General features: G+C 49.6%; 4 protein-coding genes across 10 annotated transcripts; 3 read left to right on the forward strand and 1 right to left on the reverse strand.

Annotated features, from left to right (window-relative positions):
• Window positions 1–9,781: 9,781 nt before the first annotated feature.
• Window positions 9,782–56,513, reverse strand: TMEM88B (transmembrane protein 88B). 2 transcript variants are annotated; one of them, XR_006574769.1, is made up of 6 exons: window positions 56,446–56,513; window positions 55,853–55,925; window positions 54,557–54,864; window positions 53,967–54,103; window positions 53,109–53,317; window positions 11,976–12,102 (listed from the first exon to the last, which is right to left on the reverse strand). XR_006574769.1 is itself a non-coding variant. In XM_044996648.1 (2 exons), exons 1-2 carry the CDS (start codon window positions 43,793–43,795, stop codon window positions 11,833–11,835), a joined length of 540 nt encoding a protein of 179 aa, XP_044852583.1. In that variant the 5' UTR covers window positions 43,796–44,996; the 3' UTR covers window positions 9,782–11,832. The 2 variants fall into 2 exon arrangements, 1 of the variants encoding a protein (XP_044852583.1); XM_044996648.1 differs by lacking the exons at window positions 53,109–53,317; window positions 53,967–54,103; window positions 54,557–54,864; window positions 55,853–55,925; window positions 56,446–56,513 and adding an exon at window positions 43,526–44,996 and having other exon boundaries at window positions 9,782–12,102.
• A 15,359-nt stretch (window positions 56,514–71,872) lies between these two features.
• ANKRD65 (ankyrin repeat domain 65) lies at window positions 71,873–77,359 on the forward strand. 4 transcript variants are annotated; one of them, XM_044996633.1, is made up of 5 exons: window positions 71,873–72,116; window positions 72,211–72,444; window positions 73,361–73,592; window positions 73,710–74,259; window positions 75,693–77,359. In XM_044996633.1, the coding sequence occupies exons 2-5, from the start codon at window positions 72,438–72,440 to the stop codon at window positions 76,143–76,145; spliced, it is 1,242 nt and encodes a 413-aa protein (XP_044852568.1). In that variant the 5' UTR covers window positions 71,873–72,116; window positions 72,211–72,437; the 3' UTR covers window positions 76,146–77,359. The 4 variants fall into 4 exon arrangements, with proteins under 4 accessions (XP_044852568.1, XP_044852569.1, XP_044852567.1 ...); XM_044996634.1 differs by having other exon boundaries at window positions 72,254–72,444; XM_044996632.1 differs by having other exon boundaries at window positions 71,873–72,444.
• A 2,742-nt stretch (window positions 77,360–80,101) lies between these two features.
• On the forward strand, window positions 80,102–86,859 carry MRPL20 (mitochondrial ribosomal protein L20). Its single transcript, XM_044996684.1, has 4 exons — window positions 80,102–80,272; window positions 83,905–84,015; window positions 84,347–84,424; window positions 86,355–86,859. Exons 1-4 carry the CDS (start codon window positions 80,186–80,188, stop codon window positions 86,526–86,528), a joined length of 450 nt encoding a protein of 149 aa, XP_044852619.1. The 5' UTR covers window positions 80,102–80,185; the 3' UTR covers window positions 86,529–86,859.
• A 1,855-nt stretch (window positions 86,860–88,714) lies between these two features.
• CCNL2 (cyclin L2) lies at window positions 88,715–100,352 on the forward strand. Of its 3 annotated transcripts, XR_006574727.1 has the most exons (12): window positions 88,715–89,023; window positions 90,476–90,550; window positions 90,839–90,948; window positions 91,314–91,434; window positions 92,790–92,854; window positions 95,644–95,743; window positions 95,835–95,939; window positions 96,136–96,277; window positions 97,384–97,501; window positions 97,598–97,690; window positions 98,946–99,367; window positions 99,428–100,352. XR_006574727.1 is itself a non-coding variant. In XM_044996249.1 (11 exons), exons 1-11 carry the CDS (start codon window positions 88,730–88,732, stop codon window positions 99,295–99,297), a joined length of 1,575 nt encoding a protein of 524 aa, XP_044852184.1. In that variant the 5' UTR covers window positions 88,715–88,729; the 3' UTR covers window positions 99,298–100,352. The 3 variants fall into 3 exon arrangements, 2 of the variants coding, with proteins under 2 accessions (XP_044852184.1, XP_044852185.1); XM_044996249.1 differs by having other exon boundaries at window positions 98,946–100,352; XM_044996250.1 differs by lacking the exons at window positions 88,715–89,023; window positions 90,476–90,550; window positions 90,839–90,948; window positions 91,314–91,434; window positions 92,790–92,854 and adding an exon at window positions 93,663–93,691 and having other exon boundaries at window positions 98,946–100,352.
• The last annotated feature ends 23,556 nt before the right edge of the window (window positions 100,353–123,908 follow it).

A 123,908-nucleotide genomic window follows, 5' to 3' on the forward strand; every position in this document is an offset into this window, starting at 1 on the left:
AGGACAAATCAGCCTGTATGGGCCCCCCTTAACATTTTTTATACAGGTGAAATCTGGTGTGGGGAGGGGACAGCAGTGCTGGGGGGTGGCGAGGGACGATGGAGAGTCACAAGGTGGCACCTGTGCTAGGGGCGAAATACACCCCTAACCTCACCCCTCTGGGCCAGCCTAGCACCCCCCGCACAACACACTGAGGCACGGGGGCCCCCAAAGCGCGGGACCCAGAGCAGTCGCTCCGATTCGTCACACCGACACAGGTGCTTTTAGCCCGCTGGAGTCACTGACTTCCGTGGATTTTGGGTTTAGTCCGTAGGGAGAGATTTCCAGCAGCACTCCTGGCTGGCCCAACTCTGCTCCCATTGAAGTCAATGGTAAAAGTCTATCACAGCCCCCGAGTGAGAAGCCCTGACCCCTTAGCTCTGTCTGTGGCAGCACCTGCTTTTAGCTGTGGAGGGTCCTGGCCCAGTCCTGGGCGTGTCGGCCGGCGCACTTCCACAGGAGCTGCTCACTGGCTGTTGAGTGAGCAGGACTAGCGCTTCGCTTGTACGAGCAGCCGGTTCACGCACCGGTCGCCGGGAGGGCTCTGCCTGTGGGGATGGGCCCCCGCAGTCTCCAGGGCCTAGCCAGTCATTGGCCTTTCTGTTGAGACTGCTGCGAAGAGGCCAGCTGGTGCGGACTGTGGCGGTGGCTTTGTGGTGACTTTTTCCCACTCAGACCTGGGCTGCGACCCTCCCTCAAGGCTTTCCTCAAAAGGCCACCGAACGGTCCCTCGGCCGCGGTTTCTTTATACACGGCCTGAGCCCAGGCCCCCTTCTGTCAATGGCGAGACTCCAGGGGGTTTTGGCTGAGTCAGGCCCATAGATACTCAGGAGGTTTTCTGCATGTTTTGTGGTTCTCTTGTAGCCAGTGCCAGCCTGTCCCGCTCCATCACGCACGGCCAGCGAGGTGGGGGCAGTCTGGTGGGAGCTCACCAGACAGTGACTCGGTTTCCCTGGGGTGGGAACTAAGGGGGAGGGGTGCACAGTGTCAGCCAGTAGGTGGCAGCTCGAGGTTGGGCAGGTTGTATAGATACCCTCCCTGCTGGGAAGGGGGCTCACCTGGCTGGCCGAGACAGCTGGGTGCTCGGGAGTGAATTTCACCCACCTCTGTTGTCTTTGGAATCAGACCAGTGAACCCCCGTTTGGCTGTCTGATGGGCTTCGACACCCTGTGTGAAATGAGCTGGGTGCGCCTCCCCCCTCTTCCGACTGACACCCTGGTTCACAGCCTCCGCAGAGAGACCAAGGGCCGAACAGGCCAGGGCCTCTCCTCTCACTCAGAGGGCTGGCATCTGGGCAGAGGTGGAGTGAGAGCAGCCTGCCCTGCCGCTGTCTGCGCTGTACCTGCTAGGCAGCAGATTGCAGCCTGCCGAGCTGGGTCAAATGAAGCATGGCTGTGACAGCTCCCATCAACCTCCACGCTTGCATTCAGAAAGCAACAATTCATCTTAACTTCGTCCATTCATCTCCAGGACGTGAGGTGGCTGCAGTGACAGCAGGGCCTGTTTGCTGTATGTGCATCTGCTGCCTAAGAGACTTATAACCATCGCTGGGTTGGCACAAACACACAATGATAAATATGGTTGTCACTCACTCTCTAGTACCTTTCATCTGAGCCCCCAAAATGTCTGTAAAGCACAGTTAACCTTCAGATAACACCTGTGAGCCACCTAAGGGCTCACTGTCCACATTTTACAGACTGGGAAGCTCAGGTACCAAGCGATTTGCCAAAGGGGACACAGATCCACAAAGGGAGTTCGGCACCTAAATAGCTCTGAAGGTCCATGCCTCGTTTCCCCATCAGTAATTGGGGATAATACCTCACAGGGCTGCTGTGAGAATAAATGCATTAAAGAGCGGAGAAGTGTTTACATACTACAGTAATGGAACGTTCAATAGATGGCTAGACAGTGACCCAGCTGGAAACAGAAGCCAGGAGGAGTACAGACTCCCAATTCAGGTGCGCTAAGCATTGCACTGCATTGCCTACCCAGGGAATGACTTCTTTCCTGCATTTTAAAGGAACAGCGACTGTACTTTAAGTGTCTGCTTAGAACCTTGGCAGGGGGTGGAGCAAATCATTATTATTAATTACCACAGCGTTTGCACTGGGGACATTTTTCTTGAAAACTCCAAGCAACCTCCTTTTTATGGCATGAAGGTGCTTCTAGATTTTCCCTAGTTGTGGGCCTTGTGAATAAAGGTACTAATGAAAAACCGTGTCATCAAACTGGATGCTGTGCCAATAGCCCTTAAATGAGCAAATTGACCATAATCCCTGGCTCTTGCATAGAACATTTCATCAGTAGAGCTCAAAGTGCTTTTCAAAAGGAGGGCAGTATCATTGTCCCCATTTTACAGGTGGAGAAACTGAGGCACAGAGTGGTGACATGATCTGCCCAAGATCACCCAGCAGGCTAGTGGAAGAGCTGGGAATAGAATCCAGGACTCCTGAGTCCCAGTCCACTGCACTATCCACCAGGCAACGACACTACCAGAAGAGATTATTTTTATTTATTTGTATAGCAGTAGCACCTAGGAGGCCCAGTTTTTGGCCAGGACCCTAATCACAGAATCATAGAACCGGAGGTCTGGAAGGGACCTCGAGAGGTCATCTAGTCCTGTCCCCTGCACTCACGGCAGGATTATCTAGATCATTCCTGAAGGGTCTTTGTCTAACCTGCTCGTAAAAATCCCCAATGGTGGAGATTCCACAAGCTCCCAAGGCAATTTATTCCAGTGCTTAACCACCCTGACAGTTAGGAAGTTTTTCCTAATGTCCAGCCTAAACCCCCCTTGCTGAAGTTTAAGCCCATTGCTTTTTGTCCTAGCCTCAGAAGTTAAGAACAATTTTTCTCCCTCCTTCTTGTAGCAACCTTTTATGCACTTGAAAACTGTTATCATGTCCCTTCTCAGCCTTCTCTTCTCCCGACTAAACAAACCCCATTTTTTCAGAAGTCATGTCAGAGTCTAGAAAACAAGTTCCCTGCCCGCCCCTCTTCCTGGGGCCCACGGGTTGCCCCAATAAAGCTCAGAGAGGCTTCTAGTTCTGCAGCACCCATGGCTTTATTTACACAATGTTCTCCCACCACCACCAGTGTTATGCTATGTACAGAGCTTGCAGGGCTGATAATCTCCTCTCCTAAACAGCATCTGCCCTCTGCCTGGAGACTGACCTTCCCCTGGCCATTCCACCTTCCTTCTGGCTGCCAGGCTTTATAGCCTTTGAATCCTCAGGCCCACAGGTGCAGCCAGTTCTAAAGGCCAGGCACCAGGCTTCTCCTCAGCCCCAATCTATTCCCCCTGATTGGGGCTGGCTGAGCAGGGGCTAATTAGGTGCCTTTGCACCAGCACCCTGCTACAAAGGCCCTTAATCATTTTTGTTGCTCTTCTCTGGACTTTCTCCAATTTGTCCACATCTTTCCTGAAATGTGGCACCCAGAACTGGACACAATGTGCTAGGCGCTGTACAAAGACAAAACACAGGAACGGTCCCTGCCCCAGGGAGTTTACAATCTAAGTAATGTCTAATTGTTCACAAGTCCCCAGTGAGGAGTATCCAGTGCTGGGTGTGGCTTTCCCCTCATTACACCAATTTTACCCCAGAGTAACTCTTTCTGACTTCAGTGGAATCATTCCTGATTTATAGTAGTGCCAGGAGAATCCAGGTCCCCGTCTATGAAGGAATACAATTTATTTCACTTAACAACATCCCTCCCGTGCTGCAGAGAGATGGCTTGTGGTTTCTGATGGGTTCATTTCCGCGTTGATATTAAAACGCTCTATAAAATAAAACAGTAAATTAAATCAGAGTCTTTTTTATGAACAAGGCTATTTGCCAAGTGACTGCTAATTTCTTCTGCATCGCGAATGGTAGGAAGGGCGCGCCAGATTGCTTACCGCCTAACTAGTTTAAAGAATATTGTTTTATAAATCCAATTTGATTAAGTGGCAGGCGAGCAACTGGCTCAATAAGCATGTGTTAGTTGCAGTCACTGATCACATATAATGTCTCAGTCACAGGGCCACGGAACACACTGAGTTAGAGCAGAGAACTCACTACAAGGTCTGAAAACACACAGGTGCTCTGAGGCTCCAGGAGCTGATCCTGCTCCCTTGCCGACCTTGATGGGTCTGATTCGTAGTTACTCAGGACCTGTGCTTGGGTTAGGAATGGAGAGAGGTAAGTGAAGCCACCTTTGCCGTCCCCAGGCTCTCCAAAGCCCTGCTTGGCCCTGGGGGTGAATTAGTAAGTGTACACCATGAGGCACAATGTTAGTGTCCAGGGATGTAATATTCCCTGTCATGCAAAGCAACTTCCTTTTGTTCTCCCGGTTAGTAACTCTTTACTGCCTTCCTGTATCTAACAGCACCTGCTGTGTTAGTGACCAGTCTGTGTGTGATGGGAGGTCTGCACTGGGAGACTAGAGGGACACCGTGGGCAGGAAGGCAAAGAGAACAGCTGGTGACTGGCTTCAGATGCCCGGTAGAATGGCTGCCAGCGGAGAATTCATGGGAAAACAAGCCATGACATCTTGCATGTGTTCGATGTTGTTTCATGTACCACGTGCTGGATAATAACGAGAGAGGGCTCCATGTTCCTAAAACTAAACTGACTCTTTATGAACTATTTACAGAGATGATGCAACTGCAGCCGGCATTCCAGCCACGTGCACACAGACTGGCTTCGTGGTACCTCCTCCAAACTCACCCCTCCTGCAACCTGTGCTCCTCCCTCCACGTTCCATGCAGGTTGCTACAGACATATATAATAGAGTCAAGAGCAAGGCCGCAATCAGTGTATGAATGCAGGAAAGTGCTGCTGCCAAAAAACCCTTCCTGTTGCTCTGGGAATGCGTAATAACAGGAAAGAGAACCCCCGCAGATGGGGGCACATCTGCCAGGTGTGCTGTAGCAAACAGAACAGTCAGTTATGCTTCTTCCAGGCTGAATCCTGTGTTTAAATTAGAAACAGGCCAGAAATGGAACACTCAGCTCCGGAGCTGGATTTCAGACATCCCAGATTTCAGGACCATGTAGGTCAGCTTGGGGTCAGCTGGGGTCCCTTCTCTACTGCCTCCGGGACCAGTCTGCCCAGATGGTGTTAGCAATCTGGATAGTCACCTGAGTGATTTATCAGGAACAACCAGTTTGTAAAGCGACAGTTACATTTGGCCATTCGGTTGAATTGCTGGCCTTCTATTCCAGCCCCAGAGAGTGAGACATCCGTCAGGAACCAGAGCAGGGGAAAGCTATGTGAGCCGACCATACAAATACCACATCACGTACTTCAAGGAGGATGGAAAGAGTTAGGCTGTTTCACTATAGATTTTACTTAAACTCTTCCCAGGCTAGTGATGCTGGAAATCATCCAACAAAAGAAAAGGCAAAGAGGAGACTCTGGCCAGGTGGGCTTCCCCACCTCTCATAAAGTCACTCCAGACCCATCCGTGGGGTAGGGTAGGATTCCTTGGGATAGTCTTTGAGCCCCCTAGTGGTCATTACCATGTTCTGTGCTTTTAGAAGCCTCTAGAAAGCAGCCCATACGGCAGCAGATATGTAGCTAGGTCTGGCGTGTTCGTGTGTATTTAGCAAACATGGTTATTTGGGACCCAACTGCGGCCTTGTCATTTTTCATGTTATTTTTGCTGCGTAACCAGCAAATAGGCATAACAATGGGCTAATCCCGTGCTTCCCAGTCCCTATGAACATTGCTTCTATGCAAAAGCAGCACCTCTACAACTGTTGTGCTCTGCGGAGGTTTGCAGCCATGCTTAATAAATCTTGCAGCATCCAAGGGGTTAAAGAACAGAAATCTTCCCCCCTGTTGCTGCTGAGAGCCTAAGGATATAATAATAACATCTAATCCTGGGAGTTTTGGAACAAACATGCTATTATGCAAGGACAGGATGTCTCTAGTTCAAAGGAAACAGGCCTAAGGCAATTCTCCCTTCAGCAACTCTGGATTTTTTCCTTTTTGAGTCAGGGTGTCCATCACCCAGGCTTAATGGTCCTGCGCAAAATCTGGTGCTGCTGAATATCATGAGAAATATTAAATCAGCTCCTTTCACCCTGGCAGATCCTTCCCAATGTCCCTGAAAAGCATTTGGAAAATTCTTTACAAACTAGAGGCCTGATCCTTCATCTCTTATACACCCAAGTCCATGATCATGCCAAAGAATCACTTTACCCTATCACTGAAATGCACCCATCTCTGGAGTGGAACATAACTGCTCTTTAACATTGCACAGAAGCATTAAACAACCGTTAGGCCAGGAAGTGACAAATACCATAGCCAGCTGAGCCGGAGGGAGGTCTTTAGGGTGGCAGAATTTAAATACCCAAACAGGATGCTGGCATTAAAGTCCTTACTTGGGCGGAATGTGTCATGGAAACGTTAGTGACCACAGGCGGTCAGGATATAGATTTTACATTGCATACAGGAGACGGCATTTCCTGCAGCAGTGCCTCATACTACCCTGCTGAGGTGCTAGCCCAGTTTGATTCAGACAGAAGGGCATCCCCTGCCAGATTGAGAGATTCACAGATTCTAAGACCAGCAGGAACTAGTGTGATTCTGAGTCTGACCTCCTGTATAGTCCAGGCCATGGAACTTGCCTGAAGTAACTCCTGTTTGAAGCAGAGCAGTTCTTTCAGAAACGCAGCTAATCTTGATTAAAGATTTCCAGTGATGGATAAGCCATGACCCTTGGTAAATTCATGCTCACCGTTAAAAAATTGTGCCTTATTTCTAGTCTGAGTTTATCTAGCTTCAAGCTTCCAGCAATTGGATCTGTTCCCCCTTTGCCTGCTAGTATGGAGAACTTTCTATTATCAAAGATCCATTCCCCATGTAGATGCTTACAGAGTGTGATCAAGGCACCCCTGAACCTTCTCCCTGGCAGACTAAACCCACTGAGCTTGTATTTTGCGCCTGCTAAAACCAGGGTTGTGAGTTCAATCCTTGAGGGGGCTACCCAGGAATCTGGGGCAAAATCAATACTTGGTCCTGCTAGTGAAGGCAGGGGCTGGACTCGATGACCTTTTGGGGTCCGTTCCAGCTCTATGAGATAGGTATATCTCCATATATTGATTTATTTATTTTTTAATCAGTCTCACAGCTTCTCGCCAATTTCTCATTAGCCTTGTTGATATTAACATCCTCTCCCTGGAGGAGAAGATACACACAGACTACGCTGCTGTGCACATTACAGACGCCCACCCTTGCGGGCTGCCCCTCCCCGCCATGACGCTGTTCTCTGGAATACTGAGGTGACTGGAAAATTGACTGATGACACCACACTGGTCGTTATGAAACAAGCTCTGTCCTAAGTCAAGGGGCTTGCACCGGGCGCAAGTCGAGGCAGGATTTGGTGCTGTGTATCTACGGGGTTTTTTCATGGTCGTTGGTTCCCAAGAATTTTGGAGAAAAAGCTTCACGCCACGATTCGGCTGGGCATTTCACTCAGGGAGGCAGGAGACTCTTGTGGTTCGTCATCAGAAACGCTGGATAGAAAATGCAGCCTTACGCCACATAGCCGGGGTTTGTTTATTCTCTAAGGGCCACAGTCAGAAGCAGAGTTGCAAGATTTCTGGGGACCGGCAGGGTGAGGCCTTAGAAATGGCGAAACGAGGCAAATTTGAACTTGCCCCGGGTGTTCTGAGAGCACCTGGAGGGGCGTGAATTGCACTCGGCTGCCTAACTGGCATGTTGGCTTGTGCTGAGGGCAGGCCTAGAGCACCTGCAAATAGGTTCTGAAACATGCACCGCCCGCCTAGCGTGAAAATTTTTAATGGTCCCTTTCAGCACCAACTACAGATCCTAGAGGAGGGGCTCTCAAACTGTTGTACTGGTGACCCCTTTCACACAGCAAGCCTCTGAGTGCGACCCCCCCTTAGACATTAAGAACACTTTTTTATATATTTAACACCATTATAAATGCTGGAGGCAAAGCGGGGTTTGGGGTGGAGGCTGACACCTCACGAGCCCCCATGTAATAACATCACGACCCCCTGAGGGGTCCTGAGCCCCAGCTTGAGAACCCCTGCCCTAGAGTCTGCCTCTGAGGATGTGCAGTATGTGGGGTGGCTGGGACCCAGCAATCGTGGTAACAGGTTTGGACAGACGCTGACTCCCAGGTCAGCCCAGCAGCACAGGCTCACCTGGCCAGCCTGGCCTGTCACGGTGCAGTGACGAAGGGGTCTTGCCTTGCATTCCGCTGCCACGAATGAGACTGACCCACCCGACATGGTGTTACCCAGTTTATCACATTGTCTTCTACCTGCTCTGAGTGTGCCCCAGTCCGGCTGTGTCCAAACCACACCCTCTTTCTTCAGAGCCACACGGCTCTTTTTGCCAGTCCTGCCCTGGCACCCTCTCATGGTGTAGATCCTTTCCCAGCCGCAACGGCAGCTACCCCTGCCACAACCAAGTTCTATGCTGCTTTTAACCCTTCCTTCCCCAGGGCAGATGCTGTTCCTCCGGGCACCAGCTGCGTGGAGTGTAGTTCTCTCTCTTCCCATCCTTCTCTGCCATTTAATTCTGTTCCATGCTGTGGACCAGTTCTAGATGCAGCCAAGACAACAGAAGGGCCAGCAATCCTGCAGAGACTAACCCTTTGATCTGCCCTCTGTCTGGTACCATCTGGGCTAGATTTCCCAATTACTCAGTGGGTGTTTTGATTGGATCAGGTATCCTAGCGATCCCAGAGCGAGCCCATCTCTGTTGATGCAATTAGGCAGGGATTATAGGATTACACCGAGGCTGCCGGATTTACACTCAGCTGCCTGCAGCAATCTCGCTCTGCTGTGTCAGGTACAGTAGCCAGTGAGCTCTGCTGTGTGCATCTCTTTGGAGTCAGGCAAGAAAATTGGAAGCTGGGTTAATAGCTATAATACTGGAGCCCGTGCTGCGTAGAGAGTTCAGGATTATGGAGGTAACCTGCCTAGGCATTGGTTTAATGCAGCTGCCAGGGTGGGAGGAAGCACAATAAAGGCTGGTGGAATGACTCAGCAGAGGAAATACAGAAGCCACCAGCAAGGTCTTTCTCTCTAGGAATAATGCTCAGAAGAGGGAAGCAAAATAAGTTCATGCTACAAAAAGGAAAGCAGAAAACTCCTCCCCCCAGGTAGGGGTTCCTCAGAGTTTTCTCTCTGTATGTGAGGAGCATAAATTTTGACATTTTCTCAATGACCCGTTTTGTTTCTTTTGCAACAATTTTCATTTCAAATTTGTAAAAATGTTGTCTGATCTACAAAACAAAACGGACAAAACCGAAAATGCAACACTTCAGCTGACCCGGAACGGGTGTTTTGGGGGAATTTGCCTTCACGGAGAATTTTGAAAGCTTAAAAATCTCAAAACACTTCACGGAAGGGACCTCGCAGCCTCCATGTAGCTCTCGCAACAATACTTCTTATTCGTCTCCTAAGATAGTCAGCGATCGTTCTTCCCCTGACAGTTGTTCCAGGCCCTGAGCCATTCTCCTGCAGTGCACTCCTCGGGCGGGACTGGGCCCGGTTGTTGCCCATCTGCTGACCGCACACATTTGGGGAGCTAAGCCTGAGCTTGCCATGGAATTTCCAATGGCGTTCGCCTTCTCCTGCTGTCCGGTGTTCAGCTGCCACCCCCCTCAGCTTCCCATGGTCACTTTGCTCCCATGTCATTTGCAGGGGTGGCCCCAGGGCCTTTCGCCCTTAGAATGAAAACCAAACCCCAGGGAAAATACATAAATTAGTCTTTAATATACAGCCAGGGGCTCCAATGGCCCGGTCACATTACAATGGGCATCACACATGAACAGCCTGTACCACCGGTGCTCAGACAGCGAAGCCCCCAGCATGGGGTTTATTTACACATCAGCAATTGAAGCGGTTACAGTGGACAGAAGAACAACGGCGACTGGGGATACACAGCTTCCAGTGGTCAATGGCATCCAGCTCGGAAAGGCCCTCCTCAGGCCTGGTCCAAAGCCAGCTGAAGCCAAGGGAGAGACTCTCATTGACATTGCTGGGCAATGGACCAGGCCCTGTGGGAGTTCTACGGTACCGGGTGAGGATGGGAACCCAGGCTGGATCTCTTGCTTTGATAGATTTAGATTGTGTGGCTCCCTCCCCCAGAAACAAACCCCTCCAAACTACAGGTGAAAGGTGCTGGCCGGAGAGCCCTGAGGAATGAAACCCCTTGTGTCTATAGGTGCATCCTGGATATGAGTGAGGGCCGCGTCCCTTGCACTGCCCTGCCGATGTGCCTCAGCTCTGCGCAGGGGCAGGGAATGTCGTCTCTGTGGCCCATTCAACCCTTGGCCTGTCTGTGGAGACTGGGCACGAGATGGGTCAGCGAGGGCCAGCTGCCAGAGTGGCTTTTGACTGCCAAGCCCTGTCCACCAGACCAGTGGTTCCCAAACTTTTTACTACGGTGACCCGCCAACTGCGTTTTGTCTGTTTTTCAGACCCACCATTATGTTTACAAAAGGTCCAGATTCATGGGAGGGGCCTAAAATCACAGGCCAAGGTCCTCCCCCCCCACCCCTGAGGGGGCACAGACCACCCACAGCAACCCCTGTCCCTCAGTGTCCCAAACTGAATCCTGGCCGGATGTGGAGGGGAGGCCCCAGGCTGGTGGGGGCGGAGAGCGAACCCTGCCTGCGCTCACCCTCCAGCAATGGCTGCTATCCTGCAGGGCTAGGCCCAGCTCCCTGCTCCGGGCACTGCGACCCTCAGGTCTGACCCAGCTGCCCCGCCATCAATGCCCAGAGTGGGGAGCCAGTCCCAGGCACTGCGGGGTGAGTGTGAGGTGGGCTTGCTCTCCACCTCCCCACCCCCACCCCCAAGCCCTCCCTCTGCACCAGGTCCATAACCCATCTAGAACCTTCCCATGACCCAGTGGCAGGTCGGGACTCACTGTCTGGGAAACATTGCACTGGACAATACCCAATGTCTAGCAGGCCATTGCGTGGCCATCAGATTTCAATAACCAGCATCAAAGCAGGCAGGGTTCAGGCCAGCACCCTGGGGGGAAGGTACTCACAGCCCGGTAGAGATTTCCCTACTAATCACAAAAGGAACACAGTCACCATTATAACCTGCTACGAGAGCAGCTGTGCAAAGCGGGACGGACATAGTCAAAGTGCAAGAAGGTGACGGCTCCTGAGTGTTGTATATGCCCAAACTCACAGGTGCATTTGCGGGGCCAGAGACCCGTGCAGCCACAATAGGATTCTAGGCGGGGGGGCCGCAATGGACCCCCCCCCGGCTGAATGTGTGTTTTACAGGGGGTACTTCTCTGGGACAAAGGATGCCGCTTTTTAACCACACGGCTAATTTTCCCTCGTGCCTGTAGCGCCGTCAGCAGCCCCTTCCATCACTGCGCAGTCTAGTCCATGACGTAAGGCGATCCTGTGTTCTGATACCAAGCCGCACAAAGTTGGGAGCCAAGGAGAAACACAGGGCCTGTCTGTGTCCAACAGCCTCAGTGAAGTATCCCCATTTCTATGTCAACGAGTCCTGTCTCTTCTGTACCAGCAGGGACATGACTGGCCCTGCGTAAGGAGCAGGAGGGCGAGCCCCTTTGACACACTTTTGTGGTGCCTTTCCATCACAATGGGGAGAACCTGCTGAGGGTTACAGGGTTAGGTACAGCTACAGGAGAGGGGTTCATTCCAGACCCAGCTCATTCCTCTGTCCCGAAGGACCCTGAGAGCCTATGCCTACCAGGACTCCAGATGGTGACTTTGCAGGTGCCAAGGGGGGATGTATTGGGGGGGGAGGGGGCTGGGGGAGCCGGTGCAGCGAGCTCATACCCAGGCCTTGACTTGCGTGCTCCACTCCTTGGCACAGCTGCACAGCCCTCCCTCCTCGTACCAGCGCCACTTCACCCCTTTGTAGACGGCCCGAGCGTAGGGCTGGAAGCATAGGAAGAGGCGGAGGCGCCGCGCCAGGCTGCAGTAGACGGCCATGGCCACCACGATGAGCGGGGACATGATGACGAAGCCGAGGATGATGAGGGCAGAGGAGCTGTTGTCGTCCAGGATGGTTTTGCAGTAGTAGGCGGAGGAGTGCAGCACCTGCAGGAGACGGGAGAAAGGGCAACGCGGGTCAGAGACCTGGGGCAGGAGACAGGCTTCCTTAGTGCCATCGTGCTCACGCGCTGGAGATTAGGGAAAACTATTTCACTAGGAGGGTGGTGAAGCCCTGGAATGGGTTCCCTAGGGAGGTGGTCAAGATCAGGGTTCCATAGTGCTAAACAGACACTGAATAAAAATCCCTGCCCCCAAAGACCTCACAGTCGAGATAGCTAAAGGAAGGACAGTTAGTTCTGTTCCCAGAAGGGAGCTGAGACCCAAGGTGTGTCCTCATTGCACAGTTAGCCTGGGCTGCCTGGGTATTGCCCCTAAGCCTGCTCCTATCCACACACCCAGCCCTTTCCCCGGAAGCTTTCATCCCAAGCTAGCTGGCCCAGCTAGGCTAGAGGTCAAGGGCCACTTTATGGACAGAGGCTAACCCACTCCAGGGCTGGTAGTCCTCCAGCGCCTTCCCACAATCCCGTTCTTCAGCAATTCACGGGGAGAGAATCCTAGAGGGGCTCAGCTTACTGCAGCCTAGAGCCCCATTATTACAGGGGAGAGGCAGGCTCTTGTTTATCAGATTTGTGTATGCATTGTCGTATGCTAACCCATGGCGGGTGCAATTCATCCCGGCTGCATTGCCATTCGTGCTCACTCACTTCCCTAGCTCCCAAGGGCGCCTTGTCACTTACTCACTCAAAGCACTTGGAAAATGCAAAGTCCAACATAAGCACCAAGTAATACCCTGCACTGGAAGCTGAATTGCAGCCAAACAAACCCCTCCATTCCTTGCCTGTGCTGCAGCCGGTCGGAACAGTGCTGCCACTCGTGCCCCTAAACTGAGCCAAACACAACACCTTTGGAAGAAACAAACTACAGCCCATGCAATCCAAACCCAGCAACAGCATGTTCCAAAGCTCCCAGAACACGCGAGGTTTCAATCTGGAGGAAGTTTTGACTGGCCAGTTACAGGTTTTGTTCAAAAAGCCTTCCTTGGTGCAGACCCTTTTGTTTCAACCTCTGCAGCGCTGACCTCTTTCAATCACTCTCCTAGCTGAGAGCTCATTTTCAAGGTCATGCCATTTCAAAATGGTCTCTCTCCTTCCTCCCCTCCTCCCCGAGGCACTGAGCTGAATGGCTGATTTTATGTTTTTAATCCCCACCCCCACCCCGCCTGGCAATTCTCTTGTATAATTAATGCAGAATTAATAGGAGGTAAGGAGGGGAGCAAGGATGTTTTCTGAGAATAGCTGATGGGGTTGATGTCAAGGTCAATTGATTACTGTGATGGAAGCAAATGAAAGCACAGGAATATGTTCCCCCTCCCCATCCCCGCTCGAAAGCGACTGGCCACTAGAAAGATCTTAGACCCAGCCAAGCAAGAAATTAAAACTCAACCCAAGCTGATTCAGTCAAATGAAGCCGTCTCTCAAAAAGGTCAAGCGCTCTGAAGTGTTTCACCAGCCGGCTGGTTTTCTGCCAGCTGCCTTTGATGCAGTTTTCACACCTTCCCTCTGGGTTCGCATTCCTCCTTCAGGGCCTTTGCATTTAATTTCACACTCGACCCCATTCAGCCCTGGGCTGACCAGGCTTTAGACTTTAGAGTATCTCTTGGGCTAGAGAAAAGACAGAATTTGGTGATGGTGACTAGAAAGGCGATTGGGGCTGTGGGATATTGACGCCTCGTGGTTCTCCTGGGCTCCTTAGCTCCCAGACTGGCTAACACAGTTAACACACAGGCTCTCCCAAAGTTCTGGCCTGGAATAACCAGTCAGAGAATGCATTGCAGAGTAGACAACAGGTGTAAATAGAGTCAGTGGAGAGCACTGTTCTTAATGGAATTGAACCCATTTATACCAGGAGCAGAATCTGGAGCAGATTTCCTCCAGGGCAGCACTAGGTACCATGGACTACGGAGCCAGGAGATCTAGAGTGCCTCACACTATTGATTGTCGCCCCAATGTGGATGCAGTCAATTGGACAACCTCAGGTCTGACTTTGTGGTGTGACCGTTCTCCACTGGGCTTAGCCACCTCCAGTGCTCACACCTGAGCACCAATGACCCAAGTGAACTTAGCAGCGAAGACACCTTGAAGAGCTCTTTGGGTTCAGGCAGCTCAAGCAGAACTTTATGTGAAAATGTCAGTTCTTCCCACCTTCCCACTCGCTGTTCAGTGCCTGCCACGCAGCAGAGGGGCTGCCTTTGTTGCACCTGAGTCCTAAATCTGCGTCTCTCTTACGTTATTTTATTTCTTTGTCTCTTGTGTCATTAGATGCCAGAACTAGGGTTTGTTTTGTAGTGTTGAGTTGTGAACAAACTGTGTGGCTTCATGTCATTTTGATTAAAGTCTGACTCAGTTCCTAATGTGTACACCGGCGGGGGTGGAATAAGCATGTGTGATGAGAGAGAGGGCACCTAAACCAGTGGTTATTACTTTGTTAAGGCCGGAAGCATGTCCATTTTCTTTTCAGGATGAAATATTTCTTTGCTCAGCCCTCTCCTCCCACCCCGGCCTCGCCAAGGGACGGTAGTTCCCATTGTTGATGCTGAACGGAGAGCCCTAGAACGTGAGGTCTTCGGTTTATTCCTGATACTGGAGGGTTTTAAGAACAGGCTGGACAAACCCCTGTCAGGGATGGTCTAGGTTTACTTGGTCCTGCCACAGCACCGGGGGCTGGACTTGATGACTTCTTGGGGTCCCTTCGGCTTCCAGCCCTACATTTCTGTGATTCTATGATGCTGTACTATTGAACCAAGGAGGCGTCTTTCTGTTGCCTGCAGAGGAGTTTGGATCAGACGCTAAGAGACACTGCCCACTTCCCGCTACGTGGGAACTGTCTGTGCTGTGAGAAACCCTGGAAGCTTCTCCCCCAGGAGCTGGATTGAGATCCCTTCTTACCCACCCCTCCATCCAACCAACCTCCTTTCACAAGGGCCTTGTAAAATGACCCAACCTGTCAGATGGCAAAAAATATGTGTTTATCTAAGCAATAGACAAGTCTGCAGAATTATAAGCGAGGGACATGGACGTAATGGTCTAATTAAACCTGTAATGTGACAAGTGTTATATCCTTTTGGCAATAAAACAGGCTCATCTGGCAGCCTGGAGCTTAAATACAGCCCACGATAGGCGGCCTGCTACAAATCAGGAGCATGCTGGTACTTTATATTCTTCAATAAAAAACAATAGCATGTTAATCAGATACTATTCACCATGCCAGTGGTGGGGATGATGGAGGTTTTGGCACATTCACATTGTGCTTTTCCTGCCAAATGATGCAAAAAAATGCTTGTCAAGCAGAAACAGGAGCCACCGCTGGAGTGGACCGTGGAAGCAGTTCAGAAAGTGAGCTGGCGTGTTCCACAGCCATTTAGGACAGGAAGCAAAGAAGGACATTGTATCAAATTGGTCAGGGGATGAGCGGAATGGAATCACCCAGCATGGAATTTGCTCAAGACTATCCATCTAGGTGTCTAAAAGGTCACCCAACCCTATGGTAATTGAGACACATGGGGCTAACACCCCTCGTCTTCCCAAAACAAAGTGTCCTGGAGTCTTTCAGGACATGTCATGGCTGGAAAAGTGCCACCAATAAGTCACCAAGAGCATGTGCCGTGGACCGAGATCTACATGAAGGTCTTGCGTGCAAATCATTGACCTACCTCAAGTCTCCTTAGCCGTGTGAAATTGAACAAAATTGCAGCGCTGGGAACTATAGGCACATCCAGCTGGGCCTCCTTAGCCCTTCCCACACATACGTGATCTCCGCTAGGAAAACAGGCGGAGAGACCAAGCCAGACCCACAACAAAACTTCAGCATAACCCCCCCAGCACTGCAGCAGCATTTCAAAAAGCGTCGCTATCACGAAGGGCGGAAGGAGTGCTGGAAATGTGCGACATTGCCACTGACATGAATGGGCAATGACTCTTCCTTGGTGAGAACAGCTGACCCCACTGCCTTCTCCTGCCTAGCTGGATGATAGACAGCCCGCCTCCACTATTTCCCCTCCGTTTTTTGAACTCTTCGCTCTTCTCCCTCATCAGCTAGTGTAATGTACTTGCTTCACAGCCCAAGTACCGTCTGATTATCCTATTTGAATGTAAGTGATAAATATGCAAATGATCATTCTCTGACTCCTACTGCATAATGTTTTCAGCTGATTCATCTGAGGGTCTGTAGGTCTAATAGGAATTGCCTTTTAATGTTTCTGTATTAATTCCACGCAGTTCAGAACCCTCTGCAGAAGAAACAGGGAAAGATATGGACAGTGCTTCCTGGATACGTTTTAGTGTAGCTCAGTGATTCCCTATTGCTGAGATCTGGGGTCTGAATAGCAGAGTAGGTCAGTGCCCCACTCCTTCACCGCTAGTGACCTGGATTCAAATCCTGACTTGTAGATCACAATATGGGGAACAGTCCTGATGTTTCTAGCCTAGCCTTTGAGGTAGCTTCCAGTGCATGGAGGGCGAGTGAGAAGTTTAGATGTAGAATCACAGGGATGTGTGCAGGGAATTGTGGGAATGGCAGCGGAGGCGAGGCTTGACCCACACCTTAGCTATCACCCGGCTGCAAAGTGGGTGAGTAGGGAGTGGGTTGCTGCTCAACCCACATGAGCTCACCAGCTCAGGAGCTACTTGCCCTGCGGTGCACGGTGAAAGGCTCTGAGTGTGGACCATGCACAGCGCGCTGTCACACATGGAGAGCCTGCAGTGACAACTGCTAACCTGTGCTCCAGAGAGCCCTGGCTGATGTCACAAGTCAGGAATGAGGCGCCTTGGCAGAGCTACATGGGCCTTTCGGGGATTGTGGGGCAAGCACGAGGGGCAGAGGCAGGCCAGGATCAAGGGGCACCGGCAGAGCCGGGTGGGGGCACAGGACTGGATCAGCAGTGAGCATGGCTGGGAAGGCTATGGGTGCAGTGACATTTGGATAGTGCCTGCCCCCAGTAATGGGCCACATCTCGTGCTTTCATCTCCAGGGCCGGCTCCAGAGCCCAGCGGGCCTGGGGCGGCCCTTTCCCGGGGGGGCGGCAGGCTGGGCTGGCGGACCTGCCGCAGTCATGCCTGCGGGAGGTCCACCGGAGCCCCGGGACGACCGGACCTGCCGCAGGCATGACGGCGGAGGGGGCGCTCGTCCCGCGGCTTGGCTGGACCTCCCGCAGGCATGCCTGCGGCAGCTCAACCAGAGCCGCTGGACCAGCGAACCGCCCGCAGCTGCGGGAGGTCCAGCCGAGCCGCGCGACCAGCAGACCCTCCGCAGTCATGCCCGCGGGAGGTCCGCTGCTCCCGCGGCTCGGGGGCGCCTCCCGGGCATGATTGCTTGGGGCGGCCGAATATGTAGAGCCGCCCCTGTTCATCTCTCATTAAGTTCGCCCATAAATGGACTAAAAGCCTTATTGGAGGACAACTGTCAATGCTTAACAAGCCGAGTGGGAGCCAGGAGAGAGCTGGTAACCCCGCTCTGAGCCCCTGGCCCCTCCTGACCCCCGGAGCAAGCGGGGAGCAGGGCAGGAGTTGTGACTCTGGGTCACAGCCAGTCTCTGACTCACTCCTGGGGCACGACCCCTTACTCAGGCCCAGCTCGAGCTCTCCAGAAAGCAGACTAGAAAGAGCAGGTGCCCTGGGCCGCTCCCTCTCCCTCTTGCCAGGGAACCCTGCTCCATCTGCTCAATCCAGAGCTGAGCAGAGGCGAGGCTGGAGCCGCCTGTGGGGAAGCAGATTAAGGTTTAACAGTCCCCCTAAGTGGAGTTAGAGCTGAGCCTGGGGGGCTGCGGCGAGGACAGGGGCTTTGACGGCCACGTCAGAGAAATCCCAAAGGTCATTTCCCCCCTTTCCTAAGCAGGGGTTTCCGCGTGCGATGCCCCCGACATCCACTCCCACTCCAGACTCTCCTCAGACTACGGCAGCAGCAGCAATAAAGCCACGTGCCAGCACCGCCTGGGGGTGTCAGGGCCTGAGGCTGTGACGAGGAGTAAAGCTAGGAGCTGGGTGGTTTGTGCCGGGTTGTTGGGGGCGGTTATTTATTTTTACTCACTGCGTAGATTCATCGCTAAGATGGTCAAAAAGGACCTTTGTGATCATCTACTCTGACCTCAGCCTCACACAGGTCCTGGGGTTTTGCAGCTCACATTGTTATACCCCCGCAGCGACTGGCTGGCTACAGGGTGATGGACGCTGAGCAGGATTTCGGGACTCCCTCACCAAGCCTCACCTGTGTCCCAGAATGAAGCCACCCGCTGCTGCGCAGGGGACATATATAAGGCCAGATCCAGATCCCTTCACTCATGCCTTACTCCAGAAGGATTTCTGTAGCGTTACTTGACTAAGTAAGGAGTTATGTGCACTACTCGGCATGAGTAAGGGTGCCCAAATCTGTCCCATACATATTGCTGTGCTGAAAGGTGTTAACAGCCCCTGTCTGAGATCCAAAGACAACCACAAAGCCAACGCAGGGGACAAATACTTTTAAAAGCTCAGCAGAAGGCACAATTTATGCAGCAAAAACACCTGCAGACAATGATGGTAGCCAGGGGCGGCTCTAGACATTTCGCCACCCCAAGCACGGCGTCAAGGACCAGCGGACCCTCCGCAGGCATGCCGCCGAAGGCTGCCTGCCTGCCACCCTCCCGGTGACCGGCAGAGCACCCCCCACGGCATGCCACCCCAAGTACGTGCTTGGCGTGCTGGGGCCTGGAGCCGCCCCTGATGGTAGCCATGCAAAGCACAGAGCCGCACAGGAAGGCCAGTGCTAGCAAGGTATATTGGCAAACACAGGGGCTCGGGTATCGGTTGTGGGTTCTGAGGTGTTAGAGGCAAAAAGCGAAGAGGAGCTGCTGTGAGTGTGACATGGAGAAGAAGCAGAGACAGAGCTTCTTAGGCACAGAGGTCACTGGAGTAGCAGACTTGGGGATTTCTGCTGTGGTTTGTATCTACTGCATTCAAGGAATCAGGACTTTGTGTAAATCAACACAATTGCAGCAAGACCAGGCCGGAGGCATATCACTGATTTCTCCACCTAATGGGAACAACCCTGCAAAAGCCCTAGAATTTGGCTAACTGCTCAGGCCAAAGGACAACAATATGCTACAAGCCGCTATTGTGTCTTTCATCCAGGAGCATCACAAAGGACTTGGCCGCTGCCCGCCACCAGACTTAGCCTGTCTAGAGCCCTTGACAATCACGGACTAAATTGCTGACCGCCCAGCTGTCAGAGACGGCAGCCCTGTCACCCTGCTCACACCCCTTCACACACAGGCTGGGCTCCTAGCGTGAGTGACAGCAAGAGCTGCTGCTGCTGAAAGGGGGCTGCTTCTCCCTCCATGCTCCTGGCTGCTGCTCAGCACTCCCGTCGCTCAGCAGCCGTGGGAGAGCCATTTCCCGTGCAGGCCCAGGGAGCTGGCCTGTTTGACACCTGATGTTCAGGACTGCAGCTCCCGCAGCACAGACGCACTGCAAATCCCACACACAGCCTGCTGCATTGCTTCCTGATTCCCACGCACTCTGCCTGGCCTCTGCTGCTCGGTGTACAGATTAGTGCTTTGGGAGCGCACATGCCAAGCAGATGCCACAGATGCTGTCAGAAGGAAAACGCTAACGAGGCGAGCGGAGGAAGAATATTGCAGCGCTAGCCTGGGCGAAGGAGGATGAAAACAGATCACCCTGCACTTCATTACACACTGACACAAGAAGGGCAATTTTCCGAAGCCTGGGCCTGAAAAGAAAACGTACTGGCCTAATTAGGACATGTAACATTGGTATCGGAGGGCAAAGGTCAGTACTTAAGCAGGTGTGGAATTGCTAAGGTCTGGGGCATGAAGGACACTCTGCTCTTCTCTCTGAAAGCCTCGTGCCCCTGGAACAGGAGGACAGCAGCGGACACACTGGCTATGGTTCATTACTGGAATGGAGCGGCTGAAGTCCAGCACTGTACAAGAAACTAACTCCCACCAGGCTACATGAGTTCATCCTGTGATGGATGAATTTCGAAAGGATCAGAGTTCAGGTTCAGAGAAACACCACCGAGTTTGGATGCTTTTATGAACTTCTTGGGGCTGCAGATTTAGGCTGGGGGCGGGGGTAAGAGGATCCCCTGAGGTTTGCAGTCACAGTCCCAGGAGGAAATGCCATGGGAAATTCTTCTAGCTCCTTTTCCAGATGGAATAGGAAGTGCAGGAGCAGCCACAAACATTGGAAATGAGGAGAAAAAAGACACCTGGACTTTGATCCTCAGAGGAGTTAGGCGCCTAATCTGGGCCTTGGGTCCTATGAGAGATGCGCGGTGTAAGAGCCTGCGTAGGGTAGAACAGAATGGAAAAGAAAAGGTCCTGGAACATTTCAGAGCCTCCAAACAGGCTCATCTCCATGCGTCTTCTGGCCTAAAATCATGTAAAGACTCAACAGGGTTTCTGCATTTTTCCTAACACAATTTGCCTCTCCCCAGAATAGAAGGTCAGAAAAAAAAAATCCTCAAAGATGGATCTGCAGCTAGTGTCTGTATTGGGACTAGCCTATGCTGGATGCAGCAGCCCGAGAATAATGAGTCAATCCCCTAGGATACTCAACCCTTGGCTAACCATGTTTCTGCTTTAATAATTGACAACCTAACCCATTTAGAAGTCTAAAGAGAAGCACTCAGCAGGGCTGCGGGTCTAGTTAGCCAGCAGTGTGACAGAGCATCCATTCAGAACCACGTCCCTAATGAAAGACTAGTTCAGTGGGGCTAGAAACATGGACTTACGCACTTTGGTGGACTCGTGTCAACCTCTTAGAGTCTCGTATAAGCAGTGAAACTAAATGGCGATTTGTTCTTGACGTTCAGACTCTTGGTTCCTCTTGTACACATCAGGGACCTCCGCCTCTGAGCTGCACCGTCTGCCTCTTACCTCCTCGTCTTGCTATTACAAAATGGCTTCACGCCATTAAAGCTTTCAACCAAAAGCCATTAAAGCCAAGCACTCTTTTGAAGGGAACAATTAGAATATTTGCTCTCACTTCCCAGGCTTCCAAGGGCAATGTTTAGTGACCAATTAGATCCTTGCTTCCCCCCCATGACACTTTATGTAATATTGCAGCTTATATAGTTCAGTGGCTTGACTGTTGAAGGAAAATGACTCTTTGCTTGCTGTTGTTATGCCCAGGAAGTGATTACTTGGGTGGTGCATACCCGCCCCTACTATATTATATCCCCAGAGGACTGTGAGCATTGGTGCCCAATAAATAAAATTGCTGGCACCTTTCGCTTTAGTAGCAAAACACCAGAAAGATTCTCAGAAGAGCAGAGAAATCAGCAGGGCAACCAAACAAAGACCGTGGACCCCAAGGAAAAGCAGGTTCCACTTCACAGGCACCTTAGCTCATGCAGCTCCCGGTTGGGCTTCGCCAGCAATCATTTTTCATCCTTTCATCAAGGTTGCCAATTCATTGTTTTTGTATGGGTTTGTGTGTGTATGATTAAATGTCATTCCCTTGAAAGGGCTCGGGCTCACAATATTTCCTGGCAGAAATAAAGCAATGAATAACAAAGGCCCAGCATTCTGTTGGGAAAATCCCTTTGCAACGCAAAAGCCTGGCTGGTTTGCACATTAGCAGCAGAAGCCCCAGCCGCCGCAAGCCTGGTTAGAAAGCTTTCCGTGCACATTTGGATGCTAAGTACGGAGCTCTAGCTCACCTGCAGCACCTTGCCAGAGCTTTGGAGTCCGTTTTGTAGACATTACTGAACCAAAGCTCTGAATAGTCTGAATAGTCCCAGTTACACCAGAGACCCATCTTTCTTTACACTTACCACCACTCCTGCTATGCGCAATAGAGACCTTAAGCTAGCCACCCAAGTCCAAGCCGGCCCCATCTCCTGAGTCCGAGCTCAGCTAGACCATGCCACAACGTCCACGCTGCTGTTTTAAGCGCTCTAGCTAAAGCAGCGCTAACAGGCATCTGTCTACCCAGGCTGGGAATCACATCTCCTACCTGCAGCGCAGGCATACCCACTGTGTTCTGTTCAGTTCAGTGTGCTCCAGAGGAGAGACGCACACTGTGCTCTCTCGTGAGGACTTTACATTGGTTCCTTTTGGTTTTGGTGTCCACTTCACCAAACTAATGTAAGCCACACCCACTCAATGTGGTACTCTATCGCCCTCTAGTGGAGGCTGGGCCACAGAGCAGTTGAGGAGCCTGCTACAGGCTCACCTAAGAGAGTTGTACCTGGTAGCTCAGGCAGTAGCAACTCCTGCTTTAAGATCCAGAAATCCCAGGTTTAATCCCTTTGTTGCCAAAGCCCCAGCCAGGGAAAAGATGTTACCACACACACACAACTGCCCTTTGGAGCATCATACCCAGTCCCCCACCACAATGTTCCCCCTGACTCCAGCGTAGCAAAGATTTCCTAAGTAACCATTCCTCCTCTCGTTCCCCTGGTCCTTTGGGGGTGGTTCTCTGTGCCCTGGGGCATGAACCCCCATGGACCTCCGCAGTGCACAGACTGGGTATTCAGAGTGTGCACCAAGCCCTGAATAAGGTGGCATGAGTTGGCCCCTGATGAACACCTGAGTCCATCTAGAAGCACTTCTCCATATTCCTCTTAAAGGTGCATTCGCAGACACCCTTCCAATAATGCCCTCCCTAGTCTAGCCTTGCGGAGCACCAGGTTCTCAGCGTTTTCTACAAAGCTGCTGTGTGGCCCAGGGTTGTTTTATATACACGAGCACATCCCAGCCTGTGGATAGGGTTGGTCTCTTCTGCAGAGTGCAGGGGCTGAATAACAAAGACAATAGCATGTATATGGCACTTTATACTACTAGGGGGATTCATACCCACCAGCTAATGAGTGACAATTGCAACTTGCCTTGTCTACACTAATGTTAACACATTTGTTACCACAAGTTAACTAACACATGTTAAAAACCACACACCTTCTTTCCTAGTGCAGACAAGACCAGAGAGGCTAAGTGATTGGCCCAAGGTCATGCAAGTCAGTAGCAGAGCTAGGAACAGAAGACAGGTCTATTGGATGGAAGGTGCTATGGAAGCAAGATAATTATTATGGCTGAGTTTTGTAAAGGCACCTAAAAGAGGTAAGCAGCCCACTCCTACTGAATTCAAAGGGATTGGGATGGTTCTGAACTACAGCTTGTCAGAGAAAGATAAGCATTTTTATCAATCGATGGTGGTGGTAAAATTCTCTAGTTTTTCCATGAAACCCCCAAACTTTCTGGGTTCTGACCATAAAAGCCAACTAAATCTCAAAATTATTTGCTTTTTTGTTGAAAAAAACTGAAATTGTTGAAAGAAACTATAATTCTCTGCAAAAACGCTTGTTCTTTTTTTTTTTAAAAAGCCATTTTTTTAAAAATCTGTTTTTCCACCAGCCCTTGTCCTCCCCTTTCCCAACAACTGGGTTCCAGCTAGTGCTGTGTTTGGTTCATCCATTCCTGCCACACACCTCTGTCCCCTCAGTGGTGAGGAGTGCAGGACCCAGAACATTTTGCTGCAGGCTCTCAGCTCACTGCCAGAGAATCCAGAGTAGCTAGTTTGCTCTGAAATGTATCCAGTCATTTCTCTCAGTGTGAGCATCACATTGACCCTCATTAGTTTCCTGCAATAACCAGCCACTCCGCTCCTAATTTCCGAGCCTGGATCTTTATTTCTCATGCCAGCTTTTAACTTTGATTTTTTTTTAAAGCAGATTAATTTGCCACTGTTTGATCCTGCAATTTAAAGCACAGAAAAAGCAGGGAGGGTGTTTTGTTGTTGTTGTTAGAACCTTAGTTTTCGATAACTTTCTGTGGCTTTTCTCCCCCCCAAGCCAGCAGTACTCTGCCCATGACCTCTGAGACTGGGAGAACCATTGATTGCGAAGCTATCTGCCTAATGTGCTCTCCTCATTCACCCCTGCCCGATGCTGTCAATTCTATGCCACTCACTCCAGACAGCGGGGGAGCCTTTCCCAGCCGCAAGTGCCCTGTTGTTAGCTTCATGCCGCGCTCTATGAAAGAAAGGGGCTGAGAGCCTCTGAAGCCACTTCATGATTCTTTTAAAGCCTTTGGGTCAAAACTATTTACGCTAATTACCATTAGGCTGGATCAAAAGCCAAAGCCAAGATGGGAAAGGCCAGGAACAGCAGTAATTCCCAGGAGCACTCAACCTTCAGTCTCTGTGGCTGTGATGGCAGTTCAAAGAGTGACCTTGATCCATTAACAGACGGTGTTCAGCCTTTGGAAAGGAAAGGGCCGGATCCCCAGCTGATGGGATGCTGCTTCGCATTAGCTGGGGATCTGCCCTGTTGATTTCATTAGCGTCATGTCAGTTTATAGCAGCTGCGGAGCTGTTAGCTCAGCCTCTCGGTTTCTGATGGTCACGTTCCCTCCCCAGCTATCGCAGCCCTCTCTTCCTAATAGAGCTCTTAATCTCCCCTGCCCCCCGCCCCCAAGTCCTCCCTGCTACCTCCTTTCTCCTCACTGTGGACAATACCACCAACATGCCTATAACCTGCCCATCATCTTTGACTCAGGCCTCTCTCTAGGTCTTCCCAGCTAGGCTATAGCTAAGTCTGGCAGATTCTTTCAGCAGAACGTCTCTAAGGTACAGCCTTTCCTGCCCATCCAGGCAGCTACACCTCTTGTCCACGCACGCGTGGTCTCAATTACTGCAATATTCTTTTCTCTTAAAAAAACAAACAAAAAAACCACGAGGCGTCCTTGTGGCACCTGACAAATGCAGTCTTGCCCCCTTCAGAATGCTGCCGTTGCAAAGGTCACTCTCTAGCCTGACATTTTGACTATGTAACCCCTCTCTGTACTTCCCTCTCCCTTCTCCACCGCATCAGACATGACCCCAGCCTCCATCGCCCAATTATTCAGTTTTCAAACAAGCACCTTCTTGCTTTCTCCCAGGCTCTCTCTCCCATGGAGCGCCCCATAAACCTCCACAAAATGAATGCATTACCTTCCTTCAAAACCCATCTTCAGACTTTCCTTCTCCAGGATCCCTGTGAAAAGCTTCACAATGGCTAGGCTGCCGGTGTGCTGAGACTACGGCCTGTCATACTGACCAACACTGTCTCATCGTTCCCTTGTACTTGCCCGTCTCTGTGTTGTGTCCATCTGTTGTCTCTTCTTCGATTGCCAGGTCTATGGGAGAAGGGATCTCTCTTTGCTCTGTATTTGTACAGTGCCTCAATGGCGTCCTGCTCCATAACTGTACTTCTAAGCTCTGTGGCAATATAAATAATAATAAATAATAGCCCACTTCACTTGTCTCCTGCCAGTACAGGCCACTTCCCTCTCAACCATCTTTCTTCTTTCTCCTGCAGCTCTCCAGCACCTGAGCTGTTCGGTATTTCCAAGGGCTGGAAGGAATAACTAAGCCTAAACTTCCAAAAACTTTCGGTAGCTTTTGCATCAAATTCCAGACCAGCCTTTTGTCCTTTCTCAACATCCTCCTGGCCTAAGGGCCAAATTCTGTGCTTGTTAATCAACCAAAGCTCCTATTATTATTTGTATTACAGTCGCGTGTTCAGGACTCAACCAAGAGCGAAGCCCAATGTGCTAGGCTCTGTACATACCCATAATGAGATACGGACCCTGCCCGGAGCAGGACTGTCCAGTGGATTCAGGGGGCCTGGGGCAAAGTGGGGGAGCTGCGGTGCTTGTACTCACCCGGCGGTGGTCTGGGTCTTCGGCGGCATTTCGGCGGCGGGGGCCCCTTCAGTCGCTTCATGTCTTCAGCAGCACTGAAGGGACCCCACTGCTGAAATGCCGCCAAAGACCCGGACCGCCGCCAGGCCAGGGCTCGCGGGGCCCCTGCAGGGCCCGGGGCCAATTTCCCCACTTGCCCCTGCCCCGTGCAGCCCTGGTCCGGAGAGCTTATAGCTAAATAGACAAGACAAAGGATGGGAGAGGAACTGACTTGCCTGGAGTCACCCAGTAGCTCAGAGGCAGAGCCAGGTCTCATGAGCCATGGTCCAGCGCTCTTAGCCACCAGGTTTTTCCTCCTTGCTATTTAAGTATGGGTGGGGGGTTGTTGTCTAGTTAAGGGCTGACAGAAATTTCCCCTAACCCAGAATATTCAAGGACAAGCGGCAGCTATTGCTGCAAAGAGCAATTTTTTTGCAACCTGCTCGATGAGAGGTTCAAAATCCCTTTGCGGACAATGAGTGGGCCCTACGTGGTGCCGGGGCCTTGGGCTGGGGTGATAGTCACACAATAGACAACACCCTTCACAGAATGGCTGCCATGGTCCCCGGAAGGATAGCCCAGTGGCTAGGGCAATTCGTTGCTTGGCCACGGACTACCTATGGGCCACTGAGCAAGTCACATATTCTCTCTGTCCTTCCCTCCCTCCTTGGCTAGGGAGAAGGTTGTGAGGTACCATGGTAAGGGGGCTGCACAGGTGCCACAGGGAGCTATTGTGGCCTGTCTCTGTAAGAGGCTATTTAAACAGGATGCTCTGAAATGGGTTGCAAAGCTGCAGAGAGCATCCCAGCTCCTTCATGCACTCCTGAGGCTCATCTCTGGGGTAATGGGCATGCCTGCTGTGTGTTCTCCCTTCTGGGCTTGGGGAAGAGGGAGGAGTCCCTGTCAGCGTGATATGCTGCGCTCGCCTTCCTTCGCTGTTTCCACTTCCATTGTTTTCCTCCTTATGTGTTTGTCGCCTGCTTCTTTTTACTCCCGTGTTGGCAAGTTTGTTCCTAAAATAGTCAGTGGCATCAAGCGCTCTCTTCCTGGATCTCACGCTGGACAGGCATGGCACATGGCATGGCTGGTTATGAGACTCCCACCATTGCAAGGACAAGCAAACATCTCCTGAGGTTCCAACTAACCCTCAAACGGTTACCCACTGTTAAAAGGAGACTTCCCAGTGAGCTTCAGCCCTGTAGAAACAGCTGCAGAACTACAATGCCGTTACTAGATCTCTAGACTCACATCCATCTAGCAATTTTCCTGGAAGTGCAATATTACAGCTCTTTTAAGAGATGGCCCCAAGCCAGAAGCTGGGTTCCAAACTCCAGATTTGGAACTGGATACAATATAACTCTGTAATGGACAGCACCAAAATCCAGGAACTGAACAGAGGGATTTGAAATCTGAATCTGAACCGGGTGGGTGCGGTCTTTGTGGTCTTCCAGTTGAAGTGGAGCCAGGGTTTGCTTCAGGCTTGTCTGGTTTTTGTTAAGCTCTCCAGACACAGTTACCACTGCAACCTGTGCCAATCAAGACACACAATAGATGGACAGTTCTATCTTCATCTCTGAACTCTATGGGACAGTTATTTTCAAATAGATAAAGCTAGCTAACTGTAGCTCCATTTATCTACCAAACACATTCTTATTACTCAGATCTAAAGACTGTCCTAATGTTTTTCTCTGCTAAACTATTCAAGTGAACAGCCAGCACAAAATGCTGTTTTATGTGTTGCATTTGACGCTTGCTTTCCTAACCAGCCATTTGTAGTAGGTGAGTGGCATTTCATTACAGCTGTCTCCACTGTTCAGTCCCTGGATTATTATTCATCTTGTTAAAAAGTGTTCTTTGTTTACATTGTTGTGGACAGTATAAGTGTTTCTAAAGGACTCCTGCTATCATTTAATTAGACATGTCCACACACTGTATAGTTTTGTCTTCTCTGGTGGACCAGCCAGAGGCTTGTGAGGAAATAAACGAGAGCCCAGATATTAGCACTGAATAAATGGCATCAGACAAGTCTTTCATGAGCTCGGCTCTTCCCCTGTAAAGACTTTACAGCTGTGGATACTGCCTGACTTTAAGGAAGGCGGCTGAAAACATGTTTGGTTATAGCTGGCTTTGTGACTTACAAGTCTTTGCATAGGCAGGCAAAGCTAGAACCAAACAATCAGTAATAACGAATTCCCGAAAGATGCCTCTGAGATAGAGAGATCATTTTATACATATAATTCGGAAACAAAGGAGCAAAAAATCTTTTAATGAATTCAGCATGTTGTACTTTTATTATCTCCCACTGAGACAGCAATCAGGGAAGATGCTCCTCTCTCATTATTTCAAACCCTGGGGGCTTTGCCTCTGATTCCAGAGTGGGATCAACAATAATTGGTGATTATTAATGTGTAACTCACAAGAGCGTTCTTCTCCAGCACATGGCTTTTCCTTCTCATCGCATGTCCTCTTTCTGCCCTACCACCAGGCAAAGATTCAGAACTTCCTCCTTCCTTCCTTTCTCCCTCTCTCTCTCTCTCTCTCTCTCTCTCTTCAATCTGTGTGATAGAGGCACTACTGTGATTATAGTGGTCCTACCACCAGAAGGTAGATCAGATCAAACTAGCATGGGAGTTGGCAGATGTGTGCAGAGGGCCTCAAAGTGGTTGCTTTGGAGCTCCAAAGAACATGGAACACTGAAGCAGATGCCTGCATGGTTTATAGAATCGTAGAACTGGAAGGGACCTCGAGAGGTCATCTAGTCCAGTCCCCTGTACTCAAGGCAGGACTAAGGATTATCTAGACTAGAGGTTCTCAAAGCTGGTTCGCCACTTGTTCAAGGAAAGCCCCTGGCAGGCCGGGTCGGTTTGTTTACCTGCCGTGTCCGCAGGTTCGGCCGATCGCAGCTCCTAGTGGCTGCAGTTCGCCGTCCCAGGCCAATGGGGGCTGCAGGGAGCAGCGGCCAGCACATCCCTCAGCCCGCACCACTTCCCGCAGCCTCCATTGGCCTGGAGTGGCGAACCGCGGCCAGCGGGAGCTGCGATCGGCCGAACCTGCGGACACGGCAGGTAAACAAACCGACCCAGGCCATCAGGGGCTTTCCCTGCACAAGCGGTGGACCGGCTTTGAGAACCACTGATCTAGACCATCCCTGACAGGTGTTTGTATAACCTGCTCTTAAAAATCTCCAGTGATGGAGATTCTACAATGTCCAAACACCAGTCCTGGCCTGCTATATCGCAACTCTGTACATATGTCGGTCTCCTCCTGAGATATCTCTACAGATAACCTCTGCCTTTGGGTGCTTAAGTTTGAACACAGATTGAAGCCACATTAAGAAAGTGATTCTTGTGTCATTGGTTTCATTTAGCTGGTTCAGTTGCAAATTCATTAAAAGACTGTGGCACTTGGTAAATATCCTTTCTTGGCTATTAAAGGCAAGAGCGATAAGCCATAGAAAGTTGCTTTGTGGTTTAGTTGGAGAGGCTGTATTCTCCAACCCCTCGAGAGCCATCAGTGGAAATCTGCCCATCATCCTCTGTTAACTCAGAACAAATTCACAGAGAGGTCTTTAAACTTCCAGTGAAGTTTTAGAGACAATCCCCTAATCACCACAAATTGCTGGGAAGAGCTGCTTTAAAGTCATTGCCATCAATCTGGCTCTTATTAAGGCACCTCAAAGAGCTAAAACCACCTGGGATCATTTAGCAACACTTTAAAGAAGGCTGGAGTGTTGCATTACATAAAAAAGGCCTCAGTTCCAAATATATATCGATTATATCTCGTGCACGCAGGGCCCAATTCTGAAGTGCTTTGGAGCACTTCACATCCTTTGCTGCGCTCATGTTACATAAGAACACAAGGGGCAGGACATCAGAGAACCAGGGCCACGATATAGCCATATCTGGAGAACAATTGAATCCATCTCTTGATGGACAAATATGCCACGAAAGATCTAAAGCGGGTGAATTCAGATTCTATTCCCAACATTGCCATTCCAGAGAGGCAAGGTGGTCTATTCAGGACCCCTAGGTTGTATTCTTACCTATGCCATTGACTCGCTGGGGGACCTTGGGTGAGTCTTCTTCATCCCTCTGTACCTTAGGGCTCGGTGACACAGGGGGTATAGCCCAGAATAGCTATTGTGATTTAAATTCACACCCTGGCTTATTTCTCAATAGGTTCCCCATGTAGACAAGCTCTCGGTCTCCCCTTCTGCGAAGAAGGGGTTAAAGACACCTATCTCCCCAACAGAGGTTGCAGTGTACATTGGGCTTGGCTTTGAGCTTGCACCAATGCAAATCAGGAGTGACTCTGACATCAGTGGAGACACCCCAGGGTGCAAAGTGTGAAAGCTCAGTTGTGGTGAGCTCTTTGCGATCACTGTGTGAAAGGCACCACCGAAGTGCACTTAATCATTTCCTCTCTAGAGCAGACACCACACCTCGCTTTTGACCAGAGCACGGCCGTGTGAGAAACCAAGGGCTGATTTCTCCCTGGCAGGGGATGTTCGTCTAACCCAGTGGCCCGTGGCCCCCTTTCAGCTAGGGCCCTGAGACCAGGGCTTTGGTGGGCTACTGATGTCTCCTGCTGCTTTCCTAAAGGGAAAAACCTGGGCCATGGAAATGTTTGGGCTTGTTCAGTAGCACGCACACCACAGGCTTCCAATCTGGGGGACTTGCACTTTGGGGAGAGCGCACACCTTTCACTTGCAAGCCACGGGGATCTCTGGCTCAGAGGAGCCAACACGTAGCGTCTGACCCCGCCACATACACTGCGGGCTGGAATGACCCATTGGTTCCCCCGGGCTCCATTTGCAGAGGGGCTGAGCATCCCCAGCTCTGATTGCCTTCAAGCGGAATTGTGGGCTGAAGTCAGGCGACAGCCGGGCACCCAATATTAACGGCCCTGCTTGAGCTCTAGGGGCTGATGGTTATTCATCGCTGAAGCTGTTTGTCCTGGGGAGCGGGGCTGACACATCATGTTCACAAGCCATCCGCTGAGTTAAAGAAAAAAATCCTAATGGCCTCCTTGGGACTGGAATTTAAACAAATCAACACACATGTGACTATAACGTCTTCACGGCAACCTATTTTCTCTCCTTAACGGCCTCACCTCTGCCTCTCCCTGACGGGGTGGTGGTAACAAAGTGCTGGCGGGAATGTACGACTCACCTTTTCATGATAACAGCAGCCCCCCGGGCTGGAATTCATCCCCATGCAGCGGGGGGTCTGTGCAACGTTCGAGTCCCACCTAAGCCCTGTTTGGAGGGGGGGATAGGCCTTTCTCTGGGTGAATTTCAGCCTTTCAGCTTAGTAGGGCTACTCTGGAGAAAGCCAGAAGTGGGTGGGGGCCTCCCGGGGTCCCAAGTAGAGCAGCTGCCACCTGTGGACTGTGACAGGCCTTGGCTGTGCTCACAGGCAGGTTACACTTCCACATGAGTCTGACTGACAAAGGAGATGCTCTGTAATAGCTAATGGCCTGCTCCGGCTGCGGGAATTGCGGGCACTTAGGAACAGCGGGACAGACCCCCTATGCCCCCTCCGCCCCCCACTCCCTGCTGAACGGCCGCGGGGGGAACGAGACTGTCTCGGTCACATGGAACTGCTGGGAAGTGGGGACACAGACTGGGTGGGTGGGTGGGTGGGTGGGGGAAGACACAGGCACACACCACCAGCGGCAATAACCCCACACAGGATGCAGGAGGAAAGAGGGGGGCAGCAAGTCTAGGCAGCAGCTCCCCATTCCTGGGCAACCTCAGAGTATCTGGGATCCTGGCAGGGCCAGAAGTCCACAATGCAGAGGCAGCAGCAACAGTTGGAATGAAAGATTGCAAGGTTGGCTTAGCATCTCAGAACCATCTTCTAGGTTCAGTTGGATTCAGTTCTGGACAGGGTGGGAGGGCAGCCATCACCCCAGGTTTGCCCAGCCATAGAATGGATGTGGGGAGTGGATCCCAGGAAAAGGATCCTTGTCTGAACCCGGGAAAGGGGCTGAGGCCATGGGGAAAGGGTTTGGGCTGGTACTGGTGACTGTTGGAGACAGTGGACCAAATGGACCACGAGTCTGATCTGGGGTGGCAGTTCCTACTTTGCCATCTGCAACAAAATTACCCTGTGTAGGAACATCAAGCCCGTTTTCCGATGCCTGCAGCAGTCGCAGGAAACTGTTTTGCATTTCAACCCGGCTGAATTTCACATCGAATTCTGTTCTTTTCTTTTTATAATTGAGGTCAAAACGTCAGAGGAGTGTTATTCATCCAACATTTTGTCTATTAGCAGGAGAGGAACCAATACAGAGCAGGGACTTCATCTGCTTTCAGAAATAGCTCCTGCCATAATGGCTACAAGAGAAACTCCCTTTGAAGTGAGGTTTCACAGAGGCTGGTTCACGGCTTCTTCTAGCTTCTCAGGCTTAGGACAAAACAGCCTGTATTTATGAATATACAAAAGGCCGGACCCTTTCATTCTCAAAGAAATCTTCCCTGAGTAAGGACTTACTAAGAAAAGCAGGTTCTGTCCCACTCATAATGATTCTGCAAATAAAAATATTAATTCTTTGCACTCCTACAGCTCCTCTGCTTTCAAAGCATTTCACAAGCATGACTTAAGCACCACCACATCCCTGTAATATAACTGAATCTGATTATGTATTATTCCCTTTGTACTGATGGGAAAACTGAGGCACGGAGGTGGTTAGTGACCTGCCCCAGGTCACACAGCCATTCCGTGGGTCCTCTAAGGAGCAAGTTCTCTTTCCAGCTTTGTTGAATTGATTGGCAATGCTGGATCTTGGAATGAAATCCAGTGCAAATCAGGAGTGACTCTGACGTCCGTGGTGACACCCCAATGTGCAAAGTGTGTGAGCTCAGTTGTCATGAGCTCTTCATGATCACTGCGTGAAAGGCACCACCAAAGCGCAGTTAATCATTTCACCTTTAGAGCAGCCACCACAGCTCAGCTGCCTAGCTTGATTCTTGATAGCTCTCCAAAGCCATTCCACCTCTGTGCCTTAAAGCATGTTCCTTAAAGATGGACTTTCGCAGGGGAGCAAACTGGAGGTTAGACAATGTTTGGGCCGACAGAAGTATGAGCAGCCAGTGTTCCCTGTGCTCTTATGGAAGATGTTAGTGCTTGGAATAAAGGGCTGAATTTTGCTTCATTACACCAATGAGAATTCAGGGTAACTCTATTGACCTTAGAGAGACAAGGTGGGTGAGGTCATATCTTTCATTGGACCCGCTTCTGTTGGAGAAAGAGACAAGCTTTCAAGCTTCCACAGAGCTCTTCTTCAGGGCTGGAGGTAAGATCTTACCTCACCCACCTTGTCTCTCTAATGTCCTGGCACCAACACGACTACAACAACACCACAAACAATCTATTGACTTGAGTGGTCCAGGGTATGTGGGAGCGGAATCTGAGTCATTCCCCCGACACGTTCAGCCATGTGGCCTCCCAGTGGAATGAAGTGAAGGAAGCCAGTTGGCTGGGAACAAGGGAGCATATTGGCTGAGATGCACTCTTTAAATATATCAGAGGGATAAATACCAGGGAAGGAGAGGAATTATTTCAGCTCAGTGCTAATGTAGACACGAGGACAAACGGATATAAATTGTCAGTCAGGAAATTTAGGCTTGAAATTAGACGAAGGTTTCTAACCATCAGGGGAGTGCAATACTGGAACAGCCTACCGAGGGAAACAGTAGGGGCGAAGGACCTCCATGACTTTAAGATTAAGCTAGATAAGTTTATGGAGGAGATGGTATAATAGGATAACGGGCTTAGTCAATAGGTCAATTAAGTGCCAAACTGGTACTTAATTGGGTCAAATTGGGTCAATGATATGATATTCTTAACCTCTTTCAGAGGGTATGGCTGGAGAGTCTTGCCCGCATGCTCGGGGTTCAGCTGACCGCCATATTTGGGGTCGGGAAGGAATTTTCCTCCAGGGCAGATTGGCAGTGTCCCTGGAGGTTTTTCGCCTTCCTCCGAAGCATGGGGCAGGGGTCGCTTGCTAAAAGAGTGGGTAGATCGGCTAATGTGGCCTGCATCTTGCAGGAGGTCAGACTAGATGATCATAATGGTCCCTTCTGATCTTGAATTCTATGATTCTATGAAGCCCTTGTTTGAACACAAATAGCCTCTGCCCTTAGCAAACGGGGTAAGATAAGAACAACTGGTGCATGGACTTTTTGTTCTGTGAGTGCACAGCACTACCACAAAGGGGTCCTGGTACAAGACGGTGGCCCCTGGGTTCTACTGTGATAATTTAATATGAAAACAGCCAGCAGCGAATGGGCTGGGGCGTGACATCTGGGAACACTTTTCCCCACAAGGAATTCCCTGAGACAAACACGCCAAGGCACTTTGCAGGCAAAGCGAGCAGCTTTCGGGATCGGCTGGCGAGTGGAGGGCACCCGACACCAGCTGGGAGATGGATCGTCCCCACGGGCCGCAGCTAGCAGGAAAAAATGCCTTCTCCAAATGGTTTCTGTTTTTAAACACTAAGGGTTCAGCGTGGAGAGCAGAACCTGTGGGTAATGACTAGGCAACAAAGGATCAGAGGGGAGGCAGAGGGAACCATCAGCTGGAAGCTCACCAATGTGACTGGACATGTAACGGGAGGTTTAATGGGTTGTCAGTGCAGGGGCCCTGTGCCGCGAGGCAGGATCTCAGCTCAGGCATCGGGGAACTGGCTGGATGCAGTAAACATGCTGCAAATCACTTCATCCACCTCTCGCTCCACCTCTCCTGACCGGATCCAAATCCCCAAGCTAGCAGTCACGGGGCTTGATTAGCCCAGCAAAATGCGCGAGTCGATGCAAGAGGCTGTCAAGACGCAGCGTGGGAGACGTTCCTGGTATTTGGAAAGCATGACAGGTAATTAGGGGCTGTAACTGACTTGGGAGCTCGCACCGTGTTTGGATTGCTCATGGTAAACAGAGCCTGGGAGCATCCGCAGCCACCTGCATTAGGAAAATGTCAGCGCGAAGGAATGTTTGGCAATGAAACCTCCTGAGGGGGCAGGGACAGATCCCCATCCAGGCTATCTCCACAGAGATTCTCCAGTCTGTGTCTGATGTCAATAGACTCCGGCATGTAGGACCCACGCTGCCTGCAAGAAGTCACGGGTACCTGGCATGCCTGATGTGCCAGGCCTTTGAAGAGGCAAATGTGACGTTCTCTGATTAAAATATGACCATATAGATCATTGTTGCAACCCCTGATATGTATTTGCAGCAAATCTTGTACAAAGGTTGTCAAGTGAGGTGCCTATGAAAAGGTTCTGATTTGCTGGTTATGATTATGCCATCTCTATGCATGGATCACTTTGGTATCTGAAGTATAAGTATTGGCTCTATACTTGGGTTTCAGATGTTTGCTCCTGGGATCCAGCCCACAGGTAGCTAGCCAGCACATCTTGGAGGGACTATGCAAATTGAGTGGCCCATCGAGAGGACATTTAACTGACAATGGACCACGGGAAACGTCCATCTACACTTAATGAAATTTCCTGCTGTGACTAGGTGAAATGCATGGACATGGGACTTGCCCGTGGGACTCCAGACTCCATCTTGTTGCTGTAATTTTCCACAGTAAGAACAATGGGGGAAAAGATAAAAGACGCTGGAAACTCCTCCATTTTGCCTCTATCCTGCTCCAGCCTCTATCCTTCCCAAGCCTCTGGACTATGAACTTATACTCATGGGAGCATTCTAACCAATCGACGGGGGACCTTCCAGTGATCTGGAAACAACCAGAGACTTATCAGGCCTGCAGCTAATTCCATCACTGCTACAAGCCTGGACCAAGAACTTTGCAATTACTGAATGTATTTGATTCCTTTAACCAATTTTAACTCTCTTCTTTCTTTCTTTCTTTCTTTCTTTCTTTCTTTCTTTCTTTCTTTCTTTCTTTCTATGAATAAACCTTTAGATTTTAGATACTAAAGGATTGGCAAAAGTGTGATTTTTGGGGTAAGATCTGAGTTATATATTGACTTGGGTGTGGGGCTGGTCCTTTGGGATCAGAAGAACCCTTTATTTGATGAGACTGGTTGTAAAGAACCACTCACCTTTAAACCCAGTGTTTTCGGTGGTAATACAAGGACTGGGATGCCCAAGGTATAAGCAGGCCTCTGTGGGTCACAACTCAGGATGCCAAATTCAGCATGAACTGCTGAGAAATAGGGCAGATACCGGCCCCAAGACTGGTGGCTAATCCCCCATAGGATATACCAAACCAGCAACAAAAGTAAACTCCTGTTTCACCACACTGGCTAACAAGAAGTCATAAAAGCAGTTTCCTTGGGCAGTCCAGTTCTTGGGCAGGGAGGGCTCTGAACCATCCTGCACTGGCAGTGGGATGGACTGGGTCACCAAAGAGATCCTGCCCATCTCTGGACTCTGAGTTTATGAACCTCTCAGCCTTCGCGCTACGTGTCAGACAACAGCAGAGATTCATCTGTTTCTGGAGGGTCCTGGGGCGCAAGGGAGGGCCGGGGACACTGAAGGGCCGGAGTGGCGAGAGCCATGGGAGTATGGGAGGGTTGTGTGGAGTTAGGGAAGAGAGGAACGGTGCATGTACAGACTGTGACAGTTATGACTGCCAAAGTTTCTGAGACATATTGAATGCTGATGTGAGCAGCTGCAACTCCATTCTCTTCAGTGGAGCTGCAAATGCTCTTGCCAGTGGTGAGTTTGATCTGATGGATGTTATGGAGCATTTTCAGTCAAGATCAATAACGTTCAGGGGCTGCTTTATCCACAAAGCATCCTGTCCCAGCTAGCAGGAGCGCTTCAGTTTGCTAAAGTGGGCTGCAAACCTCAGGAGAACAGGCTTGCTGGTGAGATTGACAGCACTTCTGCTTTGAATCCTGTGCTGATATTTGGAAAGCATGACAGGGAATAGGTTTTCTCATGGCAGCCAGGCTCTTCCAGATTTATCTGGATCTGGGCAGTGCCAGGGCATGCAGAAGTGAAAGAGGAGCAACCTTTTCAGAGCCTCCAGAAAAGGCTTGATTCTAGAAAGGGACAATGGTTCAGGGCAGGTCAGAGTTTTCATCTGATCTGAACCCACTGGCCCATCTCTCATGGGGACCAACATCTAGGCAAATAAGATTCTCTTTCTTTAAAAAGTCACCAAAGAGAAGTGAGGTCAGGGGGATAAGGATCAACTTCCATCTCTCTGCAGGAAAATCAATGTCGCTCGTCAGACGCCTCCGTGTTTACAAGGCAAATGCACACTGCACCAAAGAAAATATGATGCATCCGATCGCAATCGCTGCTCTGCAGAGACTCGTTCTGACAAAGCCTGGGTGATTTGTTCATTTCGTTACTAGGTAGCGCTACTCTTGGATGCCCAGTTTAGCAATTTACCTCCCCTAAGGAGCTACTGAGCAGCAGAAGGAACAATCCCAGGCAGGGAGTGGTAGGAAATCAGTTTGTAACTCATGTCTCCGGTGGCAGAGGCTTCGGGGAAAGCTCTATGGGTTTGGCCATTCAGCCCGTTTGGGGCCAGATCGTGGTAGGTTTACGCACAGCTAGTAACGCCTTGCTCCACAGGTATTCCCGATGGAAACTCACACGCCCAGGGGCTATTCGGTGCGGGGCAGGGTACTGGCCCTCGGGGGTGTATTTTTTATACAACGGAGCAGCCGTGAAGGCTCGTGAATCTGAGACTGCTCACTCCAGAGCTCAATAAACCTAGGGCTGGATTGCCTCCCCAGCCCCAGACATACCGTCAATCCCTTAGGCACGGCTTGTCTCCTGCAGGATGAAGCGTTCTAGCAGGAGGGGTACGGAGACAGGTGAGAGATTGGGGAGCAGCTGGACAATTCAATGGCACGTCTGGCTGTCTTGTGCCAGAGCTGGCTATTCGTTTTGTCTGTTAGCAGCAGCGATGTCTAAACGGGGTTTACCGCGACAAAGGCCTCTCAGTTCATGAGCTAGCAAGAGCTCCGGACGCTCGCCTCTTTGTCATAACGTTCCAGGGCTGTAAACGTGACGGAGCTAAAACACCCAGAACCCCACACGTGTCAGCTTCTGAAAGAGCAAAACCATCTCAGGGACTGCACGAGGCAGGGGGAGCCGGCCACTTTCAGGCCTTGCCGTTGGTGCATTAGCTGCATAATTCACCGTGAGGCTTTATCGTCCCTCCGGTGCGGTGATAAATGTCTGCAGTCAACAGTGCGCTCGCTGCTCGAAGAGCGTCGAATGAATGCACTAAGGCTCTGTGTGACGAACTAGCTGCTTCGCTGAACATACATCTGCTCTGGGCTGGATGTCTGCGAGGCACTCACTGAACACTGCCAAAGGCATCCTGTCCCAGCATACCCTGGGACTTGGGGAAAACCTGGGATGGTGGATTCAGGGGCGGGACTTCCACTGTTTCAGTGCCCACTGGGGATCCTCTTGGGGCTTTAAGGACAGCATGTGGGGCATGTACTATTATTACAACCTGGAAGCTCCAACCAAGCTCAGGGCCGTCCTGTGCTAGGTGCCGGACACACACCTAGTAAGAGGCAGTTCCTGCCCCAAAGAGCTGGTCTGAATAGACAAGGAGGGGAGAGAGGAAGTACTTTTATCCTTGTTTTACGGGCGTGCTTTGTGGATTGAGTGACTGGCCTGGGGTCACACCGGGAGCCTGTAGCAGAGCTGGGAACCCCCCAATCTCTTGAGTCCCATTCCAGTGCCCGAACCACGAAGTCCACCTTTCTTGCTTTGCTAAGCACCAACAACGGCCTCAGCCCTTCCCCGCCCTCCTGTAAAGTCACCCTGCTGCACAGACTCATGGCCTGCTCCCGGGCCGGGTGCTTTGTGAAATTGGACCGAGATGGGATGCAGTGGGAGGCGGCAGATCATGTAGGAGATGCAGTTTACGTTATTAAAAGGGAAAAAAACTGATTTTCAATATTTTTCAGTGCAATGAGCTGAGTAAATCAGGCTGAGGCGGGTGCTCTTAGCATAGGATCTGTTGGACAGGGAGGCAAATGACAGCCGGGAGATACTTGAAATCGGCAATACCTAAGGGCCCAGTCCTGCAGGGAAAACTCACAGTGGAGTCAATGGATGTTTTCCCTGAGTAAGCAGTTCTGGATCCATCCCTAATATTGAGAGAGAGAGAGAGAGAGAGAGAAGAAATGGGTTCCTACACAGCTTGTTTCTAACAATGACTGATTGGTAATTACAGCCCAGGCTTGCAAACACAGTATTCCCAGGTGGTTTCAATAGATTAGTCATGGCAATAAGCACTATATTAGGTAGTGCATACGGGCAGAATCGGCCCCCCGAGACTGGATCCTGAAGTGAGCACATTATACAGACTGATCCAATTACTGGTCAAATAAATGGAAAGACTTTGTCTTTGGGAGCCGGAGAAGGCTCTTTATGAACTACAATATATTTAATAACTTAGCCCCTAATCCAGCGCTACCAAAGTCAAATGAGAGTCTTGCCATTGATTTCAGAGTGTGTTGGGTCAGGGTCATAGAGAGAGAAAACACTGGAGGTTGCAGTTTTCCACAGTGGATGTATCCAGGGACACTAGTCACACAAATGACTTCAGCTTGTTTGGGTATCTTGAATCGTTATTACATTTATTGCTGTCTTTAAGCATCTGAGGAATTGTGGAGTTCAGGCTAGGAGCAAAAACCAGAGCAGCGTTTGGTAGGTTCATAGAATCATAGAATCTCAGGGTTGGAAGGGACCTCAGGAGGTCATCCAGTCCAACCCCCTGCTCAAAGCAGGACCAAACCCAACTAAATCATCCCACCCAGGGCTTTGTCAAGCCTGACCTTAAAAACCTCTAAGGAAGGAGATTCCACCACCTCCCTAGGTAACCCATTCCAGTTCTTCACCACCCTACTAGTGAAAAAGTTTTTCCTAATGTCCAACCTAAACCTCTGGTTCTGACCTTTTATCAGCTATTGTGACTCTAATCCCTTCCACGCTGCAGTGTGATGCAGCCTGGCTTCCATTAGCCTTGCAGTATCATTAGATTTTGTCCTCTGAGCTGAGGTTTACTTTAGTCATCAGGCTGGATCAGTATTTGGATGGAAACCTTCTCAGACGACGGGTGCTGAGCCCTGACTGAAGTCCAGCTCCTTTTCGGCTGTTTTAAGATGGGCACCCCAAGAATGGAAACACCCAGAATCACGAGTGACTTTTGACAATGTAAGCCACACACAGCCCTGATCCTGTGTTGAGATTGGCATTTTTGAACCCCTCTGCCCACGTGGTACCCCATTCATATCAGGGGAGCTCTGCATGGACTCCAGACTGCACCCCGCCACGTCTCAAAGCAGGATCAGGGCTTTAGCCCCAGATCCTCAAATGTACTTGGGTGCCTAAGTGCCATTGATTTTAACAGGAATTAGCTCCCTAAATACCTTTGAAAATTTGGGCCTTAGTTTGTATTTGCCAAGATATTCTTTTGTCTCCTTTCACCCAGACAGGAAAACAAATTTGTGATGGCACAAGGACAGAGATGTTCATATCGTATCCCCACATCGGACAAATGATGCTGGAGCAAAATAGAGGGAAATGACGAGAAATGAAAATCCATAAACATTCTTTAAAAATCCCCCCAATAACTCAGAGCAGAGCATCCAAGTGAAACCAACACGCACAGAGACAGAATACTAAATGGGAACAAAATGAGTTTTTCAATGAGAATAAAACAAAAACTGGAGCCCGTGTGTCTGGGAAGCTGGCCCGGATCTGCAGGAGGGGAGTGTGTGTGTGTGTGTGTGTATCTTTTATTAGATCTTGTTCTTATCATTAGGTAAATCACAGAGAATGACACTTGCAGGAAGAGGGCTTAGTTAAAATGAAATTAACAAAACAAATTAAAGTCCATGGGGGGAAGCTGCGAATCACAGGGGAGGACTGTGAGCCGTCTGCTCTTGCTGCCTCTGTAGTGTAGATGCTGCTGCAGGGGAGTTGCAGAGAAATATTGTGACATTAAAATGCAAACTGCAGTGAGTAACTGAAGCTGCACAGAATTCTCTGTCGACCCAGGCAGTGTGTTTACTTGATCTGTGTCACAGCTGCTTGTTAATTAAAACAGGAATAAAAAATGACGCCTGACAGAGCTACAGCTCCCGAGCATACCAGGGAGTGTCAGAACGAATCCAGAGCGCTCCTGCCAGCATTCACGGGGTTGAACCCTTCCTATGTGGAGCAAAGCACACGTCAGATTTGGGCCCTCAGAGAAATCAGCAATACCGAAACCTGCCCTTCCTCCAGACCTGCCCAAGTACTGCTGACACACACAAAATGTACGAGACAGATTGGAAGCTGAACCAATTTCTTCTCACAATATAAAACCCCCACACGTTTAAAGACAAGACAGACCCAAGCTTTGAATCTGGCCCTGGATTTGCATCTGAAGCTGAACTCCTTCAGAATTTCAGTTCTGGTCTCCAGTGTATTTCACAGGGGGCACATCGATGTAGTCTGCTCTAGGTAGGCGAGTTGGAGTTTTCCAATAAAAAACAGGACTAGGCTGGGTAAAAAGAACTTCCGTGTGGAATAGGATTGGTTTGCTGTGGATCTGTGTGTCTAGGTGAGATGAGATGAGATAGGAAGTGCAGCAGATGTAGCTGTCCTGTCACGTGCGCAGCAAGAGCTCAACTTCCAACCTGCCATTGTCCGTCCGGGAGGAGGGGGACGCTGTTGTTGGGGTGGGGATGAGGGCGTGCCATGGGGGATGGGCTGCTTGCCAGCTTCTTCTCTGGGTGAACAACCCTCAGTCCAGCCGCATTCTCATTCCCCAAGCAGGGGCTGAAGTTTGCAAACACATCTGGCCTCGACTCCACCGCTCAGAGATGGGAAGCTTCACACCGCTCTAGGGAAAGGCCTGTGTCCGGTTCACTGGGGCTATTGCAAACCTCTCTTAAAATGCCACAGAGAGGGGATCGTTCACTTCCCCCTTTCCAGCCCCAAAGGGGCCTCCATGTTAACATCTCATCCAAAGACTAACAGCCGTCTAGTCCTGCACCGAGTGCCAGAGCTGGGTAGGAGCCCAAGCACTGAGACAGGGGTGAGACCCCCTGTGGCACTGAGGGGGAAGTCCCATTAGCTGAGGTGCCAGTTATCTACTGAGCCCTGATAGGAGAGAGCATCCCAGAGAACTGCTTTAACCCTTTCACCGAGGCCAGGCAAAGGAATTCACAGGAGGACATGTGCCATGTATGCGTGCCCAGGACTGCCTCAGCATGCAAACTGCACACACGCCCTCTGTTACAGCTCCATGTCAGAGAAGAAATCAGCACCGAAAGAAGCAACGATAATGCACGCTGGATAAATGGTGAAGAGCGTCATGCATGCCCCTTGGCCTGGCCCGTCTACACCAGTGCACACTGGGTGTAAAACGCTGTCCTTCAGACCCTTTTGCACCAGCGCCAATGACGACACAAGGGGAAAAGCCACAGAGGCTCGGGGCTCTACGTTTGCATCTTGGCTCTTCGCTGGCTCACTGGGCGACACGTGTAACTTCACTGTGCCTGAGCCTCCACCGCTCTGGGATGAAGATAAGAGCTGGGTGTTGCCTGCCCTGGAAGGTGGGTGCACGGGATGTCTGTCAAGGGCTTGGAGAGCCTGAGATCAAAGGAGGTATAGAAGTCTGGTGCACTATGCTCCTCTATCATGCCCTGTGAATGGGAGTCACCCCCACATGCATCCAGCAGAGGAGGGGACCCCCCTGAATGTACAACAGGCTGCAGGGTAATGTAAACCCCAAAGGTCCACCCCTGCATCAGCTGTGTGCCCCAAACTCCCATTATCTTCTCTGGGAGCTGAGCCCGAGTGGGGAGTGCTTTGCTGTAAAATCTCTTTACGAATCAGTACGGCCAGCTCGTCAGCCCACTGTCCAGGGAACAAAATCCTGCAGCTGGGGAGGGACAGGGCTAAAGGTGAGTTTTCTTTGTTGAGATTCGGGTAGCGGTGTAGAGGAAACTTGAAATCTCAGGCCGGGGAGGCTGGATCTAAACTCTCTGCATGCAGGAAAGGGGATGTTTGCTTGCCCCAGTACATGGGGTTTATCTAATCCCACCCCTCACGCCAGGCTCAGAGTGGCCTGGCCCAACAGTACAACCGGTTTGTTTTCTCCTAGGAAATATTTTACTAGTGGGGAAAAAATCTGTTGTTTCTACCTCAGGAATGGACTTAAAATCCAGCTGGCTCAAGCCAGGACTCTGTCTGGGCAGGTCTGGTTATTCTAGAAAGTTGGTCTCCAGCTTTTTTTGGTCCTTAGGTTCTTACCAACCCCATTACTCCCACCTGTGAATCCCACCTTAGTGGCCTCTGCCCAGAGGAGAAGGCCAGGAGCACCTGGCAAGGGTTCTAATAAGGACCCGATCCAACACCCAGCAAAGTCAAAGGACAGACTCCCAGCGATTTGGGTGGCCTTTGGATCAGGCCCTACAGGGGACCTGTTGCTAAAGTCAGTTCTCCTGGGGGACTTGCAGTGGCAATGGCTGGTGTGCAAAAGTGTCACGCCCCAGAGCACATTCTGTCTGTCTGTCCATTTGTCCCTCACCCCCACTGACTCAGACACACACACTCCCTCTCCCTCTCTCCCCACCCACGACTTTTGAAAATGCAGCTACAGCTCAGACATCCCAGCCTGGTTTTTAAAGCCACTGTCCCTGCCCGCTTTCCTCAAAGGAGCTCAGGCAAGAATCCCAGGGAAGCCAGGGCCCCGTCCTGGGTGGGGGTGCCAAGGCCCACACGGGGGCCGGGCCACGCTCACTTACCCGGGAGTGGCACTGGAAGCCGAAGTACACCACCACGATCGTCGGCAGCAGCACCACGGCAAAGATGGCGACCACCAGCAGCAAGTTCACGAGGAAGACCAGCGAGTTCGTGGCGACGATCAGCAGGGTCCACGCCCAGCAGCAGCAGGTGCTCCTGGGCTCCAGGGGAAGAAGCTGGTCGTCCATGTCGTAAGGAGGGAGGCTGGGAATCATCCGGGACGTGTCAGACAGATTGTCCACTTCAAAGTCCTCGATCTCCTGGTCGGACATTCTCAGAGGAGTTTCTTTATCCCTCCTTCCCTTGTTCTTTTTTCCTGCCTTTGCCGTTGGCCCCGAACCTGAGTGTGGAGCTCTGGGGCTTTCCTTCCTCAGCCAGAAGGCAGCAGAGGAGGGCTAGCCAGACAGCATCAAGGACCCTAGAGAGGGACTGGCCCTACTTGGCCACCTGCTGCACCCCAGCCCGGCCAGGGCAGGATCATGCCCTGCAGTATATCCCCAGCACTGCCTCTCTAGTCTGAGACCAGAGCGGCACCTGCTGCAAGTTTGGTCCTGAAGCAGCTACAGGCTATCGCTTTGCTTTTGAATCCAGTGTTTCCTTATTTTCTCTTGCACGCTCTCTCTGTCTTCTGGGGCTCTTCCTTATGGGAATACGGTCCCAAGGAGTTGCCAACAGTTTCTGTCCTAGCCTTGATATGCTGCACAGCTCCGGAGATCGCCTACTTTTAGCATCCTCTTACAGCTATCAGCATGTCCTGCTGGCTAAGAGTATCGGACTCAGGCCCTTTCAGAGACGGTTCCCTGGCTTTGAATCATCTATTTGTGGCCAGTATCCCAGACCCAAGTAATTACCCAACTTTCTTCCAATTGGCGTGCCTGGTTAAAAGAACAAACGGGAGCTGCTTCTCCCTCGTCCGGTTGGAAACCCTGCCCGCGCTGTGCGGTGCTGAAAGCAAAGAGACACACGCTGACTGGAGCAGCGTGTGTGGTTTCGGTGCACACAGCTGTCTGCATTCACAGGCACCAGACAGGAGCAGCGTCTTCCCTTCTGAGCTGGCTCTGGAGCTGTGCAATTCTGCACTGTTCACAGTGCTGGCTCTCGAGCAGCTTTATCAGATTTCCTTCCTCTGCTAGCCAATCCTTTGCAGCTTGTTTCTCCACCCCAGCCACTTAGCACACAGCCCCTGGGTACCACACTCTCCCCACCTTCCCAGGTCAGGATGGTCTTTTTTGACATTGAAATTGCTCTCTTCTCAACTCTCCAGCCACAATTTCTTTGCAGATAGAAGACTATGATACTGCAACAGACGATAATCATTGCACCTCCTAGACAGGGATCTCAGCAGGCTCTGCAAACAGTAACTCTTTTTTAAGGCAACAAGAACTGCAATGAATGGAGGTTTTTTTTGCTTGACTCGTGATCAAACCCATGGAAAGAAATGGAGATTAAGTCTCTCCCGATGATGGTTAGCACTTATATAGCACTTTGCATACATGCTCTCAGCACTCTGGGAGTAAGGAAACATCCCCACTGAACAGATGGGGAAACTGAGGCAAACAGCGATTGCATGTCTGGCCAAAGGTGAACTGCTAATCAGTGGCATAGCAGGGAACTCAGCCGTGCGGCTCGATGCTCATTCCTTCGAACCACTTTGCACTGGACGGAGCATACCCTTGTGTGAGATCAACCATTGCATACACTGCTTAAAAAATAAATGTGGTTTCTAAGATACAGACTAAAGTTCGCCAGGAAATGATTATTTTTCCTTCAGGAAAAATGTCTAAATTCCTGGGGTGATTTCCAGCCTTTGATATAAACTCAAACATTTTTCAATAAAAACAAATGTTTTGCATGGAAATTTCCATGCTGGCAAAAAAAAGCCTTTTTCTGTTGGAAATAAATATTCTGATGACAAATCTTTGATCCTCTCAAATTCTCTTTGTCTTTTCGTTGGTACTCTGAGCCCCTGTGGCATGTCCAGCTGCCATGGTGATGAGTGTCACATATTAGGATTGGATTGAGTAGCCAGAGTTTGCTGGGAGGTGCTGGCCAGAGAGTCTTATCAGCCAGCTGGAAGCCTGAGAAGTGGCTGCAGGACCTTTGGGGAGAGGACCACTGGAAAGCTCAAGGAGGGAATGGGGAATAACAGTTTGATTTGCACAGGGGAGAAAGGGGAAACCAGGCTGTAGTGTGCGTGGGCTCAGAAATGGGTTTTGCCTAACACAGCTGAGCTGTGGGAGCAGAGAAGCGTGTAGCCTTCTGTCTTGACTTCCTAGCATCTTTTTGGTGCTCACGTGTGTGAACGTTGTTCAAATCAATCTGTGTCTGCCCAGTACAGACGAAGGAATATCAGGGTCTAGAAACCAGCGCTGTCTCCCCAGCAGCAGCACGCCATTGACTCTCCTTGCTCTTCATTATATAATTGGTGGTTCTGAGGACTTGTCATGGGCGTGATTCTTACAGGAAAGCACCTTGTGTTCCTGGGAGGCTCCCTTTGAACGGCTCCGTGCTTGAAATCCGTGCCAGGTGAGACCTGCGCGAGCGTGAGTAGGAGCCACTCTCAGAAAGAGAAGCGCCCTGCCACGGGGCTCTGAAAGGTTTCTGCGCACCCAGGCTCCTGAGTGGAGAGTTCCAGGGACCAGCAACTCCCACAGACAGCAGCTAAGTTGCAACAGCTGGGTTATCCCAAAGGGAGGGCTGCTAGAGAGAGGCAGGGTTTGCGCCACACCAATGCAAAGTGCAGGCTTTGCATTCTCACCACTTACGTGTGGTCTGTGGAACTCTTCATTATTTGTATTAACGAAAATCAGGGCCCCACTGTACTAGGTGCTGTACATCCACATAGTGGGACAGGCCCCACCCCAAAGAACTTGCATCCTAAATAGACCAGTCAGCCAAAGGAAGGATCATTATCCCCCTTTTACAGATGGGGGACAGAGGTGCGGAGAGATAAGTGACTTGCCCAAGGCCACGCAAAGCTAAGCATGGAGCCCCGATCTCCTAGTCGAGTGCCTGGATCACAAGGCCATAGAGTTCCCCCATAAAATGTTGTAATTACAGGGCCAAATGCGTGTAACACTCTTCCACCCTGTGCAGCCAGGAAAAGGCCTCGGTTATTCCCACTGTGTTTGTACAGCTCCTAACACAATCCTGCCCCAATTCCGATGGGGGACTTAGGATGTTACCGCGAATGACTGTCTGGCTCCCACTCTGCTGCCATTAAGGCAGTAAGTGGATTATTTAGAAGAGAGGATGATTTTTTCTCACTGCTCATTTCAGTTGTTGGTGCTGAAGACAGCGAATGATTCAAAAGCCCCCTCACATCCTGCGATGGATGCGATTGTTAACTGCTAAGTAGACCATAACATATACTGCACCCAGGAAGCCTCCGGCTCATCTGCTTGCAGCAGCTCTGTTTCAGAAATCATATTACGATCGTGCCATGGTGACAGCACTTGCCCTCTTGTGGAACTGAGGGTTCATCGGAGACGTTTTGTGCTGGATACATTTTGGGTGAGAGTAGTTTGGAAACTGGACCCGGGGTCTGATGGGGATCTGACTGTCTGGGTGTAGAGCAAACTGACCTAGCTATGCATCTTCACTAGCCATTTCCAGCTTGCACAGATCTGTGCTGCACTATCGAGACTGTTGTCGGGTGAACTCTGCTGCTCCAAGCTCCCGGCTCTTTTGGTAGAGAAGGGCCCTGGGTGGGAAATTTAGATCTGGAGCTGCATTCAGGATGTGGGGAAGTTCTGAGCCCATGACAGGGAGCAGACTTCATACCCAGCCTTCCAGGGGCGGGATTAAAGTAGCTCCTTTTCCTGTGCCCGGGGGGGATGCTGGGACGCACACATACAAGGAGGCCCACCACGCCCTACTGCAACTGTTTACAGCCGATCAGATTTCATTAGATCACTAAGGAGTCCTTAAAAAGAAAAAAGCTTCCAGGGCTTCTTAGGAAATTGCTGAGCCTGATTCTGCTTTAGGACATGGGTGTAAATCAGGTGTAACTCCACTGAGCTGTGAATCTTTTGAGCCACCTCACTTTCTGTGGTGACAATATAAATAACTATTTTTGAACACATCCCAGCAATGCCCATATTGGTGGAGCAGATCACTTGGGTGTGGATCCCTCTGCTTGATCCCGCCCCGACCAGGGCAGGTCGCTGGGAAATCCATTGGACTTCCTGTGCCAGATCATGCCATTGGTCCATCTTTCAGTTCCTTTTGGCAAGAGCCATGGTAGAGGATCTCGTTATCTGTCTAGAAGCCCAGATGTTGGTGAGATTGTTTGTGCTACAGAAAACCTCCCTCTCTTTCACAAGCCACTGCCAGCCAGCTCCCTGGGGAGCCACGCCACAGAATTGCTTTTAATGAGCTTGACGGCATGCAGAGGTGTGGGAGGAGATATGTCAATATCTAATTACTGTGCAGTGATCTGCACAAGTGCCTGGGAACGTTACAAAGCTGAGCTAGTCGTCTGCAGGGTCTTCCGTGAATGGCTTTGCTGTGGAGTTAATTGTGCATGTGGAGGGAAGGATGTTAACGTTTACCCAGAGCTGACTTCTCAGCTGCTTCTTCTCTTTGTTGGATGGTTTTCGAGAGGCAGGTCTCTTGTGAGCAGTTGCAGAGGCTCTTACTAGACCATGCTTTGGCAAAGGGGATGCAGGATCAAACGTGGTTATTAGGGCTTCCCAGATGTACGAACCAGCCACATTCGACTACAGGGCTCCCTCCCCCAATCCCAAAGGAGCGGTGGGGGGAGGTTGTTTCAAAGGCTGCAGTAACCTGCCCAGAAGAAGAGGCGAGCAGAGGAGCCATCGTACCTTGGCGGGGTGATGGAAGCCCAGCGCCTGCAGGGCCCGATCCGGAAGTGGTGCTGTTTATGCGACTCCCCTTGCTTAGGGCTGTAGCTAGTGGGCCAGGCTAGTCCTCTCTCCGCAGACAATCCCTGATTCTTGCAGTCTCCCCTCGCCTCAGCCCTGCAGGTGACACCGCAGCTAATTCAGCGGTTTTGCTCGTTATTCTTTATCTTCAGCGTCAAGTTCTCTTCAGATAAAACAGGTGCAACCTCTCAAGGGATGGTTTAAAAGCAGATGCTCAGACTAGCAGCACTGACACCAGCCTGAGACTCGATTCGTTCCAGCCGGCGTCTAATGGCGAATAAGATAAAACATTCATTGCTAGCAGTGGATTAAGCCAGCCCGCCACGCTTTCCAAACTGTCAGTCTGAACAGCACCCAGCTGTCCGGAGAGGAACCGGAGAGTGAAAATAAAGGGGTATTAAGAAAGCGTTTATTTGAACAGCAACCATAATGCAATGCCCCGGCCTCATAAAGGACTGTTCAGTGGTTAGGGCACTAACTGGCAACCCAGAGTCAATTCTCTGCTCTGCCACTGACTTCCTGTGTGGCCCTTGGGCAAGTCACTTAGCCTCTCAGTGCCTCAGATCCCCCTCTGGACAATGGGGACAACAGCACTGCCCTGCCTCATCAGGCTCTTGTGAGGATAAATACAACAAAGATTGTGAGGAGTTCAGATACTACAGAGACCATACAAGTACCGAAGACAGATAAACATCAGCTGCAAGGATCAGACTCAGGACCTGCGGGTCTAAAAGCATGAGCCTCTACTTCCTGAGCTAAAAGACCTTCCTCAAGGGCTGCAGCGTCTCATTGCCTAAACCCAGAGCTGTAGCCCGGTGCCCCATGACAAGAGCAGCTCTGATTTAACAGCTTAGATTGACTGTTCTGCAAAAAAATGCGGCTAGATTTTTATGAGTCAATACATTTTGTAAATATCAAAGACATAACAATAGAAAGAGCGGCTCTGCTCACATTACTTACAGCACTTCCTGGCAGGTGCCCAAGCCTGTGCGCCAGGCCTCCTGCGCCCCATTCCTGGCTTTTGTGTCCTTAGTCAAACCTCCCTAGTGATTATCATTTATTATTTGTATTGCAGTAGAGCCTAGGAGCGCCAGTCATGGACCAGGTCATCCCTCTCTTCGGTGCTGTACAGACGCAGGCCAAAACTACAGTCCCCAAAGAGCTTACCAGCCAGGCGCTGTACAGACACGAAACAAAAAGATGGGCCCTGCCCCAAAGTGCTGAGTTTAGGCATCTGCAAAATGGAGGCGAAGTGTTTACCTGCCCGTATACGTACAGTAAGTGCAACAGGGAACAATACTGTGCGGCGGAGATGGGCTAGGAGCCCTAAAAGGTCTTTTCCATTTGTAAAGCCTACAACGCCTCACGGGGATGATACACTAAGGTGCACCTCTGGGAGATCTGCCCAGCTTCTGAGCCCCCTTAAAAGGAGTCAGGTGAAGCCAGTTAGAAATAACTTGAGTTTGGCTGGGCTAGTATGTTACCAACAGCTGAAAGTGTCCTATTTGCGTTTTCACTAACTTGTCATTTTCCTGCTGAGCCCGTGTTCTCTTGGGCCATTTCCAGGCTAGCATTCCTCACTGCTTCCGAGCCAGCCTGCTTTTTATTTCCAGAGACACAGATCTGCCCCCCGCTGAATGAAATAGGCACATAGAAGCCTTTGCTATGCACCCAGCCGAGGGAATACATCCAGCAGGACAGTCTGACACCTGGAGGGTGACCGATTACCCCTTGCGAGGCTCCGTCCTTGAGCGGTTGATAGGTATTCAAACGCAAAGCAAGAGCAATTGACGTCAGGGTCTTCAGTTTAACCTAGGCCGTCAGATGGCAGCTGAGCAGGTACGAGTGCATCCCTGTGCATGACCAGTGACAGATAGATAGGCAGGCATGCCTGGAGACAGAGTGAAAGAGAGAGAGAGGGCATAGTGATCAAAATCACTATCATCTGACGGCCCTTTGGTGGCCCCTGTAGATGAGCCAGCATGTTCAGTGACATCACAGAAACGACTGTCGGTGCTGGCTGTTAGGATTCTCCGCTGCGAGGCCAAGGATTGGGTGGGCCATAGAGACCGAATTCCCTCCGGCTTCCATCGATGGGTTCTCCCAGACCGAGCCACACTGATTGGGCAGACCAAGTGTGCAGGAAACTTGCCTGGCTGGATAATCAGAGGACATGGGTCTCTGGGTCTGTCATGTGGGCCCCTTTCCTCACACCGTCCAACCAAGACCTCACTAGCACTGGTCAAAACCCCAGGAGAACATTTCATCATTTTTAAAAACTGGCTTCCCATATTTTTCTAAATGAAACGTTTAAAAAAAACAAACACCCAACCCTGGAATCTTTTTAAAACTTAAATCCAGCTCTGCCTTGTTGGTTGAAAACCAAAGGAAAAATGTCCCCCAAATGTCATCAGCCTGTTTCCCAGTTATCATTTTTAACATTGAAATATTGAAGCGTTTCAGCCAGAACCAGCCCAAGCTTTTTTGATGGATTCAAACCAGCAGCTTGGCTGGAAGAGCCATTTTTGTTTTAATCTAACTGCGAACCTTGCACCAGCTCTGCTTAGCCAGTCACCTTACCAGGCGACGGAGAGAAAATTGCACAAAGCCTTGGTAACCACTGGCTCCTAAGTGAGCAGAGTCGTCAACTGCACTGGCTGACCTAGGAAATCATTTCCATAATTTTTGCCAAAGTGCCGGAGGTACAAATCCGTTAAACACATAGAACATAGGGGTGGGTAGTCAATTTCTTTAGCAGGGAATTCATTTTGAAACAAAATCTCACATCTCTTAGCAGTGAGGAGTAATTCAAGGTTTGGAGAGAGAAATGATTCAGAACAATCCTGCTATTATATGTCAGGCACTCCTAATTGCCTTAATTCAGGGTGCTGGTTCATTCTCAGTTCATCCTCTTTGCCTTTAGGACAGGCCCCTGGGTAGAGTGACAGGTGCAGGGAAATCGCTGTGCGTTAATAACTCAGCTTTTACCCAGCCAAGCTGCTAATGGAATCAGCAGGAACCGATCAACAGAAAATGAGAGGTGAGATACTAACAGAAATGAGTCTTACCCGCCCTGCGTGGAGGAAGGGCTCAGAGGGAGAAGGGGAGAGTAGAGGTGCTGCCGGGCAGTGCTGAGTTGGGGACACGGAGGGGCAGGGGAACCCCTGTAATGCAGCACACCGCGGGGGAATGATTTGGAGCCCTTTGCAAAGCTGCTGAGGCCTAGAGCCGGGTGAAACGTTTCTAGCAGGTCTTGAAACCAGGCAAAACTTGAAGCCCCGACCCATGATTTGCTGAAGTTGGCAGCCATGGATCAGCTCCCTCACCACTGGCATGTTTCTTTCTAGGAGTCCAACCGTAGGGGATGGGGAGTTGGCCAGTTGTCTTGGTTTTCTGAACCTGAAACTTACAGGAAAACTTCTGGCAAGTGGAACCCCACCTGCACTGGAACCTGTATTACTGCTGATTGCACGGCTCTGACTGGGACCCCCGTCCCAGCATACCCTGTCCCATGCACACAGACCTCACAGCACCCCAGGGCTCATTGCCACCAAGCCATGGGGAGTTCAGCCACTGGCTCCCCCCACCCGCCCCCGGAAGGGTTGGTGCCTTAATTAAATCAGCTCTTCTCGGTCACTGCAGCTCACTGACAGCGTCAAAGAACATCTACAGCTGAACTCCCAAAGGCCCTTTCGCTTTACAGGTTAATTAAGCAGAGCTGTAAAGAGCTGCACAACCAGCGAGTATCCAGCCCATCTGGCTGGAGTGAGCGCAGAAGTGAAGAGAGTCCCTCTGGAGCCAGACAACCTCTGCCCTTGGAGGGAGGCTATTCAGTGTTACAGCTCAGACAGGTCTCTCACCCAGCCGGATTTATGCCAAGGCTTCATTCCTGAGCCTTCAGGGACTTGGGTTTTGCCCAGCCCCGTCCACATGCACAAGGGGACCCAGTGGGCTGGACACAATCCTCTTGGGCAACACAGACATGATACCCAGTTACTGCTACTGGGAACCTCCCTAGAGGGCTCGGCTCATGCTCCAACCAGCCAGAAGCACCCCTCCTAGGTGAGCCAGAATTCCCCCACAGAATCCCAATGCAGCCCGGCGCCTAAAATCCACAGTGTGCAGGGGGTATAACGAAATAAGCAGCGTTTTTACAGAAGCAGAGGCTCTAACACACCCCACCTCACAATCAGCCGGCAGCCCATGTAACCCACACACCTCCAGGGTGTGGTGTGCTGTCCCATCTAGGGCCGGATTGGGCCATCGTCCCTAGTCCTGCTTTGTTACTGCCTGTGAGTGATCGGAGATGGGAGTTAACCCCGTGCCTGCTGCATCTTCTTGGCCAGCACACTCAGGACTGAGTCAGAGCCAGAGCTAGAGCCGCCTCAGGTGACCTGTGCCGTGCCAGGAGGAGACGGGGCTGGTTACGGCAGAGCTGAGTCCAGAGCAAGACAGCAGTTTTCCAGCCCTGTCCGGCATCGGGCATTGAAACAGAGCACTGTCTGCAGCCTACCTGAGCTACCTCCAGGCACTCTCCACTGGGCAGGAGCCGCACAGAGCGGGAGAGGGCTGTGGGAGTTAATCAAGCACACCCTGCCTGCCCGGTGCTGCCCATGGCATTCTGCAATCCAGCCCACATACGGTGCAGCAGCCCGCAAAGCCTGCGGCTCCCAGAGCATGGAGCACTGCAGGCAGGTACCTTTGGTGGGAATCCCTTCATGTTAAAGGCGGGCTCGGCTGCACTCTGTTCCACACAGCATGCCGTGATGCGGCCCTCGATCGGGAAAGGTTTGAGCATCAATCTCCAAGCCACAAGGGTCATACACTTCCTTCTCCCGGGGCCTGGTTCGAAGCCCCTCAAAGTCAATGGAAAGCCTCCTTCTGACTTCCAGGGGCTTTGGCTCAGGACTGCAAAGACAGGAGAAAAGGAAGCTTTTAAAGCAGGGACTGAGGTATGTATGCTTGTGATGCAATCAGCTGCCCCCCCTCTCCCTTTACCCCCCAGCCCTGCAGAATGGGTGGGTGGAGAGAAGCATAAACTCGCACAACACAGCTGCATGATCTCTCACCCGCAGGGCTCCAAAGTATCTCCCCGGATCAATCCAGCCCTCCAGGGGGAAATGACTATCTGAGACATCCTGCTCGGAGTCACTGCACAGACGGTGCACAGTGTTATTATTGCCCTGAATCAGAGCATAAAATGAGACGGTGTTAGGGGCAATAAACATGATGCATTGCATAGGCCAAGCGTTTACTGGGCCTGTGTAATGGCCCCCCATGATTTAAGCGTGTAATATTGTCTGGGGCTGAATTGTGACCTCTAACCAGAACAATTGTTTAGTGGAAAAGGCTCATATGCACACTGGCAAAAACTACGGGGAACCAGTGAAGGCTCGGGCTTAAATCAAAGAAAGGCTGGAAATGCAGAGCGCAGTGGCTCGGACTGTGTCTATAAACCACCTCTGCTGTGCCATGGTATTGCAGCGCCACGGTCCAGTGCATCCCCCCTCCCTGGAGCTTCTCACTGCTGTCTGCACAGCCCTCAGATGAGACTTACCCTGCTCCGTGCAGGGCTCTCACCCAGCCCGTCTGCCTGGGAGCTCCGGAGAATGGTCACCTGCCCTCCTCAGCATCCTTCCTCTTCCTAGGTACTGCCAGGCCGGATCAGACCCGTGGTTCATCTAGCCCAGCATCCTGTGACCAGTATCAGATGCTTCATAAGAAACCTTGGGTTGGCTGTTCTGGGATAACCTGCCCACAGACACAGTTTCTTCCTAAACCCCAACGGTTAGAGGTTGGCTGAAGCATGAGGGCTTAAGGTGCAGATCCTCAAAGGATTGACATCAATGGGAGTTAGGGTCCGAAACACCATTTCGGACTGGGCCTAAATCCCTTCCACAGCTTGTGTCTTGGTTGGCTGGTTTTTCATCTAACGGGTTATTCTTGTTAGTCATATCAGTGTCTGAGCCCAGCCTAAAGCCTGCTAAACACTTGGCCTCAACAACACCTTGTGGCAATGAGTTCCGCCTACTGGACCAGGCGTCTGCATAAACATCTCAATGACTGCGGCTGCCACTTGTTGGCATCCTTGCTGGTAGTCTCAGCAGAGAGGATGGAAGGAGCCCTGGAGACTAATTAGACTCTCACCTTTAGCTGGGGGTGGGGCCACTCCAGGGCAGGGTTGAGGGTGGCACTTCGGCAGGCGCGAGGGGTGTGAAATGGTGCGGGGAAAGGAGGCCTGGCTATTGCCAGTACTGAACCTGCTCTGTATTTACACCGAGGGTGTCAGTCCTAGATCTGTCACCCCATCAGACAACTGGCTTCAATTTCAAAAAGAGAGACGATCTTAGCAGTGCAGTGCCGCACTCCTGCTGGGATGGCCCGTCCAGTGTCTAAAGGCTCCACTGAGCGCTCTGCATGCGCACGGTGATGCAATCAGCACCCCTGGCAGCTGGCTGGGGAAGGAAGGAAAAACAACAACAAAATCAAGACTCCTGGGTTGATTTATTGACCAGCTGTCAGCCAGGGAGCCCCAGGAAAGAGAAGCCTTTGTTTCCATCAGATTCTGCCAGATGCTTGTGCAACCTCATTACAAAATCTCCCTTTGGGGTGATTTAGGTGGCTAGGAAGGTCAAGACAACATGAGTAACATCGGATGAACTGGAATCCAGCGTTCTGTCGCAGATCCTAACCCTGGCCTGGCCACCTGCTAGGGCTGCTGCGCGGGGAATCCAAGCCTCTGGGCTGTGGATCCCTGGGGTGTTTCAAGCTTCAGGAGCCTGAACAAAGTCCAGCCACCGCGCCAATCTCAGGGTCCCTAGGCACGTTCTCAGGGCACAGATCTTCTCTCTGGAACCCACTGTCCAGCTGCCTAGCCCCTCTGGGCGCAGCGCTGACCCATCAGACTCTCCCATGCTCGAACATGCTCCTCTCCCAGAAGTCCACCTCAATGCGTAAAGCGTCTGGGGTCCAGTTCAACTCTCTCAGGGGCACACAGCAGTTGTGAAGCAGACAACACACACACACACACTCACACGTTTTGCCCAGTCTAACACCTTCATGCTCTTTTATCCTTACTCCTGTAAAGCTCCGGAGAGCACAGATCATACAAAATAAAACACAGTGTCTCTCGCTAGCTCACTTCCCTTGGGAGCCCCTGGGAGATCAGGCAGGTGGGTCCCTCCACCTCCTTGTCTACCCTGCCCCTGCAGCCTCAGCGCAAAATGCTCCCCCCCACCCCCGCCCCCAGCCAGCTCTCTCTTGTCAGTCCCTTTATAGACTCCTGCTGGGGCCACCTGCTTCTTCTGTTTTGCTCCCGGTAACTTCCCATTATTCCCAACCTGCCCTCCCTTCGGACAAGAGGAGGAAGTGTCTCCTCCCAGCTAGAGCAAACCCATTGCCCCAGAGTGTTTTGTTTTGAACAGAGCATCACTGATCACTCACCATTGTCTCTGGCCTGGTGGAGACATGACAGAACCCTGCTAACTCCTGGGGGATCCACATACATCTGGGCTTTCTATGACACAGTAATTCCATGATACAATTTGATAAAATCACCCACAATTCAGACATGGTACAGCTAGAACCCTCAAATCATCACATTGCTCTCCCTTTCAGAAAAAGAACAGTGCAGGGGCACCCGATAAGTACCCCAGGGATATATGGGCATCCCAATTCCAGACAGAGCATCTGCCGTTGTTGCTTATGAACGTGAACTTCAGACACTCATTCAGTCAATGAACAGTGCCAATGATGGTACCAAAACACAGCTTGATGACAACATTAAAAGCTGCTCCCGTGTTGACACCCCCTTGGGGACGGGGGTGAGGTGTGTTTCCTTCCCCCAGGTTTAGGTCCATCTCAACTGACCACCTATCTCCCTCCTTAACATCCACATTCCCCCCAGCAGTTGTAGAACTTGGCTTAAAATTTCATTCTCTTCCAGGGCTTCAAACCTTACCCACCCTCTTCAGGTAGACTCAGCAGAGCCACTCAGAGGCATCCACTACGGGATTCTTAAATCAAACCTGCCGTACCCCTCTATTTTTTGGATCTCTCTGTCTAATGAGGTTCTCACATGGTTTCCAGGTGGTATCTGAGCATAGAATCTGCCAGGTACCAAGCTCCCGTTCCCCTCCCTTGCTGTTTGAATGCTAAGGGGCTGGAACCCGTGCGTGTTTGTGACATCATAATCTTTCCCATAGCAACCGGCAACCATGACCTGAGAGAGAGCCTTGGAAAGTCCAGCATGAGCAAGCACAGCAGAAAGATTTAGTTGATTCCCTCCAATGTCTCTTTTATTGGTAATAATGTATCGCAGCTACAATTCAAGGCGGGAAGTGGACGGTCACTGGTGCAATCATGCTCATCTGACGTCCTCGTGTGTGGCCAGCACCGAGGACCCCATAGAGCTAAAAGCTTCTATTTGGTCTCCTTAATTAATTGTTTCAAGTCCTTGGCAATGTAAATACCACACCGCAAAGTGGCACCTCCAGCAATGATGCCCCATCGGCTAGCCTGAAACAGCTCATCAAAGCTCTACTCCTGTCTCTAAGCCAACAGCCACTGATTGGATGCCCCTTTGTATAACTGCAAGCCAACAATCACTCTGAATACATTCTAGCGCTGTGACTCCTCGTGGATACATACTGTTCTGGCGGCTTTGATACCAGCCTAGCAAGGAAATGTTTGATATTCTTTGTTTTCAGACACTGGTGGCTCAAAAAGCCACAGAGAGCTATACAATGAACCCAAAGACAGGGACTCGTGGGCTCAAAAATGCCAACGCAACAACTAACTTATCGGTAACCCAGAGCGCTGCTGCCACGGCTGGTATAAATCTCTCTACACATCTCCGGGGTGATAGGACAGCAGTAACTATGGACACAGTGGATTATTCAGGAAAGATGGGAAGTAGCTGTTCAGTTTTGGAGCAGGCCTGGTGCCCATAATGCAAAGCTAGCCTGTCTGGAGCAGGGCCAAAGGGAGTTAGGGAAGGAATGGGGAACTGCGGATGGCTGCTCTCTGCCATCGAAAGGAGAAGCCCCTTGACTGGAATGCCTTGGTGAATTCAAATTTGTCTCGATTAAGATGCCGTCCCATTCACGCCAACTTTCTCTCACCATTACTTAACCAGTGAAAAAAATATGTCTCGCCAACTCAGTTCGTTCCCTCTAGACGATGCTCAGATACCTTGGGGATGGTCACAGAACAGAATAGAAAACCAGGTTCTCTGCGGTTTGTCTCACTAAAGAGCTCCCTGATTGTCCACTTCCTTTGCAGGCAGCTTTGCTTATATAAGAACATGAAGAATTTTATAGCCCAGAGTGTTGGGAAGGGCTGAAGTTGACAGAGACTCTTTATAAATCAAGGTTATACACAGACCGACACACAGAGAACTTTCTCTCTTGCCCAGGAAGATCTCTGCTCTGAGCCTATGTCCACTGGCCATCAAGCCAATATTGGTTAATGAACAGTAATCCACCTCTCCGGGATCGCAAGCCATTAATCATATATGCTGGCTCTCAGAATGATTAATATTCATTGCTGGCAGTCCTGGTTCACAGCAGTTTTACAGCATTCCATGCAGAGCTGCCATCTCATTTTTCACCCCAAATGTCTGACCTAGACGCTTGCTTTCCTGCCGAGAATTAACTTTCCAAGGAGGGGAAGTAACCAATGCTATTGACGCTGATCCTGAAACTGCTTAGAACTCAAGAAACTGGTCAGTTTGGAAACTGACTGCAAAAGGGATTGGCGGGTTCAGTTTGTGGGAGGTACTGCTTTACTAACCAGCATATTATATGTCTGTGTTGTCTGCACATGTGTTTGTGTCTGGCTTTACTTTTGGACATATTTATTGTATGTTTTCCTTCAAGCAACCCTCAGAACAGCTGAGATGAGGGATGACAAATCACCCACATTTGGAGGGTGACAGCCATAAATTAACCACCCTCCCAAGCACACTCGTCCCATATCCCAGCCTTAACCGGAAGGGGACGACAGAGTGGTTGTAAAGAAATGGATGGAAGGAGAGGGTTGGAGAGGGGAAGTAGAGAAGACTAAGGAAGGTAGAAATGGAGGGAAGAGAGATCAGAATGTGGAGATCATGAGAGGATAGATAGATACCCCCACCCCAACTCTCTCTTGTACATTGTATCATGCAGTGGTCGGCTAAAGCAATTCCATTGTCATTAGTGAGAATGCCATACCAGCAGCAGAGCAGAATATGTAGCACAGATCCCTCAGGCTCATGAGGAAGGATAAATCTGCCTTTATTGGGCTGCATTCTGCTCTCACACACTGGTGAAAATCCTGAGTAACTCTGCGGAAGTCAATCAAACGGGTCCGAATTTACAGCCCAGTTTGTGCCAAATATGCAGGTCCTAACTGTGGACACCTTCAAACTCAGAGCCAATAGGATCCTCTGTTTCAAAGACAATTCCAAAGACTTTGACAATTGGTTGATAATTAAAGTCTGGGAGATTTAATGACCCACGATAAATGAGAGGACTGGTTAATATACAAAATATGAGAGTGCTCTGTGGAGAAAGAACTGCATTTAGTTGTACTGAATTCAATTAAGATCTAGGAGTGGAGGGTGTCTGGACGTTATTTGATGGGAAAGGAAATATACGCCATCGATATCATTAGGAAATGGAATTACATTTGTAATGGACGAGTTCAAGTGTGACTTTATGTGTGTTTACAATGCAGCCCAGGAGCTCCCGAAGGCAGAGAAATGCAATGCCTGGAAAGGATTCAAAGAGAACAAACCCACCCCATTGAATCTCACATGTTGACCTCAGACACCACCCCCAGACCCAGGTGGGCAGGGTTGGCTAAAGCAAGGATCCCCTTAACCTCTTGCCCAAATTCTCACTGAGTCAGTGCTCTGAGGTCTCCAAGGTTTGATGAGCTCTCTGGGCCCAGTCCTTGAGTCTGGCTGAGCTGTGCTTGGGTGGGGGGCGAAGGACACTGTGCACCTCCTTTATGCCTCCCTGATCTCTGGAGTGCGATCCCCCCAGCACAACACAGAGCAGCCTTAAGGGGCAAGAGCATAGTAGTTTTGGTAGTACTGATTCCTGCTGGCATGGAGGCAAAAGCAGCACCAGCCCATCGGGAGGCCTGCAGGCGTGGCAGTTCTGACCTGACCAGGCACAGGAAGCTCTTCCCAGATTCCCGACCCAGTTTTACAGCCCTGTTTAGTTTCCCATAACACAAAAACCAAGGGGACGTCCTGTTAACCCGAAAGGCAGCAGCTCTAGTGCTGGTGAAAGGAAATGCGTGCATTGCCCAGCGCATCAGACGCATCGCCATGGCCATTTCTGCTCCTGTGGTCACGATGCAAAGAGGGCAGGAGCGATTGACTGCTCAGTGAACAGACCCATTTAGCACATGTGGCACTGGGGATCGAGGTCAGTTCAGCTGCCTTCCCAGATCCTGTAGGAACGCCGCAATGGCCGGGGAAAGATTTGTTGTATTCCTTCCTTTCCAATACATGGAGACTATCTGCTTCTGTTGGCTGTCTGCTAGCACTGCCGTCCAGGTGGCCAGGCTGGACTGAGAGGCCACGAGAGAAGGTGTTTAAAATCAGTGATCTCCAGCTGGCCACGTGTTTGCCGAGACCCAGTTCGAGCTGCGAACGCAACCCAGTCTTGGTTTGTAGCTGTCAGTTGTTGCTTATGAGCCTGCCTGAAATTTGCAACTTTGTCACAGGACAGCATCAGGGCTCTAAATCTAACTTCAATCTGTCTATAATAGCACCGGGGCCATGAATAATGTATGAGCCCTTGGCTTGCGATAAAACACTTATTTTTCCTCTCTAAGGGCACCATAAAAGAGTGCCTTCTAATGATTGCTTTATGGAAATGAAACGCTCGCACTCTAAGTATATGAACTGTTGGAAGGATTCCACCCCCGACAGGGCTGGGAGAGCAATAGATCAGTTTTATCAGGGTCTTATTAAAACCCTACATTGTCCTGGGATTTCAAAATAGTGAAGGTGCTTTTCTCCTCTCTTCCCTGCACCTGTTAATTCAGTGCAAACAGGAGCTCCTGATGCTTCTCCCTCAATGACAGCCATGGTCAGGTGAGGGCATGAACCAATTTATACCCCTCCTCCTCCTTCTGTTCCCTGGGATTGATCTGGGCAGCAGAAGAATCCTGCTTTTTCCTGAATGCATTTCTTTGACCTGCCATCAGACATGCCAGACCCAGGCTGACCCTGCAGCATTATCCTTCCCCTGCACATGCTGAGACCGCCAGCAACACTGACTGGCAAGTCAGCCAGGAGTCACATCCTAGTGCTGCGCCTGGCCACAGAGAAACTGACACAGGCAAAGGGTTAATGGATGATACGAGTATCCCCTGTCCTCTCCATTTGTCTTGCCCTGTGCACCAACGTGCTTCAGCTTACACCTGGAAGGAGCTCGCTGTGCTGAGAAGGGGAATTCAATATCCAAGCCCATCCACTCCTGGGTCTCTCCGACTGCCAGCCAGGGGGACAAGCAGTGCCCATTCGGAGGATGTCTTTAGTGACACAGATCCCTGTCTTTTATGAATGGCCTGGAGACTCCCTGAAGCATTCCACATAAGACCACATGACATGGCTGCTCCTCATTCTCACCCTTAACCCGAGGCTCACCATGGTCCAGCTCTCTGCTCACAGCCCATCTCTGGAACTTTGTCCCTGATTATTCAATGGACTCTCTGCAGTACTCAATGGAAAGGGCCAGATTCTTGCTCAGCCCGGAATCTGAAGCAAGGGGGCTATGGACAGATGGATAACGAAAGTGGCTAAAAGCTGTCTTTTCACTCACCTGATCCAGGAAGCATATAGAGGCCAGTTCAGAACTTTAGAGCAGTCTCATGGCTGCTCTAGCATATGTAAGCTTATAACAAGGACTTTCCCCAGCTAGGATCTGGAACACACGGCATTACAGTCACCCCCCCCCCCATTCCCAATACTGCCCCTACACTGGGGTTCTGGGAGCCGGTGCCACAGAGCCAGCACTATGCAGAAGAATTCCTGGCTGCCCTATCAGGGAGCAGTGCAAAGAGGCTGGAGCAGGCTTGGAGGGTCTGGCCAACATCCTTTCTGGGAAAGAGTTTTTTGGATCATTCCCTATCCCCCACCTTTTTTTTTTCTTTCTTTCTTCTTTTTTGGCTGTTTTCATTCCCTTCCCTTGTTTCCTGTTAAGGAGCTGGATCCCAGGACACCAGCTTCACTTCATTTAGAAAGAGGTTGCCTTCAAATGCAAACAGCTGTGGCTTGGATGTCCCGGCAGGGCTGCCTAGCAACACTTTCCTCCTCTGCACAGAGGCCAGGGGCTCCAGCCCAAGTGCGAACATCAACATCTACACTGCTGTTCTGAGCCCTGCAGCCCAAGCCCTGCGAGCCCAAGTCAGTTGACCCAGACTCGGGGCCCTGGGGGTTTTATTGCAGGTCAGACTTGCCCTTTCAAGTTCTGTGAAATTGATCAAACGTGCAAAATGCCTTGTAAATATCGCTCGGCTCATTTCTATCATGAACACAGTGCAGCTGGGATGCTGGCTCGGGAAGCAGCCTCATACATTTGATAGCCCCGGGCACACTTTGTTTCTCCTTCCACTTCCAAAAAAACTGGGCTGCTTTCCCTTCTAGAAAGGACCTGGGCTAGAAATGACCCAGAGAGGGTCAGGAAATGCCTCTTCCCCCCAGACCCTGCCTGCCTCTCCCATAACATGTCACTGAAAAGGAGCGATTTCCCAAAGCAAATATTTGAGAAAATGAAGTGTTCCAAGTTTTGTCAGAAAACCATCGATTTTGTGAGACACGGACATTTTTTGCAAAAGTGTCCATTTGTCCAAAAAACCATTTTCCATTTTAAAAACCAAGCCTCCAAGCCTCGGTTTTCCCCTGTAAAACACGGCTAATGATACTTTCCCTTTTTTGTGCATCACTTTGAGATCAAAAGATAAAAAGTGCTAGAGAAAAGTTAAGGATTATTTATAGCTCCTCTACCAAACCCTGATCTGCCAGCATCCACAAACACCTGAAATTGCTCACTATTAGTATTCCTTTCACACCGCCCACCGGTGAAAGGCTTGATGCTAACAAATGTTGTTCTGAAAGGTGTTGATGCCTGAGTCTAATTTTATTTTATTTTTGACACTGTGGGTTTATGTTTACGTAGACACTTGCGGCCAGATTTAGGGCTGAAATTTAGATTTTGAAAATATAAAAGGGTGAGTATGTTTAGGGGGAAATGAAAGGTTAAAAACCCCAAAATGTTTTAATCATTTAAACAAAACAACTTTTCCCTTCTTTTCTTTCTTTCCCAGCACCCTCCTTCTTAATTATAATGGATCTGCCCAATGTTGTGAAGACACACATACCAATGCTGCTTCTGCAATAGACCTAGACAGTGAACCTGACCGTAAGTTCAGTGTAAACCAGATCACTCTAATTACCACATCCAAGCTGAGTGAAATGTAGAAATTTTTTAAAATAACACAGACGGTGACAAATTCATCAGATTCCAAAGCCTGTTTCAGCCTGGTTATTCTAAGCTGTTATTAGAAACAGATTTGTGCATTTATTTTTAATATGAATTTTGTGTCAAGCGAATGTCCCTGTCAAACTGTGTGTCAGAAGCATAACCCATGCTTTCAGGAATCCCATTAGCAAATTACAGAGCTGGCCAAATTGCAGCTGAGATATTACGGTCCTCATTACAGCCGGCCCGGTCACGTCATGATCTGATCCGTCACTCAGCTCGGAGACAGCGGCGCCTAGAGCCTCTGTGCAGGGGTAGGGGCAGATGGGCTGTCACCTGGTTGTCATGGAGATGAAGCAGGAGGGTTTCACTCAGCAATGCCACCCAGTAACACGATGCTGACTCGACTTTACAGGCACTGCGTCCTGGCCCCTTTGTGCCAACGAGGCAGCCACAGAGCAGGCGTAGCTAGGAGTGGAAATCTGGGTGGGCCCCAACGTTGGGGTGGATGGGCAATGACAGATGGTAGCTCAGCGTCTCTCCCGACGCCACGCCCTCTCTCGAGCCCCGCTGCCCCCAGACACAGGGCTTCACCTGCCAAGCTGGGCTCCTTCTCTGCCAGGCGCAGTTCCCCTCTCCTGGAGGGAGCCATGGTGCGTCCTCCTCACCCTGTGCATGGGGGCTGGACACGGTGCTGCACATTGCTGGACCTGGCACAGCATCCCCACGTGCCCGCTACCCCCCTCCCCTCAGAGCAGCTGTGGGTGAGGTCCCAACCATTCCCCCTCCAGCGGCGGGGAGGGGAGATGCGGCGGCCACCTCTCACAGCGCACGGGGTTGATTTCCCAGCACCAACGGCCCACGCTGCGTTCTGCGTGAGGGAGGGCCAAGGCCTCGCCATCCCCACGTGGGGTGGCGACTCCTGTTGCCTCCTTTCCAATTCCAATTCCAATCCTCCCCCTGATGCTACGGCCCGGGGCGGCAGAAGAGCTGAGGCGCTAACATGTGTGTGGCTGCTGTGTGCCGGCACGCGCTCCTGCGGCCGGGCAGCCCTGCAAGGTCAGGGCGGTGGGGACCCTCTGGCCCACGGCTCAGAAAATAGCAAGGTGGCGCTGCCAGAGCGGAGCTTTCTGAAGCACGGCTGCAGAGCTCCGTCCTGGATTTCAGCTGCCCGAGTGACACTCCGGGCTGCTGTGGTAGCACTACACCCCTGCTCAGATTTGAGTGGGCCTGCGTGGGCCGCGGACCATCCGTGGCTATGCCCCTGGTGGCAGACAAATCCTAACGCGCTAAGGGCGGGCACAGTGTGCACTGGAAATAACAGTTCCACCAGTCACTGTCAGAGAAGGTATCCCGTCTCCTGTCTTGAAACTGGAATTTTAGGGGGGACGGGAAAGAAGTGGAAAAGAGAGGAAGGCAAGGAGGCTCTAGAAAGGAGGAGAAAGGCGGTTGAAGCAAGGCAGCTGCTAGCTGGGTGCCTGTTGGGGGGATCAGGCTTTTGCAAATGTCTGATTGGTTTAAGCTGAAGACCAAGCCCCTTTCCTAGAAATCCTGATGAGCTGAATGAGCTAAAAGATGTTCAAGTTGGGAGGAGCAATCGTCGCCCTGAAGCTCCTGCGTGTGACCACTGGTGGCAGTGTGGAAACACACTTAGCGAGAGGAAAGAGCACACAAATGCAAAGTCACCTCCAAACTGAACTCACCCCCCTGCAAGGGGCCAGCGCGCTGATTAAGTCCCACAACATGGCTAGGCAGCACAGCTGAGTGGCGCACAAGGAGGGTGCAAGCCCACGCACCACTGAGCTGGTTAATGGTGCCATGCATCGTCAAGACACATCCCTTCCAGGATCAGTAGCTTTGGGAAGAGAAAACAGATGAGGATGGTGAGATTAAAAGCTGGACGCTTGCATGCGAACAATTAGCAACAAAGCACCATTGAGGATCTACCCATCCAAGAAAGAGACCAGTCTCAAAGCACAGCCATCATCATCGCTCATCAGAGATAGCCAGCCCCTCCTGTGACTGCCCATTCTATGGATTCATTTCTTATCCTGCCTGGGCCGTGGCAGACCCATCTGGTCTCTTTGCTCGAGTGCTCCAGGAAGCTAACTCTGTAAAACAGCTGTCAGTTCTAACCCAGTTCCCTTCATTATCACCAGCTTTCTGCAGAGGAAAATCAAATGTGCCTGAGATGCTCATGCACAGCAGAGTGAAGCAAAGGAGAGACAAATGAGAGCTGAGTTATCCTAGAAGTCGGAGCACGGGAGCGTGAGCCAGGATTTCTCTGACACCAGCTCTGATGCTTGCAGGGCCTCAGGCAAGCTACTATTAGTTATACTGTGGTAGGGGCACGGACTCACAGTGAAAATCCCTGCCCCGAGAAGCGCCTGCTGGAGGCGATGTGCCAGAAGAGAGCTCAGCATGTTCAGTGGGGTGATTTAAAGAGCTCCTTGTATCCAGCTGGAACCCAGAGGGCTCCATAAATGGGGATTTCCTCACCCACCCCAGCCAAGCAGCCACAGCTGGGCTGTGGTGGACAGCAGCTTCTGAGGAGGTATTAGAGGATATTTATGCCAAGCTGCTCTATAGGAGCGGCAGCGTTGGCCTCTCTCCCTTTGATTCTGGGGAAAGATCACCACGGATCCATCTGAACCAAGCTACTCCAGGCTGCCAATGACTAGCTGTTTGGTTTGTCTTTCTAATCAACCCAGCTTCACAGGGTTATCAAAATACTTCCCGCCCAGGGGCCATGCCCCTGATTCCCCTGACCAGTGCTTTATCGCCCTCCCACACCCCCCCTGCAAAATCCAAACCTGGGGGAGGGGGCATCTGCCCATCCTTAGACCACGGCTAATCAGGGCCCTGGCTTTGCCCCACTGGCTTTGCAAACATACAGGGTGGAAATATATTTCTGGTTGCCAGGCTACTCAATTGAAAACAGAACTAAACCTGCTCTTCCCTGCCCCTCCCCGTCTCACACTCAGGGCCTGATCGTGCCCACTGTTGTCAATGCAGAAGGTTTACAAAACACTGGGCCTGCTCCTCCCACGCCGGCATAAATCAGGAGCAGCTCCCTTGAAGTTCATGGAGTTACAGTGAGAGAAGCAAAAGGGAAACTGGGGCCTGTCTGTGCCTTCTAGTCCATTCCCTGGCTCCTTCCTTGTTCCTCCTGTGGATGAATTGGAGTAAACTTGTCGACAGCTCATCAGTGCAGCTTGAAGCATTTGCTTGTCTCCCCCGGCATCACTGGAGCTGCTCATTCTCCTGGCCCTTCAGTACTTCGCTGTGATATTCCCATGCATGCTAGCTATCGTCACGCCAAGCGCCTCGCCTTGTCTCCAGCCCTGAGGATACACACCAGTGACACTGGGTGAAAGTTCATCCCAGTTCTTTCCATCGATAAATACATTTCAAGAATAATAAAGGGAAATAAATATTCATGGAGATGCAGAGTCCATCCATCAGGACGGCGGCTGCAGCCGGCCGTTGCAATGAGATTAATGTGTGTAGGTTTCAGTTCCTGCTTTTCCCGTTCACAAAGCTTTCGCAGTGTGACTGGAGTCCTCTTTGCCCGACAGAGAGGCACGCCGGGTCTGAATATCTTCAGAGCAAAGCGCCGAAGTCATCGCAAGGCAAAGGCACCACAAGGCAACAAGCTGGTGGGAAGAATGGGCAAAAGCAGCTTAAAGTAGCCATGGGCCTGAATTGAGCAAAGGGAGGTTCAGAACAAAGGCCACGGGGAAGCTCCCTAGCAGCAAGTGTGATATAAACCTCCAAGCGGCACGTCTGTTTCACCCCCGGAGGAGTGACGTTTCAGGAGAACGACGCCGAGCGATGATGGTGATGATTGGGTGTTTGGACAGAGACGGGGGCCCAACCTCCCTACACACTGATCGTGCAAAGCATGCACTGGGATCGCTTCCGGCCAGTTCTGGGATGCAGCCACCTCTAGGGCACAACGCAGCAGCTGCTTGTCAGCGCAGGGCAATGCTACTCAACAGCTCAGGACAGGAAGTGAAGAGAGGGCTACATCCTCGGACTGCGCAAATCAGGGTGGTGCCACTGGGGTATGCTGACTATGGATTTAGCCCACTGGATTCAGCTGAAACTGCCCTGAACTTCCAGCAGGCAGAATGTAATTATCCTATTGGGATATGCCAGGGCACAGGAGCTAGTTCCCACTGTCTGGGGTAAAACGACTGGATCCTTGGTCACCAGCAGCAGTCTCCTCTGAAAGGTAAATGGCCTAATAGGTCTTTGCCACCACTAATAGCCAAGGATTCAGTCCTGCAGTTCTTTCTCCGTTCTTACACTCAGTCCAGCCAATGAGAGTTTCATCTGAGAGAGGACTGCAGGACTGGCCCCTACGGAAGCTCCCTGGGAAGATCCTGTCATGTTACGGGACCTGAGACTCCACACCCCTTTCTGTCTTCATTCCCAGCGGTGCAAAGCGGGTGTACAATCCTGCCCCGAGTGGAGAAGGCTGGTTTCTTCCTGGCACTCCCTTTGCACAGGTGTCAGTGACAGCACCAAGGAGCCCACGCCCACTGTGTCAAGCTAGGGAAGACGCACAATAGGCTCTACGCTGCCGCGAACGAAGAAGAAAGTGTACGTTGGCTGAAATTCAGCAATTCGCATCCCTGTGCTGAGCCAACCGCAGTAATTCGCGGCATGTGGTGGAACAGAGAACAGGCATGCCCGCAGCTGGTATGCAGACATAAACCTAGACTTTGGCTCAGTTTCCACCAGCACCATTACTGTTGATCACATGCCTCGCCCTATGGAAGTTGCTTGGTCAGGGCTGCTGGAATGTGATTTTCAAGTTTGGGTTGAAGAGGCACCCGAATAACTGGACACTTCTCAGAACCATGAAAATAGCGTGGGTCTGCAAAGCTGGACCAGAAGTCAGTGTTGACAACTCTCACGATTTTATTGCCAATCTCATGCTACTTGATATTCTTCTTCAAGTGCCAGCTCCTGGAGTCAAGTGACTTCATGAGAATCTCAGCTTTCATTTTTAAAAAGTACATTTCTAGCCCTCGTGATGGAGAACAAAGCTTGGAAACGTGGCCCGAGTGCAACTTAAGGCTCGAGAACTAGATTAATTGGGGACCTGACTCATGATTTTCAAATGCTTGTGGTTGGCAAGACTGAAATACTAGGACAGCCTGTGCTGTGATACTTCTTGTCCCAGATGGAACCAGGAAGTACAAATGTGTGGGAGAAAATAAGGTGAACATAATGCCTCAGCTGGAGTTTTGGGCAATGTTCTCATTTTATTTCTCAGCCATTTTCAACCATTCATATCAGACAGCTGGGTCAAACAGCAATGCCTTTAAATCGCTACCAGCTAGGGCCCTGATCCTGTAAACTGTAGGAACATGCCAGTCAACCTGGCTCTTTTTATTTTGGCTTCTACAACATTTGCAGTCCCAAAACAGCAGAGTTTAAGGCTTCTCCTTTTCCGCCTTTCTGCTGGCTTTTATTTTATCTGTCCCGGCAGCCCCTAAACTTGGTGAACTGGCGGGAGTAGGAAAAACAGGACAAAAAGTGAGTTTATTTTTCTTGTAGATTTCATCCAACTGCAGCGACTGCTTTGCTCCCAGATGGGCACTGTGGGCCAGATCCTCAGCAGGTGTAAACCAACATAGCTCCAGTGAGTTCAGTGGCGTCTGGTTTACACCAGCTCCAAATCTGTCCTTTGGGATCCAATTAAACTGGCATTGCAAATACATTTTATATATTAAAAACATAGCATTAAAAACCAGCCCACATTAAAACCCTTCTGAGTAACATTGATTTTGTTTCAAAGGTAGACACATTATTGAACTATGTTCCCAGCTAACTATCGGTTAGCATTTCAAATAAATCCTGGTGAATTGCATTTGTGTTTCCTAAAGGTTTCAGGTTTCCTAGCTGACAAGGGAATCATTGATGTAGATAAACCGGCCCAGAATAAATTAATGGAAGCACATTTGAAGACTGACAGATTCCATCTAACTTATTAGCATTCTTAGGATATTTTAATGTAGATAAGCGGCTTTGACCTTGGCCAATAATACTAATAGGTGACTCCACCACCAATAAATAAATAATTAAATAAACAGCCCCAGGCACCTGCACTGAGTGACTGCAAATAGCAAAGAACAGAGAGGCTGAACATTGCTTGCTTGATGGATTGTGACAGGAAGGTTTATTTCACAACAGTCAGCTGACATTCATGCTCTTAATGCTCTTTTTTATTATTAAGATAACTAGAAGGATGCTGTCAAGAGAAATGTCATCTGCTCTAAGATTGCAGTCCTTGCCTGTTACTAAGAATACTTGCAGTTATAAAAATGGATTTTTTAAAATCTCATGGACGTTTCACCATTTATGCTGGTTGTTCACTTTTTTCATCTCATTTACCTTGGGGGATTAGGGTCAGATTTTGCACATGATGAACTCGAGAGGCCACGAACTCCACTGCAGGTGCACAAACCCCTGTACTGAAGGATGTGCACATTGGAAATACCTGACTTTGAAGACTGACCGGTCAGTTTCACTTTTGTTGCTAGTCAGTCTGGGGCAAGGCCCAGAGTCGTTCTCTGTGTTTCTATGGCCCCTAGCCCAGGGGAGCCCGCAGCCTGCATGGACCCTGGGTTCTGTTACCCTACAATTGATAAACAATGAGGTTAAGGTAATAATTGGAGATATACCAATCTCCTAGAACTGGAAGGGACCTTGAAAGGTCATTGAGTCCAGCCCCCTGCCTTCACTAGCAGGACCAAATTTTTTGTCCCAGATCCCTAAGTGGCCTCCTCAAGGATTGAACTCACAGCTCTGGGTTTAAGGAGGCCAATGCTCAAACCACTGAGCTATCCCTCCGCCAGGTTGTTGTGTTTGGTTTCCTAAAAATGCAAGAGGACAGTTAGGGTAAGATTCTCTGCTGCCAGGAAGAAGTTGCCAGTATGAGAACACACTATAACTATGATCAGGGCCGGCTCCAGGGTTTTTGCCGCCCCAAGCGGGAAAAAAAAAATGCTGCGATTGGCGGCGGCTCCACCACACCGCTTTCTAATTCGGCGGCAGGTTCTTCCCCCTGAGAGGGACCGAGGGACCCGCCGCCGAATTGCCACCGAAGAGCCCGGTGTGCCACCCTTTCCCCTTGGCCGCCCCAAGCACCTGCTTGCTGAGCTGGTGCCTGGAGCCGGCCCTGGCTGTGATTAGTATTTACAGGTATCACAGTGCTGAATGGAATGTAATACCCAATCCAGTATGTCCCAGCAAATCAGTGACATTGGATCCCATAAATTAAGCCTGTTTACCAGCCACCCCTCTAATATTGGGCACCCGCATGTGCTGGCCTACTTTACTGGGAGCTCTTCTCTTTCTACGGCATCGCACAGCCTTCCCTGGCTCTAGAAAGCATGTTGGCTCACACTGTGATCTCAGTTACACTGGCATAAATCCAGAGCAACTTCAGGGCATCCAGTGGAGTTATTCCAGATTTCCCTCAATATAAATGAAAGCAGAATTGAGCCCATAGGGAGCTGGGAGGAGATTGTAGTTTTCATATTGAATTCTGCTTGGAAAACAATATGGGTTCAAATGAATCATCTAGAAATCAAAATAGCTTTGCAAACCTCAAAAACCAGCATGAGAGGTTCACAGCACCTCCAATTCCTCCAGCTTTCCCCAGCCCTCGTAAGACCCTCTTAGCAAGTGGGAGAGAAGTTTTGCTAAGTACTGCCTGTGCAGGAGTCTCCTGCCAGGAGATATTAGATGCTGTAGTTGGTGCGGTAAACCTGAACTTCTCTCACCGACCCCGGAGCCACCCAGAGCACTACTGGTGGGAGAACAATTTCTCAAATATCTTCATAGCGACAGCACCACCTTGTGGGTTCTTACAGCTCCTGCCTTTGGTTTTGGTTTATTCACGGCCTTCTCTCCCTGCTAAGGAGACATTCTGGAGGATGTGACCCACCTTCCCAAACTACCCCAACCACCGAAAACATGGGGATGGCACACAGGTCCCTTTACACAACTCTGACAGAGTCAACTACATGCACACCCACTGGAAGGTCCCTTACACAACCGCAACTGTGGAAGGGGCCTTACTGCAAATAATAGGAAGGAAGGCTGGACACAGAGGACAAACACCATCTTTTATGCGCCTCCTACCATCTGGGGAGAATTAGCATGTGATCATTTATTACACTAAGGTCTTTCTAGTGGGGGATGGACTTCAAAAGCTTTGTTTGTACCATCACCCCAAATAAATGGATGCTCATCAGAACCTCTTGGCTTCCACTCTGCTGACCTGAGCTCCCCCTGCCGTTACCCGGATACAGGATTCTTCTTCCTGTGCTCAAGGCAAACGTTTGTAGTCGAATTGCTATGAGCTGCTAAACAGTCGCCATGTTCCACCTCAGCCCTGGCTTATTTCAGCGGCGGGCAAAGTAATGAATGAAAACAGGGCCTGATTTTCCAAGGTGCTGAGTACCCACAATTCCAGGTGGGAGATGCCGGTGTACCTGAAAATCAGGCCCATAGTTTGTAGGATATTTTTTCCAGGATCCTTCAGCATGAACAGCACCTGAAAGGCAAGCTATTCTTTCATTCTTCTTATGCCTCATAGAAGCAAGACTTAATGCTTCAGGAGAGCACTTCATGGGGCTAAGCACTCGCCACCTGACCCTTTCTGGAAGATCAAAGGCTTTGCCAATGCCTAGTAAAAGCAGGTTATCATGTAACACAAGGAGCCTCAGAGAGGGGGAACATGTTGGTGCTTGTCAGAAGGTCTGCAGTTTATTACAAGTAGCACAGAATTTACTTTGACTGTGCTGGGCAGACCTGAAGCTCTAGTGAATGTCACTCAGGCCACAACAGCCACAATCACTTTCCAAAGCTCTGGGCAGCTGACCCCCAAGCTAGCTGATGGACTGGATCTGTAGTTGTCTTTGCCTGGAGAGCGTCTTACTACGAGGGAGTGGTGCTGTGTGACTCTGCTGACCTGGTGTCGCTCATTGTCTAGTGGAATGTTGGCAGCAGTGCTGAAAGAAGTTACATGTGTGCTGGGAAACAGACATTATCCTATTAACCATTAGCAACCAGGTCCTCCTCCCGAATCCATTTAGTCACTGAGTAAACAGCACGGAGCACAGTACTAGATGCAGAAAGCCACGAGGACAGTGCGCTCTTCAGAGCCTACATGCTTCACTGGACATTAAGGGGACACTCTCAAGGTCAGAGGGACTGACACATTTCACTTGCATTGATTTTTATCTCATACTGTCTGTGTGATACCTTATACGCAGGGGCTTTATTTCCCCCCAACAGCTTCACTCCTTGGTTGAATTTTTCTTTTTTGAATACATGCCAGTGGGCCGGCACCGAGGAACAACCCAGCGATAACCAAAGCTTGCAAAGGCTGCCACTCCGGAAGCAACCCTGCAGTAACAAACCGGGGTGTGAAGTCTCACACTGAGCAACAACACTGCCATAACAAGTTGTGTGTACAGCCGCGCCCGCCGGAGCCACCCTACGCACGTGACTGTGGCAGGAAAATGATTGGTAAGGAAAACTACTGTCCTTTCCGTCTAAAAAGGGGTTGGCTCTGAGAGCTTTATTTGTTTATTTTTTATGATGGAAAATATCGCAACGGTGTCTGTGTGGTTTTGAGGACGTGGGTGTTGTGAAGCTCCTGAAATTCTCCCTGTACGTCTCTTGAATCTCTGTATGGAAGAGCCCCACCTCCAAAAGCAGAGAGCTGAGCCCTACAGGGGAACAAGGGGTTCGTTATTTGATCATCCTCATTTTGACTCAGGGCAAGTTGAGCGCTTAAAAGGCTGTTTTGTACACCTGAGCTTGGCTGGCCATGCGTCTGAGCACCCTCCTCTTTGCCTATTATTAATGGGCAGTGGAACCAAGTGGTGAGATGGCTATAGTCCTTCAACCCCCTAACATGATTAGATACAGGTTCATGAAACATTAACCCTTTGCACTGGGACAGTGGAAACCGACAGCAGTGGCTACAGTGAATCTCAGAGCCCAGGTCGACTGACTGGAGCTCGCGGAGATTAGGCTACGGGGCTAAAAATAACAGCGTTGATGCTCTCACTCGGGCTGGATCTGAAACCTTCTGAGGGGGGAAGGGTCTCAGAGCCCAGGCTCCAGCCCGAGTGAGAACATCTACACTGCTCTATTTAGCCACGTGGCCCAAGTCAGTTGACCCAGGCTCTCAGACTCACTGCTGTGGGGTTTTTTTGCAGTGTAGACATACCCATGGAGAGCAACAAAAGCCAACAGACAGCAATGGCTTCTGGTTGCTATCAGATTGAAACCTGTGACGTAGCGGCTTCGCAGCCTAGTTTTAATTCCCTAATTCCCATAGTCCCCTCTGCAGTGATGGTGTGGAGTGGGGGGGGGTGTAGTTAATGGAACTAATATTCAGCAGATTATTTGTTGCTTGTTGAAAAAAAAAAATGAGGCATGAGAGCAGAGGCCGAGTTCCTGAGGAGGTGGATGGAGCTGAGTGAGGAGATGAGCCTGGAAGGAGAGTCGATGGGGAGCAGCTCTGAATCTGGCATTCAGCTCCTGGAGAATAACTCACCATCTGCCCCTGTGCACCAGGACTGGAGAGAGCTTCACCTGGCAGCTTGGGACGGCAACGCCCACCTGATGAAGCAGCTACTGCGGCAGGGGGCAGCGATAGAGAGCAGGTGAGCCCCCTCGAGCCAGCTGCTCCCACTCTACCCCGGCTCTGTCTCACTCATTCGCTCTCGGGCCGTCTCGCGCTGAAATAGACACCCTGAGGTTTCATTTTTGTGCCCACCCAGGGATGAGAATGGATGGACGCCCTTACACGGTGCCACGCTGAAGGGGTCCATCATGCTGGTGAAGTTCCTGGTGCAGCGCGGAGCCGTGGTCCATGCCACAGACCAGGCACACTACACCCCGCTGCACCATGCCTCTTGGAGCGGCCATACCCAAGTGGCTGAGTTTCTCCTGGCTCGGGGATCCCCAGCATCAGCTGTGACTAAAGGGGGCCTCACCCCACTTCACTGTGCAGCAGCCAGCGGTCACACCCTCATCGTGCAGTTGCTCCTACGACAAGGCACAGATCCTGCCAGCGGGGACAACAACCGGTGGACGGCACTGCACTGGGCGACTGTGAACAGCCAGCTGCATATTATGGACTTGCTGATTTGCCAGGGTCTCTCCCCAGACCTGGGCAGTAATGGAGGCATCACAGCACTGCACATCGCGGCAGAGACGGGAAGAAGTGATGCTCTAAGGTTCTTGCTAGCCAAGGGTGCCAACATCAATGCTCAGGATGGGCTGGGGAGAACAGCACTTGCCATTGCATCCAATAATGGCAATCAAGAGGTAGGCCCCTGACATCCATTCTTCTTAAGGCTCTGAATTCTGCAATATGCTCATGGCAATGGTTCATTATCAGTTGGTTAGGGTCAGCAAGGTGGGATAGATGACCACTGAAGTCTATCAATAATAATACGAATATTTAGCTCTTACATAGCACTTTTCATCCATAGATCTCAAAACACTTTACAAAGAGGTCTGTATCATTATCCCCATTTTACAGATGGGGAAACCGAGGCACAGCGGGGGGGAGTGACCTGCCCAAGGTCTCCCCACAGGTCAGTGGCAGAGCTGAGTCCCAGTCCAGTGCTCACTTGGGACAATCTGAGATGTGAATGTTATGTCTGGGTTATCAACACTGCCAGCTTTCTCTCTTGATTGCCCTCTGGGGTTCCACAGAGTGGAAAGATATGCCTGAATAGATGCAGCTAGCTCCATTGACTGGTGGCTCGTGAACTATATGACCTCTGACACAATAGCACAATGGGCTTGGCTTCTCTATGCATGTTTAGGGAAAAGATATGTCACAAAAACATAAAGGACTCTACTTTCTAACAGCACCTTGGCTGAAGACAGATCATATTCTGGTGATGGCATTCAATAGCTTGGGTGCCGTTGGTAGTTTGCACAGGTGCGCTAAATGCACTTTTCTAAGGAGAGACAGTAAATCAGCTGGGAATTCCCCCCTGCCCTCCCCGACCCGCAGCTATCAGAACACAGGGGAGAATTCAATGAGTGACTTTAAAATAGGAGAATGAAAGGGAAGAATTAAAAGGCAAATGCAAAGATAAAATGCAAATGAAACTTGTAAACTGAAAACAGAATGGCATGGCACGCTCTAGGAATTATTTTGGGGGAGTTCTGTGGCTTGCGTTATTCATGTCAGACTAGATGATCACAATGGTTCCTTCTGGCCATGGGATCTATACATCTATGAAATTTATGTTCACCAAGAAAAATAAATCTACTAGACTATGCCTCGCTGAGAATACTTCAGAAAGAAGCAGGAAGCTGCATTTACTGCTAAAAACACTTATTCACTAAAACTGAAATCCTGGCCCTACTGAAGCCCTCAGAAGGAGTTTCCAGTTTCTTGTCCCATGCCAAGACTTGAAGAGCAAAAAATAATACTCCTTTTAAGGCCCTGATCCTGCAGTGAACTCTATATTGGCACAAGGGTCTCTGAGACTGCAAATGGCCACTGAAATTGCTGTAGGTTGCGCAGTGTGGGCCTGGTCCTACAAGATGCCGACCCAGTCCTAAGAGGTGCTGAGTGCCCTCAACTCCTGTTGACTTGGAAATGAAAATAGCTGATCCCAAGAGGTGCTCAGGGTTTTGCAGGTTTGGGCTCAATATTCCAATGTATTGCAAGAAGGTGGAACGCATGCCCATTCGTTTGCATGGGGCCATGCCACTGAACTCTCTTTTTCTTTTCCCAGATTACAGAACTGTTGCTGGAAAGCAAAGCTGATGTGAACTTGAAGGACCACTACGGCTGCACGGCACTCCACAAGGCAGCAGCTGTGGGACACTTGGCCCTCGTCCACCTGCTGATAAAGACAGGCGCTGTTGCCAACATTAGGGACTCTCTGAATCTGACTCCGCTTCACAGAGCTGCCTGCTGTGGGCACAGCGAGGTAGCCAGTTACCTTCTGGACCATGGAGCTGAGATCAATGCAGCCGGCTGGCTAAACAAAACCCCGCTGCACTTGGCTGTGGAAAAAAATCACTTCCTTTTAATGGAGCTGCTGCTGGGGAAGGGGACAAGTCCGTCCCTCAGAACTCGCTGGCATGAAACGGCCCAGGATCTAGCGTCAGACAGGGTCCTTCCTGCGGGCACTCCGTCCACTTCCCAGGAGAAGATGACGAGCTGCAATCCGGACCTGAACTAGATCCCAACTCAAGTACAGTTAGCTGGACCTGAGAGGCATGAGAACAACTTTGTCCTTCAGTTTCCTCTGCTGCCATCTTGTGAAGAAGGATCAGACTTTCCCATCATTCCAGTATTAACCGATAAAGGGCCTGATTCTCATTTACATTGTTCTTGCAGTGTAACAGAACCTTAAAGGGGGTATAAATATACTGTATATCCATTGTAAGGCCACTTTATACCACTGGAGTGGTGTCACAGGGCCTTAGTATAAATGAGAATAAGGCTCTGTCTTTACCAATGTGCTGCTGTAATATGTATTTACTAGGGATGTGATTAAACCATCTTTGGGGATTCATTAGATACCAGATAATGTAGCCACTGGATACTAAGATGAATCCTAAAGCCTCAGGGAGGTGGGGTGGGTGGTGCCCAAGGCGGAAGATGGGGCCCTGGAAAGGGTGGTCGGAGCAATGAAGCAGCAGAGGACATGGTAAGGGAGATTGGTAGAAGATCGGCCAGGCAGCGAGAAGCAGCAAGATCACACATAAAATGGCCACCAATTTAGCTTGGGATGCAAAAAGCAGGGCAAAATGGCCAGATCTGTGCTATTTACAATCGCCCTATCTCTAGAATACACCCTTGTACATTAGAATAATCCTATGCTGATGTCTTCTTATATTCAGTCAGTGGACATGTAATAAACCTGTATGCGTAAAAGAAATACTGAATCAACTGATAAATTACCAGCTCTTGTAGTATAGGAAGCACTGAACCAGCAAAGCTGTCATCTAGGCAATAACTGCACCTGCTGCCTCCATACAGGGCAGGATTCCAAATGAATGCAGGATGTAATTTGTTTCCAAGTGGAAAAACAGCTCCTATGCTCCCAAGGAGTCACTTCCATGCCTGCAGCCACAATCAAACATGTACATTTTGAAGGAGGGTTGAAGACATATAATAAAAATACGTCAACAGAATTTAAATGAAAATAAGAATTAGGTCTTGGTTAAAGCTGGATGGATAATATTTGTCAAGCAATGGCACTATTCACTATTCCTGTTTTGCATTACTCAACTTTACAGCTGGTTGAGTGCAATATTTGATTAATAATACATGATCCGGACAATATTTTACTTGATAAATCGTATTATCCAGTATTTGAACAGCTTTCTTTTCAGTCTATAACCCACACTGTGGACATTAACTCATGTTACAATAATAATTTTGCACGTCTATGGCTCCTTCTAACCAATGGTCTCAAAGCACTTTGTTATTTTTTACTATTATTCATTTACGTAGCTCTTTCCAAGCACAGACTAAGACGTATTCCCTAGCCATTAGCTTGTATATAATCTTAGGCTCTGTCCCTTTAGCTGGATTCACACAGGCAGATCCCTGCACTCACACAGAACCCCCAAAAGTCAGTGGGGTCCTGCACTGGTGCCGCCAGGACCAGCTCTGGCTGCGCTGCCATCTCAGCCTGGCAGCCTGACTGGGGTTAGGGTGTAGGAGAGTAGGTCTCTAGTGGGTCTGGGTAGGTGCTGGGCACTGGGGGGTGGGGAGATCTGTGTGTGTTGGGGGGCTGTCAGTGGGGGAGAGCTGTGTGTGTGTGGGCGCTGGGAAGTGTGGGGGGTCTGTGCGGGGCACTGTGCAGTTGTGGTGGGGGGGCACTGGACAGTGAGGGGATCTGTAGGGGGGCTCTGGGTGGGAAGGTGCGGGGCACTGTGCAGTTGTGGTCAGGGGGCACTGGACAGTGAGGGGATCTGTAGGGGGGCTCTGGGTGGGAAGGTGCGGGGCACTGTGCAGTTGTGGGAGGGCTGTGGGGGGTCTTCAGCTGGGGGGCACTGGTCAGTGAGAGGATCTGTGGGGGGGTTCTGAGTGGGTGGGGGAGTGATCTGGGAGGGCACTGGGCAGGGCGGTTTGTGAGGGTCTCTGGGTGGTGTGGCGCTGGGCGTAGGGAGCCAGAGGGGTGCTGGGCAGGGGGTTTGTGGGGGTCTCTGGGTGGTGTGGCGCTGGGCGTAGGGAGCCGGAGGGGTGCTGGGCAGGGGGTTTGTGGGGGTCTCTGGGTGGTGTGGCACTGGGCGTAGGGAGTCAGAGGGGTGCTGGGCAGGGGGTTTGTGGGGGTCTCTGGGTGGTGTGGCGCTGGGCGTAGGGAGCCAGAGGGGTGCTGGGCAGGGGGTTTGTGGGGGTCTCTGGGTGGTGTGGCGCTGGGCGTAGGGAGCCGGAGGGGTGCTGGGCAGGGGGTTTGTGGGGGTCTCTGGGTGGTGTGGCGCTGGGCGTAGGGAGCCGGAGGGGTGCTGGGCAGGGGGTTTGTGGGGGTCTCTGGGTGGTGTGGCACTGGGCGTAGGGAGACGGAGGGGTGCTGGGCAGGGGGTTTGTGGGGGTCTCTGGGTGGTGTGACGCTGGGCGTAGGGAGCCAGAGGGGTGCTGGGCAGGGGGTTTGTGGGGGTCTCTGGGTGGTGTGGCACTGGGTGTAGGGAGCCGGAGGGGTGCTGGGCAGGGGGTAGCATGGTGCACCATGGGCCCATCCACAAGGGGAAGAAGCACAATGGCAGTGCTGGGACGGGCTGGACAGCGTGGGTCTGGCAGCTCCCGGTTTGTAAACAGGGCCCTTGTACTGGGCTGGGTGGAGTGGGGCTGTCCCTGCCATGCCATGACTCATCTCCCATTGCCCCAGGCCAGCCCCTCGCTCTGAGGACTCTGCCCCCCTGCCCCATGTCCCCCATGGGGACCCACAAATATGTTTAGCACCAGGCCCACAAAAGGTTAATCCGGCCCTGTTTGGGGTGCAGGCTCTGGGATGGAGTTGGAGGCTCCATAGCAGGAGGGTTGCAGGCTATGGGGAGTTTGAGTGACGGGTGCAGGCTCTGACCTGGGGCAGGGGATTCGGGTACAGGAGGGGGTGCAGACATGTGGGCTCTGGGAGGGAGTTACCAAATCAACACGTTGTATAAGAGAAAGGAGCTGCAGTGATTTCATATAGACATAGAAAATGATAGAAGCAGCAACGAATCCTGTGGCACCTTATAGACTAACAGACGTTTTGTAGCATGAGCTTTCGTGGGTGAATGCCCACTTCGTCGGATGCAAGAGTGGAAATTTCCAGGGGCAGGTAAATATAAGCAACTTTTCCACAGTCACAATGTGAGAGGCAGAGTTGGAGGGAGGGAGGGGGCGTCGGTACAATATTTCCCGCATTCAGGCTCCCGGCTGGAGCAGTAACCGCCCCGCAGCACTTGTCTAGGCTAGAGAGGAGCTGCGGTGTCTGAGCTTTGGCAGTCTAGGAATCGGGCTGCCGGTAAGCCCCCAGCCCCAGGAACCCGCCCCTGCTCCGGGGCTGACACGCGGCAGAACTGAAACAGCCGGTGCCCCTCCCCCACAACCCCGAGACCCCCAGATCTGCGAGCCCAGCAGGCGGCTCATCCCGAGGGGCCACTGTTCCCCCCCCCCTCCCTAAACGGGGTTTTGTCCCCGCACAAGGTCTGGCAGTGTCTCCCCCCCGGGCTTAACCCCAGCTACCACCCCCCACCCCCTTCAGCCCCTCTCCTGCCGCTACCTGCAGCAGCTTGACCCTCCCGGCCAGTGAATTTCTGCCCCCCGCTCAGCCCCTGACAGCCTCCCCCCCCCGCTGCCATTTGCCCCCTTGAGCCTTTTAAACCCCCCCCAAAGAGGAGGCAGCAAATCGTAAGTAAGAGAGAGGGCAGCGGCGACAGCGAAGGTTACTGGGCATGCTCAGTTCGGGTGCGCATGCTCAGTGCAGCCAAAGTAGCGAATCTCGAGCGGGCGCGGCGGGTCTCAACTAACGCCCCGCAGCTGCGCCCGGCCCCGCCCCCTACGCTTCCCCCGTACTCCAGGCCCCGCCCCCTGCGCTCCGCGCGCCTGCCCGCGTGCTCCCGGCCCCGCCCCCTGCGCTCCGCGCGCCTGCCCGCGCGCTCCCGGCCCCGCCCCCTGCGCTCCGCGCGCCTGCCCGCGCGCTCCCATCCCGCTGCCCCCGGCGCTCCCCGCGTGCTCCCGGGCGCGGCGCGCGCAGCGGGCTCTGGCCGGCCGGGCGCAGCGGCGATGGTTTTCCTGAGCGCGCCCTGCTGGCTGCGGGGCCGCCTGACCGACCGCTTCTGGAGGGTGCAGGCGGTGCTCAAGCATGCGCGAGTGAGTGAGTGAGTCCGGCCGCCCGCCGCGGCACCGGCACCGGCACCGGCCAGGCCTCCGCCCCGGGCCTCGTCCCTCCCCAGCCCCGCTCGCAGCCTCGGCGCCTGCCTGGCCCGACCCCGCTTCCGTTTGCGCATCTGCTGCCAGCCAGGCGCGTTCTCCTGTGCTCCCAGCCCGGCCGCGAACCCGAAGGGGGTGGGGGGGTCGTGTCCCCAGGGAGCCGTGGGGGGGGGTCGTGTGCCCAAGGAGCAGGGGTGTGGGGGGGGTTGGGTCGTGTCCCCGGGGAGCTGAAGGGGTGTGGGGGGGGGGTTGGGTCGTGTCCCCGGGGAGCTGAAGGGGTGGGGGGGGGGTGTTGGGTCGTGTCCCCGGGGATCTGAAGGGGTGTGGGGGGGTTGGGTCGTGTCCCCGGGGAGCTGAAGGGGTGTGGGGGGGGTTGGGTCGTGTCCCCGGGGAGCTGAAGGGGTGTGGGGGGGGGTTGGGTCGTGTCCCCGGGGAGCTGAAGGGGTGTGAGGGGGGGTTGGGTCGTGTCCCCGGGGAGCTGAAGGGGTGTGGGGGGGTTGGGTCGTGTCCCCGGGGAGCTGAAGGGGTGTGGGGGGGTTGGGTCGTGTCCCCGGGGAGCTGAAGGGGTGTGGGGGGTTGGGTCGTGTCCCTAAGGAGCAGAAGGTGTGTGGGGGGGGAGGTCGTGTCCCCAAGGAGCAGAGGGGGGGGTGTCCCTTCCTCTTTGTTAGCTCTTCCTCCCACACCCCGTCCACTTACAGTCTTGTCCTTCCTCTGGGCCTGAAGGTGACACTCTGAGTTGCCCAGTGCATGGTGGGTGGCAATGGCAGAGAGCATAAATAAAGCTTTCACCCTGGTCTCCCCCAGAGGCTGTGCTCTTCTCCATAATAGCACCAGAAGTTCTCACCCTTGGTTTTTTTAATATACAAAAAGGAGGCATTATGTTATGGCTTAAAGGAAAATAGCTGACTTATTGGCTGTCCATAGTTGCCGTATAAATGCAGACTAGATGGTTAACTGAACCTTGCTTGCACATAAAGGGACAGTGTGAACTTAAATTTGGTCACCGGAAATAAAAATACTATAGAAACAAGTTTTGATAAAGCCTGAACCAAATTTTCCCTCAGTGTTTGAAACCCAAACACTGCATCAGGAGCGACCTGAAAATGACACTTGATTATAAGCAATGAAACTGGCTAAATTGACTTAATTTTTGAACTGATCAAAATGCAAAAGATAAAGAGCATTAACAGTGATAAGTAAATTTATATTTGTACATCTTCAGGTATTGTTATTGCAGGTAAAGGTACTTCTTTACAATATGACTTAAGTGGATAGTGTCTGTTAAGCTATTGCATGTAGGGTTAAAAAAGAATTTTCTGTAAGGGCATATTGTCAGTAGCTTCAGTGATATTATCACCTGCTATAGCAGGGGTCGGCAACCTATGGCACGCGTGCCAAAGACAGCACGCGAGCCCATTTTTAATGGCATGCTGGAGCCTGTCCGGACTCCAGCATGCCATTAAAAATCCTGCCCAGCCTCGCCCGCTCTCCTCTGCCCTCTGCTCCCCCCGTGGGAGCAGGGAGCAGAAGCATAGCCATGCACACGGGGTGGGCAAATGGCCCCACTCTCCTGGCACCGCAAGCCACAGGGTCCGCGCTCCGGGGGGTCGGGGCTGCGCGCTCCCGCGGGGCAGCGTTTGGCTCCGCAGGGAGGCAGATATGCTCCCTGCTCAACTGGAGCTCTGCTGCCGCCGCGCGCAGCACTCTGAGGGCCGGGGCTGTGCTCTCTGGCGGGGCAGCGTGTCTGGCTCTGCGTGGAGCCTCAAGGTAAAGGGCCCAGGGCTGGGGGGGTTGGATAATGGGTGGGGGCAGTCAAGGGACAGGGAGCAGGGTGGGTTGCATGGGGAGGTGGGGTCCCAGGAGGGGTTAGGGGTGGGGGGTCTCTGGAGGGGGCAGTCAGGGAGCAGGGGGGGTTGGATGGGGCATGGGAGTCCTGGGGTTTGTGAGGGGGCAGGGGGTGGATAGGGGTCAGGGCAGTCAGGGGACCAGGAGCAAGGAGGGTCCTGGGGGTGGGCAGTTAGAGTGGGGGGGTCTCTGGAGGGGGTGGTCAGTGGACAAGGAGCTGGGGGGCGTTGTATGAGTTGGGAGTTCTGGGGGTCCTGTCAGGAGGCAGGAGTGTGGAGAGGGGTTGGCGCAGGCAGGGAGTCAGGGGGTGTTGGATGGGTCGGGAGTTCTGGGGGTCCTGTCAGAGGCGGGAAGTGGTTGGATAGGCATGGGAGTCCCGGGGGTCTGGCTGGGGACTGGGGTGTGGATAAGGGTCGGGGCAGTCAGGGGACAGGTAGGGGATAGGGTCTAGTCCGAGGAAAAGGAACAGGGAGGCTTAGATAGAGGGTGTGGTCCTGGGGGGCAGTTGGGGGCAGGGGTCCCAGGATGGGGTACTCAGGGGACAAGGAGCAGCGGGGTTGGGAGTTCTTAGGGGGGCAGTCACCCAGCCCTCTCCCCTGAGCCCTGAGCCCCACACATACACCACGCCCTCTGCCCTGAGCTCTGCACAGCCCTCAGGCCCCTGCCCTGAGCCCTGTACCTCCCTCATACACACCCAGCCCTCTGCTTGACTCCTTCACACCCCCCCCAACCCTAGCCTTGACACCGGCACCCCCACCCATACCCAGGCCCCCCTCTGCCCTGATACCTACACTCCCCCACATACCCAGCCTCCAGCCCTCTGCCCCCAGGCTTCTGGGTCCCGGCCCCGCACAGCCTGCTGCAGGTCTTGGACCAGCAGTGGGCTGAGCGGGCCGGCAGCATAAGATCAACATTTTAATTTCATTTTAAATGAAGCTTCTTAAACATTTTGAAAACCTTGTTTATTTTACAATACAACACTAGTTTAGTTATATAATGTATAGACTTATAGAAAGAGACCTTCTAAAAAACATTAAAATGTATTACCGGCACCCGAAACCATAAATTAGAGTGAATAAATGAAGACTCGGCTCACCGCTTCTGAAAGGTTGCCAACCCCTGTGCTATATCATTGAGTAGGGCATTGCCTACAATGAAATGGGCGTATCCTACACTTGTGGGTCCCAATCTAGCCATGTATCATAAGTAGCCTGTGGGGACACTTGTTGGAGGGCAGACTAATCACATGGTGCACTTGCCCAATGTTAATTTTCCATATGTGCAACTGTGGTAGTTTCCACAGATATTGTAAGATCATCAGTGGGACACAAAGTGGCTCAAACTATGAGATATTACCAAGGATAAGGATTCCCAATGGATTCCCTGCTTTTTTGCATTGAGGCAGCCCATTCTGGTTTTTAAGAGTCAGAAGGTTGTGAGAGTTTGGCCCGCTGTTAGAATCTGGGACTGAAAACTAAAACTGATCCTGTGCTCTGTCCAGCCAGTGAGAAACTATGGTCTTTCTCAGGTTACCTAATCTTTGAGTTTCATTTGTAAAACAAGATAATTGGCTGAGGCTTAACTAATGCTTGTAAAGTGCTTTGAGATCCACTTAATGAAAGGCTCTGTAGAAATGCAAAGTGATATCTTCTATATTCATATTACTGAAGGGCTTTACGGCCTTATAAAGTTAATAATTGAACTGGAACATCTTGTTTTTGCCTTAGCATTTTCGTGGAAGGAAGAACCGCTGCTATAAATTGGCTGTACGAAGTGTTCGGAGAGCTTTTGTGAAGTCTACAAAGGCCAGAAGAGAGAAGAAGAAATTCATGAGAGCGGTAAAAAACAAACCAAAATGATAGATGTAAACAGTGAAACTGGAAGAGACTAGAATCATTTTTATATAGCCATTTTACTACTCGGGGTATCCCAAAATGCTTTACAAACTGCTGTTGAAAGAGTAGTTCTGCAAGTTCAAGGCAAGTGCAGTAGCCCCTGTTGGCTCTGCAGTAGCTCATGTTTCATCAGAATTTTAGCAGTGAAGAAATGTTGGTCAGGACACATTGTATTTATTGAATCTGAGCACATCCATATGGCTAATTCTCTACCAAAAGAAAGCATCAACTAGAATATACTTATTTTTATATTTAAATCTTTGTATTTTTTAAGCTTTGGATTACGAGGATTGAAGCAGCTTCTCTTGAACATGGTTTGAAGTATCCAGCTTTCATAGGCAATCTGCTTAAGGTAAGTGTGTTGCATGAAAAAGAATTGCACTGAAATGGTGACAAGTTGTCCAAAATTCTCATTGGTCTTCAATGAGTCATTCCATAATACACCCAGAAAACCTCTCAGCTCTGCTGATGAGTGATAAATATGAAATTTGTTGTGTAGGTGTTTTCTTGCTTACTGCAGTAATGTAGTCATGTTTTATACTTGTATCTATTTCTGCTCCAAGTGACCTTACTTTATTTTGGCAGTATAAGAGCTCAACATAAGACTCATAACATGTTCCTATTTCTTCACTATAGATTTATGTGACCAGAAGAACTTTTTTCATTAATTCTTTAAAGGGACAGTGTCAGTTTACATTGTTGTAAATAAACGTTGTTACCTATGCTACTGTCAGGTGCTCAGAGTAATAACTGCCTTTTTTAATACCTTGAGATCTAAAAAATACAAAACAAATAAAACCTTGAATTATTAAAAGTGAGCTTAAAAATCTGAATTACTTTTCACTAATTAGACTGGTGCATTTCAGTCAGCTTGGACAACACAAATAAATGCAGTCAGTTTCACGCTACATTCTTAGCACTCCAGTGCTCTTTTAAAACATACAGAGGGATTTGTTTCAAAGCTTCACATTAGAATTGGAAAAGTTTGTTGGTCTTAGGTTTAGCTTGTTGCTCCAAACTTTTAATCTGAGCAAAGTTTAAGATGGTAGTGTGCTTTAAACACTGTTAGTCATCCATCCTGTCACCTCCCCATCCCCCACTTAAGTTTGTAGAACAACTGGACGGAAAAGTAAATCAGTAGCTTATTTAATCAACTAATTAAATCAGATTTATTCTAAAGTTATCAAACTGTTAAAATGCTTCCATTGTTTTCTCTTGTCACGCTTGGTAACTAATTGAATAAAGTACTCGGCATAGAAGTTCCGTCAAACTCAGACAAAGGAACAGGTATTTCAGAGAAAGTCAGTGTCCCTTGCATCTTAGAATTGTACATCAGGGAGGTCCTTAGTTTCATTTTCCAAAAGAAGCAGACCTGGTTTCTGTAATCTTGACATTTTAGACCATCCACTCATTGCCCTGTGTCATCTATAAAGGGACCGATCCTGAAGTCCTTCCATTCTGAGACACTTTTAAGGGCCTGATCCTGACTGAGTTTAGCATCCATCACTCCTGTGGAAGTGAATGGGAATTGTTAGTGTGCAGCACTTCATGGGATTGGGCCCTGAAACTCAAACTTGGCTTTTTATTTAAAGGTGAAAATAAATGGATGGGTTGAGAATATTTCTGGATGTTATTGCATAATCTGAAATACTATGTAAGGATGGTTAAGGCACAGGACTAGGAACTGAGACCCAAGTTCTGTTGCCAACTCTGAAATAGACAACTTGTGCAACTCTGGCCAAGTCAATTTCTGTGTATCCATTTCCTCACTTCTAAAATGGATAGAATACATTACAAAGGAGCACTGAGAACCTTGGATGGAAGTCACTATAAAAGTGCAAAACATTATTTCAATAAGAATTGCTATCCATTTGGAACATGTTTACCGTGTTTGCTGGAATTTGAAAACTAGAGCATCCAAGATCAGGCACTTACTACGTAGACTTCCATAAAGGAAGAGACTCCCCACTGTAGGTACTGGAATTTGTTAGAAAGTGGTGTTAGAAAACCCATGGTTATCTGTTTTATATCATATGCTGTAGTATAAGATTGCTGCTGTTGAATTGTATGACACTTTCCCCTTGGGATAGTCACAAAAATTAGATGTGTATCTTGTGAGGTTTTCCCAGGCAGTAAAATCAGATGTTCGTTTGCCTAAAACATCCATTAAATATTAGTGTTTAATTAAACATGTATATAGTAATGCACTTAAGAACTTAACAATGAACATTTGTAAAAGTATAATTACTATGCTCTTCATTGACCATCCTTCTTGCATTTAGTGCCAGGTGGACCTGAACAGGAAAATGCTTGCTGATCTGGCTATTTATGAGCCAAAGACATTCAAGTCCCTAGCTGCCTTAGCTCAAAGGAGGAGACAAGAAGGCTTCCTTGATGCCCTTGGGGATGGAAAAGAACCAGAAGGAATATTTTCACGAATTGTGCACCATTATTGAAGTGACAGGCATAACCTACAATTGTAGCTGCCTAGTCTAAGCAGAGACTTGTATTGCAAAGTAAGTTTGCACCCCAGAGTACAAAAAAGATCATGTCTGTGAAACAAGATCCTCTAAAATCAGTCTAGCAAGAAAGAAGGAAGACTTAGACAACTAGCTTGTAAACTCGAAGGCAGTTCTTTTTCCTTAGTGGTTTTGGTCAAAATTGCAATCTAAGTTTAACAGGGATAAACCCTACTGTGCAGAAGTCACTCTGTGTAAAAACATTGTGTAAACATTTTTGTTCTGTAACAATCCAATAAAGGTTTTTTTTTTATGTATTATGAAAATATCTGGTGTCACTTCTGGGTGTCACGGTACAATAACATACATTTTTAAATGCTTCCTGAAATGTTGACAACTATCCCACATAGATGCAAGTAAAAAAAAAAATCAATGTGGCAATGTGTTAGAGGTTATATTGAAAAGCTATGGCTTAAATATGTGATGCATAAGATAACTATGGAAGTACCTGCCCAAAAAAAAGCAGAAAAAAGGAAAATCTTAAAGGCTTTAATAAGGCTTGTGCTGCAGCTAGTAGAGTTCTACTAAAATAAGTAGTCAGTCCATGAGAATAAGAATGTGAAGGCATCTTTTAAAAAAAAAAAAAAAAAAGGCTAGTGAAATCACCAGAAATTCAGATTTTGTTAGGAGTATAAACCATGCCTTCTTAAGTATTGTGCCATCTAGCTTCATGCCACAAAATGTGGAGTATCTAGCTTTTCTTTAAACTAGTATATGTAAAAGAGTGCAGCACAGCTAGATTATATTCAAGTGTAGCTGTCAGTCTCTCAAATTAGTTTAAAAATTAAACTGGCCAGTCTAGTAAGGAAAGCTTACATGTGATGTGTCGCCTAAACCGTATCCACAGAGTTGCTAATCTCTCATTGGTTCAGTCTATACTACACTTGTATCTGAGTCAGGGGACCCAGATTAAGTCTGTATCTATGCTACAGCTGCGCTACTGTAGTGTGGACCCTTCCTACATTGATAGAAAGGTTTTTTCCCATGAATGTCATTAATCCACTCTTCAAGAATGGTAACTAGGTGGATGGAGGAATTCTTCCATCAACTTTGCTGTAATCTACACTTGAGGTTAGGTAGACCTATGTAAATTGCTCAAGGTGTGAATTTTTTCACAGCCCTGAGCGATGTACGTAACTTGATATAATTTTTTAGTGTAGAGCAGGCCTTGCAGTTAAAAGCTGTAGTGCGACTGGGACCTCTGGGTGAAGGCTTGGAAACCCTGGATCCTCCAAGACTCTGGTCTTCAGGGAGGCACCACTGTATTATAAATGTCCTAGCTAAAGTTGAAGCAAATGAAGGCTTACATGCGGATATTATCTTCCAGTGAAATCTGTGTGCCGGAGTCTGTTCAATGCAGGTACTAGTCCTGCTGTGGAAGACCATTCCTGCTTGAACTCTTATGAGGCATAGCAGTGCGAGATAACAAAACGGACAGTTGTGGGGAGGCTGGTCAGTGCTGCCAATTCAAGATTTTGGGGGTGAGCCTGGGGAGACTTGTTTTACTTAAAGCCCCGGCTGCTGGAGTCAAGAAACAAAGCTGCTTGTGCTCCAGCATCGCAGAGTAAAGCTTGACAATGTGGGTGGTGTGCCCCTCACGGCTCCTGTTAGAGTGTGTGGGGGAGGGCAATTGTCCCAGGCCCCCAGGCCCCCCCCCACTGTCTGTAAGTGGAGGGGGGGACCCCAGTGACCATGAAAAAGTGGGGCTCCAGATTTCTCTCCTGGGCCCTGTCCATACCCCCAGCATCTGTTTCAATGAGTCTTTCAACTCCCACCCCCTCCCCCCGGCGTGGGGGCTCCCGGTGGCGCGTGCTGGGGGCAGAAGGGCTGGCTCGGGCCTGGTCGATGGTGACGAGCCAGGCTTTGTCTGCGTGGGGGAGGGGGCGCGGGAGGCGCGCGATGCACGCCGGAAGTTCCGCCCGCTCCACCCTGTTTCGAATTCCCAACCGCTGCGTCACGTCGCTTGCATCAGGCCGCAGGACCCGCGTCACGCCGGGGGCAGGCAGGCCAATCAGAGAGCGGCGCCTCGCTGCCACCCGCCAATGGGAGGCGAGCGCAGGGAGAAATGGGCGGGACACCGCCCGGCTCAGGAGGCTGGCGAGGGGGAAGGCGAGAGAGCGGTGAGGCGGCGGCCCAAGATGGCGGCGGGCCCGAGCAGCGCGGCGGCTGTGGTAGCGGCGGGCCCGGGCGGGCCTCAGGCGGCGGGGCCGGCCCCGGCGGGGAGCGGCGCCCCGGGCCCCGGCGCGGTGCTGATCGGGGACCGGCTGTACTCGGGGGTGCTGATCACGCTGGAGAACTGCCTGCTGCCCGACGACGCGCTGCTCTTCACCCCCTCCATGGGCAGCGGCCTGGAGCCCGACACCGAGACCCAGCTGCGCGTCACCGGCTGCGAGCTCATCCAGGCGGCCGGCATCCTGCTGCGGCTCCCGCAGGTGAGCCGGGCCCGCGGCGGGGGAGGGGCGGGAGCAGTTACTTCCGGCCTGAGGGGGCGGACGAGGCCGCGGAGTCGGGCCCAGGCGGGGGCGGCGCGGGCCGGAGCAGGAGGGGGCTGGGTGGCCGCTCTGGGCCCGCGGCAGCCGGGGGCGCTGGGCCTTCGTTGCCTGTGAGTGTCGCGCTGGGGGCAGGGGGAGGCTTTGTTCTCCCCGCCCTACTGGGCAGGGCCCCGCCGCCTGCTGGTGCCCGATGGCCGCTGCGTCACTCACACAAACTCCCCCTTTAATCCCAGGAACACCCGACCCCGGCAGCAATCGGGGGAGACGGGCACGGTCCCGGGCCCCGCGTTTGCGGTCGGGAGGGTGGGAAAGGGATCAAGAGACGCCCCCGGCCTGTCCTTTACCAAGGAACCAGGCGTGTGAAACTGGCCGTGTTGTGTCCGCCCCCCCCCCTTTTGTCCCGGCCGGCTCCGCTGGGACAGGAAGTGAATGATGTAACCGTCTCTTCCGGTAAACCCAGGGCCTGGGTTGGCTCAGCCCTCCAGGGCCCTTCCCGGTAGATCGGCCAAGTCTCGCTCGTTTCTAAAAGCAGAGGCACCCCCCACACCTCACGCTTTTTCTTTGCTGAGGTTGGTAAAGCCCATGATTTCGCAGTGCCTTTCAAAAGGGGTTTCTTAATCTCTTTCTCGTATGACGTGTCGCCAATTGACTTCCCCGGTGAGCTTCAATTCCTCCCGTTAAAGAAAATGGGACAGAGAGTCAGATGTTGCTATGATGCTTGGAGGGGAGAGGGGTTACAAAAATGCCACTATAGCTGAGACAAGGTTAATGAGACCTTCAGTTAAAAATAATTGCCGAATGCTGCTACTAGTAATCTTTCTTTTAGCTGTTTTAATTTCTTTAGCCATCTTTTCTTGCATATGAGTGTGTTTAATATGGCAACAAGGGAGTCTTTTATTAAATGTGGCTGTGATTGTAAAACCACAAAGCTGGCTGGGGAGCTTGGGGGCAGGTGGTAATACTTGATATTTAGTGCTGACTCATGGCTAAAATGACTCTGCTTTGAGTTGGTGGTTGCCTTTTAATATTGCTCAATGAACACAGAACCAAAAATAAACAAGTAGGAGTGTTTGCATAGGTGGCAGAGCCCTGGGGGGCATTTAGACTGTAGTGTCCACCCTCATAACTAGTTTTGAGTGTCCCCATGAAATATTTTGTTTGGTACTTTTCTATTGTCTAGTCTAAGACTGCACATTGTAGTTCTGGGTGTTGAAAACAAATACTTGATGGTGGTGTTTGCCTTTTTTCCCCCTTTGTGAGCTGTTTGTTGCTGAGTCAGGCTTCGCTAATGGTATTTATGGGACTCAAATTTGTTGTAGTGTAATTCATCTTGCTCTAGAACCCTGTATGGGGATGTTAATATTGGATTACCATTTCTTCCTTTCTCTCTAGGTGGCAATGGCTACAGGGCAGGTGCTGTTTCAACGTTTCTTTTATACAAAATCTTTTGTGAAGCATTCCATGGAGGTAAGGATTCTTAAAAAAAAAAAAAAGCACTGTGTATTTGATTTCTCTCATGTTTGAGAGCATGTATTATGCCCTGTCGAACTATGTATACAGGAAACTTTCAAGCTATAAATATGTTTAGTTAAACATAGTTTTACACGTCTACATTGTAACAAATACTTAACTTAACATTTGGAGTATTTCTTGTTTTTATCACCACTTTCTCTTGTTATCCCTCCTAAAGCTCTTGGAGGCGATCAGTTCCAGATTTGAGCAAAACATCAGTATGTTGCAATACTTATATTTCAGCATGTGTCAATGGCCTGTGTTCATCTGGCATCCAAAATTGAAGAAGCACCGAGGCGTATAAGAGATGTAATTAACGTATTCCATCGCCTTCGACATCTAAGAGAGAAAAAGTAAGTTTAGAATCTGAAAAATGTTTGCTTTCTTCATGGCCAGTTGTTTAAATGTGGGGACTACTGAACATGTGGCTAGCTAGGCTACTAAACTCAGGCTCACAATTGTTGCTGTGCCTATGGGGGAGTTCAGATGCATCATGACTCAAGGAATGTGGAGTAAAACCTTGTTTGGGGAATGAAAACCAAAACATTAATCTGCTTATTTTATCTTAACTGGAAAAATGCTTGTACTGTTGTAAATATTAGCTAGTTTGCATCAAAATATAGTAACATACCTATGTGTCCAAGTAAGATTGTTGGGTGTCTTTTTTAATATTGGCAGTTCATTCGTACTCAATGGAATCTGAAATAATGTCTTGCAGAAAACCTGTACCTCTACTACTGGATCAAGATTATGTTAATTTGAAGAACCAAATCATAAAGGCAGAGAGAAGAGTTTTAAAGGAGCTGGGCTTCTGCGTTCACGTAAAGCACCCTCATAAGGTTTGTACGATGTTCAGCTAACTTATAAAACTGTGTATTTCACACACTCTGCTTGTTCTGGGTAGACTATTAAACTGGTTAAAAGCTGCTTGTTCCACAGTTCTGAAGACAGTGAAGCTAGTTTACAGTGATCTTGCTATCTTGTTTCTCATTCAAGAGTGTCTTAATAGTTGGTCTTGTATCTCATTGGTCAGTGAAGATTGGAGGTGGATGCAGATGTTAAGAACTGGTTAGACTTAACTGTACTTGGATTCTTCACTTTGTCATAGCATGAAAACAACTTATTGTTGAATAAGCAGGTAATTTTGGTGTTAAATTCTGAAGCAATATGAATAACTCCTCTTTGACTAAGGCTCTCGAATATCCCTTTTGTAGAATCTTGCTCTGATTATTATAATTGTCATTCCTGATGGGGATGTGTTTAATTCTCCGTCCCAGGAATGCTCTTCCCCAAAGTGTGCTGGATTCTGCTCCCCATATGAGCTAGTCAGCACTGCTGTTTGAATCTAATAGAAGGTTAAAGTAGTGTAAGGGTTCTCCCTTTCCTTGCCCTGCAGGTATCTGTTCTCTGTCTTGCAGCAATGGGCTACTACTTCAGACCTCTTCAGCTTGCTGTAGTGTAAATGCTCTTTAAATTTGAGTTTAAGTGCCCCTGATTAAAAATGCGTAGGTACTTTGCTCTGTTCAGATTTTTCTCTGCCCACTGCCATTCTTTCTGAGCCTCCTTATTTACTGGGGTACCGAGCACAGGAATGAGTGTACTCCTTCACCCACTAATCCATGTGAATTTTCTATAATTTTGTTTTATCCGTCTTTTTTTTTTTTGTGGTTCACAAAAAAACTGTTTTATATGCTGCTGTGAACCTTTTAAATCTATTATGTAGGACTTTGCAGAAGGAAAAAGGGGGGGGGGAATATTGGCTAGGTTTAGTCCCTTCCAATAGAGGTGTTTTATGGTGGATTGGTGCCACTTTCTCCAGTTGGCAGTGTTTCCTCCCATGTGCCAGCTAAAAGAGGAATGTTGAGTTCTATAGGAAAAGCATACCTGTTTTGAAAACTGAGTGGAAGGCAAGACTTCTAGATGAATAAGATGACTGAGCTCAGAAGGAGGAGTATGAGGAAGGTCAGATTTGGCTGTGCACATACGTTTTTTGGAGCCTGTTCTTTCCCCCGTTGTAATTGAAGGCAGAAACTACCTGGGTAAACACTTGGCATCTTACAAGCACTCTCTCCGTGGATATTTGAGACTGTTAAAATCAAGAACAGAATAGCAGATGCCACATGGACATCCCCTCTGAATTAAATACTTGGCTCTAGAGATTCTTGATAATAACTCAATAACCCATATCTTCCAGATAATCGTTATGTACCTTCAGGTATTAGAATGTGAACGTAACCAACACCTGGTCCAGACTTCATGGTAAGTTGATCTTTCTTGTTATATGAGACAGCAGGGCAGTGGCAGAAATATGTCATTTGAGGCACTCTGGGCAACATTGGTGTAGCCCACAACTATGTTCATGGAATAGACAGTTCTGGTGTTTCCTGGAGTGCCCCAACCTACTACCCAAATGTTGATCGGCCTCTAAGTTTCAGGCACTGTCTTAAATGGTAAGATAGCTTTTAAACCCCTCAAACCTGGCTCTCTTCCCTTTTCTCCTACCCTTTGCCCTCCCTCTAAAGTGAAAATGTTAAGCGGTTGTTTCTTTGGGTAAATTATATGTGCAGTTCTTGTCCGTCGCTGATGCTGGGAGACAGACTTTCCCAATACTTGAGGTGCTGGTTGCAACAAGGGCATCAGGAATCCTCGACATAAATCCTTATTATCCATGTGGATAATCCAAGATGTCAGCTGCTAAGACTGGATAACTCAGTGTGTTTTTGCATTTGCCATGAAACGTCTTCTTCCTATCTTGTTGCTTCACAGTAGTGAAGAGAATCATTTGGGGATGGGTATCGAAGTAAAAATTCCAGATTGTAACAAGCTTGTAACTCATGAAACAATAATATAATTTAAAAATTGGAATAATGAATCTAACAGTCATATTTCTGCTGACTGAACTCTCTGGTACTATGATCTGTTTGGTGGAGAACCTATTTTGACTTTTCTTTTCTGTACTCTTTTAATCAAAGGGTAGCCTCTGAGGGTAAGTGACTAAGACTTCTCCTCTGCTGCCCAAGCGCTATGGTGCAGGGATAACTGCGTCTTCAGTCAAACCAAAGCAGGCTCTACAAAGAGAAGGCTGACTCTAGACAGGTGGTATAAATACGATAGTATAGTAACTGGCCAACTGCTTCTTGTGCTTATACTTTTGATTTTTGTTGTTGTGCCCTTGACTCTATTGTATATTTTAGAACTTGATTGTTTAAATTTTGAAAACTGTTAATGTTGTTGTTTTAACTATGTTAAAGATACTGTACCTTTTTAAAATGCAAAAAAAAGCCTATTTAAGGTGGGATTTAAATCTTCTGGGTGAATTAACTAATTGGTAGGCTTCAGTTTTTATCATATCTGTGTATGTTGTTTAATCCAACACTTTAAAATACTTGAGTAGGTGGTCTTCAGTTTGGAATTAAGTACAGCAGTGACACTGGACATTTTCCCTACTTCCAGATTACACGATACCATTGCATTCAGAATTCATATGTGAAGTAAGACTACTAGGCACCAATTTCCTTTTTTTGTTTGGGATGCAGAGAAATAACTATTAGAGCAATTCCCTAACCATTCATTGCTTCCAGTACCTGGAAAGTCATGGGTATCCAGTATAACTAATGTTTGAAGTGCAGTGGTTTTAGAGCACAACTTAAAGCTGAAGTAATATGACAAATGTTTAATTCTACATGCCCCCAAAGTCCAGCTGCACAGTTAGCGAGTTAGTTTTTGTTTAACTGTTTGGGAAAGGAAGCCCAATCATCCTTCATACCTTGTGAATACTACTACTCTCGCTGCACTTCATTTCACAAAGACTTTCTCTGATCTCCTTCAGAGTGTCTTTTCCATAGCAAAAACCGGTGCTAGAACAGCATGACTTAGTTTAAGCTTTCCTCGTGGGCAAGGTGAAGGAGAGTCAAGACTAAGCCTTTAACTTGCCACTTTTTTCCCAATGGTCAGTCAATTCCCATGTATTAGAAGTGAAATATCTAGTAAAGGACTAAAACACGTAGATGGGAATGAGATTCCCGAGCACCTCCTTTTTCTGTAAACTGGTTTTAAATGGGCTGTGGGCTCTGGTTTGGGCATTCTTGTGTGCTGCATACCCCCACGGTCAATTTCAAACTCTTCTCAGAAAGCTTGTATAACTATATGGTGGCCTTTGTTCTGGGTTGTGTTTTCTCTCTTGCCCACCTGACATGCTGCTTGAAAGAAATATTTCTTTAAAAGTTATACCTTTAAGCATTTTATTTATTTTGTTGACAAATTCAGATGCAAGTACTTTGAAAATACAAACTTCCTTGAGGATTTAAAATCAAAATCTTTTAAAGTATGTGCTGACTGTTGTGGAATATGTGCAATATTTTACAGTTGTCTCATTCTGTGAATATTCATTTTAAGAAACCTTGTTGAAATGGGACATTTGGAAACGATACTGTCATATGCCAGAAGAGGAGATCTGTTTGAATACTGAACCGTCCTCTGTACTGATGTTCCCAAATACCTGGATTTCTTCCACGACTGGCTTTTTGCATCACAAATGGATTCTGTCTTGGATGCTGTCTCACTAATGGAAAATGGACAGGTTCCAAAAACTTTCCAGTGGCAATGGGTACATGCTGAAGTGGATTGCATTTCTCCGGAGAACTCCAGCAGGATTGGCAACTTTGAACACTAGCTTTGAGTTTGCATGCTTCTCTGCACTCTGGGATTGAGCCTAGATTTCTATTACTGAGTTCTTTACAGATTATATGTTGTCTCTACAAAAACATTTGTTTTTGCATGAGAGCAGGCCAGTAGATCTAGAGGGAAAAGTAAAGTTAAAATTGGTTCTCTTTCATAACTGATTTGTCTGACAGCCAGTCAGAAATTTATTCCCAACCACATATCCATCCCCTTGAAGAAATTTTTCTAACTTCTCTTCAGATTTACAGGAGTATAGCATTTGAGCTTAGTAATAGAATGCACAGAGAAGTAGTTACTGTAGAATTGAAGAGAATAGAACAGAGGCATTCTGCAGGGGGTTGCAAGTGTTCCCTTATTGTGTCTTTTAGGAATTACATGAATGACAGTCTACGAACAGATGTCTTTGTAAGATTCCAGCCAGAAAGTATTGCCTGTGCCTGTATCTACCTTGCAGCTAGAACATTGGAGGTGAAACATCTATTTATATTTTGTCATTTAAGTTTACATTAAGGTTTTCATGTAGAAATAGAAAATTGAATGTATGATTTCTCAATTGTAGATCCCACTTCCTAATCGTCCTCACTGGTTTCTGCTGTTTGGAGCAACAGAGGAGGAAATTCAAGGGATTTGTATAAAAATCCTGCAGCTATATACTCGGAAAAAGGTTTGCTATTGTTTTATACAATGTGTATTCTCAGAACCTAGGGCAAAACATCCTGCTTCCACTGAAGCCAGTTGCAAAACTCACTTCTCTGGGAGCAGGTTCCAGACTCTGAGAGTCATATCCCTTCTTCTAAGCATGAATGGTCAATTGAAACAGTACAGAGAACTGATTTTTTTTTTTGAATATGTATTTGTAGGTTGACTTGTCTTATCTGGAAAGCAAAGTAGAAAAGAAAAAACTAGCCATTGAAGAGGCAAAAGCACTAGCTAAAGGTCTGCTACCTGACAAGACTCCCAATTTGGAGAACACGTCAGGGTTTTCCCCTGTTCCTAAAAATGGTTGGTATCAGTGTACCTAGTTTTGCATATTTGGACTGCATTGCGTTTCTACCATATTTTGGGAGTATTACAGTGACTTCATAACTTGATTAAGAATCCTGTCTCAGGCTATTTTAGATTGCAGGTATTCCTTGTTAAGCTGTCTATATTCCAAATGATGATGCAAATACCGCTGTTTTGCAGCATCTTCACTCTGTAGAAAGGGGTAGTCAAACTCCTCATGAGATTTTTCCTATTCTTTTTCTTGGCCTCATGTTAGTATGTGTGCTGCAAGAAAGGCAGTGTTGGGACATGACCCGAAACTATTTGTTGTAGTGGGAGAACAAGCAAAAGCATTGTCTAGTGGAGAGAGCCAACGCGTTCACTTTTCAAAACGCTTCTGCTCCAGTAACTGTACCTGCTGGGAAGGGTGGTGGAGGAATGGCTGTGTGTGAAGGGAGAGTGCCCTGTTCTCTATTCAACTGAATTTTGTGTGTATAAAAAATAGTTACTTCTGGCTAGTTAACATTTCCTTTACAAAAAAACCTGGCATTTAAATTGCATTTAACTTTCTTGAAACAAAGAGGAAAGAGTTGGACCTTTTTAATGAATCAAACTGGTATTCAGATTTAGGTTGCAACACCTTTAAAGAGAGGATTTTTTCCCCAGAGTACCATGTTTGGAAATTGTATCTTTTGCCTGACAGAGCCCTCTTGAAGATACAATAGTATCTGCCTTTCCAAGGTATTGAAAATAGTGTGACATATTACATAAAATGCCAGTTCAGGCAGTTCTGTTAAAGGTTTTTTCACTGCTTAAAGTCTGTTTTAGGGTAAGGTGTTTGGGGGGGGGGGGGGGGTTTTAATGTGCTAAGTTTACAGCCTCAGAAATTTACTTCAGATTTGAATAACTCGTGACTTACCTAAAGGTGTTCAAGTTTTACCCTTTATCTGTATATGTACAGCAAAGGGTCTCTAGAGGGATGTGGCAATTAGTCAATTCTTGCCCTCAAGGTGACCCATTCAGCTACTGCTTGCCACTCCTTATTGGGTTGCCTGCTAAAGATTGACATCTCTTTGATACGCATGTGGGGGGATGAAGTGTAAACTTTTATATTTGTCTTGTAGAGTCTCCAAAAGAAGGTAAAGGAAATAAACCTTCCCCACTTGCTGTGCAGGCGATGAAGAATGCCAAAAGAAAAATGGATGGAACAAAAAGAATGAATTCCAACAGCCCAGTGAATGGGTAAGATTCCACGTGATATAGTCTCTACCTTTTTTTTTTTTTCCCCCTTCTCCTGGCACTTAAATCTAAATCTTGCTTGGATTCTGTCCTTCATAGCATTCCGAAAGGAAGGGAGAGCAGAAGTGGAAGCCGAAGTCGAGAGCAGAGTTATTCAAGATCACCATCTAGATCAGCATCTCCTAAGCGCAGGTACGTGCTGAAGTGGGTGGAAGTGCCGAGTCCCATTCGTAACCTGCTATGCTAATGGCAAACTGCCATCCCAGAGAATGTGCTTTGGGAGTCAGTGGGCTCTCAGCAACAACTATGGCAATTTATATAAAACTTTAAGCCCTGTTTGAGCTCTGGAAATGAGACTAGTGTATGGAGGTGCAACGTGGTGGCCAGTGTCGGTTCAAGTGAAGGTACGATTAGAGGAATGACTGCATATGAATGACATCTTCTTACTCAGCAAATCTGCTCCTTGTACCCATAGTCCTTTCTGCTGACTTAAATGACAAAAATAAGTTTATACTGCTTCTCACAATCCTCGCCATAGACCCAACAAAGCTTGGGGGATAGGGAACTGGATTCTCTTCTGACTCAGATCAACAGAATGGCAACATGTTCGGCTTCTCCCTCCATTATACCTTGTGCCCCCTGCACCAAACACTGGGGTTGCACAAACAGAACTGAGGTCCAAATTTGGTCTGCAAAGCCTCTTACTGGTGGTGATGCTTAGGCTTGGAAAGACCACCTGATTTTTCATGTCTTAAGCTGTTTTCAGGGCTACAAATTAGAGAGAAAAATCTATGGTAAACTGGCTCAATTTACAAATATATAGATATCTGAGAGGTAATCATGGAACTCACAAAGTCCATACATCTAAAATTCTTCCAAAACCTTTTGCTGTAATTATGAAGCTGATTTTTTTTCAGGATTATTAATAAAATATGTTGTGAAATATACTGTTCAGCTTTTCAAAGCATCTGGGTGTTTTACCTATTCAACAACGTATCTTATGATTACAAATGTTAACTATTATTTTAGTCCTACAGGAAATTACTTATTCTGTGTCTTAATGAGTTATGGGGTGTGAGCTGGGGAAGTGTTCTGTTTGAAGGCAGGCGATGCAGACAAAAGCTAAAATCTGTTAATTGAAATATCTTCTAAGGTTTGCTGGCTCAACTAATCAGATTAGTAGCTCTCTGTATTTAGAGAAGAGCTTTTGCTTTTAAGATCTATTCTGAGGGCAGCTTTTAACCTGAATTGTAGTTTACAAGTAAGGAAGGGGGGGCATTTTAAAAGACAGTGTCAAATCTTTCTTCTAAAACCTTTTTCCTTGTGTTCCAAGTAGCACCTAAGATTACTATAATCTGTCCTGTCCCACTGTGTGCTTTTAATGTTGTAAAGTAATCAGGCATTGATTGTCAAGGCACTCACTGTTCTCTTCTCCTTCCTGTCTTAGAAAAAGTGAAAGCTACTCAACATCAAGTGGTTCCAAATCCCACAGCCGCTCCAGGAGTCGCAGTGATTCTCCCCCAAGACAGTTCAACCATAGTGCTAGTTACAAAGGCTCTAAAATGAGGAGTTACAAAAAGTCAAAGGACTACAAATATTCGACACACAAACCAAGGAAGTCCCGCAGCAGGAGCTCATCACGTTCCCGGAGCCACTCACGAGAGCGTTCTGATCATTCTGGGAAGTACAAGAAGAAAAGTCACTACTATAGAGAGAGACATGAGCGTTCCCACTCCTATGAGCGTACGGGTCATCGTTATGACCGAGACCACCCAGGCCACAGCAGACACAGGAGATGAGCGCTACAAAGGGTTCTCTTCTGTCCTTTGGGTTCTCTTCTGTCAGAGTGGAGCCCGGTTTCCCCCATTTCCCTGTGCAGCATAGGGTTAGCCTGGGTCTAAACCACTTAGCATCAGTAATCTTTTCTAACCCTGTGCTTCTGAGCATGAATCCAAATACACAGACACTGAACAGACATGATGTGGAAGACTTGATCTGGTAGATGGCTTAGTTGTTCTGCTGCTGGAGCGTCTCTTAGAAACACCGAAGAGCCTCTCTGTTGTAGTGGCTGCTCCTATGCCTGCTCTTTGGTAATAGGTATATTTGCATACTGTAGTGCAATGGTGTTAGTATATTTCTGGACTTGGAGTACTGAGAGCACCAATTTCCTTGCTCAGCGATTAGAGAACTCTGCTGAATCAGCCCTTCCTGATAAAAGGTTTTCAGCTTTCTTCTAGTTCCATGAAAACCATTAGTGGCTTGGTGCTAACAAAGCTGTGGTTTCATACTGACTCAATTATGTTGTACAAATGTAAGGTGATATTTCTAGAACTGATGCCTATATTAGGTTACACTTGTATATATTTTGCAGTGTTTAACAATACAATATGGGAATATGGCCTTATTAGCCCTTACACTTTCTCCACTGTGTAAATAAGCATTTGTTTAATACAAGTGAAAGCTATATACTGAAACGTCAAAACTTGAATTCTATCAATTTAAGATTTGTGTAGAGAATTCTGATAAATGTGAAAGTATTTAGCTCTGTGTATTGAAAGTAGTATATTTTTATCCGTGCAATGCTGTGTGCAGGCCACCAGCTCATAGAGAAGTTTCATATATATATACATTTTATGTGTTTTGAATAACTCTATACTCAGGATCTTTGACACTCTGAAGAATTGGTAGTTTGTCAATCTGCTTGCTTGTTTAAAAACAGAAGGTGTAAAAACAAAACAAAAAAACAAAAAAAAAACAGCCCAAGTCCACAGCTCAGTGGTATCCGTTTTAGTGGTATATCTGAGTTGTTCCTGTGCTCCCTAATTTCATTAAAGTATTTGATTTTGTATTTAAACTCCATGATGTTACTGTCTGGTGTCATTCCGAGACTTTCTTCTAAGTTGTACCACCATGTCTAATCGAAAAGGGAAAAAATAACCACTTTAAATAGGGGTAAATGAATAGTTTATAGCCATTTTATTTTTAAACGGACGTGTGCTATCTCAGATATAAATACTGTTTCAGACTGATTTTGTAGCACATGGTTACAGGGGATGTGAGTAATGGTAAAACAGGGCTCTTCACTTCCCCCTGGAGGGAGTTAAAAGCTATCAACTTAGCAGGTCCATAAGAATATTCATCAATGCAGGTGTAACAGAGGGTTAATTTCCTGAAGTGGTGAGTGTTTTCCTATCCCTGGAAAGTAATGGTGGCTGCTGCTTGGTTGACAGTGGTTCCTGTGAATTTCAAGCCACTGAGGGTGTGTCTACACAGCCGCAACAACAAGCCTTTGAGCCTGGGGTGACAGGTTCACAGGCTACAGCACTAAAAATAGCCTTGTAAATGTCATGGCTCGGGCTCCTAAGTCTGCATCCTTCTTTTTAGTGCAGTAGTGAGAGCCTGAATCTATTGATCCAGGCTTGCAGCCAGGGGCTGTATAGATATACCCTGACGCAGCATAGGTTAGCTTTGGTTGCCTGCATACTACAGTGAGGGTGGGGCATTATAAATGCCCCTGTATGTCTTGGAGTGATCTGCTGGCAAGCTTATCCCATCAGCATTTACAATGATTTTCAGTGTCCCATCAACAGGCGTGCACAGCAATAGGGGTGAGCCAGCCACTGGTATGGCATTGAAGTTCCTTGTTCTCATATCCCAGAACAGAATTGAGCAAACAGTGCAGTATAATTGGCAAATGCCTTGGAAGAAAGGTGTGCCTGGGTCCCACCCCGTGAATCATGGTGCAGAGGGGAGAATAGACAAAACGCTGTGGTTTCTATAGCTGACCAGCAGCAATTGCACCTTCCTGCTGTTTTTGCCCTGGCCCTTCCCTTGCCCTAATGAATCGCATGGCAGCTTCCTCATACTGCTGTGGAGGAGGGGAAGCAGAGCAACTAAGAGGACCTGGAGCTGGCTCTAGAAGCAGGGCTGTTCCCTGTGGATCACCTAGAAAGTGCTGAGCACCCCAAGCCTGTGACAATCTGGCCTCCCCAAAGTGCCTCATATTGGGATAAAAATGGAGGCGCACAGTTGCTCGTCACACATGCAGCCCTGAATGTGCCACAATGTATCGTGTCCATTGCTGTTTTCTATCACTGCACAGAAGATTAAATGTTGCTTCCTGTGCCATCTGACCTGAGTGAGTTTCTTTAAAAAATTCCTTCATTTTTTAAAGCAAAACCACTTGAAACTAATTGTGCTGACAGCTGAGGTAAACTAATGGGAAGAGACTAAACAGTGATGGTGCAGTTAAGTCCTGTGGATAAGTTTATTGGTGTGTTAGACTTTTCTCTCTAGGTTTTTTTCCTCCCATTGGTTCAGAGTTCTGGCAATGCTGCTGCTTACACTTCACTCTGGTCCTTTTTTTTTTTTTTTTTTAACTTGAACATAACCCCCTAAAGAGGCTTTACTCCATCCAGCAAGTCACAGCCCCTCCAAAGAATAATTCTGGAACAGAAGAAACTTAAGCATTTGTTATGAGGAACTTTAATCTGCTGTAAAGACATAATGTCCATGTGGAGAAAATTACTGGTCTAGCTATAGTAGTAAAACTCCAATGTGCAGGCTTGTCTTCCTGAAGGAGAGTGCTTGTTTTCTGATTTTTAATTTGCTTTGAAAGCAGTATAATCAGAAAAGAGCCTTCCTTTTGGGGGATACAAGTGTCCACATAGGGAATTCTACCACTCTGGCTATGCTAGTAGTCTTCCCTGTGGAGACAAGCCCTCAGCTGAATGCCACTTCAGAATGTTGTGGGGGCTATAGGCACCTCCCACACCCATGAAAGACTCAGCTGCTATCCCTTGACCAGCATCCAATCTAATTTTGTACATGTGAGGAGAGGGTGAGACAGAAGTTTGACAGCAGTGAGGACAAGGGTTACAGTAAGATCCCAGTTACCAGCTTTGCATGTAGCTGCTGTATGGTTCTATAACAATAGCTTTTATATGTAACTCTTTGCTAATGAGGTTCCATTACTTTACGTTACCAGTCAAACTTGAGGAACTTTGGTCTTTAGGTATCTTCAGCACGTGTTTCTCAAGTATCCCAAGTAGAAGCAGTTGTCTGTAGGCTGAAACATGGGAAAACTCTGTAGAATTTGTTAGGATTGTGCAGTGTCAAGGAATATAACATGAGTGTGAGGAGGGGAAAGATACTAGCATAGAGTTGTGCTAACTGGTTTTAACCAAGCAGGTCTCCTGTTTCATCTGTTCAAATGCCAGCAAATTACCTGCCTTCACCTGTATTTTGCAAACATGGAGAGAAACTGAAGTAATTTCATACTTCAGTGGCTATTTGGACTATTTAGTATACACAAAGTCTTAAAGTAACAAGCTCAAGGCAGTACATCAAAGTCATCTAGGCGTGTCCAAAGTGTTACTCTGTATGCATTTGAAAGAACAAGAATGGTTCTACTCAGTCAGACCAATGATCCATCTAGCCCACGATCCTGCTGGCTGACATTGGCCAGTGCTAGTTGCTTCAGAGGGACTGAATGGAATAAGGCAAATTACTGACTTATCCATCCCTTCTTCCAATTCTAATATCTTTGAGAGGGGGTGATCAGAACTGCATGCAGTATTCAAGGTTAGGGCATCCCATGGATTTATCTAATGGCATATTTTTGGTCTTATCTATCCCCTTTCCTAACGGATCCTAACATGGTTTGATTTTTTTTTGACGGCTGCTGCCCATTGAGCAGATGTTTCCAGAGAACTGTCCATGATGAGTCCAAGATCTTTCTTGAGTGGTGGTAACTAATTTAGACCCTATTGTTATGTATGTGTAGTTGAGTGTTTCCCAATGTGCATTACTTGGTATTTATCAACATTGAATTTCATCTGCCCTTTTGTTGCCCAGTCACCCAGCTTTGTGAGACTCCTTTGAGGAGTAATCTTGTTCTGCCAGGAGTCTGCATGTCAACTCTGCCCTTCCTGCCTAATGTAGCTGGCTGATCCCTTTACAAGTGCATTTAGCAGACTAAAATGCATCTCTTTGCTCATGCCAGTCTTAAAAGGAAGTGGCCATTCCCCCACTGTAATAATCAGCTCATCTGTTAGTCATTTTAAATGAGGGCTCCTATCCTCAAAGGTGCCTAATTCCCAATTGACATCAGTGGGAGTTAGGTGCCTAAATACCTTTGGGGAATCTAGGCTGCCCAGAGGCCTCCTGTACAAGCCTCCAAACCGCTGGGTTGTGCACGGGGTTCTGAAAATCAGCACATGCTCCCCTTGCGCAACCGTCACTTTTTGCAAGTTCTGCAGTTGAAATGTCCACTGCCGTGTTTTGCCATCGATCTCCCAGTTAAATTGTGAGCCCGTTAACTGGCATGCTTGGAGTTAAACCTCAGAGTGCATTTGGGGAAGAGGGCTCCAGAGTAGTGAGCAGCACCCAGCCTGTGGAGGGGTTTCTAGATATACATTACCTCATTTGGCATAAAAGGCAGCAGCTGTGTTTTATAAACTGCTATGCAAATATACAGCATTGAATAAACAGTAATACTCCACTTTGTGACATGTTTGAAGCCAGAGAGAGAAATATCTTGGAACCTCACACCCTATATAAAAGTGCATGGGAGAAAATGCATGTATAGGGCCCCAAACCAAAGGGATTATATCCTGGGATTAAAAGGGACATCCTGTTCTAGAAGAGAACATGTTCTTACTGAGAAAACCCCTCCAGCATGGATAACTACCCGAGAGTCTTGGCAGCGGCATAGAACGGAGAGAAGCTGCTGCAAGGTGGATCGAGAGTGCAAGCTAGACAAAGCTGCTGAAGTTCAGAGGTCCATTCCTCAGATGCTGTAAATCAGAATAGCTCCACTGATTTCAGGAGCGCCGTGTCCGTTTCTACCAGCTGAGGATGTGGCCTGGGTCTGTAGTGGAAGGAAACAGGCTTTGGCTCTGCTGAAGGAGCCACAAACTAGAGCCAATTCATATTTGTCTAATTTATCTGACAAATTTTATATGACTTTTTAGTTGAGTAGTTTTTTCTCCAGTATCTGATCTTAGTTTGAGAGTGAGCTATTCAAAGAATACTCCTTCCCCCACCTCCCATTATTCCCCCAACTGTGCCAGAGCCAGGGACAAAGGGACCCACCTCTAATCAGCCATGCCAATGGACCTTACTTCCAAGCCTGGTTGTCTTCAGTTGGGCACAATAGTCTGTGAGTTCTGATCCAATTTCAGGAGTGGTGCAAAGTGGCTTTCACAAGTGCCATAGGGAAGATTTCTGCAGAATGTGCAACCCCAAAGCACCAGTGGATGGGTTTTGGGGGGTGGGACTGGCTTGTAATCAGCAGTGGCTGATGGGAAATAATAGTCTGGCAATTCAGCATTCAATCAGTTACCAACCACACAGGGCCAGCCCTTTGAAAAGGCAGCTTGCTCACCTGAGCAGCCGAGAATATTTCAGATAGTGAAATGAACTCCTGGCCCCTTGCATGTGTTTTCTCAGGTGATTTTTTGCAGCTTTTTGCTCCTGCGAGCCCCAAGTGATTTCTTGAGCTGTTTGTTCCTTGGCAGTTTCCAACCCATAACCTAATCAAATAACCATGGTGGCAGTGTGTGATCGCAAAGGCTGCTCCACTAATGACAGGGAAATTCAGAGCAAGCTCAGCTGTATGAATTATCAGATCATAGGAAAGGTCTGATCTGATGGAACCAAAATTCTAGGGCTAGAACATTCACCAGGCCTGATATTCCACCACCATTCTTCATGCCTGGGAGCACATCTGGCCCCTGGTAACAGGCTGTGAGGGTTTGGGGGGAGAACCGGGGTGAGTCAGCTGCACTCCATTCCTGTCCAGTCAACCCAAAACAGCTATGGCAAAGGTGATGTGGCATTACACCTCGTATTCTTCATAGAGATTATGATATGGTTATGGCATAACTATAATTAAGGTTCCATGTGTGCTTTCCTCACCACTTGTATTTTACCCGAGTGCCATCACTGGGTGCAATACTACATTGCAGCACAACAAGGTGTGGGCTGAGCACAGGAGTGGGAGTCGGGATCTCTCAAGTCTAATCCCAGCAGGGATGACTTCCTAAGCAGGTCTTGGGCAGGCCACCATTTCTCACTCATGTCCTGCTTTCCCTATGTTGGAATTGGAGAATAATCATTTTTGCTTCTCCTCCTCCCAGATGGCTGGCCGGGATTAATTGGCTCATGCTCATGAAGTGCCTTGAAAACAAAAACTGTGCCAGAATCAAGGGCAATCTCCTGGCTTGACTGAAGGTCAAGAATTGGCTGTGCATAACAGCCACCACCCCGGCATTTAACTGCATCCTTTCCACGGTGTAGCTGATGACCACTGGCTAAAGCGATGTGGGAACAGGGGTCTTCCTTCAGTACGTCTCCTTCTGCAGAGCAGCGTGAACGAGCCATCAAAATGGGAACAATTCTGGCTTCCCAGGCCTATGGGTTAATGACAGTAACACCATCTCTCAACACACAGTCCCTTTGGAGTCTTTATTCTTAGGATCTTAAAGCCTGCCGCTGGGTGAAGGGGTGGAGATCTGAGAATCCACAGTCCCTAATGAGCCCAGGAAAGCCCCCCACCTGTATTTAATGGCAAGCTGTAGAGGATGTCTACATTCCAATGACACTCCACCTCGTCTGTTTGCTCAAGAGGAGCTGTAAGGGGTTTTCCTGAAGGTCACTGAGGGTTTAGAGTTCCCTAATATTCCATTCGACCCTTAAACAATCTTGACTTCCCACCTGAGCTGAACGCACACCAGCACCTACTTTCTTTTATGTTCCCTTCAAAGGCGGGTTTTTTCTGCGTGGGTTCCAGGTAGTTGCACCTGTGAGCTGAAATCAATACAGGCTGGCTTGAAACCAAGCCCAGCTTCTCAGACCTTAGCCCAGCGTTGCTGCAAGGTTTCAAGAACTCTTGTCTGACTCTGGCTCCAGTTCTTCTGCCTGTTTTTTTAAACCGAACTGCAAAGATCGGCTCTGGATCTGAACTGTTGCAAAGTTCTGAGGCAACTGGATCTGGGTCTTTGGTTTGGTTTCTTTATGAATCCTAAATAAGGATCCAGAGCCACAAGATATAGTCACAAAGTTTGGAACCAGATCCAAATGTTCATGGAGTCTCAGGCAGTATTTGAGCCCGGGGGTTGGTTCAGGCCTCTCTTCTGTGTGTATCAAACATCTTGTCCAGCTGTACATGGTACACATTGTGAGGGAGAATAGGCATTTCACTGACTGACTAAAATGTAGCCAGAAGACACCAGCTGAGTCTCTAGTGAGCCAGCATTGCTCTGCATATGGCCCTCCATGCTAATATGTATTATATGCATGACCTTAACATAGTGCACATTACAGCATCACTAGCTAACCTTCGTCTCGCTGGTAAGTTGTATAAACAGAGATTGAATGAGGCTTTCCCCAGAATGCTGTTCATTCATGCTATAGTTAAGCCCTGCTCTTGACACAAATCTGTCTGAAATAAGAAAAATGAATAGTATGTCCTGGTACCTGCACAGCCCCTGGGTACCTGAAAGGTGGAATTCAAAACAAAGATAAGGAAAGTACAGAAAGACAAGACGGGTTGGTGGGTTGAATCTTGGCTGAGGGTTAGCTTTCAGCTTGTAAATTACCACAGGTAGCCCTGGGCACATACTTTGGAACCAGTCATTCAACATAAGGTGAATGCCATGAGATTGCTTTGTCTTTGGCTGGTAAACTGATTATGCTTGGCTAATTGGTCTCTTAAATATTTTTACTATTGAACCATAAATGTAGTCAAGTAATTGGTTCTACCCAGCGTAGGGTAGTTATGCAATTAAAAGGATTAAAGTTAGCTTAAGTTTGGTAAAGAACACAATGTCTCCTTTACGGTGTGTGGCCAGTATGGAAAAGGCCCCAATCAGCAAGTAAAAGAAGCCTGTGAGAATAATCAAGTGCTTATTCCTTGCAGTGCGGGAAGGATGAGGGGTTCAAAAAGTAACTAATAGAATAAAGACCTGCAAGAACAAGACAAAGAAAAACTGTTTCAAAAGATACAAGCACAAAGCTTCCTGTGTTCTGCTGGCCAGCAAGAAGGAGGGGAAGAGATGGGGAGGAAAGGGGACAGGAACACAGGAGGTTGGAAATTTTATCGAGATTAAGCTTGGAAATAAGGTGAATTGTCTCAAATGTGGTTTTAGCTTAAGTCAGTAACTGGCAATGACCTCACTTGTTTGTTAAAGAGTATAAAAAGTAAACTCTTCAAGGGTTCGTTGCTAGTACCTGCCTGACCTCACTGGGGCTGACCAATAGGGGTCTAAGCCAGGGGTGGGCAAACTTTTTGGAGGGTAGGAGCTGGAGGGGGGACATGCCGCTGCTTCTGGGAGCCGTGTGGAGTGGGGAAGACCCCGACCCCACTCCCTGGCTGGAGCACCGGAGCAGGACAAGCCCTGGACCCCACTTCCTGGCAGGAGCTCGAGGGCCCGATTAAAACAGCTGGAGGGCTGGATGTGGCCCCCGGGCCGTAGTTTTCCCACCCCTGGTCTAAGCACCCATGGGTTTAGCCCGTTTGTAAGTATCTTGAGCAAATGCTTCTGTTTGGGTGTAACAACTGCTTGTTTTTCAGCTGTTAGGCATGTTTAAAGACATTGTATGAAATACCATTTGGCCTTTGGACTTAATTAAGGAACATATCATTAAATTAGTGTCTGCTGGTTTCACATATTAATAATCTGAAATATGAATAATTCCAACACCTAGTTACTCTCTCTAGCCGGGATGGCAATGCTAGTCAGGTCTTGTCTTCTTCCCTGGCAAGCTGATTAATAAACCCCACAGGGAACAGATACAGTTAATATCTAGGGATTACAGAGCCGTGATTTATGAGAATCTGCTGTTTGTCTTTGAAGCAGAAAGACACAGGCTCTTTCTAAAGCCACTTCATTGGAAGTGGGGAATGTGGACCAGATGCCAGCTCAGCACGGGGGCCTGCTTATGGGGGGATAGCTCAGTGGTTTGAGCACTGGCCTGCTAAACCCAGGGTTGTGAGTTCAATCCTTGAGGGGGCCATTTGGGGATTTGGTTGGGGATTGGGCCTGCTTTGAGCAGGGGGTTGGACTTAGATGACCTCCTGAGGTCCCTTCCAACCCTGGTATTCTATGATTCCAAAGTGCACAGAGAAAGCCTTTCAGGTTTGTCATCTCAGGCAGGAGAAACGAAGGGCTGTTTGGAAGAAGCTGGGGAATAATGTGTGGAAAAACAGAAAGTTCAAATCACCAAGTGTGAAGAACAGACGCAGCAAAGAGACCCACTGCCACATTAACGGGAGATTGTCCCCACCTAAAACCTTCTGATCTCCCAGACTAGGTCACTGTCTGCATGCAGGTCCCTGCAGACGTACTGTTGGCAATTCTTCCATCAGGTCTGTTGAAACCAGGCCCTGCCATGGTGTGAAAGGAGACCCTTTGTAGTGTCTTCCAGAGGTGCCATCCTCTGGCGGAGTCATTGCACTGTACTCCTGGGGATAAACAGAGGGCTTTGGTATTCAAGTCACTCTCAATCCAGCATCTCCCACTGGCATTAAACCCACCCGGGGATGGACTCTGGAATGGGGATGTGAAAGTCACAGTTAAAAAGAAAATTAACCTTAATTTTACCTGTAACCAGCGGTCAGAAAATGTCTGGAGATGCCAATTTCCATGAAGCTCACGCAAAATCTATTTACTTTCCCTTATCCAAAGAGCCCTGGCAAAGAATTAGCCCTAGGCACACCCAGAAGAAAGGAGGAGTGGCCAGGTGCCAGTCCGCAGGGTGTGAAAACATTTCAAAGCCGATGAGCATCAGGGCTGTTTTGATGTGAACCAGAGATGGTGAGTTGCCCAGGTGGCTCTGGGAGTGAACACTGCTGGTGACGGGTGAGCCAGGAATTCCACGAATGGAGCTTACGCAAATCCCTTTCTTCTCTTCTCTTGGCACCGGTTAGCATTTGTTCACTTAATCTTCTCTAAGCACAGTTCCGGCAGTGACGGCTGAGTGCACATGATTGGACACAACAGTGCGGGGAGGAGGGAAAATCAGCCCAGGGATTTCAAAAAGCTGTTCAAGGAAATACGGAGTTGTCATGTTTGGTAGCGTTCTCTTTACTCCCCCCATGTCCCTAGCTCTCTCTGACAAGCCTGGGTTTTGGCTCTTTCCATCTGGCTAGTGCTGATTGCTTTCAAATGGAACTGAAGTGAACCCAGCTCCCTTTTGTTCAACAAGAAGAACCACCAGCCTTCCCCTTCAGGTCGCTGGGGTGAATCTAGCTAGCCTGGCTCAGTAGTGGTCACGGACCATGGACGTTTGGTGGCCCGCGTGATCTCAGCCCCATTTCTTACTCACCTCCCCGAAAAACCCTCCCGCAAATTGCTAGGTGTCTGGGCAGCCCCTGCTGTCTGACTAAATGGGCATGGAGCTAGACACAGCTGCTGAGCAGTCAGCTGTCCATTAACAAATGGCATTAGTTCTGAGTCAGAGATTGATTTGAGTTGCTTTTAGTTTTTGAATGTCCTTCAGCTTTTGTAACCAGAACTAGAAAACAGAGTCAGTCCGGCTGGAGGCAGCTCAGGGTTCCTGCATTCTTTTGCTGCTCGTTTGAAGAGTAGGTTCAGATATTTCAGCCAGTTGTTGCTAGATTTTGTCAGTAGCGGGTTCAGCACACAAGTTAGGGGTTTGGGAATGTCATACAGGCCTTGTTCGTTCACGTACACGTGGCTACGGGGCGCTCCCAGAGTAAGTGAAGCTGGGTTCCTACCTGGCCATAGTTTCGCCAACGTGTGAATGGGGACTTGCATTGTGGGTGGAGCTCTTTCGACTTCTCAATGGAACGTTCCGAGCGGCGCCAGCTCTTGGGATGTTTGGTATTTTACTTAAAATCTCATTTTCAGGAGGCAAGAAATGATGTGAGAATCTCAAAATAAAGTTTCTAGCCCTCATGGCTGTGCAGAAAAACCTGACCCGAGTGGAACCTAAAGGATCAACAAACAGGAGCAAGGAACCCAAAATTTACTTGAAAAAAAAATTTTTTTGCATCAGTCTCATAACTGGAGGGTGGGAACTGGCTGATTTTTGAACATCTGAGGCTGGTCGTGCTGCTCCCCATAGTCAGACTTCAGCCCAGCTGTTTCTTTTGGTGCTGCTGCCCACTTCTCCAGCCCTGTCCTGCTCCGCTCTCCTCTCCTGCCCATGGGGTCTGAGAACAGCGTGTTTTTCTCTGTGGCGGCAGGAGATTTTTCCTATCTTTGTAATGCTTGTACAGTGCTTTCCTTGGAGTATGTATTTTGGATGCATAAGAATATAAGAACGGCCGTACTGGGTCAGACCAAAGGTCCGTCTAGCCCAGTATCCTGTCTACCGACAGTGTCCAATGCCAGGTGCCCCAGAGGGAGTGAACCTAACAGGTAATGATCAAGTGATCTCTCTCCTGCCGTCCGTCACCACCCTCTGACAAACAGAGGCTAGGGACACCATTCCTTACCCAGCCTGGCTAATGGACTTAACCTCCATGAATTTATCTAGTTCTCTTTTAAACCCTGCTATAGTCCTAGCCTTCACAACGTCCTCAGGCAAGGAGTTCCACAGGTTGACAGTGCACTGTGTGAAGAAGAACTTCCTTTTATTTGTTTTAAACCTGCTGCATGTCCTTTCTGGGTGTAAAGAAATAGAGCTTGATCCTCAGCCAGCAGCATCTTGTACTTTTCCCTACCGCTGATGGGGATTCCTCTCTGGGTATTGCTAGCTGTGGGCTGAGGCAGCATGGTCTGGTGGGCTGGGAGTTAGACGGCATCGGTTCTAATCTTAGCTCTGCCACTGAACTAGTTGTGACCTTGGGTAAGTCGCTTTATCTCTCCCACCTTCTGCCTTGTCTATTCAGGTTGTGAGCTCTTGGGGTCAGAGACTGTTTGTGCAGCACCTAGCACAGTGGGCCACTACTGTAATGCAAATAAAAATTAGATCCCTGGGGTAGGAGCCCAATGGGGGCAGGAGTCTGCCTTCCTGGCCCTGATCACAGGAGTAATTGATCAGATCCCTACTGCTCATTAAAACCCTTCTTTTCAGATGCACCATGCCTCAGATCATTACAAAACATGGAGGATGCCTCTGACCTCTTTCCCCGCCCCACTGCCAGCTTCAGATGACCCAAGCTGAACAGCTACTGTTCTGAGAATTTATCAGTAATGTTCAGTGTGGTTTTTACCAGGAACAAAGTGTCAGTGTTTCCCACTACATGTGGTAGGTGTGTTTGCCAGTTACCGTTGCCACCCTCTTTGTGGATGAGAGAGCAGGTTTCTTTAAATAGTAAAACAAACAAATTGATTCCCTAGTCCCTCCCACCTCACCCACTGCCCCCTTTGCAACCCAAGCAGCAGCCCTGGGTGCGGCACCAGCGAGAGAAAGACCTTTCAGAACTATCCATTGAGGTCATACAGTGCACTGGAAAGAGGAAAGTCAGGCTCTCTGCAATGTACAAAGAGACAGCAGTCCTGTGACCTCCGGAGCAGTGGTGCTGAGCTTCCAAGCCTGCTTGTTGTGGTGCCCTGGGATAACAACTCCACCAGCTCTCTCTCACACACACTGCAAAGAGCCCAGCCGTGTTTGCTTCCTCACGTCTTTAAGATCTATGGCGTTTATAGCACTTTATGCTGCTGATCGGGGAGTTACGAGGGTTAATTGAATGTGCAGAAAGCAGGTTGAATTATTTCAAGTAAAAGGGGTGTTAGGAGTAATAATATCTAATAGTGAGATAGCACCCGTCACCTGTGCCCTATAATGTGCTATATCAAAGCAGGGAAGGGATATCTTTCCCATTGTACAGATGGGGAAAATTGAGACACACAGACACCAAGTGACTTGCCCAAAAATCACACAGCAAGTCAGTGACATGAAAAGAATCCAGGTCCCTTGACTCTCAGCCCAGTGTCCCACCCTCTGGGCCTCACTGCCGTATTATTTATACTATTGCACTTGTCCATCATTTAGCAGCATTATGAGCTCTCCCTTCCTTAACAAGGTACCTTCCAGAATGACCCCTGGCACTTCCTAGTGCTTAGCATTCTTAGGAATGGATTGGCCAAAGGAACGGCTACTGGGAGGGCAAACCCTGTAGCCAGCTTTGAAAAATTCCACCCAGTGAAGTCAGCGGCTAAACCCCCCTTGAGTTCAACGGGGCCAGGACTTCTCCTTTCATCTTTAAAGCACTGTGCAACCATGGCAGTGGCCAATGAGTCCCAGAGGCGCTGAGCTCCCCTGGCCGGCGGTGGGGTTTGTGCATGCTCAGCCCTTCTGGACATCGACGTGGGAGGCAGAGCGACTGGAGAAGTGAGCAGCCAAGTGATCGTCTGTCACTGCCAAAGCAACGTACCCAGGCAAGAGAAATCAGCAGCCGGTCCCAGGGTGCCGGCCAGAGCCAGTGCCACAGGAAACACAGCCCCGCCCCCGCCTCCACGCCAACGTGCCACTTACAGAGCAACGCAGTGGCTAAGAACAGAGAGTTTAACCAGGGTCCCCAGGCCCCTGCCCTCACCACTGGGCCATACTTCCTCCTCCACAGGGGGCTGAGAACAATGTCACTTCATCTGCTCAGGTTGTGGAGCCACCTCAGGCGTGCGATCCCCAGCCCACCCCACCCGCACCACGTTTTTCCTTTTTCTTAAAGGACAAGACAGGTCCTCTGCGTCACTTTCTCATGTTATTTGGCACAAAATATTAAGACTGTTGCTGGGTTGTTTTGTAGACACCAAATACAAGCCTATTCCCACTGACGACGACCGCTGCATTCACTCCCCTGTGTAGCGTAACAACAGGCAGGCTGCAGATAAAAGCAGGCACACAGGACCGCTGCCAGCTCCCGCTGTGGGACCTTTCACCTCAGCCTCGGGTATCCCTCAAAAAAGAGGAGCCAGGTGACAATCCCTGATGATTGATTATTGGTATTACTGTATCACCTAGGAGCCCTGTTCGTGGGCCAGCACCCCAATGTGCTAGGAGCTGTACGAACACGGAATAGAAGGACGCTCTCTGCTCCAATGAGCTTTGCACTGATGCACTAGCTCTTTACCCCAGACGGCTCTGAAGTGAACCGAGCATGCTCTGGTCCCCTCTGCCTATCAAACAAACCTCTAACTTGCCGTGCCTTGGCGGCCTGTGCCTGAGAGCTCGGTCTGGAATAGCAAGGAGCGAGGAGAACTGGCAGAGCTTCTGGGGAGAGCCAAGGACTGGAACAGCAGGGGTGGGGAGTCTGGGACAGAGGCGCGTTGGCAGAGCTGTGCACAGTCCTGACCTGACCTCTAGCAAGTGCTGTTACCTTTCAGAAGCACCAGCTTCACCCGAAACCTTTCACAGACACTATAAGATGATGCCACCGAACAGAACTCAGCGCTCAGCATACGAACGTATGTCCCGGCAAGCTCAAATCGCAGCTCCGGTGCAGCGCTCAGCCAGCCGCTGGGAGACCTGTGGGGGAGGAGGTTGGGCCCAGACCAATTCACCCATTGGCCCTAGTGTATTTCTGTCAGTCCTCCTCTGAAGGGCATGGGCAAAGCGAGCGCAGGCAGAGAGCAGGGCAGCGGCCCTATGAACTTTCTCCAGTGGGCTTCAGTTCTGTCTCCTCTGGGCTGCGAAGGGAGTTCACAGGCTCCCTGGCCCACTGAGTCTTTGGTCCCTCTGCTGGGACTTGGTCAGTGCTGCTGCCCGGGACGTGACGAGGCCTAGGGGATTGGCTGAGTCCCTCCAGCTCATTATGGGTGGGACGCTACAGATGTGTCCGGCGGCAGTGGCCTTTCGCTATGACCCTGCCCTGGGATCAAGCTGGGGATCGCAGTGTGAAAGATACTGTGGCAGTGATGGAGGGAGGCGTGGAACGTGGCTTGGCAGATCCATATCTCAGCTGTGCTAGTTCTGCTGAGCCATCAGGGTCCCTCCCTTAGTATTAGCCACAAACCAAACAGGATAAACAAACAAACAAGGAGGTTCCTCCTTAGCACGTTTCCGACAGGAAATGCCGTTGCAGATGCAGGGAGAGGGATGATTCACAGCTTGATCCAGCCGAAGATAGAGGCTGGGCCCAATCCGAAACCCCCGAGCCCCAGTCCTGGTGCCTATGAACTCTCCATACTTTGTGGCCTGGGCCCATCTCTCAGGAGCTCCCGTCCTTGCCTGGAAAGCGGCCTCCGCAGGGATGGTCCCCCACTGCTGCATCCCCCGCTGCTGGGATGGAGCAAGTTGTGCTCCCCTCCCCCATGGCTACACCTGCTCTTCTGTGGGCCCAAGCGGAGAGATCTGGGTCAGGTGCTTCGGCCCCATTGACAATGTTATCATAACAACAGTTCTTGTAGCCTATAAAATTGCAGCCTGGGACTTTGCCCTTGGAACAGGCTTTTGTTTGCTGTTCAGGAACATTCCTAGCATCTGAGGAATCCCATGTGCATTTGCTTCAGAAGGTGCTCACCTTTTTAGCGTCCCAGTGCCACTGGGACATAGGAAATGCTGCCAATAGCTCCCTTGACATCTGTTTTGGGGATGCTCCATTCTCCTGCTCACTGGGAGCCGCTCTCGTGGTCTTCAGTGGGCACTCTGCCTGAGGAAAGCCTGCAGGTTTTCGATCCCTCCTATCCCATTAAGGGGAAGGAGAGGAGTTTGGAATGAGTATGGGCATCTTAGCATGGGCCAGCCAGCAGCAGATCACCAGGGGCCTGATCATCCCTTTAAATGTGCAAGATCTCTCAGGCAAAGGGCACACACGGTTCCCCAGCACATCGGAGAGAGAGCGCAGGAAAGTTCAGTTCCAGTCGGCTCTTAAGAGGGCCTCATAGACGGCTTCACTCTTAGGTTACCTGGCCAGGGTTAATTAGCTGGCCCATCAGGCCCCCGTTAACCCTATCAGGGATGTAGTAACCCCATCACAGCATCCACAGTTTTCCCAGCTTGTCCTCTTCTGCTTGGCCAGCGCAGGAAGCGGGGCGTGTGAGGAGATGTCGATGGCAAGGCTGGTCAAAGGACAGTCCCGGAGCTGAGGGCAGATGGGAGTTATAAAGCCCATGGAGAAGACAGCTGTCAGGCATGGGAGCCTTCTGCATAGTCCCAGAATCAAGGATTCCTCTGCTCTGAACCAGGATGTTCAGTAAGCTGAACAGGGCCAGCTCAAGTCGCTCACCGAGCTGAAGGAACTTGCAAGCTTCCAGCACTCCCCTGCTCTCTTCCCTTCTGTTCTCCCACACTCCTGTCAGATTCGTTTCTTCACAAAGCCGGAAAAATCTCATGCAGGTGCCTCCCCTCGCCCCCCCCCCACTGATTTTGCTATGGCTGCAGTTAAAATCATTCCAAGCACTGAAAAGTCAGGGAGTTCAGGCGCCTACAATGTTAACTTGGCCCCACTGCATGGATGTGGGATGTTCTGTTCCTGGTTTCACTTGTTAAATGTAATGCAGCTGTGGAATGTGGCTGGTTGCTAAGGTAGAGCCAGAGCCGTCCCGTGGGTAGGGTGAATCGGGGTGACCACCCCAGGCCCTGATAGTCAGGTGAGGAGGCAGGTGGGGAGGTGAGGCGGGAGGTGGGCGGGCAGGAGGGGGGTGAGAAGGCGGGCGGGTGGACGGCGAGGAGACTAGTGAGGAGGGCCCTGCACCCCCTCAGGGACAGCCCTGGTAGGAGCAACCTGCCTTTTTATTATTTTCACTTTCCTGACTTTTGCAGGCTTGCTATTTTGAATGGAGAGTGGATCTTTTTCTGAAAGATCTGTTCTGGGTCAAACAGGAATTAATTCAGGGAGGGCCTATGGCTTGTGCTCTGCAGGCGGTGAGACTAGACTAGAGGTGAGACGCGTGACCGTTGCGTTTGGGTTTTGTATTGACTCAGTAGTGACGTGTGCTCTCGATGGCCGGCGTTCTTGTTCTGATTGGCTTCCGGTCCTTAATGCTCCGACTCTCCACAAGACAAGAGCCAAGACAGCCTTTCCCAGGGGGGCTGTGATGTACAGTGGAAGCAATACAGGGCATCAGTTTCCCCCTCTATAAATTGGGGGCCAATGATCCTCATTTTAGCAGAGTGCTTGGAGATGTGGGCATGAAAAGTGGAATACAACAAACATGCTCCTGCCAGGTGCTGAGCAGTCTGGCCCCGATTCAGCAAAGTACTTAAACATGCTTAACTTAAACCATGGCAGTAAGAGCCTGATCTTGCCCCATTGAAGTAAAGGGGAGGTTTGCCATTAGCTTACATGAGTGTCAATTAAGCCCTAATTGTCCTGGAAGTCAATGGAACTACTCAAGTGTCTAAAGTCAAGCAGATGCCTAAATGCTTTGCTGGGTCACAGCCAGGCTGCTTGGCACTTTGCAGGACTGAGCGCCGAGAGAGCGGGATGAATAGTTATATCGGTACTAGTGACTGGAAGAAGAAAACTCGATGTAAGTGCTAATTGTCATTAATAACAGTTACTGGGCTGTGCTAGCACTTGTCTGTGCTAGAGTTTGTGATTGAGTCCTCACACGTGCTAACTCATGTGATTGTGGGGTGCAGTGCAGACAAGGAATAAGCATTTGTTGCTAGTCATGTTTAAGCCAAGCCCAAAGCGGGAGATCTGGCATTCAACTAACACCAAACAAACCACCTCACTGATCCTCACTGAGATTGTGGGCTATCAATGGCACCACAGATAAGACTTTCTCTCCTGCTTCTGTTAATACACCCTAGTTCTTCCACATCAAAGGAAAATATTGAACCCGGGTTACTTGGCTGATGTTTCCTAATAAACGGACACAGCAGCTGTGACTTTTGTTGTACAGGTAGAAGTTCCTGTCCTCACACCTATGTTTGCTCTGCATCAACAAAGAGAGGGACAGTCAACAAAGAAGCTATTTTCCCTTCTGAGTGAGTGCATCGGAATAATGTCCCCAGACAGTGGACTCAGATAGGAATTGTGTAACGGCGAAAGGACCGTTCTTAAGGGGAGATTTGAAGGATAACAGGCCAATAGGTGACGTAGTGTACGGAGCCGAATAACATGGGCTGAGGTTTTCAAAGTCTCCAAAGGGAACTGGATGCTTGATCTTTGTTGATTTGAATGGTAATCGGATGCCCAAATCTCTCAGGCAACCTTGAAGATTTCAGACCTACTGTATAAATGAGGATCAGAGGGCCCCATACATTATCCAGCATAGCCCAAATGCTGTTCCCGTTGAAGCCAATGGGAGTTTTGCCAATGATGTCAATGAAAGCGAACAGCCAGTGGAAATGTGTTGACGGTTGCCCATCTGGCCAATAACATGCATGCGCCAGATCCTGAAATCACATGAAACTCACCTCCTTTCACATTTTCCCTGAAAGCATGAAGCAGGCCAGATTTGCTGAAAGGTTCAGTAAGGTTTGGGAACTCTCTGAGAGGGACAATTCATGGCTTTGCATCCATGTCCAATGCAGGCTGTTGTTTCTCATGGTTCTGCTGAGTTGAAACTGAGGTGTGGAGTAGGGTGACCAGATGTTCCCATTTTATAGGGACAGCCCTAATTTTGGGGTCTTTTTTTATATAGGCGCCTATTACCCCCCACCCCCCTCCTGATTTTTCACACTTGCTGTCTGGTCACCCTAGTGTGGAGGAAGCAGGCGGGTGTTCCATGGAATTTTGCTTAAGCTTTGGGTTTAATCTGAAATGAAAGAAAACATCCGTATAAACCTTGTAAAGCAAAATGTCAGTGATTCATGCACCACTCTCCATAGAGTAGCCATGCTGTCCTAGGAGCGAACAAGGACCTGACCTGAGTGTTCACAGCTGGATTCTAATCTCTGCGACTGAGCCTCCATGTAGCCTTGGATAAGTGACTCCACCTCTCTGTGCATCATTTCCTCCAGATAATACTTACTGACCCTCACAGGCGAGCTATGAGGCTGCACTCGGTAATATTTCTCAAAGGCTTTGTGATCCTCAGCTGAAAGGCACTTGAGGAAGGCAAAGTATTATGTATAGTTCTGTCTACAGTACACTGAAAATGTTCTGACCCTTGGACTTGAGTGGCAGGCGTGGCAAAGATCTGTAAGAATGTATCCTTCATGAATGTAGAACAGAAATACCAGTATACACATTCACCCAGAGGATGGCTGGCAGGCCATGCACTGCTGCTGAATCAACACAGTGGTGCAGAATTCCAGCTATGTCTGACACCCATGGCATGTCCAGACAGCAAGGGCTGCAAAAAGTACACACACAAAGACGACGACTGAGAAACGTTAAGCATGAATGGGATTTCTCGAAAATCCTCCAAAGCCACTAAATGCCTTTGTTAATGTACAGAACGTATTGTTCCCAAATCAACACACTGGTAAAACAGATTAGAGAGGGAGAGAGATGCTACTGGAACATAGCGCCTTCAGGGACTTTGGCTGGTAAGGAGAAAGGTGCAGGTGTCAGTACACATTGTTGCTTCACTGCTGGTTCATACCACATCCCATCTGCACAGGAAGAGGAATCTCTCCCTTCCATTTTCAGGGAGCAGCAGACTCTAATCCTGGGATCCACCTTAAACAAAGCATGCTGAGCCCATCCATTAATTTTCTCATGTGTCAGAGCAATAATCAGACACACGCTTGATTGTTTTCATGGTCTGGGACCTCTTGAAATTGGCCAGGCTGTTGGTTCGTGTGCGCGCCCGTGAGCACTTGCCTTTATGCATGGGTGGATATGTGTTTGTTCCAAAGGTCCCTGCATGAAACCTTATCTGCAAAACTGAGCCAAGCTTCGATAAGCAACTCTATCACCCATCACTGCCAGGGCGTTCAGTCCCCAGGCAGTACTATTTCCAAAGTCACTGAACCTTGAGCAAATTGGGAGTGCCTGCAACTCAGTCACTAGGTCATCTTGCCACTGGGGAGCCAACACGACAACAGAGACAGGTCAATGGACAACAGTCAGATTCAGCCTTGGAAATTATGGGCCTACCAAGAGCCCTGAAAGGATGCTAGAGTTGAAAATCCCTCCCTGAGGGTGCTATTATGGAGGATCACTTACAATCTGTCTATGGTACTCACAGTGACCTTGTTACCATAAGCACATCATGCTCTTCAATGTATTGGTCCTCACAACACCCCTGTGAGGCACACCAACGCTATCCTCCCCATTGTACAGATGGGGAAACTGAGGCACACAGAGGCTAGGTGACTTGCCCAAGGTCAAACAGGAAGGCTGGGCTTAGAGCCAGGAACTGAACCCAGGTCTTTCATGTCAATGTCCTAACCACTAGCTCATTTTTCTTCTCCAAAGAATGCAGAAGTGCCGACAGCAGATGTTCTCTGAAATCAGCCAAGAGCAGAACTTGAACTCACAACCAGCAGGTGGCTCTTGGGTCCAAGGACTGTTGTCCATCCCCCTGTGCCTCTGAGTGACTGTGGGTGTGTCTACACTGCAATAAAACCCCCACAGCACTGGGTCTCAGAGCCCAAGTCAGCTGGCTCTGGCTTGTGGGGCTCAGGCTGCAGGACTAACTATAGCAGTGTAGACATCTGAGCTTGGCCCGGAGCCCGGGGGTTTAGACCCTCCACCCGGCAGGGTCTCCGAGCTCCAGGTCCAGCCCTAGGCTGAACGTCTACACTATAATTGTATAGTCCCAGAGCACAGTCTTGCAAGCCGGAGGCAGCTGACTTGGGCCAGCCACAGCCACGCTGCGGGTCTTTTATTCCAGCGTAGGCATGTCCTGTACGGTTAGTGGTTGGGAGGGAACCTATGGCTGTACAAACTGAGAGTGAAGTTAGTTAGCCCAGTCTTAATGGATGGGGAGAATAATCATTTACACAAAGACGGATTATGGTGAGTACGCTGGGGGGAGAGGCCATTTCTTGTGGCCTCTCCCAACTAATCCATCTGTACAAGGCAGCCCTATAGATTTGACTCAAAGCCTGTTAAAATCAGAGGGCATCTTTCCCTTGAGTTGGCTCGTGTCCAATACACACCTGGGGAGATTTCCATTTCATCCACCACCACCATGCAGCCACCGCTGCAGGATGAGAAATGTACTGATAACTATGTAAAATGGCCCTGCTCCAATGGCTTCAAGTTGTGGACTAGAGATATGGGATCCATCCTTTGCCCCCAGCTCCCTGATCTGACACTCTGCCAAATAAATCCTTTTGTTTACATCTTGGATTGTGTTCTAAGAAGAAAGGCAGCTGGATAAGGTTGCTAGTTATCACCTGGGAAAGGGACAACAGAAACACCTGTTTCTGGTGACGCTGCCTAGCAACACTCAGCAGGGAATACTCTGAACCAAGTCATGAACTCCAACTTAGATCGGGGGAGCTGATGTTCTGCATGGGAGCTATGGGCCAGCTTCTCAGCTGGTGTACATTGGTGCAGCTGCATTGACTTCAGTGGAGCTATGCTGACTTACACCCACTGAGAATCTGGCCCTGTGTCTTTAATTACACATTAACTTGAAAGTATTTGAAAACCCCATAAACCTCTGTTCAGGACTGTATGCTCTTTGGGGCAGGTAACCTGTCTTATAAGGGTGTATGATCCAGTGCATAGAGCACATCACTGGAAACCAGGGACCTGGGGTCTATTACCATCTCTGTCACTGACTCACTCTATGCCCTTGGGCAAGTCACTTCACCTTTCACCTGTTTCCCATTGGCACATGGGGCCAGTAATGCTTTCCCACCTTTGTAAAGTGCTGTAAGATGTATCCAGGAAACGGGCTATTCCGTGCTAGCTATCACTCCAGCTGTATGTTTATGGAGTGTCATATATGTTTGTGGCACTATAAAAATACCGCAATTTAATATACATAATCTAATGTATTTTTCCCTGCACAATATTCCCTGTTGGAAAGCACCTTCTCCTTCCCCAAACTTGTCCTTTTTTTTTTTTTTTGCTTAAAGTTAGCACATGCTTCAGTATCAGTAACTGCCTCCATGAATACGGAAACTATTCTCAGTACTACAGTTTGGCAGGAGCTGACACAGAGTAAATCAGATGGGTATTTTGGACACTAAATGTTCTCTGACTGATTTGGAAAGGTCTGCAAGCAAGTAATGGGAAGATGGGAGCCTTGAAACGGTTCTGATATTGCATACAGAGATGTAGCAGAGGAGGAATAAACTGGCCACCATTCCTATGTGCCATTTTACATGAGACGGAGCCAAAGATCTCTTACAAGAGTCAGAGCAGTTTTTACTCAAGCCCTTTCTTGTGTTGAGGTGTCTTGGATACGAGAAATCAGACCCAAGTGCCTTCTGAGCGCCCCCCAATATAGGCGGAAGAAGATCTTGGGATGAATAAATGAATAGCAATCCTTCTCTCGGGCTGGCCAGCAGTGATGAAGATTTCCAGATCCCAAACATTATTTAGAGCTCTCCCAGTGGTTTCTCTTAAGCAGAAATAACAAAGAAACCAACAAAGAACAGGTGGGTGCATTGCAAGGTGCTGAAGTCGGATCCATTTCAGCTCCCCCTAACAGAGAATGCAGGCAAGTTATTTAAGCTCTTTTTTTTTCCCATCTGTAAAATGAGGAGAATAATACTGACCTACATCACTGGAGGACGAGGGGTGGGTAGGGAATGGAAGGTAGCTTCACGGGGCCCTATCCTCGGCTGGGGCCTTTAATTGCTACTGTAATATACATACTACTGATGAATGGGTTCACCATTGACCCCACTTGGCAGCCGGACTCCTCAGCCCATCACAAAGAGGGGGGTCGGTTACCCTACAAGAGAAGCAGAGAGAGGGAGAGGAAGCTTTCCATGGTGGGGAAGGGGGGAAAAGTTCTCCTTCCTCTATGGAAATCTAATCAATTCCTGAGCCCATTTGTTTTTTCAACAGAACCTCCCTCCCCACACACACTGTTCATTTCTGATTGCATTGCCCAGGGGGCTCCTTTTCGGCTACCCTGGCCCCCCAAACCAAACAAACGGCTTCATGCTGAGGAATGTGTTTTACTAGCTGCAGCTGCAGCCCACGTGTTGGGAATTGATCTTTTCTTTCCTTTTCAGCCTGAGACTTTTACACTTGACCAAGCGCTCCCACAGCCCAGGGGCTCCCCCTGGAAAGGGCGAAAGGACAGCAGAGAAATGGCAGCTCGGGGGGTGGGGGGGGGCGCTCTCTGTGGAGACACTGAAATGATGGTGAGCTGTCAAACCCTCATCTCACGGCACTTACTGGAGGGGAAGGCCTGTGGGGGGGGGGGGACAGGATGGGATAAGGGCCTGGGGAGGGAGATGGAAGCACAGCTTGCAGCGCAGGATGGGGCGCAAAGGGGACGAGGGGCCCGGCAGAGGGTGTGGGATGGGATGAAGAAGGGCTGAAAGGAGCGAGGAGGCAGTGGGTGGGGAATTTCAGGGGGATTGGGGAAGAAGTGGAGTGGGACCCTGGGAGGGGGGTGGGATTGGGATGGGTGGGGTGGGGGGGACCCTGGGAGGGGGAGGGGAATGGGATTGGGATGGGTGGGGTGGGGTGGACCCTGGGAGGGGGGTGGGATGGGATGGGTGGGGTGGGGGGGACCCTGGGAGGGCGAGGGGGATGGCATTGGGAAGGGTGGGGTGGGAGGGACCCTGGGAGGGGGGAGGGATTGGGATGGGTGGGGTGGGGTGGACCCTGGGAGGGGGAGGGGGATGGGATGGGTGGGGTGGGAGGGACCCTGGGAGGGGGGTGGGATTGGGATGGGTGGGGTGGGGGGGACCCTGGGAGGGGGAGGGGGGTGGGATTGGGATGGGTGGAGTGCGGGGGACCCTGGGAGGGGGGTGGGATTGGGATGGGTGGGGTGGGGGGGACCCTGGGAGGGGGGGGGAGGGGGAGGGGGATGGGATGGGTGGGGTGCGGGGGACCCTGGGAGGGGGATGGGATGGGTGGGGTGGGGGGGACCCTGGGAGGGGGAGGGGGGTGGGATTGGGATGGGTGGGGTGGGGGGGACCCTGGGAGGGGGAGGGGAATGGGATTGGGATGGGTGGGGTGGGGGGGACCCTGGGAGGGGGGGGATTGGGATGGGTGGGGTGGGGTGGGAGGGACCCTGGGAGGGGGGTGGGAGTGGGATGGGTGGGGTGGGGGGGACCAAGGGAGGTGGAGGGGGGGGGGATTGGGATGGGTGGGGTGCGGGGGACCCTGGGAGGGGGGGATTGGGATGGGTGGGTGGGGTGGGGTGGGAGGGACCCTGGGAGGGGGGTGGGATTGGGATGGGTGGGGTGGGGGGGACCCTGGGAGGGGGAGGGGAATGGGATTGGGATGGGTGGGGTGGGGTGGACCCTGGGAGGGGGAGGGGGATGGGATGGGAGGGGTGGGAGGGACCCTGGGAGGGGGGTGGGAGTGGGAGGGGTGGGGTGGGGGGGACCCTGGGAGGGGGAGGGGGATGGGCTGGGTGGGGTGGGCGGGACCCGGGGAGGGGGGGGGGATTGGGATGGGTGGGGTGGGGGGGACCCTGGGAGGGGGGGGATTGGGATGGGTGGGGTGGGG

This window comes from Mauremys mutica, chromosome 21 (assembly GCF_020497125.1).
Source record: "Mauremys mutica isolate MM-2020 ecotype Southern chromosome 21, ASM2049712v1, whole genome shotgun sequence".
Lineage (NCBI taxonomy): Eukaryota > Metazoa > Chordata > Testudines > Geoemydidae > Mauremys > Mauremys mutica.

What these genes read in the sequence shown, in the direction of transcription:
- TMEM88B (XM_044996648.1), bottom strand. Translation starts at nt 43,795, where the DNA reads ATGTCCGACCAGGAGATCGAGGACTTTGAAGTGGACAATCTGTCTGAC. An exon ending in GCTTCCAGTGCCACTCCCGG is followed by an intron (nt 12,103 to 43,525) that starts GTAAGTGAGCGT and finishes CGTCTCCTGCAG; the next exon opens with GTGCTGCACTCCTCCGCCTA.
- ANKRD65 (XM_044996632.1), top strand. An exon ending in GGGGCAGCGATAGAGAGCAG is followed by an intron (nt 73,593 to 73,709) that starts GTGAGCCCCCTC and finishes GTGCCCACCCAG; the next exon opens with GGATGAGAATGGATGGACGC. An exon ending in CCAATAATGGCAATCAAGAG is followed by an intron (nt 74,260 to 75,692) that starts GTAGGCCCCTGA and finishes TTCTTTTCCCAG; the next exon opens with ATTACAGAACTGTTGCTGGA.
- MRPL20 (XM_044996684.1), top strand. Translation starts at nt 80,186, where the DNA reads ATGGTTTTCCTGAGCGCGCCCTGCTGGCTGCGGGGCCGCCTGACCGAC. An exon ending in CGGTGCTCAAGCATGCGCGA is followed by an intron (nt 80,273 to 83,904) that starts GTGAGTGAGTGA and finishes TTTTTGCCTTAG; the next exon opens with CATTTTCGTGGAAGGAAGAA. An exon ending in AGAAGAAATTCATGAGAGCG is followed by an intron (nt 84,016 to 84,346) that starts GTAAAAAACAAA and finishes GTATTTTTTAAG; the next exon opens with CTTTGGATTACGAGGATTGA.
- CCNL2 (XM_044996249.1), top strand. Translation starts at nt 88,730, where the DNA reads ATGGCGGCGGGCCCGAGCAGCGCGGCGGCTGTGGTAGCGGCGGGCCCG. An exon ending in TTGCAGCTAGAACATTGGAG is followed by an intron (nt 95,744 to 95,834) that starts GTGAAACATCTA and finishes TCTCAATTGTAG; the next exon opens with ATCCCACTTCCTAATCGTCC. An exon ending in TTCCCCTGTTCCTAAAAATG is followed by an intron (nt 96,278 to 97,383) that starts GTTGGTATCAGT and finishes TTTGTCTTGTAG; the next exon opens with AGTCTCCAAAAGAAGGTAAA.